The 144,179-nt window shown below is 38.1% G+C and overlaps 1 protein-coding gene across 1 annotated transcript; it reads right to left on the bottom strand.

The window, feature by feature from the left end:
* Nucleotides 1-73,349: 73,349 nt before the first annotated feature.
* Nucleotides 73,350-138,767, bottom strand: PTPRC (protein tyrosine phosphatase receptor type C; the record flags this gene model as incomplete). The annotated part of the gene is made up of 30 exons (XM_082002750.1): nt 73,350-73,694; nt 74,499-74,634; nt 75,308-75,486; nt 75,905-76,027; nt 76,342-76,476; nt 77,435-77,568; nt 77,925-78,015; nt 78,444-78,593; nt 79,304-79,439; nt 79,913-80,070; nt 81,967-82,092; nt 83,038-83,135; nt 83,577-83,613; nt 83,843-83,919; nt 84,016-84,106; nt 84,649-84,764; nt 85,919-85,950; nt 87,161-87,269; nt 87,773-87,833; nt 90,270-90,469; nt 92,893-93,048; nt 94,500-94,625; nt 95,444-95,590; nt 96,452-96,556; nt 97,332-97,367; nt 99,551-99,637; nt 100,443-100,580; nt 101,403-101,504; nt 102,340-102,432; nt 138,701-138,767. 30 exons carry the CDS (start codon nt 138,765-138,767, stop codon nt 73,422-73,424), a joined length of 3,519 nt encoding a protein of 1,172 aa, XP_081858876.1. The 3' UTR covers nt 73,350-73,421.
* Between the last annotated feature and the right edge of the window lie 5,412 nt (nt 138,768-144,179).

Raw genomic sequence — 144,179 nt, 5'->3', positions numbered from 1 at the left:
GCCCCCCCCCAAAAGATCTGTTAATTAAAAAAGCCTACTCAAGTGGTCAGACTGGAACTTGAGGATTATAGGTAAGAGGAATGAAATGAAGTCTTAGAAACTATAATTTCTCTTTCTGTGGTAGCAGCACAAGCAGCTGTTATAGACTGGGCAAATTAAAGATGTGGCTGACTAAGACAGCAGTCTGGAGACAAGACATTGCAAAAACATAACAAGTCATCTGCACCCCACTTTTAAAAAGCCAAAAGTGCTGACCATTTCTTTTTCTCTTTCTTCCTGTTATTCTTATCTGTCACAAATATCCTCCAGCTGGTACCCTTCCAGCCCTTGCTCACCAGTTCTAATTTCCCACCCCCATCGTGGGGAGTTAATAGTAATTCCCAGGACTGTGGACAAGTGCTCCACCGTGGGAGTTGTCAGCAAACAAGAAAGGATACTTTTAAAAGAAGAGCAGGTGAAATAACAGAGTTACAGTTCTACTCTTTTTTTTTTGCATATGAGAGCTGTTCAAACATGTAAAAACAATCTTCCCATACTGAACAATATTTACCATTCCTTGAGAGCAGTTTCATCTGTCCAATAAAGACATCTAGATACAGAAAGTTCTCCAATTAAAAACGAGACAGATTGCGACCACCTTTTTCAGATACATTGGTTAAGTGTTTTGAAATTGACTATTTTCAAAAGAAAAAACATTTTCCTTCTTCAGTTTCTGTTTACCCTGAATCTTTTAAAAATAAGTTAAAAATCATTGTGCCATGAAGTAGTAGGCTGTATATTGTTTTCCATATCAGAAAACAATGATCTATGGATTATTGCAAAATATAAGTTACTTAAACACACCCAAACCAACCCTTCATCTTTCCTCAACAGCAGGTATCTACTTCTAAGGAAGTCTAAGAAATATTAGTTGCCTTGCTTAGACAGCTTTTAGGTCAAACTGTGTTGCCAAGCTAGAATGTGTCTCAATTTCTTTTGGCATAAACCTGTGGTCTATTTTTGATCTCAGTTTACACCTCATGAATGAAGATCGAGATCCATTTCCCTTATGTTTATTTGTACTCAAAACAAACCCATCATTTCAGATTTGTGGTAGATGCATTTTTTAAGTGCTGCCATTTCAGTACTACTTCTAATGAGGTTGTTAACAATGTTATTGCATCCGATTTGGGGCACACTCAGGCTCTTTACAAAGAATTCTTCATTAAATAAATTTCAAAAATGTTCGAGATTCACACCATAAATGTTTAACAAACAAAATTGATACAGGCAAATTAAGCACCCCATCTTTTATCAGAAATTAATTTCAGGTTGTATAGGCCCTTTGTCTGATGCCTTTACCTCAAACAAATCAAATGCCATTTTGCATTTTCACACAAGTCTAAGAATATTAGAGAACAGCAAAAGAATTTTAAAGGTTAAAACCTATATTCAGTACAGTCTCCCCCTCACCCCTCTGTTGGAGTGGGTATTTGAGGAGGTTCTTTGCATCTCCTCCCATGCAGTTTCTCTGCTTCATAATCAGAAGCCAGCTGCTGGTTCTTTCAAGTCTAGCAGTTAGTTGACATTTACCATTTGTTTATGGTTTCCATTTTATCTTAGCAAGGAAAAGAGCTAGAAAATTACTTTTAAAGAGTGAAGATTAAATCTTTATGTTTCTAATTCCCCCAAAACTGGAGGGGCCTGTAGCCAAGGGGTTTTGGTGGGGCTTAAGGAAAGGACAAGAGATAGTGTTGTACATTAGCACAGAGAATAGGTCCTGGCTTTACTGTTACTATTCTTTCTCTTGAAAAACACCTCATCACAACTCTTGACCAGCAGTGCTGGTTTTGCTGTTTATTTCCTTTTCAATCTCAGTCTCTAAAAAATTCTGCATAGAGCATTGATTACATTTCTGACCTGATAAACTTGGCAGCATTGTTTACCAACAATCTTTAAAATAAAAAAGCATCCAACATATGTGCCTATGATACAGTGATTTGATAGTAGAGGTGGGAGAAACAAGAATGATGTCTAGGACATCACAGAAAACACTAATTTTCCAAAGCCAAAGCAAGGAGAACATTAAAGCCAACTGAAACCGGTACAAAGTCAGATAGCAAGTCCTGCCAACAACTGTGTAGGGCACCCATGTGAAAGATTGCTAATATAGTTTAACTCCCCCCTCCAGACACACAGTACGATACAGCCCTAACATCCAACTTTGTTCCCAGAGAAGCACACTGATACAGGTCTGTTCAAGGTTTGTCTTTCTGGACTTTTATCTTGAAGAGAAACTCAATTATGAATTTTAAATACATGAAATTCTTATACAAAAGTACAGAGACAAAAGAAAGTGTCATGGCCACTATTTCAACAGTGGAATACACTTTCTAAAATTATTTTCAGATTAATAGGTATTTTGAACTCATAATAAAGAAAATTTAATTAGGGATAGGTCTCCTTTAGGACAAATTCATACATGAAGGAATCGGGAAAACAGATGTGATCTGAGAAGCAAAATTCCACCCCAAATCCAGAAGTCAGAAAAGACATATCCATAGTTGTTAACAGCCCACTAAAACCCTCAGTAAAACTAAGCTCAGAAGACAGTCAGCTGGTAATACTGTGTTTATTTAATGGACTTTTACAGAGCAGAAATCCACAGTACATAGCCTTTTATCTGATGATATTTACTAACAAAGAGCTTTAAAAGAAGTAACATTAACAGGATTGCTCTAAATATGAAAAGAAACTTGGAACGTGCAATTACTGGATGGCTCCAAACTTTATCTGATGTGTTTAGGAGCCACAGAAGAAAACCATCCAAGACAGCTCAGTACAGAGAGTTCCAGAAAATACCATACTGGTTTTTTTTCTAGGTCTAAGTCAGGACATCTGAAGACATCCATGACTGAATATGATTTCTTTTTCCTAAATCAAGGCGTCCATGACTGAACATCATAGAAGCAGTTATAAAAATCACACTGGCTCACAACATCTGCAGGAGCTCAGTAACGCAGCTGTGCACTGCACACGTGTTAGGCAGCACTAACAACTGCAAAAACAGGCCAAAGCAAAACCAAAAAGGACCTGAGATGAAGAATAACTGGAATAAAGTGTGGAAAAAACCTTTTCTCCGGGTCAGCAAGATGAAAGCGTTAAGAGAAAAGCAGTTTGCAGCAATCCACACACAACAGATCTTGAGCATTACTTCCTTTTATTGTATATTGCACTTATGGGGCACTAGATTTTTCTAAACAGAATCCAAAGCATACTTTCAAGTCCAGCCAACAAACATCTGAATGTCACAACAGCCTTTTGAGAGAAAGTTACAGTACTGTGAGTTTTTAAAGACACACTGAAATATTTCAAAGAGATAAAATATACCCCAATGCTACCTCTTCTTGTTCCCTTGAATCAAAAATGAAGAGCAGCTTATTTGGAAAGCAGAATCTAATTAAAAATTGTTTTTTCTAAAAAATGAAGGAGAAAAACACCAATCTTTAACCAAAGTGGAAACCCATCTGGAGACAAACAGCACTGTCCATTATTTTTTGCAGAGTAATGATTCAGAAGCACTCCCAAAACCACATTTAAGTGATGAACATTAAGACATTAAGTACTAAAAATGAGGTGCATCCTATAAGAGCATGATCCAAAAAATCACCTTTCTCCACTGGTAGAAGCTTTAAAGAAAATCAGACATACCTGGGTTCAAGTACATAAAAAGAAAATCTGTAGTATCTTAGCACACATGCTGAACTTTCTAAAAGACACTTTACTGATTTGTTAGAATTTGCAATTCCAAAGAGATGCTGTAATAGTTGACAAAAAAAAAGCTAAGATTTTGTGTGTTTTTGTATGAATGGAAGAGAAGAATTCAGATACATCAGATTAATTTTTATTCTTCCATAAAGAGTAATTTTGGCTTTATGAACAGGATTTCCCCCCCCACTTGCTTTTTTTTTTGTTTGATTTTGTATTTTTTAAAGCAACCCTCACATTGTCAACATTATTTCTAGTTTTCACTATGCATAAAACCAAATATTAATTACCTATATAAGCGTGCAAACAGCAAGATGCTTCTTTGTAAGACTCAGTGGAATAAATACAAGAATTTTCTATTGCTCTTCAACCATAGCTATAGCACCTTTCTCTCTATATATGTACAGATGTTTCACTTCATTGCTATGGGCAAACTCTATATAATTACAATTTTCTTTACAGGACAACATAAACAATGGATTTATGCATTACTGTTAAGATCAGTTAGAAAAGAGTATCTTTTTCTCAGAGAGATAAAAAGAGGTTTTGAAATTTTTATTCTGTGTTAGACTAAAGAGAGGTATGTCTAAATTACCTTAATTTTGTTTTGGGGAAAGAAGGTCATAGCATAGGAAAGGAGAAGAAGAAAAAACTAGACAGCATGATCAATTTCCAGCTAGATAATAGCTTGATCATTAAGACTGTCACACAGAGTATCAGAAACCCACGGTTCCAGGCCCTTCAACAACAACAGAGCTCTGGCATTCCAGAGGCACACCAAAAACACCAGGCTATCAACCATTCTGGGGCAGCAAGGGGTCTTTTTTTCTTCTCCTCATGCAGAGGGCCTTCCCAGAACAATGTCCATTGAAAAATATATTTCTTCAAAACATCTTGTGTTTTCCCCACAAGGGGAAAAAAAAAAAAAGATTAATTTTTCAACCAGATGTAGTTACAGTTTTGCATACATCTGCAATTGTAGGGAAGAACTCCTAACAGAATGAGGAAAAAAACCATTCTATAAAGTTCAAGTAATACCTTTAATCATATTACAAACTTAATGCATTACATTAATTTGTTAAATTAATACAGTAGGAGTTTTAGACCAGAGAAGAGAGAGGAGCTTGTGATCCAACAAAAGCATGTTATAAAAACACTACTGTTCAAAACAGGCCAAGCACTTTCTTCTGCCTGAACCCTAACAAACAGGTTTTTCCTTTAGGCAGTTATTAGGTGTTTTGGCTTCATTTTTGTTATTTTGTTTTATGTTAACATATCAGTTCTACTTCCTTGTTAAATACATTCTAATCTGTTCCAATTCCTGTGAATAGCAATTTTCTTACGACACTTTTTTGTGTTAGTGATAGCTATGATAGGATTGCTCTCTCTCAAATTTGCATTTTACAGAAGACCACAAGCCTCAGAAGATTGCTGTGTGGAAGAAACACACTGGGCCAGCCTATCACGTCAATACTACAAAGCACAGCCCTGTTCGGTAGTGGAAGCTAACTCACTTATTTCTTTGTTGTTGAACGATTTTTACTCCCCCCCCCCCCCCCCCCCCAACCGTTGCCCCTTTAAGCACAATTTACATTTTAAGATTCTGGAGAGATACCTGCTGCTGTCAAGGGGCCACATAAGATGTGTCTGTTGCACCACACTATGGTCGGCCTGGTTACAGGAACTCCCACACCTTCCCTTTCTCACATAGCCAAACAAACTCCATTATAGTCGATGCAATATGCAGAAAACAGAAGAGAGGGCTAATTGAGTTTAAAAGCTGTACAGTTGCAACCTCATTTAGGAAATGCCTCCAGGCTTGAGCATTTGGCAATAAACCTAGACTACAAAGCAAAGTGAACGTTCAATTCTACATACCCAGAGGGAGAGAAGATCCTTTTCTTCATACTCCTAAGCCCATGTTAGGCCCTCCAGTCTTTCTCCAACAAAGGAGGATTCTAGGAATCCAGGAATCATCTCCTCCATTTTTCTTATCCTGAAGGTGGAGCTGTATACTGTTGACAGTTACTATGATCTTGATTACAAATTTCTATTGCAATAATACATCAACATCACCTGAAATCAAGGCCCTGTTTTGCTACTTCTTTAAAAAAAAAACAAAAAGCTGCTTTCAGGCTAAGCAGATTAGGAAAATAGAAGTGGCCAAACAGAGTTCAGGAACAGAAAAGAAATTAATGTTTGACTTCCCTGTTCTGCCACAAGTGGCAGTTATAGCTAGTACATGAGATGTTTTCTGCCCTGTTCAACAGCTCACTAGGGCATTTAAAAATCATTTAAGTGACCTGTAGCAACAATTTAAAATAAGGTAATCCACAACCAAAATATCCACAACATTTAATGGAATAATTAGGTGTGGAAGGAATCCAGGATCAGCCCCAAACCAAGTCATAAACATGGTTCAAGAACTTTGAACACATGCACATTCAACCATGGTAGAACATATTTTGAAATAATATCAAAAAGATGGGAACAACCACAACTAAAGTTGTTCTCACATTCATTGTTTTTACTGAATCCAAGCGTTATTAATCTTTTAGTGTCCTATAAAAACAGCCCCATGAAACAGTAGGAGAAACACCAGCACTGAACATCTAGAAACGCTTCCATAGATAGGTTTTTCTTCTTCCCTCCTACATACACACTATAATCATGACTAGAGCAAGCAAGTAGCATGAAGGTCTAGAGAATATATCCTATAAGGAGCAGCTGAGGGAACTTGGATTGTTTAGTCTGGAGAAAAGGAGGCTGGGGGAAACCTCATTGCTCTCTAGAACTACATGAAAGCAGGCGTCAGTCTCTTTTTCCCAATTAAAAAGTGATAGGACTAGAGGAAATGGCCTCAAGTTGCACCAGGGGAGATGAATATTAGGAGAAATTTCTTCACTGAAAGGGTTGTCAAGCATTGGAACAGGCTGCCTAGGGAGTGGTTGAGTCACAGTCCCTGGAGACATTTAAAAGACACGTAGATGTGGTGCTCAGGGACATGGTTTAGTAGTGGACTAGGCAGTGCTAGGTTTATGCTTGGACTCTATGATCTTAAAGGTCTTTTCCAACCTTAATGATTCTATGAATGGCAGGTTCAAATCATTGGCCATGTTACCTCATATGTTGCTTTAGATATTAGCTAATTCCCCTCCTTACCTGGGATTCAAGATGCCATCATATCCTGAAATCTAAGCCCTTCTTGCACTCACTTGAGCAATATGAATGCATCTAAAGACTGCAATCCATAATATAGTTTCCTTCATACTGTATATACACATCACTACAGCCACAGTGAAAGTATTTCAACAGGTACAACATTATCAACACCAAATCATATCCCTGCTGTCCAGCAATTACAGCACCACTCCATACAGCAAAACAGGAACATCTGGAATCCTGCTCTCATGAGGGCAGCTGGAAATGCACCGCTACATCAGGAAGTGAACTGTGCTCTCCTCAGGGTTTTAACTGTTACAGAATATACTCGGGGCCTTTAGCAGAAAATTAACAACTATTTTGGTTTCTGAAATAATTATTTGTGTACAAGGCATTTATTAGGAAAAAGTTATCTAAGTGCACTATATGCTCATATGACATGGAGAAATTGTGCACATTCGCTCTATATTTAAAATGCAGTTGAGCATGAAGAACAGTTCCCTTCCATTTCAGAAATTACTTAAGTAAAAAAGTTGTGTTATACCTAAGACCAATTTTACCAAACCTGCCACTAAGAGTTTTTTTACTAACCCATGCTCTGATCTTATTTAAAAAAAAAAAAAAAGGTTTGGAACACACTAGCCATTACCTCTCTCAAGTTGTGCTTTGGTTTCATGTTATTTCTTACAGAAAGTTTGTGGCAACCAGTGCAAGAAAAATTACTCATTTCTCTTTGGCCGAAGTCTATTATATGATAGGGAAGTAACTACTTGCAACCTTGATCCATATCAGGTAAATGAAGTCAGATGAAGTTAACCTCTTGCCATTACTGCTGTCATGCCCTCTCTAGCTTTTTCCAACTCCCGTGCACACCTTTACACATTTTTCTCTTCTGTGCAGGTAAATCACAGGACTGTGGCTCACTAATTATCACATGACTGCTCACTTGGCTTCACAGATTCCCACAGGACTGTAGGCACTCAGATACTATCTGTCTATTCTGCAGGAAGTACAGGTGCACCTTCAAATGCTCCTAACTAAATTGTTAGTTAATCCTTAAGAGTTTTAGTTTCTTTGTATTTATGTTTCCACTTCTTTCAGCACCTGATTAATTTTTCTGCCGATTATGCCATTACAATAGTTTTCAGAGTACAGAAAAGGAGGAGATGTAACGTTACTTTAAAGATCATAAATCCTTATTCCATTCAGTATCAGTAATACTACAGTTAAGAGATCAGTACCAGTCCATCTCCATGAAATATATATTTTCTGATCTTGAGGGCCCAAGTAATGCTAATAAAGAAATTAGAATACTGCTTCTGGGCTATTCAAGATGACTTTCAAATCTGTTAATAACTTAATACAGGCAAACATATGACCATTTCTGAAATATTCTAGTCAATATTTTTAATTTCAAAGTTTCTTCTGTCCTTAGAAATCACCTGATACTTATGCCAAATCCCTCTAAGTTTTATGAGGAACATTAAGACCAAGTAAGTGGAGGAAGGTGATGCAAATACACTGCAAATTTTTCTAGCGTTTCCCCTAAATTTCCTACTAGAACATGTTGCAACTTAAAGACCTGAAGATTATGGCTATAATATTAAAACATGGGGTTTTTCTTTCAAAGTCTGTGACCCCTCACAGGTATTAGCAATTTGGTTTGTAAGCAGCTGTTACAATACCCCTAAGCTCTTCCTGACTCTTACTATTCTTACAAACACTTCCACTAACTTGAAGGAGATTCCAGCATAGGCGATTAAGCTCTAGTTTCCTATGAGTTTCAAGAACAAGGGAAAAGAATTCCTAGCCTGTCAGGCCAAGCTTTTGTTACAAGGGTGCTAAGAAATCATTAGTTTTCAAAAGTCACAAACAAAACACTGAGAATTTTGGAAGTAGATAGTACCCTTCAACACTATTTTCAGCAATTGAAATATGTAAATTCTACATTTACAGTAGAGGCGTTTCCTATCATTTTTATCTTGCACAGAAATACATAATAGGAATTAAAGCAGCAAAAGTTTACCCAAAGTTCACTCTTAAAGGTTGCACATCTGTGTAAATAGTACATGATAAACCATGAGCTATGTGTGCAGAGACACACACGTCTCCAAATCCAGTTTATTTGCAGCACAAAGTCAGGGGTCTAGTTATTTAAACTACCGGTTTTTTTTTCAAATGGGCACACAAGAGGTTGTTTTAATCACTATGACTAGCCATAGTGAGAGAGTGCAGTCACACCAAGCCAAAGCTTGTGTAATGTGTAATGATTTCTTTGAGATAGCAAGGAAAAAAAAAAATGTACAGTAGGAACTGAAAATAAAAGAAATCTCATTTGTTTGCATGATTTGTGTCATACTATCAAGCAGAAAGACAAACCATAATAAAAATGAAGTATTAGTGCACTGCTCTGCCAATGTAAGAAGAAACTAGAAACAAATATAGGAAGAGGAAATAAAAGGTAAGCCAGGTTTTTCTCAATACTTGTACCCCAAGACTCAGAATTTTGATATTTTACTCATGACCCTTCCAAATAATGATTAGAAAGAAAAGAATGATCTCTACAAGACAGAAGCTAGAAGTGGTGCAGCTCCCCAGCATACTCCAAGGTTACGTCTATTGCATTTGCTGTTAGAAGTTGAGAAAACTTAACCTTCTGAAATTTATAACTTAGTCATACTTTCTAGTTAAAATTCTTGGACTGCCTGACACAGAAACTTTACTCAGAGCCACTACACACTTCTTTGAAGAATCCCCTCTGCTCCGTGACAAAACTAAAAAGTACTGATTATAGCAGTCATACATAGTGGTTTAAGTGAAATCTTTCTTTACTAATATTCAGAAAAGAATAAACACAGCCAATTGCTTTCACTTGGCCGACGTACCTTTTTGCATTTTATTGACTGTTCTGATCAAGATTCCTTCCAAAACCAAAGCAGTCATAATATTTCTTTTTGCACATTCTAATACAAGATTTTGGAAGAACCTGAGTTGTTATATGAATGCACAGGATGAGTGGAAAGCCATTTTGATAATTACGGATTTGAAGGACTCCACTTCAAAGAGGTAGCTACACATGACAGATACCAGATAATTGTCAATAAATAACTTCTGCTAAGATCTGAAGTTTCTAAATTAATGCAGCAGCTTTATTTTTCTTCACCTCTTTTTACTTTCAGTATAAGTAGATCCACATTATATATTTTCTAGCAGAGAAGTATGCATAGAATTTTAGGCATGATTTAAGTGAGAGAAAAGGCATACATATATGCACACATTTACCACACTTAGAATGTGAGACTTGTACTACAGAGACAGCTTTTCTGAAACTCCTTACCTATCCCCTTTAGCAACTATTACGATTTAGTTTTGATTTATTCACAGAAGTAGGATTTAAACTTCGTTAGCACTGCATGACTATTTTGAAGAGTCTGTCCACTTAGCCAGAACTGGAAACCTCTAGTATATACATGGTATAGTACCAGACTTATATACAATGACTCCGTTTAAAGGAAAAAAGCCTAAGTGCAATTTACAAAAGCTTCATTCTTTTGTTTGCATTCTATCAGGATAAAGAAATAACTATTACAACAGTCTCCTGCTAGTAACAGCAGAGTGCTTTAAACAAGTTTCACTTACACAGCATTTCTTCTCCCTCTTTTGAAATAAGTACTTAAAAAAAGCTTAACAATTAACATATTGTACACATTTTGCAAGGTTCTCAAAGATCAGGAACTGTTTCTGCCAAATTGCATTGAGTCTGTCCAGACAATTACAGCATACATTGCACTGAGGTGCATTAAATATTTGGCTTCTGCAAGGGTATGGAAACACATGCTTACCCACAGCTAAGTTCAACAAGCAAAACAAAGTCAGTTATAATTTAAAATGGGGGTTAAAGAAAAAAGGACAGCAAGGGAAAGGACAACAACAAGTCTAAAAGGCAGAGAACATTACAACAGCCGAATGGAAACAAATGAGATATTATAACAGGGATGCAGTCACAGGACTATGTGTAACTCTGTTACAGCTAAACACCAATAGCTTCTGGTGAAATTAGTTCTGTGTGCTACTTTGCTAAAGTATAAAGGAGCATATTCAAAAGCCAACGAGCACAAAGAAAACATAGTCATGACTATTCACAATAGCAAATTTTGTACTGAATGTGTGAACAGGACATGAGTTAGGGAAAATACAAGCAGCCTCCCTTTGCCTCAGATCTTTGTAGTGACACAAGCCAAGCAATCTAAACAGAAAATGTCTGTCTGTGCTCGGAGGGGAAGAAATAAAACCCACAAAAACAAGAACTGCTTTCCTCATGGAAGAATGGTAACTTTGGATGACATTGGCACCACAAGTTCAAAAGGCTATTTTATCTGCATTGTAAGTATAGACTCGGAGATTTTACAGTATTCCTGTCTCCATGCTATTGCTTTTTGTGCCATTAATGGCATTTAAATTATAGACCTGCTGCAGCCATGTAGCCAAAACACCACATCACCCGATGACACACTGTATTATAATGTCAGTGTGTCTGTGTTTTAACTGTTCTTTCATATACTGTACTTCTCATCGATCACCCTCTTTCTCTGCCAAAAAATAGATACAAGAGGCAAGTCTATCTTTAGACTCCACTGAAATTTCTTACTCAGACTACTGCAATACTTCGTTCATCACATAGCCAAGGATCCTGTTTACACCAACAAAATTTTTAGAGGTACAACTAGTATAGAGACAGATAAAAACATTCATAGAGAATTTAAAATGGAAGTATAAGATACGGTCAGGGAGTCAGAAATAATGTATTTTAAACTAACTTCTAAACTAGATCAGGTGGGATTTTTTTGTTTCTTTTGTTTTTTAAATATTAGTTGTTCTTTGTTTGCACTTTCAGTAGAATATTCAAGATGTACTGTAACACTGTTTTCCAGAAGCAGGTATTTATTGACCTGTACATATGTACAGTAATTCACAATAACAAATATTGATTAAATAACAATTTGCACTTCGGCAGCATCTTAAGAGAATACATTCAAGTTTCTAAACCATTGTATGACAAAATCCAAGGTATTTCTTCTAAGTTATTCTAACAAAGAAATTAAATTAGTCGTATGAAGTCATTAACAGAGCTAGGTACTAAGTCCAGATTTTTGGCCTGCATTTAAAACTTCTTTTCATCTCAAAAGCCCAAAGAAAGCTGTTTCAAGTTCACAAAACTGCTTTTTGGTGGGGTGGAGTCTGCTCCTATAAAACTGCTCTGCTGTTTGCAACCCTCAAACAGCCAGCTCCACTTAAAATGAAAGGATGTATTTATTTAAGGAAGAATTTTCAAGATTGCATGGTTTTCTATTTTCTGCAACGTAAAGTACATGCAGTTCATCAGTCCAAACACTCACACCCTCAAGTTAGTGTTTCAAAGTATTTACACCAGGAAAAATTCACATTACTAAATTACACTCAGATAATTTTATTCTGTATTGGCTTATTTCTTATTTTTAATGCCATATGCAAAATAACAGTCATGTCTGTTTATTAAAGGCATAGTCTCAACTTATTTAGAAGAGCTAAATATCAGGAATCCATGGTTTTTTTGGAGCATGTTGTGAACTTGCCAAGATTATCTAGGGCAACTGTATATATTCAACAGTTCAACTGATTTTTTTGAAATTGTTTCCACGGGGTGGGTGGGGGGAAGGAGGAGAAAAGTCTGACTACAGTTTTCTTTTGAAATGTTCAAATTATTTTATTTTTCCTAAATGAAAAGAGTATTTTAAGAGTGACCAAGCTTATTTCTTTTATTTTTCCTCTCCAATGTAATGTCTTTGATTTCCCATCCTGCACTCCATTTTAAATGTCATCCAAAGCTACAATGATTTGGCATTAGGTAGCAGAGTATGAAGGCAAAACTAAACTCCCCCCAACTCTTCTCACAGTCAAACTACAACAAAAAAATACACCACTGTAGGCACTGGAGAAAGTTATGCACATATATGAAGATCCCAAATGTAATTTTTTCACTAAAGTGTCAATAGTTAAAAAGATGTATTTATTATTCCTGACCTTTAGAACAGAAAGCTCAGAGCATCCTTACAGCTGACAAAAAAACCCTATAGAAGTAGATCTACTTTAAAGTCTTGAACTGAAACATCTTTATCAATGGAAATGCCTCTGAAACAGTTCCATCAAACATCATCAATATATATTCAGAATGACTGAAATCAGAGAGACTCCTGAAATAAGCGAGGAGGGACCTCACTAAGGGAGGAGGGACCTTCTGAGGGACCTCAAGAGGGATCTCGGTACTTCACTTAGTCCAATGTCCTGCTTGAACCAAAGCAAAACCTGGCATTACCCTGTGCTGGGTACTTCGACCCATTTTTAAATATCACCAGAATGAAGATGCCAGCCTCTGCTGACACGTTAGTAGTAATCTGAGGCAAAACTTTAAACATTTAATAACAACTCTACACATGGACTTGCATCATCAGCCAATGACTAAAGTAGAATAACATCTACATTTTAGCTATAGCATTTAACTGCTCTTCATGACTTGTGGTCTTCTTTGTAAAAAGGAATAGCTGTGGTATATCAGATATTACATCATGGTAACTCTTGTTAAATGCTCTCAAATTTAATCTAGACCACTATGTAATGGTGTATTAAATGACTTGGTAATGAACACAGAATCTAGCCACGGATGATTCTTTGTAGATACTTTTAGTTTTTTACATCATTTTAATCGGACCACATTCATCAATGCTTTACTAATATTTAGTTTCTTTAAAAATTAGTGTCATTCACTAGAAGTGCCTCAAAGACTCTTCAGAAGTTGGTGCAGTCAGCCTGGGCTGGATTCGTCCCATATACTGATGGTTTGTTCTGACAATTTGATCTGAAAATCCTGCTTACACAGAATTAATTAGCCTGCCCTAAATTCAACTCAAAGTCAGCATAAAAATTCCCATTTAACTTCATTGAGAGCAAAGTAAACCAATATTAGGCCCTTCTGAAAACCTACTCTGAAGACATACTGTTTATAAGTTAATATGACAAACCCCCAAAAGTATCTATTAAAAAGATAGTGGGTTTGATTACTTAAGAACCGGAGATCTTATGCATAGACTTTGCCTCTTTAGTTGGTTGAATAAAGATTTTGATTGCTGGCTTTTAAATAATGGTAAACATACTAGGTATTCTCTTCACACACCTGCTATGAAAAGATGTGGTATTACATGACAAAGATTTAATTCATGCTTGACCACTAGCTGGCTGTAATTTGCATTTCAGGTATAATGACTGAAAGAGCTTACTGGGGAAATGCTAGAACACCTTCCCTCTATCCCTGCTCTGAACTGGGAGATCAGGTCTGTTTTTAAGCTTATTGATATGTCCCTGTTGACCTCATCAATAGAAGTTCATTGATTATTATGACAGAATGGGGAAAGAACTGCATTTAAACACAAACAAAAACTAAAAGAGAATGATCTGTACCCTCCTCTGCATCCCTTCTCACAAATCACATTAGGCTATATATGTCCATGATTGTCAGAGATATTAAAGATTAAATACACTCTATTTTATACCTTGTTATATACTTATTTTCATATCTTCTTCCTTTTTATATCCATGAAAAATATCACTTATTATTCAATTTAGGATGTATCAAAATGAAATAGGTATGCTGCTTTTCCAATACACACATTCTTCAAATTTTCTACAAATATTCTTCAATATTTGTATAGAAAGACACAAGATTAAATGCTTAAGTCAGTACATTTTCAAGCAGATATTATTTCTGGAGGTGCTGATGGAAACAAGCCTTTACAAAAAACAATGTAAAAATATTTTGGTTTGCTTCTCAACTACACAGAAAATTTTTTGCTCTCAGAGGCCCAGTTAACAGGCAAAAGTATCTGACACCAAAATTCTTTTTCACTCCTTATTATCAAAAATGTCTATTATGCTTGTGTCTCAAAGATTCCCCTTTATTTAGGCCTGCTTACATGTAGTCACATTTACAGTGACCAAATGTTGAGTTTCCTGATAAAATATCTCTATGTGTTCATTTGTTTTAAGCATCTCAGACATATCTGCCTGTTTTCTCCAAATTCTCTACCGCCTTCCATTTTTCAGCTTGCATGCAAGGGTAGCACAACTGTCTGCAACGCCTAATTTGTATATGCAAAAATCCATCCATACATATGTAATCATTCCTTGCATAGTCAAGTAGCAAGCACCTATATTCAGACACACGTGATGGGACGGAAGGGGACAATGAAATAGAAACTACCTGTCCACTCGGGCTTTTCACTGCTTGTCACTACTCAGATGCATAGGGCTGTAGACAAACTTATAGCAGGGCTACTGTACCTACGATTTTTAAATGCTGTTGTAGATTTAATGATATGAAAATCAAACAAATTGGAATAAAATTTAAGCTACCACAATAAAGAGAGTTTCCATAACACTTTAATAATTACATTTAGAATCATGCCATAGATACTCTAGAGTGAACATGAATTAACACAATATGAATTATTTTGCTGAGCTCATCCAGAGACCTCTCTTTAAGCTGCAAATTTTGACACACATTCTTAATCGTGTGCCTGGCAGTTAAGACGCTATCAATTATCATTGCTAAGTACCTATGTCGGATTTGAAAGAAATGGGGAGAGCCATACTTCAGGAGGAAAGAAACCAAAACAAAACGCAAAAAGACTTTCCAAATCCATAGAAGCATCTATGCCTGTGTTCTGGTCCTGAAAAAAGTGCCTCCATTGCCTGATCTAGGACAAGCTTTCTGATTCCCACCCTGCTCCCCACAAACATAAGAAAACCAGGAAACAATGTGAACACGGTATGATGAAGGCAGCAAACCTAAATAGAATCACATCTCAAGTGAATATCTGTGGCAAGTTTCACAAGAAATTACATAAACAGTGCACCAAGTTGTCATCAGTTTATAGTTACCAACTTGTCATAAGCCACAGACACATAACCCCTTGCAATGCAATCTACTTTGCTGCAGTTCACAACAGAAGTATAGCTCCTGAGGCTGTTCTTTCCCTTTTTCCCTTCTTGCAGTGCATTGTTTCAACATATTTCTGAGTTTTATCATTAGAGTCCAGCTGGAAGCATGCTTCTGTTGCCAACTACCATTCCCCCCAAACTCTTCCTTCCCCATGAAGGGAAGAATGTAGGACAGTGCTGCAGTGGTGGGAGAAGCAGGGAAGCTGAAGGGATGAAATACTATCAGAAACAGTAGCTCTACCAGACCTGTATTAGGCAGCATCCATCTTAGTCATAACAGCTCTTAAACTGCACCTCATCATAAGCTATTGCACACCACACCTCTCACAAGAATAGGCATGTTTTCTATGCTTCTGCACTCTCAGCCTCATTTTACATAAGCAACATTTGATTTTTCATTAATTTATTTGAGACAATGAAGGTGAACAAATGAAAGTGAGCAACACTCATACTATAGCACATTTTTACAATTAGTTTTTCCAAGTATCCCCAAAGGCATCTAGAGAGGAGTAACTAGATTCTTTTCAATTGCCTGGTCTTCCAAATAATAAAAAATATCAGCATAAAGTTTCAGTAATAAAGCAGCCTAACAACATACTCAATCAGATCAACATGGATAAGGAACCTCAAAACACAGAGTTAACTCCTTCCTGTAAATTAAAGGGGAAAATACCTTCTTAGAAAATCCCCCTTTAAGACAGTCTCTAGTTGTCACATCCAGAGTAGAAAACTACATCGCACTTTTTAAGGGTCAACTTAACAGATCAGCAGGCTTAACACTCCCATACATTGAAGGTGGATCATAACATCATTAAAATAAAGGTTATCAAAGGTTTGTTTTTTTTTTTTTTTTAAACACACAAAAAACTGCCTCGAAGCTTATAGGTTGCTCCCACTAGCAATTCTATATATTAATCGTCTTAAAACAAGAAATCTCTCTCAGAGCTGTTTCCCAATGTTTTAACTCCAGAAAAGAACTTGTAAGATATAATGAGCCTTCTGCTTTCATCTGGGCCATCCAACTACTTGCTGGCAGAGTAATAAATAGAAATCAGCCCTGCAGTTTGGTACATAGGAACATTATTTTCTTTTATCTTCTCAGGTTTACTTTCAGTGTGGCTTAGCTAAAAGAAAGATAATTTGCGTACAAAAACTCCTTCTCAGACCCTCAAATTCAAACACAAACATTTTCAGCTATCGAAGTCATATACATAAATACTGGTTTCATACGTTAGGCCTCTAGAATTAGCAATTAAAGCTAAACACTTTGATAACAGAAACAGACTTTGTGGCTCTGGTTTTACCTGCTAAACCTCTTCCGGGAGAACTATCCAGCTGGAGAAAACGCACCTGGCATACAGATTTCTTGGCTGCGCCATGTCACATGTTGCCCAGGAGCTGTTACTTCAGCAGAAGGAGCAATATCAAGTTAGGCCTAAGAAGAAAGCAGAACATCCAGCAAACATATTAGGTTGGTTAGAACAACCAAAGGACCGAAATTATACAAATAATAAATGTTGCAGTTATCTTCCAAGAGTCTATACCCAAAATAGCCATAGAAATTTATATCTAATTGTTTTAAATGCCTGAAAAAATTATTTGCATATCGTGTGATTGGAAAATTAATTCTATTCTTTCTTATACAATCAAATGGCTCTCAGTATTCTTAGGAAGGTCCCTGGATTCTATAAAAACTGGAAATGCCATGAAGATGCATTTATGATTGTAAAAAGGATTTGTTTGCACATTAGCTTCAGCATTATTTTTTCTGATTTTATTTTAATATTACATCATCTTAATTTTCAGGATGCCAACTCTTGAACAGACATCATCTGGGTGGTGAAAGCTTGGCGGGGGGGGGGGGGGCGGGCCAGCTCAACTGCTTTATATATACTCTGTTGGTTGGCGTTCTGTGCACATGCAAGGCAGTTTGATGTTGATATTTAGACTTGACTGGTAGCAAAACACTTTGCTTAAAATAGAAGAATTTCTAAATTCACTAAACTGAAGGTCTTGGCAACTGAAGAACTGAATGACAAATACCACAGTAACTGAGCATAAAGGCATTCCATGTAATATAAGATACCAAAATGAAACAAAATCAGACTTTGCTACCATTTAAGACCAGAGACCAGTTTAACTCCTTAAGCATGCAGGATAGCAAGCCATTTCTTATGTAACAGCAACTTCAGATGGCATTTTTAAAACCTACCATCTTCTCACTGAAGAACAGGAGATTAGACTTCTACAGACTCTGAGAGACAGGGAGTAGAGCCAGCAGCAATATTTAGCAGAGTGACTGATTTCTGGCACCACCTAACTTCTCTGCATCAAGAATCTGGCAGCCTGGTAGGTGCTTTTCAAAGATGCTGATTGAATAGCTGATATTAGTGTTACACAAAGACCCAAAATAGCACAAGAAATAACGAGAAAGAATAGGTCCTAAGCACCAAAACTACTTATTTTTTTTTATAATAGTGAAGGAAAAAATACTGGGTAGAATGCCAAAGACTTTGTTCATCATTCAGCTTCTCACTAGGCATCTTGACATACCTCTAATATATATCAAACATTTTAGGCACAAAGAAGCCATAAACAAGAAAGAATGTTAGTTCTTCATTTTTATGAGACACAACAATCTGCAAAGTACCAATTTTTTTTTTTACCAATAAAACTATCCCTATTTCCACTCAGAATTGTAAAACTCCAAGTCTTTGTAATTATAACGATAGCGAATTTGTACTCCTTCACTACACTCACAAGGAGTTTTGAACTATAGAAACACCAATTCATCACTACTAGCTCTGTATGAAAATCTGCTGATCATTTGAGAAAAGCAGCCATGTTTTGTTGCTGAACGTCAGTATAGAATCAATTGAAGGGATATACAAGCTTTGAATGCTTGTGCACTGTAAAATTTTGGAGAAATTTACTCATTAGCGTAAAGACATATTTATAGATTTACACCATGGGAAAACAGAAAGGAAGACAAATAAGGTTGGTTGATGTCCTCAGTAGAGGAGGAAAGGGTGAGGAAAGGCAGGAAGGGAATCTTACTGGACTACACCAGGCAAGTAAACATACTTTCTCAAATTTTGAACTTTTTTTTTCCCCCCAATTTGCACAGTGAAACTTTCTTTCCACTTGTTTGAAATAGGCTGGAATGTGCTTTAGGAGCTAATCCCTTCATATTTTGTTTACTTGTCATAGGCCCAATCAAAGCAAGGATTCTCAAATTCAAGACCAACCCAACCCACTTTCTCATTTACTTGGTCTTTTCAACTACATTCATGCATAGCTACTGAAAAACAGAAAATTAGCTACATTCACACACAACTGATATATACAAGTTTCCTAATGGAAAGGATGGAACACAGTTACATGCTTTTTCCTATAATCCCCTTAGAGTGATATTTCTCTGCCTCCCCCTCAGTGTCTTGGCTCAACATACTCTGTCTGTAATACATAGACACATTTTCTCAGTAAAGAGGTCTAGGGTTATTCTGCTGTTGATTCAGTCAAGATCAGCCTTTGTGTTTTGTGATGTCATCCAACAACTGAAGTGCAAATGTAAAGGAGACATAGCTGCCTATTTATTTTAATTGTATTTCAAAGGATTTCCTTTAGAGTCTTAAATTCTCTTCTCCCTAGATATTTAGTTTTTTTAGACTACACATTTTCCACTTCTTTTGATTATACAAGACTATGAAGGACACGTATTTTCCACAGCATAGGGACAGCTGATGTCTGAATTTCAATTTGGAATGTCAAGATTTAGATTTGAATAAGAACTTAAATGAACCCAATCTGAACTGTAGGCAGAAGTCCAAACTGAAGTCTGAAACTACTCTCAAAGTCAGTACCTGTTGTTTGAAGACATATTAAGCCCATTGAACAGTTACAGATCAAAATGGACGAGCAAGTAAAACAAAATTAGGTAATGGAAACAAACCAGAGAACGTGTTCATAAAGGGGAAAGGAAAATTGAGACATCTGTCAACAGCTTGTATCTTGGATGTCTGTTAATGGTTTTATATTCAGTTTGTGTTATTCAATTGTAATTATGACAAAGCGTACATAGTTCGGATCAGCCACGGGTATTAGAACTAAAGAATCTTAGGCTATTGCATAGTGTTTATCTGAAAGATACATTGCATTGAATTTAACACATTTCTATGCTATTCTTGCACTCAGGTTGCCCTTTTCAGTGCTGCACAAAAAAAAAGCACTGGAATTTTTAGCAGAAATTCCACTGATTGTCAAGGGAAGGGATCTTTCAAAATCCCTCTATGCTTTTGAAATTCCCTGCATGCAGTTTCAGCGTAACATTGTTTTTAAAAGCCTGGAAGGTCATTTGCTAGAAAGTAGTAAAGAACTTTCACTAAGCCCTTCTCCCTTCCTTTTTCCTAATGAGCTCTTATGTACAGCTATCCCGAAGCAGAGTGGCTTGCACATGTGTAAAGACACACATACACACACACAAGCTCTTGGCCACCTATGTTTGGGCATGCTGCCACTTAAAATCGGCACAATCTGAAATTGTCTGCCCTACAGCTCCTCAAGAAAAACGCTATCTTGGGTTTGATTGAAGATGTTAAGGCATTGGTCATGTCCTCTTTCTTGAGGGTAGCTCTGCTGTTCTCTTCCACATGAATTTACATTTCCTGGCATGCACATATGCAAACCTACGCCCCAAAGAGTCAGACAAGACTTTCCTCTCCATTATATTCTCAGTTGCCAAAGTTGTGATCTTAGCAAAGAAAAATAAAAAGAAAAACCCGACATCCAGCAAGTATTGGGTTTGTGTTAATACTTTCAGAATACACTTGCACTATGCAGGTAATCCACTATAATCATAAACAGCCGAATGAGATTCTGATCCTAACCTTCAGGTACTCAAAATAGGTGCTTGAGACTAAGCATTGGAAATAAGGCAAAGAACAGAGGAGAGGGGAAAAATGTTTAAAGTATTATAGAATTGTTTAAAGTATTATAGAAATGGAGTAATGCTACCCTTATTTTTGATATTCAGGAGGAGTTTGTCATGACTACAGTAGCCCACTCCCATTTTGCACTGAATAATTTCCAACATTTCTGTATCACCACATCTCAAATACACATACTGAAGACTTCGCTTTCTAATCTTACAAGCGTGGGTAGAGAGAAAGAAGGGGAGAAAAAGAAATATTGATAAGCTTCCCCTCCCTTTTGCCCTCACAATATTGAATGATACTTATCTCTTTCTCCAAATACTTGAGGAATTCACTGCCTGTGCAATAGAGGGAGGAGAAGACTGAAAGGAGATGACCAATTGGCATATGCATCATAAGGTTTTTTTTTATTATTTTGTAATTTATAGTTTTAAAATATATTTTATATGTATATTTCTCACAGCAGGGGTGAAATTGCAGTTCCAGAGTAAAAACTGACCAGGATTTGTCACTCTTATTGTGTCACATTAAATGGATTTTATATACTATAGAAGAATCTAGATCTCAGAAACCATTTGTCTTCAATTTCCTTCCAGTTTTTGCCCTAGGAGAGGTGGGACAAATTGTAAGCATTTTAGCTGTTCTTTATTCTCCTTCCTCACTTCCCTGTATCTTACATTATATTAACAGTGCTGTGAACAGCATATGACAGTAATACTGAGCTGTTATGCAAGACACTCAGACTAGGCCCTCATATGCCAATTAAGCATGGTCCACATTTCACAACAAGAAAAATATGTTCCAGAGACATGAACAGACTGGTTATATCCTTTCTTTGGTCATATAATATTCTTCCTTCAATTCTATTCACTATTTTATTCTGTCCTCAATCTCATACTCTGTCTCGCACAGCCTCAAGGGACAGTATTTGGAACCTTAAACCAGTTTCAATCAATGGAATGAGGTCACCCATCACATCCATGGCACCGGCAAGATTAGAACATATTTATCTCAAGTCCAAATGCAGTACCCTATTCAAACAGCTATGCTGCCTGCTAGTTACCAGGTTGAATTGAAAACAAAAGTTATATTAAAAGACAGCAGGATCATTATTTCTCCCTTCTGCCCCCTCCTCAAGTGCCTGAGGTCATTTTCCACAACAAAAATGAAAGCCCTTCTTGGAAGTGTTTTTGTGCTAAACAGCAGTGGTTAATTTCTTGCAACTAATTATTTATTCAAGTGAAAGTATAATGATCCTCCAACATGATTGAAAGTGCTTCAACTGAGTTTCCTGCTAACAGCAGACTCTAGAAAAGACGCAATAAATCAGCAGGGTTATGGAAATCTTTAAACAAAGCAAGTCTACGACAGGAACCCATTAACAATATAGCCATGTAATATTTATGTACCTAGATGACTTGTGCTTTTAACCTAGCACTTTCAGCTATAGTTTTTTAGCACCTGGGTCATATTCAGTAAGAATGAAATTCACCCTATCTGCTAAAAGCCAGCATAAGCATTATGTGTTCAGAGTGTAGAGTTACCATAGGACTTAAGTGATAGAGCCTTCCCACCAAACGGAATTTTGTCCAGATTTTTCTAAATTAAAAAAAAACAGAACATGTTTAAGCAGCAGAGAAATTTGAATCTCTGAGCCTCAGACTCCCTGCTTACCCTTAGCAAGAAAATTGGTAGGTACCTAAACAAGAAAGGTTTCATAAATCCAAAGAGGTATTGATGCAGAAACAGAACTTCTCAGAATATCCAATGTCATCTATGCTTGTTTAGATTGTGATTTGTTGATTAAGAGTGTTTACTGAGACAATAACAGTGGATCTCTAGAGATTTTTAAGAGAGGGTGCTGCCTGCATAAAATGCCATCCACCTACTCCAAAAACTATGAATTCATTACAGGTTGGTTCAAAAGTATTAAGTACTGCAGAAAAGCAAGACCCAATTGTGTAGAAATACATTTTGATTATGTTTGAGCCTTCTGGATGTTACAGACATACAAATCCGATCCCCTTAAATCTCCAAAAGGAAGAGACATTTCCCTTTCTTCCGTCACATTAAACTATGCCTACATATGTGTTTACATGTCTTTTTAAAATATATGCATGTGTGAAGCAAAGGGAATGGTTTAATAATCTCCACTTCCTTTGGCTATACATGCTTCCCCTCATCCCATGCACTCATTTACTTCATTGCCAATCTCCCAATCAGTCTTCCCATGGTTTTAAGAGACAGAATCTGGATTCACAAAACAGTTTCAGTCAAGGTCCCGAACACTGCTTTATTTCCTGGCCTACCCTTCTTTACTGTAACACATGGCTGCAAAAAGAGAAATCTTGCTACTGAGGGGCTGGAAAAGGGAAACTTCAAGAAAGGGTGTAGGAACAGCAGTTTCCTGGGACTCAGGGAGGGAATCAAGAGTTATAAGAAATTAGCAGAAGGGGAATGAAGGAGAGAAAAGGAGACCAAACACCACTCCCCCTTCCCAATAAAGTCATCTTTGCTCTCACCATAGGTTTTTGGGCCAATGACCACTTTCAACTCACACTTTCTGTTGGAAAAATAAATTAGGAGCCGAGCTTAATTTTGTCAATAGAAAGTTTAAAGTGGTAACTGGAGCACAAAGCGCTTTTTCAAAGGGCAGCTGAGCTCAACAGGGACAAGGAAGAGGAAGCGGAGAGCCACAAAAATACAGGCAGATTAAAAAAATATTAAGAGTGCACCATTTTTCAACACTAAAGATAAGGCTTTTCTAACTATTTAACTGCAGTCTTGTATCTCTATCATGGGCTGTTTTTCTTTAGAATAATATATATTACTTAAAAACACCTTTAACAGGGCAGAGAATAAGTAGTTTGTGCGTGGTGTTCTTTATAAAAAAACAGGAAACAGTAAATGCATTTGCTCCCTGACTACATAGGATTATGCTTTGCCTTCGTGTTGCAAGTCGTTGGATCCAGTACAAGTAACCGTACTGCGATGGGTTTTGCTATGCTAAGTATTTAAACTGTGTGCCCAGTCCTTCAAAGTCTGAGCTTATTCTGTGTTCAGAGCTTTGTAGGGTTGAGTGAATAGCATATTTGCTTTGAATGGTTGTCCCTAGATAACAGTAACAAAAATCCAAAACTTATTTACATCATTTAACATGCTTAAAAGCTTAGCTACCGATACAAAAAACCCCCAAAACAAGCAAGCAGAAAAATGCAATTCTTTAGAATGTTCTCTGCTGTTGAAAATAAGAAGTTACACCATCAAAAGGCAAAAAGAATGTTTTGCCAACTCTGAATGAAAAACCTGGAGCAATGACTCGCATAAAATTTTCAAGGAATTTCCTCTTCTCCCTGAAGACATCCATGAGCTTTTCTACTACCCTAGACAGCATGTTGTAATGATTGCAAGATAGGCATGTCTTGTGGGTCCTAAGTAGTAGCCTTTATTTATCAGGGCATACAGAATGTGTGATGGAGAGTCAAAACAAATTGGGCAATTCCATCAATCCTATGAAAACTTTGTTCCTGTCTGAGCAGTACCTTCAGCTCTAATAGACAGATGTTACATCAGCTGTTTAACAAGTGCCCCTCAACTTGGTGAAATCTTGTTCTTAAGATAGCAATACAACATTTACACACAGACACACATGGAGTGTTCAACATAATCTCAAATTGCATTTGTGGTCTAACCTCTGTAAAGTATGGTGATATTTTTAGGAACAAAGATGAAACATAATCTCTCATCTGTTTCAAGTTACACACAAAAAATACTGAATGTTAGCAACAAGTAGATTTGCATGCAGAAATTTCAAAGGAAAAAAAACCAAACAAAAATGCCAAAATACAATTACAAAGGAAGTAACGCAAACAAGCAATGATTTACCATCCTTACATTTTCAGAATCACAGTTCTAACTGAATGCTGTCTGCCTTTAGTTAATATCCAGTACTGTGTAATAAACACAGTATTTGAAAAAACATGCTTTTTTTTCATATCTACATGCTACCTAAAAAGCTACTGATGCTTAATCTGGAAGCAGACACAGAACCCAAAAAGGTACCTCTTTTCCAGTGAGGATGTGATTTCCCCTCTAAGAGCCTGGGGCAGTGTGCCTCAAACGCTAACAGCTTGAGTTGTGTGCAATAGCCCTATATTGTTTATATAGCACTTCACATGTTCAAAGCAGTATGAGATATCAGCCATCACTACACTTTTATGAGGCTGTAAGTATTAGCCACTAAACATTAGGGTTCAAATGACTTGCGCTTGATCAAAAGAAACTTTGTGCAGCAGGACCATAATTATTTGAATTCGGTAATTCTCACAGTCCATTCCTATGGCTACTCAAAGAAGAGGGGGATGGGATAGTAAAGCCAGTTGCTACTGCACCCTGCTCTGGCAGCGAGATACAGACACATGGAGAATCCCTAAGCTAACTTTGCACTCAAACAGCACCTTCTCCAGTAACTTCTAAAAAAATAATTAAAAATCAAAAGCACAATTTAAAATAGAATGTTTTAAAAACCCCAATCATGTTTTTCTGAATATATGTATTTCATACAGTCACTGTGAAGAACCTAAAAGACAGCAAAAAAACTGTGCTGAAATACTCCAGAAATCCTAAAATGGGGATCCCCATTCTTTCTGAAGCAGTTTGTTTTGTTTTTAAAACCAAGAGGATTAATAAGCAAGTAAAAGTAATCAGCCTTTTTTCTGCAGGTAAGGAACTGCAATCTATTGTCTAACACTTGACTACAGTAGGACCCAACTTTTAGAAATATAGAATATTTTTACTCTCCATTTTTATATATACTTTCATTCTATGAAAATTGAATTGCTATGCTGACATTTGTAAGTCTAGCCTCAAAATATCAACTCTCCATTCCTTTGTCTTTGTATTTATTTTACAGGAGATGTTGAAAAACAACAAATAAATCCAGAGTGTTGGTACATATGACAGCCAAATAAATGCTTGGCATAAACACTAAACAGGATACATACTGATGATTCTTCTCTTTATAGCTGAAAAGACTTCATGTAAAAATACTAACACTGAAGACAGACAGAATAAGAAAACTCTTATCCCCTGCCTTTCCATCCAGCACCCATCCTATTGTACAATACTGTCTTTCCCACACCTTACATTTTAACTTGTACACAGTCTTGGTTTCCACACATACTATACCTTTTCTGAGCAGAGCTTCAGATTTATTGGCCTTAGAATCTTGCCTGCAGGATCACATGGGAAATGGATCATACTATTAAGACAAAAATGTAGACCTCTACACACAATCCAGATTCACCAAATAAGAAAAGGATGCCCATTTCAGGCTATTGCAGGAAGAGGGAGGGTAAGAAATTCCCTTAAGGCAGTAATGAGTACAGAAAATTACTAAGGGAACCTCATGTTTTAGCCAAGTTGACCATGTTGTTCTTGATATTTACACCTTCCATCATACAATTTCCATTTAACGTTTTTTAGGTACAGGCCATAGAACCCTATGCCACACTGTCTGCAATTTCTCCCGTTTTACTTACGTTGTCTGAAAAGCTAAATTACTAAAATATTTGCCAAAATATTAAAAGTTTAAGTATAATGTCAGTAGGTGAGCATTACTTCATGGATATTAATGTAAAAAAGCAGTTACCATACTCCATCTACTGATCTAAAGAACAGATGTTCGCATATGATTTATGGACACAGAAATATGTGCATATCTTCCATAAATAGTAATGCGTTCCAGTAACAGAGTGGAGAATTGTCATCCTAAAGGCTAGGAAACTGCAGGCAGAATTAGAATTTATTCACCAATTTCTTGGCTTTAAATAAAAAGCAAAGCTTATAGGTCCAGTGCCACAATCTTGTATGTTGGAAAACTCTTACAATTTCAAACAGGACTAACATGAAGTAATAAATTGCAGAGTCAGGCTCAATAGCTCAGATATAAAAGTCTGTTCAGAACACATGAATGCAACTGTTTTGTTAAATAAGATTAACAATTTATATTGATTGAAGTATAATAAGGCTAAAGCAGTAAGCAAAAAGCCAATATTGCCTTGGGTATTTTTACTTTAAGTTTTGTTTTGGAAGTGACTTTAATATAAAAGTTTAACAAAATACTAACCAGGTAAAATTCTAATGGGCAAAGCATAGTTTTGAACTTAGCAATTAAATTCTTTCTGCAAATGCAATCAAATATTTGATTGAACTAATATCATTGCTGCTCCTCACATTTGTTCTGTTGCTAAATTAGCTAATTCTGTTGGCTAATCAGCATCCTGCCTCATAGCCTCCATTTTGGATGTGTACTATTATCTGATGGGTTTCAATTTCAAGAGCACAGAAAACTTAAATACTTCAAAGGCTACAAACACATGAACTAGCATACATGGAGAGGTCCTGGTTTCTGGGCCAGCAGAACTCTGATAAGACTCAATGAATTGCAGATTGCTCTGTGATGGCTGTGCATGTCAAACAAGTTTTTATTTAGTTTAAAAAGCAGTCTTGTTATTATTTCACATCGAAAAGTGTTTTCTGGTGTGCCAAGGTATTTTCACCCTTTTATTTCATGAACAAGAACCAGGATGATTCTGAAAAACTTTATATTTCTTCACACCATAACAGACAAAAAAAAGCAACCTTGTGAAATATGCAGAATTTAAGCAAGGCAATCACAATTTTCCCTCCTATCTCAGGCTCGCACGCACTAGCATTTCAAGATGTTATGCAGCTGCTGCTTTTCTCGGGAGATGGCTGTACTACAGTAAATGGTGAAATACTCCCTAAAACATCTTCCTTCTGGCAGAGCTTTACAAAGATTTTTCCGTATGTTGAAGGCAACATGAAAACATTGCGATTGTCTAGCTAGATTTCTTGAAAAACATTAGCCTTCAAATTACTTCATTAGTAATTATGAGCCGATGCCATACACCAATGCACTGCAGAAACAACTGCAGTTAGTGTTTGTAGAATACAGTGGGAGTCTTAAATTACAACGAAGGTTATTGGATTCTGTTCTTGCAGTTTAAGACCACTGAAGAAATGAACATTTTTCGTTTTGTCAGAAAAAGTACTTCCTCTTGATAGCTGCATGGAGTTTTTACTTTCAGCATATAACTCAAAGTCACCCAAGAATAAATTGAATCTCTAATAACTACATTCATCTGGATTATTTCCTTTTGGTGGAAGCACAGCAGTGTAAATACTTAGTGAGATTTAGTATTACTGCTAATTTATTGCAGGTAAGATGTCAACACAACTTGAAAATTTCTCATTTGAAAAAGGTTTAATATAAGAGATGAACAGACAACACAAAATAGAAAAGGTGATAAGAACTGATAACTGATCATTCTACTTCACTTTTTTTCCAGATGAGCATCCAGGTGCCAGCTGGTGTAAATGCAGATGCCACTGACGTCAATGGAGCTGTGTCAGTTTACGCTAGCTGAGAATCTGATCCCAAGTGTGTTAGTGCCATTTTTAGACACTGCCACTGGAATTCATTTTTGCAATGTAATTAAAAATACATCTACACATTGTATTTTTTCCTGCCCCCAAGTGTATAACTAGAAGCCTGTTGACAGATTGTGGGAGAGGGCAAGTGGGAGGTAGAAGTAGCCATCAACGGCATCCACAAGATAACTTTGCAATATGAATATTAACGCTATTGTTCTGTTGTCTTCCTCTTATACAAATGAATATTTGCCTTCAAAAAGTTTTAACTCCACCTTTCCAGTAACAATTCAATGCCAGCAAAAGAAAAAAGATGTTGTAAAAAATGCAGATTATCTACTATATAAATACATTAACATACTATTTTAATCAGTCTACAATCTGAATAGACTGCTTTAATGCATCGTTAAGGAAATTATCTAGGATCATAAGAAACCCCCCAAACCCAAGATCTGTGTAGTCACTTAAGTATTTGTTCTGACAAAATCTCACTGCAATAAGATTGTTAAAAGTACCAAAACAGCTGATTGAAGCCATTCCTGTCTTGTAATCTATCATTTATATTTCATCAAGCATTTATGTGGGGGATAGAGAAGGAAGAAAGCAGGTGGGGCAATAAGCAGGGCAGAGTAGTACTTCACAGCTCCAGCCACCATTTCCAAGTAGGGTGAGGGAGCTTTTATTATTTTACATAAGGCAGCTGTTAAAGATGTGTTCCCAGTGTTATCCAGTAAAATCAAGTTGAACATTAGTCTTTTGATTCAAGATACCAAAGTCAAAATGGAAGAGCTAACTAATTAGAACTGAAGATGCAGTTCACATAGCATTGAAGTGATTGTCTGTGCAGCACAGCACCCATATCTTCAATTTAGGTCAGGCCATCAAGAGGAGGAAAAGGACCAAAGATGAGATGCTCTACTTCACACAGTTGCCCTCTGGAAAGGCTGGCAAAGGCAGTCACTTAAATTAAGTACAGGTCATCAGACAAGCTATCTAATCTATTCCTAAAACAGGCAGCTCTAGCAGTCCAAATCCCTGTGGCCTTTACAGTGACACAACAAACTACTTCCTCATGTACCTCTGTCAATTCATGTTAGGTTCCAATTTTTTTAAAGCAATATTTCATGTACACCATGACCCTATATCTCAGAGCAGGGGAAGTGCTTTGGTTTATTTATGACCTACTAACCTTAAATAAAAAAAACATACATCCAATCTGAATGTTCACATAAGCCTGGAGATCTGAAATAAAACTTAAAATAAAGCTGGCATTTGTAACAGCCAGCTAAGGCTGATAAGGGATTAAAAAAAAAAAAAGAAAACCAGATGAAAGAAGATGAAAGCATTTTTACCCTGCATAACCTGCAAAAATCGGGAATCAGGGCTGGAGCTCAGGAATACTGTTCATGTTTTTGTACTTACAAGTTCCAGCCTGTTTCAACAGAGGCTAGGTAACCAATACTGAGGTTTTTCCATTATGTGGGGTGGGGAGGGAATAATAACCACCTGTGAAAGTAATTCCTTCTAAGATGCAATCCACCCAGCCACAAGCTCTGCATAGCTCCTCTCCTTCCCCTACGCCCCACGCTAACTGCCAGGTATCAGCCAGGCAAGACCCCATATTGAAATATGAAGTGACGGATGGAAGCAGGGAATAAGAGCATAGGAATAAGTACTGAAAGAAATGGCATACAGAAAGAAAGCTTGTAACAGGGTAGATGTTAAACATGAGCAACCTTAAACCATAAAGTCTATTCATTTTGCTAGAACAATGTTGAACAGATGCACAAAAGACTACCAAGTTGTACAGCCTTATTCTCTCATCACTCATGCTGGTGTAAGGAACTCCTTTCGTAACATCCATCCATGGAATTAAACTGTGGAAAAGCCAGTACAAATAAGTGGAACAAAAAAAAATATCAAAGTTCAAAGCTAAAGTATTGGCTGCAAATATCCCATGCTGCTGTATCAGCAAAAAGGGGGCTGACTGCCACATTTGGTTAGAATTCAGATATATTCATCATCACAGTGGCCTTCCTAAACAAAACACATCTCATCTGCCATGAAGGAGAAAATTAGTTGATTCCATCCTTGTCTAGTTCCCCAATAGTTCCCATATATTAATGACTCTGTCCTTTAGATATATTTGATAGGCAATACAGTTGAGTTAAATCATGTAAAATACCTCTACATGCAGAGCAAATTAGTTGAAAGAAACAGCTGAGACAAGGTCCTTGTCATAGTGTTTGTTCACAAAATGTATACAAGCAGCACACTTATGATCTGCAGTCTTTTGGTGCAGGTTCCCTTTTGTTAGATTTGTTTGCACTTACATAAACACACCAACACTTAAAGATTTTTAAAATAATCAGAAGTGGAGAGTATAAGACATCTTTTACCAAAGGACAAGGTAAACAAACAGCAATTCATAGAAGCCAATGAATTGGTCACAATTTCAGTGCTGCAAGCTAAGAGTGGACCCTAGCAAAAAAGAATTCAGACCAGCTGAGCTGTGAAACCTTCTTCTGCAGGAGAACTCCAGTCACAAACACAAATAAGGTAAAAATTCTAGATTACTACGTTTTGCCTTCTGGTCCACCCTCTAAAACCCTTCACCTAACACATAAAAATTGCAAATCCACATATATTTTTTTAAAATCATTATTTATTTTAAGAATTAGGACAGTTGAGTTGGAAAGCTCAGAAGATTGGAAAAAAAGTATTGTGCTATTGTGGGAATTTTTAAGAATAAGCACTTCACTCTGTGATGATCAAATTCTGGGTATGGATAGCATACTACCACCTAAAAAATATATGAAAAGAAATTTAGGGCATCAGGTTTTGACATACAGTCACCTTTTTTCCTCCTGAAAGCTATTATAACAGGGTCTGCATGTATGACAATTTGTACAGAAAAAAAGGCCTCTCTGTCTCCAAAGATGTTTATTGACAAATTAATCTTTCTTAAAAGAAAATGTAGTTTTTCAATCCTAAGCAAGCTTAAATCCAATTGAACCATGTCAGCAGAAGAAATTTTACTCAATTTGGTAATCTATAGTTGGTAACTGATTCATAAAACTTAGCCAGCTCTGTTCATATATGGGGTCTTGTGTTTTGGTTTGCTATGGAGTTCGGTTTTATGAAATGACAACATTAATCCACTTATGCCTGGATCCCCAACTTATACTGTTAAAGCCCGAATAAGAAAAATATCTTTTCTTTTCATAGAATGAAGTTTGGAAAACTGCCAGCTCCTTGCACAAAGACTGAAATAGGATGGGCAGAGAAGGGTGTTGGTGTCGGTAAGAGAAAAATGACTGAAGTTGCATCATCTGTATGATTAAAATCATTGTGTGAATTTTGATTTCCCCCCCTCCTTTCAGACATTTGAGGATGCTGTCAAGTCAATGGAGTTCTGTTGTAGTGGTTGCTTCAGTGAACATTCAACGCTGTCGGTGAGTTTGGAATTAAAGTGAAAACCATCGACCGTTGATTGTACCCTCCAGCTAACCATCCTCCTCCTTACTTCATGCTTTCAGGCCTTAACACCGAAGATAGCAACCTAACAACCACATGATGTTTCTCCCCCCACCCTGCCAAGCTTTACAAAAAAGGTCACAATCAACATTCATTGCTGTCGGTGGGTTTAACTATGTGGACAAGCTCACTGAACAATGAATGCAACTGTGGCCCCACATTTTACAGTTGCCATTGAGAGGAACATCAGCTCTGAAAGCAGTGGTGAGAAGCAAACACTTCTTACAAGCTATATTCTTCTCGTCAAAATAGTTGGGGATATTAATTTTTTGCTTGCTTGCTTAAGTGTGTTTAACTTAGCTGACTAGAAAAAAAATCACTGCCTTTTTCTGGAATATTGTTCTCCCAAGGTTCAGCATCACTGAAACCATAAAAGTTCTTATTCAGTATGTATGTGGAAATAAATAACAATACAGGGAACTTTGTATATATCCACTCCTAAGGAGACTGAGCATAAGAAAGAATATTTAAATACAATTTTAACTAGGGGTTGTGGAATAGTGCAAAAATTTCTTCTATACTTGTCACAACAAATACAAATAGAACCTAGAGTTCAAAAATGCAGGAAAAGTGTTATATATATTAAATGTTATATATATATCTCAAATAAAAAGTAATTGTACATGAAACTGATTTTAAGAACCTAAATACTATTAGACAGCAAATACTATTACATTTACCTTCTTTAGGGATCTGAAAGAGGACAGGGAAATTTGTATCCAGTAATAATAATGGAACAGTAGTCAAATTGTAAAATTACTGTAAACTTTGGGTACCTATGTCACACTCAGTATTGCTGTCAGTAATAAGAAAATAAAAGTGTAAATGAAGCTCACAACTTGGTCCTTATTTCCTTTACAACCTGGTCAGACACACAGGACCCATCTATATTTCTCACATCACACAGTCATCCAAGGTAAGTTCAGCCTTTACACTTAGTGCAACTCAGATATTCTGCAGTAGGAATTGCTTCCAACAGTTAGGTGATCACACAAGATTCATATTGTTCCTCCTCATAATGGCGGGGTCCATTGACAATACTTTAGTCTAATTATTTACAGTTTCCTCAGCACATCAGTTGTCTCATGTGCTTGCTTGTTTTATCCACGTTTCACCATGTAGCAACTGAACAGGATACAAGCGCTAAGGCTATCATGGGAGGACACATCTGTAGTTGCTTCTTGAACTTTATGTTACCATTCTACTTAAATGATAAAAACATATTTCAATCATGAAAGAGAGCAGTCCTCAATCATATGAGAGACTGATATTTATAGGGGAAAAAATTCAGTTCTTCAAACATAACCACACTAACAAGTTAAAGGCTGGAATTGTTTGGACGTAATTTAAGATTTTGTTTGGGAAGATTATATTCTTTTTATTGCATTATTTACTAGAGAAGAACTTACAGGGTCTGTCGCTCACTGAATACTATTGTGGTCAGAGTTAAGCATTAAAAGGAAGGGTTGCTATGGCTGTACAACTTCTCAGCAACACTGTTCAGAGATAAGCCTGTATCTAAGTCTACTCATTTCTACAAAAATGGGAACTTACATATTGCAGATAAAGATAATATTAAAAGCAGGAGTCAAAGGTATATATTCTATCTAGAAGGAGAAACTTTCAAATTAAGATGTAGCTAATATGTTCTTGCAACAGGATGCATCAAGGTTTCTTACTGGAAACTAAAAATCAGGTTTTGTTTCTGCAATACATTTCATAATACTATTTATAGTTGTATTATGCATTTTTAGAGAAAATACTAATCAGAATAGAAAATTCTGGAATTCAGCAACACTAGAAAGAACCAGCGCCCTGGGGCAATAGTGGTTTCTGTGTATATGTTTTCTATGCTAACTGATGTCTGAATGATTAGCATTGGGGGCACAGATCCCAGTGCAGGAAAAAGATAAAGTTATATCCTTTTCTAATGCTGTACTTTTCAAAATACATGTTTTTCCCTGATTTCTATTGTAATTTTGTTTCACACAGTCACTAAACATTAACAGCAACAATTCATACCCTACTAGAACAGGGTGCAGAAACCTCAGCCAGCATTGACCTAGGCACAGATAATCAGTCCTTCCCCATTACAAACATAAATATTTTCACCTGGACTGCAATTTTTTAGGTTTCTGAAAAACAGATTCTGCAGCAATGTTCTCTTTTAATGGTGCCTAGTATAAAATTTGTCAGTGATTTTAGTGACATACGTTTTCATACAGAGGTATAAAAACGTTGTCCTAGTGTACAGATACAAGATTTCATACAACTGCACTAATAATCAACTTCTACAGAGTAATACTTTACAGAATGTTCATTGGCAAAACAATACCATTATTCTACACCTCACAAGAGGTGCTGGCTCACACATAACATCTTTCCTTATGCCGTAAAGCCACAGAATAATCCCATTTGGTACCTGTATTTGTGAAACACTGTGGAAAGGTTTCATGGTCATGTTTTTTTTCTTAATGCAATACACATGTACTCAGTGCAGTGCCTACAGGCCATAGAGACATTCTAGAAAATTGCTTCTCAGTGTCAATGAAAATAATTCACTCACAGCAATATTTTTAGGTCAAGCATATCAAAGTTGCAGTAAATGCAATGGACCTTGACACAATAGGAGCACTAGTTTTACAGCAGCAGAGGAGGAGGAGAAGGAATATACTTTCTATACGTGAGATAGCAGTTGCTGTTCCCCAGTGCACACAATACTGTGCTTGAGGACAGAGGTGGTACTAAGGGCATGTTATAAGGTTTGGAGTTGTTGCAGTTTTGGCTTCTTACTTACCTCTAAATGTTCAGATTTTTTTCCTGACTTCTGGCATAAGATGGGTCAAAACATCTAACCCAACAGCTTCTTCATGAAGTCTATAACTTCTCTTTAGCAAGTATGGAAAGACACTTGATTTTAACTCTAAAAAATACAAGTCAAAGAATTCCCATGATAGAAATAGTCTGTGATATTCAGGAGCATGTTAGGATGAATATATTAGACTCACTTTTTGGCACAGCCTAACACTGCCACACTAACATATCTTGCTTTACAGATGGTGAAGTGACATACAGTAAGTTAAAGAGTTAAATATAGAAGTAGTCTGCAGTTGAAGTGGCAGCAGTATCTAAATGATCTTGGACTCCAATCATGTGTCTTTCTGAAAAAAAAATGAATGATCCTGTCATCTTGACTTTTCCCTAATGTGAACACCATGTTTTTCTTGCTGATCACCTCCTTTTTTTTTTATGATGTTTATCTTTGTTACTTGCCAGAGTTACAATGAAAACCAGGATTTTTTTAAGCACATGCATGGTGACACCCACTCCAGATTAATGTTTATGTCTTGCCCTTTCTTTTATTTAGGTTTGTATAATTTTGTCTTAACTTTTCTTTTTGTTCTTCCTGTGCATCCTCCCGATGTGCAAGTGCCAGAAACGCAACCACATTCCAAACAGCCCAGCCAAGGCTAGCTGAAGTAGTCTGGTGTCTCCTTATTTTACAAGCAATTGCTGATCCTTTTTACCCAAAAATAGCGTCTGTAATGGCGGCACACAGTTAACACATTTAAATTTATCTAACATTATTCCATAGATACAGAAGTGTGCACAAATTGTTTCCTAGTTTGAAATAGCTTATTTCATCCCCCTGAAATGAAGCACTTGCAATTTTTTGAACTTCAAGAATTTTTTTCAAAATATAGCTTTTCCTCCCTCCCAAATCACTAAGGTTTTGAAACTTAGAAACCATGGCAACATGTAGTAGTAGGAATTAACTTTGAATACAAGCAGAAGCCTATAATGATATTTGAACTTGCCGTTGTATTTCGTTTCCTCCACATTAACTTTTGCAGTACAGACTGCAAAAGGGGCAATAGAAAGAATATAGATCCAGCAAGTTTTTCATGAGCTTAAAAAACATTCCTTCTCATATATGAGGTGTGTCTTTAAGGTCCATAGACATGAAAGAACCATTAAAACATGTGCCATTTGTCACTATTGGGAGATATTGTAGATACTGTCATAATTTAAGCAAACAATTTCTGGAATGCAATTACAAAAGGTAACTACTGTCCAATAAGAAATGTATTAGAAGTAAAAGGATAGCATTATTTTACATTGTTGCATCCTCCTTCTTTGTTCATACAGTAAGCATAATGGTTAACTACCCCCTCCTGCTGTATGCTTCCAGAGTGCATTTACAAGCTCAGTATTTTATATGGCCATGTTAGGGCCTTCAGTTCATAACTACTAGTACTCACAAACTGAATACGCAAATATGTCTGACAACTAAACATAAGATACGGTTTATGTTTGAGTTTAGGAAGTATTGATCTGAGGAACAAACAGGGCAAATATTCAAATTTCACAGCTTCCAAATACAACTCTGAAAAATACTGATATAAGCGCCCAATTTCTACATCTGCTGGTTACAAGACTGTCTTCACATTGTCACTAGAACCAAAAATAGTTGTCTCCTCCTAGGTTTGGATCTGAACCAATACCAAAAATTTAGGGAAAGCCTCAGGTGCAGAAACTCTAATCTACACAAGCCATGAATTAAAACAGAAACTTTGTCAGTATTTTACAGTAAATCAGAAATAGGCCCCATAGCTCTACAGCTAACTTACATGCCCATGATACAGCTAGCCCTAAAAATTTTGATGATGTTTTAACAAAGCCACTTCAACCTATCTTAAGTTTGCAAATAGATTATCATGAGACCTGATGATTTAAGTTGTTGTGGGTTTTTTGGTGGGGTTTTTTTGGGTTTTAAAATTGTCATTAAAATTGTCATTTTAAATTGTCATTGGCCAAGCAATAGAGCTCAAAGGGTTGTGGGCAGCAGCGCAGAGTCCAGCTGGAGGCCTGTATCTAGTGGTGTTCCCCAGGGATTAGTTGTTGGGTCCAGTGTTGTTCAACATCTTCATCAATGACCTAGATGAAGGGTTGGAACGTACCCTCACCAAGTTTGCTGATGATACAAAACTGGGAGTGGCTGATACACCAGGAGGCTTTGCTGCCGTTCTACCAGATCTGGATGGACTGGAGAGTTGGGTGGAGGGGAACCTCATGAAATTTAACAAGAACAAGCACAGAGTTCTGCACCTGGGGACGAATAACCCGATGCACCAGTACAGGTTAGGGCTTGACCTCCTGGAAAGCCGCTCCACAGAGAAGGAGTCCTGGTAGACAATAAGTTATCCACGGGACAGCAATGTGCCCTAGTGGCCAAGAGGGCCAATGGTATCCTGGGGTGCATTAAGAAGAGTGTGACCAGCAGGTCGAGAGAGGTTATCCTCCCCCCTCTATTCTGCACTGGTGAGGCCTCATCTGGAGTATTGTGTCCAGTTCTGAGCTCCCCAGTTCAAGGGAGACGGGGAACTTTTGGAGGGAGTCCAACAGAGGGCTACAAGGATGATTAAGGGATTAGAACATCTCTTCTATGAGGAAAGGCTGAGAGAGCTGGGGCTGTTTAGTCTGGAGAAAAAAAGGCTGAGAGGGGACCCTATCAATGTCTGTAAGTATCTGAAGGGTGGCTGTCAGGAGGACAGAGCCAGTCTCTTTTCAGTAGTGCCCAGTGATAGGACAAGGGGCAATGGGCATGAACTGCAGCACAGGAAGTTCCACCTCAACATGAGGAAAAAATTCCTTACTGTGAGGGTGATGGAGCACGGGAACCGGCTGCCCAGAGAGGTTGTGGAGTCTCCTTCTCTGGCGACCCTCAAAACCCAACTGGACGCGTTCCTGCACCAGCCTGCCCTAGGTCATCCGGCCTTGGCAGGGGGGTTGGACGAGGTGATCTTCAGAGGTCCCTTCCAACCCCTACCATTCTGTGATTCTGTGATTATTTTCTCTGTTAGAAATGTCACACTAGGCAATGCGTAAAACATTCCTTATTATCATAAAATACACCTCATGTTAATTATTGTGTTTTCCTCAGTAATGAGCTATGATAAGCCTAGAGTTCATGACAATAGATTTACATTTAAATACCATCCAATTCACTGTCTCAGTATCCCTATGCCACTGTCTACCACACTGACAGACATGATGAAACTACTGCATCCACTGTCCTGCAGACTAGGGAAGACAAACTGCTAGAGGAATATCAAAACTAAAATAACTTTCAGACAGACATTCAGAATGTAACTGTATAAGACAACAGAAAGAGACAGTACTTTAAAGACAGCAGTCAGCTGTGGCCTACAGAATTTCTTAAAGTCTTTATAGCCTCTCCAGGAAGACCTCTGTACATCCCCAAAACAATTGTGGGAGATTGTTCCAGAAGTTCACATGGATTTTGGTCTGCTAACTAATGAATTCAGATTCTCTGCTGGCTTTAGTCAACATACTTTTATTGATTTCAGTGGAATTATGCCAATTTGTACAAGCTGAGGATTTGGCAAGCCAACACACAAGAGAAATGTAAAAGAAGTATGATCCCACACATCCTACATTAAATAAAAATGCAGTCAGAGGTAGATGTCACTCTTGGAGGGGAGAGAGAGAAACAAAAGAACATGTACTTAAAAACACATGTTCCCACCTACAGAGAGAGCATTTCTGCCCACAGACAAACTGTGGGTGGCCCTGGACACACAGCACTTTGACACCTAACTACTCCATTTGAGCAGATTACTGCTTTGCAGGTACAAATAAGGAGCTTTGGAACACAACAGGCAGAAGAGTATTTTGGGGCAGCAATATCACACCCACGCTATGATAATCTGGCCTTTGCCACCACACAACAGTCTCCTTCACTTCATGAAACTTAAGGTATGTGGGTGGGAAAGAGTTTGCAGCATATTTTTGCCTGACGATAGCTCCCACAGCACAAATGTACATACTCGAAGCAATGGCAGTTTCCTCCCTCTCCCTTCACATTGTGTACTTTACATCATTTCCCATCATTTTGACACAGAGCTAGTAAAACTAAGACATTCATTGGCTGCATTCGAGGAAAAAAAAATTAAGCCAAAGCAAAACATTATCACATCATTTAAAATACCTTCTGCCACAATACCCTGGAGCTTCTTCATTTGGGGTGTCTGTTGGCACCCCTTTCTGGCCTACAGCTATGTACTGACTTCAGAGTTGTATCAGCCTTTACAAGAGTTGATTTGTCTTCTGCAAAATTTTAGACATTGCAGGTATGTGTACAAATGCTTTTAACGGCTGACTGGAAGTGCCTTCTGGAACCAGATGACACGCATCCAGACTAAGATAACCAAACCACAGGTCTGTTCAAAGTGAATATCGCAAATGGACTTTTAAGAGTCAATCCTAAAAAACAAACAAACAAACAACCCACAAAAATCCAAAACGCAAACAACCTTCCCCTTCTTCCCCTCTCTCCATTGCTATACCACCCATCCCATCAATGTCTTTGTGGATGCAGACAGACACCTAAGATACTTCATACTTAAAGAAAAACAAAACAAAAACACACATTAGGTTTCCTTCCTCCTTAAAAAGACTGTTATCTGTGTGGGAACATGACTTCTGCTTTAAACCTTGTGCTGAGATTTTGGGGGCACTTGCTAATTAGTCAGGACTATTGCTCAGGAGTAATCCAAGTCTGAGACATGCATACTTGCACAAATGGTTTTTTTTGTTAAAACTTAGGCGCATACCTTTCCAGATGGCTTTGACCAGTCGTAATGTCTAATGCTAGTGGTTCCTCCCTACTTAGGTGAGATACCCGAGCTATATTTTCCTGAAAGAGAAGTCTTCCTGCCTTATTCATTTTCTATGAGAACACTATCAGATTAGCCCAGGATATGCATGATAAAATTATTTGCCAAGAGGATATATTAGCCTTTGCTGAAGTGAAACTGAAAGGTCATTCAATAAAGTGCCTACAAATAATAGACCATGTTTTAAGGACTGTTTGTAGTCGTTAAACAAACTACTCTTTTGCCATCTTTCTACCACAAATGAACTGGTATAGGTCACATCTACAAAGAAATTCTGACCTGGATCCCCAAATCAGTAAGATTACATCATCAGCTTGCTGTGCTTGAGCTCACAGGGCACTGGTGCCATTCTCCTCCTTGTAAGAGGAAGAGCCGCAGTTTTAACAGGCCCACCTAACTCGCTGAGCAATAGGGTCAGTATCTCTGCATTGCAGATAGACAAGACTGGTAGGTTCCCAAGCTGACTGCAGTTTATGCACCTTTATTATCATCAGAAACTGTAACAGTCAGTGTTGAAGTGAACACCGAGCCTGCATACTCAGGAGCACAGATACTGCAATATGTGCTTGGACTGTATGTTCACTTTAAGATTGTGGGCTGCTACATTTTATCAGCCTTTTTAAAATAAGGTTCCTCACTAACTGCTTTCCAAGCTTTCACATATGTATCATTTCCATAGCTACAAGTGTAAATTTGCAAGCAATGGGAACACACACACGTGTGCAGAATGATGGAATCTGTATGGAAGGTAAAGCTGTCACCAGATGGCATTTTTAAGTTTTGTGTGGCCAGATATTCAGAAGCAGCATCTGAATTTTGGATGCTTCACTTTTTTGGATACTCCCAAAACACAGAATTTGCTCCTAGAAATAACTCTTGTGATATTTTGTGGATATACCTCTAACAGCTCATTTTGCATTACTACATACCTAGACTAAGAGCCCTAAATTAGTACGCGGGTAGAGACAGTTCAAAAATTCAGTCCATAATGTCAGTAAATAAACTTTTTATGAATATAATTTTGAGTCAGTCCTAAGAGTAGCAAAAATAAGTAGGTTGCATGTTCCTTTCCTACAGGGAAACGTTGCCAAAAATATATAACTGTCACTTTTCATCTTTGGAATAATGTTAGCTACTGGAAAAATAAAAGATTCACAATGAGCAATTATGTCTTCAGCTTTCATGTCATTTTACATCATTCCACTATCAGCCATGCTCAAAAGCTTGGAGGCAACATTCTAGGTCAGTGACTTTTGCAGACAGTGTATTTGCTGTTTGGTAATTAAATTAGATACACTTTAAATAACCAGATTCTGAAACAGACAGCCACTTACAAACACATGACCAAATGTATCACTGGTGCTATTGACACTGGATGAGGAAAAATTATACATGTTAGCAATCATTAACTATCACTGCGGATTATAAATTTAAGGATTATGGTATTAAGAGTGAGTGGATCAGCAAATCACTGCAGAGAAAAGTCTTTCAAATGTAGCTAAAACCCAGACTGAAGGACTGACCTACTTTACATCACCAAGTTTTGTTAATACATGTATAGAATTTTATCTTCTGTTACAATTACCAAAATAACTTCTACCAAGAAAGCTCTTAACTACTAATAAAACCAAATAAAGAATGACATACTGCAGTGGGTACTCAGCTTTTACTTTTAATGAGGTTTTAGCCTGCATCTGATGTAAATAGCCACTAATGCTGCTTCAGATAAAACTTTAAACAGCAAATTAGACATTAATTTTCACTTTATAGAGAAATTTTTGCAGATAAATTAAGATAAGGTAGGTAGATAAATTAGGTAAGGCAAAATTGGAATTTAAAAAAATATTTCATATCAAACATGGCTCAGAGGCATCTATTGTGTAAAAAGTATATACGTTTACTCTTTTTCAAGCACTGCATTTGGAAATGAACATTTTAAAAGTCAGAAAAAGATCTGATGGGTGCTATACATTCTTTGTAAGAGCAGTTCTCTTAACTCTTCAAGGGACAAGTAGGCTTTTTTTAAAAAAGGGTAAGCAGTTTAGAGAGGTACTGTAAAAATAATCCTTTGGCATTCATTTTGTGTGTGTTTAAGGAGTGATGTTAATGGATCAAGGCATGCAAATGATAAGAGAGCACAGAAAGAACACAACTTCAAGCTGGAGTCTGGCAAATCATGCAAGTGGTTCCCCAGCAGAGTATATTAGGGTTCCAGTGTTTTGAACATACTTTCTTCAGTCCATCCAAGGTTAAGCTCAGATCTTCTGTTAGCTTAATTCCCCTACTACCTTGCCCACAACAAACTTTCACTTGAAAGTCCTTAATTTGTGACAACCATGCAAAAAGGTCCAATTTTAAAATCCCATTTTGTCTTTTCTTCTGGAGCTTGACCAATTGGTCTTGAAATAAGCCAGACACAAGCTACAAGGCACAATCAACAGTCACAGATTATTAAAATATCCTGTCTCCCTAGCTGCGCTAAGTGCAGACCACTGTAAGGATGTGGAAGCCAGACCCAGAAGCTAAAGATGACACAATACAATGGTGGCATTGCCATAGTTACTTCTAAAGTACTGAGCTGGAAAATTAGTCTTAATGTTTGCAAGTATTGCTTTGGCTGAAACACATGGAAAAACTGGCTTTGAGAACACAACCCATCACAGGTATATTTCTGACTATTATAAAACATGAGACTGAACAAGGGGGTTCTGTGTCCCTTCCTGTGCCATGGGTAGAGGTTTGCAGTGGTGTCACACTCAGCTGCCAGCAGGTGTTGCAATGGGCAGCTGCGTAAAGCGTCTATTCACTGAACTCTCTCACTCCAGTTATGTGCTCTTTATGGCAAGGAAAGCAGAGAAAACAAAGAGGCTCTTATGCTTTAACGTCAAAGCCTTCATACGTCCAAGCTTCAGCTCTGTACCTCAGGCAGTGCAACCCAGAAGAGATGCAGCATACTCTCAGGTGAAGATATTTTTCTGCTCCAATAACCTAGTCTCTGTAGTGCTTACAAAAGAGATCAGATTTAGAAAAAAACTTGGTATAGGCACAGTGATAGCAGAAGGTCATTTGACATTTGTCATTTGACTGACAAGTAAGTTTTATTGTTAAGCTTTCCAAGTTCACAGCAAGGTTTTTTTTCTGAAAGGTCACAGAGGAATCGTAAGTTTATCCATAAGTGCTGCAAGAATCAGTGCATGAGAAGTTAAGAGATATTGAACTTCCCAGTTTACAGTTCCTGTTGGAGTTATCATTCTCCAGTTGCACCAATTTCCTCTTCATTGGGGTAAAGCTCTTATGAGATCCCTAAAGCCTGCGTGCAATATTTATTCTGTTAGTCTAATTAAAGGTACTACTATGTACATAGTTACTGGATCTGTCCCCAATGGCACTTCATATCATAAATAACAGATGTGAAATGTACTCCTGCTGGGACAAGCGCTAGTATCAATTCTTCTTATGCTATCTCTTTAACAATTACATCACCTCACTATTCTTTAGGATTTTTCTTTGGAGAAAAAAAAATTAAGATAATATTAGTTTGGGATAATTAAATTTACTAAATCTTCATCATCCTATATGAAGAAATCATTTTGAGATATATTCACTTTACTGTAATGTAAAATGAAATAGTTATACAATGTATATGCAAGTCAGCAGTACCAAATTTCTGATGTTTAACTGCACGGGACTGGCCCAAGATAAAATTGCAAGTTTAAACATGCATTCAAAAGTTCAAAAGGCTTTCATGTTAGTCCATGAAAGATTGGTGAAAAAACAAAATACTTTGGCCTTCCACTCCAAACTTTTAGAGGTATTCAGACTATAGATTTTGATTAATCCACCTATGTTAGAATATGTAAACATTTTTTTTTCAGTACGAAGGAGAGAGGTAATTATACAGTTGAATTCTCTTTTCAGATTCATACAGATGCTACATTGGAATATCAAAGTATGTGTGTGCTTAAAACATTAATTCAGCTGCCTCAGACTAAGGCAGTTGCCTAATATCTCTAAGCTGCAGATCAACTGCAACATGTATGTACAGCTATACTCCTCACTCACAAGGGTTCAATAGCGTTAATGATGTATGGTCCAATACAATTCTAGGAGCAACAAAAAATCTAGTAACAGTTTTCCCCTTTATTCTGTACATATAGGGCATGTAGTGACAGGACAAGGGGTAATGGCTTTAAACTGAAAGAGGGTAGCTTAATATAGTTGTGTTTTCAGCTAAAACAATTCTATTTTAGCCTACATATTTAACAGCATATGACATTTTGAAACTATAAGGGAATTTGAGAAGTCACATCAAGTCTATCTCAAATCTCATGCTAGGGTTAAGCCTGTTATATCTTTCTGAGAAGAAGTTTTTATATCTTGAGACATTCCCCCCATTTTTTTTTGTTTTATGGCAATGCACTCTGACTCTTACAGTATAGATATCTGATAATTTTCAATTATCTTTTTAGGATCTCAGCATTTCTGGAAGTGGCATATCCAAGATTTTCTGAAGTAATTTGGATGATGCTTTACTACCACTGACTACAGTAGATACACTTCCAACCATTTCCTCAATTTGCCCAACATACTTGCAGCCTCCCTTCTCCCAATTTAATTCTTATTTGTAAAGCTAGTGAAGATGCTCAAGTTCAACACCAGATTCTTAGTGAAGTTGTTGAATAGTCCTGGACTTGCATACCACCATTTAATAGGTTTTCTTTTTGAGAGCAAAAAACTGACAACTACCTTGAACCTTACTAATACAAGGATAACAGTTATCGCTTCTCTGTTTTCTACAAGTCCTATTATCCCATTGTAAACAAAATTGACATTTTGTTCCTTACAAATCCATGGTGACTCTCATTCTTCTCACATTACAAGAGCTTTTAAAAGCTGGACCATTTATTCCAATATTAATTGAAGGAATTTAACTTCAGCCAGCAGACTGACAGTTCTGTGACTCCTGTTATCCTGTTCCCAATTCTTAAAGATGGGAAATACTACTTTTATTTCTAGCCATCTTCTGTCCTCCACAAAGCTTTTAGATCTTTCCTTGGAAGCACATCTTTCAGGGAAAAAAAGTGGGAGAGAAATTAGGAAGTTTTACAGATGATTGACACTGTAAACACAGGACACTTGGCAGCAAAACAGAAAAATTGAGCAGAAGTATACCAGAACTGAAGAAAAACTTGTAGACCAAGATACATGACCCAGTTTCTCACTACAGACCCATAGTAAAATGGAACAAGTGACATTTAGTATGGTGCGAGCCTGAAGGCAGGCATCATTGCTGGTCTTCAGTAACCTTGCTTTTGGACAGCACAGATGTGATTGAGTGACCACTGTAGACACTTATGACACAGTTGGATGACAGTGGGAATTAGGTCAGGTAGGAATGGTAGAAGAAGCAGGCATGAAGAGCAGGATGAAAGAAATGTGGTACTGAGGTAAAAGCACTTCATAGACAGATTCCAGTGAGGAACAGTTTGTAAAGGATGTGTGAAAAGAAATCTTAAGAAAAAGCCACGAGAGAGAGAATACAGAAGTGTCAGATAGTGTCTCACTATCTATCAAAATACAATTCAGCAAGAGGAGGTGAGACATTTTGTAGAAATGGGGAAAACAAGTCAACAAATGTATCAGAAAAAAAGCATGGAGGAACATGTAATAAATGGCATACAGCTGTTGTACTCCTCTTCTTGCTCACTTCCATATTTGATAACAGACATTTGCAATCACTAATCCCTTTGATAGTTTTGAAAAAACCTACATACTGACATCCAGCTGGGCTCACCTCTGCATGGATAGTTCTACAAGACTAGATATCCACCTTTTGCAGACCACCTCATTTTCTAAGTTAGCAATCTGGCTGAGCTGTCTTGCTGTGACTCTGAAAGTCAGATGCTGGAATGAAGTCCATTGCGAAGTCAGGTTTATGCTGGGTCACAGACTGACAATATCTAGCATGTCACTGGCCCTTTTTCCCTTACAGCTAAAGAGGTCTGTCCTACTCCCCCTGCTCCCTGAATAAGATATTACTTGGTAACATAGCACATCAAAGAATCTTTGCTAGGTCACTTTCAAAATAAGCTTGCCTATTTCTAGTATTGCAAATAGGAACTGAGAGTTAGAAGGATCAAAAATGTAATTAAAGTTTGCTTGTGTAACTACTGCGTTTCCTCCCCACCCCACCCCCTCTTTGTGTGTTTTTCAAATTGAAGGGTTTAGTTGTTTTGAAGGAGAATAGTGTCTCAGAAATGCATTGTGAATTCTGGCAAATAAATATTAATCCTTTTGTAGCCAGATGCAGAATAAAATCCTTAAACATTTCCTTGCTCTTTATTTAAATGTTTTGTTTCTGGGTGGATTTTTCGAAGATGAACATCCCATTCCTGCCAGCACACTGATAGCTATGTGTGTGAACAGCTGCTGATTCAACGTCTCACAGGGCAGTTGTCTGCACTGCCACATCAAACCAAATAATCCAAATTTTTGTTCCCTGATGTGGTTAATCAATATTTTCTCATTTCTTTTCACAAAAAAGAAAAAAGTATCTTTTTAGACTTTTATAGTAATTATTGATGTTCACAAGTTATATTTTTTTTATAGCAACTCTTGACTGCATGATGTTTTTATATGCACAAAAGGATTGGCTTCATCCAGAAAGCATACCCTTTGAAACCCCATTGGCTTTAGACAAAAAAATTGCAGCAGTACCAGGCTAAATTCTACCATCATCTTAAAATACTATTTTGAAGTTGCTCTGTCCTACGACTTTAGAGGTTAAGCAACTGGTGTTGCTTTCTGCTTTAAAACTTAGCAAGAACGTAGGAACACAAACAACAAAGGCATCCGCAATATTCTTGCAAGTGGCAAAAACTGTTTTCCAGGAGTTAGGTTTTTTTAAATCTCATTTTTCTTTTCTTTGAGCCAACTTTTTTCCCCCCCAGACTGTTAGAGTTCATAAAAAAAAAAAAAAAATCTTCTGGCTTCCAGCAAACTGATGTTCTACTTTCATCTAGAAAGGCATAAATGTATTGAGCCAAAACCATGGTATTCACTGCTATTTGAAACAATCTGTGTAGCTCTTTTACATCCCTATTGCAGAGTCCCCTACAAAATTCAGTACAGTAACCACAGCACTACCCTTTCCAACTGTCCACACACATCATCCTCTAGGTAAATGGACTAATATATAGCAGTCTGAGGAGTCTTTTATGACTGGGATCAAAATAGCTCCATCAACTAGCATGTGTTAATATTGCTTTTAACAAACCAAGTGAGACTCCAAAATTAGAATTACAGTGGGTATTTCTCTTTTCTCATTAAAAATTCTATCTGAAATAAAAAACAAGTGCTTCCAAATCTAGTATTACTTTACACAATGTAGGAGAGAGACAGTGATTTGGCATCTCAATAAATTTTTACAAAGAATATTGAGGCAAAACACCTCAATTCCCACCAATGAGACATTGGTGAAAATTAAAATAAGGTTTTATGAAAGGTTCATTTTTTATATCATTTGATATGGACAGACCTGATATTGAGTACAACTCAAGTTTAGATATTATTCTTGTCTCGGATCACAGTCTTGAGGAACATGTTACAGAAGTTAAACATGCAATAAACAAGCCAAAGCACTTAGCATAACAACCAGATGTCACACACACCCCCAATAAAATAATGAATTAACCATAAAATACATTTGCTCAGAAGAACAAGCCTTTTGTGACTTCCAGTCGAATTGCATGATCAACGTGAATCAAAACAAATGGGGAAAAATTAGGAGCTCAGAGTAATTTGTTTCAGTATTTTCAAGCAAAAACATTGAGCATTTTTCATCTAAAAAAACCTCTTTTAATATAGATTAAACAAATATAAAGTAATTCCTAAGTTAAAACATCAATTTCAGACCATATATATATTTGGGTTCACCCAAAAGAAATTGATGGGAAAACTAACCCCCACCTTTGCCCATCTGGTTTGGTTTGTCCTGAAACCATTTCCCCTCTCTTCCTTTCAAATGCATTAATTCAATCACTGAACTGAAAAAGTCCAACTTTATTTAACATCTGTGCTTTGATGCACATATATAGCTAGAATATTGCCAAGCCTTTTGCAGTATTTAATTATGTTGCAAGGAACATCTTTAAATTTTTTAGGATTTTATTAGATGTTGTCAGGGGTCATACACCAAACTGGTCAGCTGGGGACAGAATACATACTAATTTTCTCTGGACACCATTAAAGAGAAAATTTGGAGTGGGCAAACCATAACTGCAGGGAATCGGCTGCACAATAAATTCAGACAAAACTGAGTCACTTTCTTGCTCCCTTTACATCCCTTCCACTCCAGTAGGCTTTACTGCTGCTGTTATGAAGGGGTCCTTGTTGCCACCGTAACAATTCTAAGCCCCAAATTGTCTTTTTCACCCAAGGAGACATGTAGTACCTCCAAAAGCAACAAGAAGCAACGTCCACGTTAAAAGGCAGCACTATTCTCACTTAGACAAAGTAAATATTGTCAAAGCTTTTTCATTGGATCCAAAGGCTACAATTGAGGAAAGGGAAGCAGATGTCTCTTTGCTTTATAAACATTATGTACAAGCACAGAAGCATGAGCAAAAAGAAATGTTGTTGATGCAGAAAGAATTTCCTGTAATGTTTCAACTTTCCCTCATACCAAGGCATTACCAGAATCTATGCATTTTTAGTATACACACAACAATAGTATTTACTCACAATAGTGCCCAAGAAAAATGTGCAGAAAAAGGAATGACAACAAAAATGTGAAGATATAATGATAAATTATGGCACTCAATGACCTCCCCCCCATTACCACTCTTTCCCTTCCCCTTCCAAAAATTTCCAGGTATATTGAGAAACAAGTCCCTCCTTCCTGTATGAATCTTTATACAAAAATCTGAGGAGCTTGTTCAAACTACATAGTATCTGTTAACCATGCTATGGATTAGCAAGGTTGAGAGGAGGTTGCATGGCACAAGGTGCCATAGAGCAGCATTTTTATTCACTTGCAGCTTGTCCAAAATTAACCTAGTTTCTATGTTTGGTAGTTTTAAGAAGTTAAAAACAGTAGAGTCCTTATGAGAGTGAGCTAAGCTTTTATCATTCACAAGAAGCAGCATAGAAACATGCCTCACAAAGGTATTTGCAAGCAACCAGGGTTCTGCTATGTTAGATAAAGAATGAAATCAAATGTCATGATAATGTAAGGTGGCAAATTAAGAAATATTTTGCAGGGTATTTTCAACTACCATGGTGGTCCATGTGAGACAAAACTGGCTGCTAGTTTGTTCAGTTACTTTCTGGGCTTGGATTTTCAATGGTTTAGGAGTGAAAACTGGATACACAGCTATCTTGGTCAGCTTTGAAGAATCCAAGTAATAATAAAGCAAACAAGCAAAATCCAGATAAATGCCATCAGCTATTTTAACTCTGAGGATCCAGTATGTGCTTTTTTCCACCCAGGTAATTGCTCAGGTACCAGAAACCTGGCAAGATGACCTGCTTGCTTTCCACTAAAGGCAAAAATGCCCTATTCAGCCTCATTCCAGAGCTGTTACCCTTACTCTAAAAATGGAAACTGAAATGAGATCAGTAATACTTCTTTCATCACTGCTTCTGGAAAATGTTCTTTCCTGATGTGTAATACCCAATTCAATATTCCATGTGAATGCTTTTGATATGAAAATGCCAAATGACAATGCATATGAGCATAGAACAACTAAATCTGCACAGCAGAAGACAGAAGAAAGCACGAACTGGCATCAGAAACCTCGACTGGAATTTACAGCTTGGTTAATGTAACTTGCAGTTCACTGGACTTTTTGGGTGTGTGTATGGGAGTTTTGTGGTGTTTTTGTCAGGTGTTTTTTGAGGGGCATTGGGGTTTAAGATTAAAGAGTCAATGAACATGGGATACCAGGTACAGCTTCTTTGGCACACAATGCCTCAAAAGAAAATAAACCAAAAGCAGTCTTAATTCCTTAACACATTCTGAAAATAAGATGTGCAAAAGTTGACAGAAGTCAGGCATTAGAAAATTTCCTGGAACCTGGGTTACAACACAGAAATTTATCATGCATTCTTGTTGCATATTATCTCATTACAGTAGCTGTAAAGTCCTCCAAACTTACACAGGATAAGGTTTTTTAAATCTCAGAACACTGTTTTTATTCATTGCTGAGACTTACAGGTGGCCCCAGATATAAGTGAGCATACCTGTACTGGTTTCAGTAGAGATAACTACATCATCTGAGGGTTTGCCCTTAGTGACTGAGCAAGCCAGCACCCAGTTTGCAATTTAGACCACCTTCTTTAACTTGCAAGAAGAAAAAAAAAAAAGCACATTATTAAGGGACCACAGCAAGCAGTGACGTCATGAAAGTGGAGGTCAAAAGAACTTGCTACAAGATGTCGCTAACTGGCATCCTTTTGGTATCTGTCACAGCCCCTACACAAAAGAGGAAAGGGTTGTGCAGATCCATTGCTGGAAGATCTCCATTTCAGTCCATCAGTTATACCACTAGCACTTCAACACATTTCAGTTTGCTAACCTTCCAGTCAGCACAAACTGCAAAAGGTGATAAAGTTGGCAGCTTGCATTCTAGAGACAGTCTCGAAAGCTTTTTAACTAGAAGCCACACAACCTTATAACACAGATGATCACAGAATCATTAAGGTTGGAAAAGACCTTTAAGATCACCAAGTCCAACCATCAACTCAACACCAGCAAGCGCACTAAACCGTATCCTGAAGGGGGGGTTGTGTGTTTTGGGATTGCTTTTTGTTTGGTTGGTTTTTTGTTGTTGTTGTTTGTTTTTTTAAGATGTTTAGACATTGCACTTCAGGAAGTGATAGTCACAAACATTAAATACACAACAGACCTATTGAAAAAAAAAGAAAATATCAAATTCAGAATGTTAATTTTCAAAATAGTGTAATTATGCCATATACTATTCTTGAGCATATATTTTAATGTGTCATTGGAGGATAAGGATGTTCCTGAACAGTCTTTCCCTACAGAAGTCACTGAAAAGTGCACATGGTAAGCAAAGTTGAAGAGACAAAATACAGGAAGGTTTTTTAAAATGTCAACTACAGCAATCTTAATGCTATACAAGATTCAGAAAAAAAAAAAATCTAATTTTTAAGTTGAATTAATCATGTTAGGTTCAATAGAGTATGGAAATTAGTCTGAAGTCTCAGTCATGTGTAATGCTACATAAGGCTTCCTCTTAAAAAATAAATTACAACTCTGATAAGTCTAAGAACTTCCCAAGCACAGAAAATGATCCTGTTAAAACAGATATAATACTGATCACACAGCTTTCAAGTATTATTTAAATACATGTTGTGTTCAACTGGTTGAGTGGGAGGCCAGCTCTTTATTGAATTGTCCACCGGGATTCAAATGGACATTATTTAAAGTAAATCAAATAATAAATTGGTTTATTCAAAATCAAAGTGCTGCTCATTATTATCAACATCAGATATTAGATTATGCAACATTCTGATAAACCTTTATACAAGTGTTCACAAGTTCCTCATCACTCAGGCATGCAGAGTTAGGTGCTAATTAAGAAAGTCCTTACACAACAAGAGCTGTTACAGCTTCAAAAAAAGTCTTTAAAAAGAAAGAATTCTCACTTGCTATCTTTAAGCAGCTGTTAAAGACAGGGTCCCATTTCTAAACCCGTATTCTCAACAGCTCTCAAACAGCAATTGGTACTTCAATATCATATACTAGAAAGCATCACCCCTTAAAGCAATCTTTCACACACTGCGTCTATGCTTATCTATAAATATAATGAGCAATCAGTTCCCACAGTGGTGCCTTGCTGTCTGTCTAGAACTACTCTTCCATTGTAAAATTTTCAGACCATGCTTTTGCCCATTAATAAGAAAAGCAGTCAAGCTTGCCTCGTTTCACTAGTTTAATCTCAGAAAATCTAAGCTGCACACAAACCCATATATCTTTATGAGCACATAAAGATATTTGGCACAGAAACAAACTTTAATAAAGATCTGAATTTCAAGCTACAAATCAGAAATAGACTTTTTGATGGCCTTTCTTTGTATGTATAGTACAAAGTACACCATTAATAAACAAACACATGCCCTAAATTCCCCAGAGTCAGGTTTACAGCAAAGCTGTCTTTATGAATATAATGTTAGATCTCCCTCAAAAAACATATTTGCTTAATAAAGCAAGCTGTGTGGCAGACTACATCTGCACCCATATTACTAGAATATACATATATAAATTAGAGACTATCGTAACTGCATATTCACAAGGATGCCTTGTGGTACAACACTTAATTTGGTATCAGTTTAGCCATCTCCCCTATGGGGACATGGCTGTGGATCTATTGTTTCTCCCGAGCTTGTCCATCCATGTTCTAAATCTGACATCTGCTTTAAATTGTTTCAAATCTATATCCACTAGGGGTTAAGAAATCTCTTAGGAAGAGGATTTTCAAGTTTTAACCATTGGAGCTCTTACAATGGCACCAGGAACATGGGTGGCATATTAAATAATTACAATGCCATAATGTCACAATATGAACACAATCCTGTTTGAGTCAGAAGCTGGGACCAGCTACAGGAAAATGTTAATGAGCAAAGACAAAAGTCTCTGGATTCAAGCAGGGCAGACATTCAGTACAGCTTTCCACTTCTTGCAGATGCATTTAGGAGAGGCACCACCTGTTTCCCCAGATGTTTACACACTCCTTTGGAAGATAACTAATCAACCCCGATTGTGCTGTGAGAATTTCACAATTAATGGATACTCCATATGGAAAGCAACCCCCAAACTTACTGTATTTCATCTATCCACAGTAGTCCCATGCATTTGTAAAAGTTACAATTACATCCATACTTAAAAGAAATTATCCTAATGAAGCATGGAAGAAGCTAAACTGAAGTAAAACTGTTGAAACTTTTCCAGGGAAACTATGCTTTGCATAAGCTATTGTACAGCTTGGCCTTCTTTTTTTCCAAAGGGGTTTCTCAACACTAAAGCAGTGCTCTGTTGGCTTTACAGGGACTATAGTTACATATTATATACTACTCTAGTCACGCAGCCTGAATTCAGTGACATCATTCAGGTTACATAGCTGCCCATTTTCTTTGTTCCTGCTATTAGAGGCAAACTAAGTGTGTGATATAGTGAAGTGGAAAGTGTGGCACATTAGTAATATAAGCAGAAATACTTAAAGAAAATACAGAAAAGAAAAATCAGCTACACAATTCTTAGATGCATGTGCTTAGGTTTACTACAAACACTTCCATTAAAGCATCATATAGACCCAAGTTTGAGAATATTTTGTAGCTTAGGAATCTATACAAGTATTTCCACCCTATATAATAAGCAAGCAACTTAAAAAAAAACCAAGAACTAGTTGGTAATGTGTACTTGCAGTTCATGCACATTTCCTAGCTTGTATTTCAGATCATCTGAATTGATCTAAATCTATTGCTTTCCTTTGTAGCAAACAGCATGAAATATTTCATTTAATTGGTAGTTGTTCAGGATTTTTTTTATGATTTCATACGTAGGTTCAACTTCCTGGCTATATCTTTTGACTGTCCTCTACTACAAGGGGCTGAAACACTGAGAAAACTGAACATGTACCATTTCATCTACACAGCTTTTTGTATGTTTCTGGTTGAAGGTAAGCTTACCATAGTTATGGAAGAAACATAGCCCCTTCTGTCCCAAAAGCATGTTTTCACAAATATAGGAATACTCAAGTTACATATTTGATTTTTTTTATTTTTATCCCTCTCCTCCTTTTTTCAGGACCCTTTTCTGTCCCTCTTCAGGTGCTGAGTCCTGTCCTTTCGCTTTAATTTCTTAAGTAGGAAACAAATTTATTTGGTTTTTCATTTGAGTCAGACTTTTAAAGCCATCACTGCCAAATTGGGCTCAACACCAGCTACTAGAAGTAGGTTCCCATGAACAGAAGTTTTCTGCAAGCTTTATATAGAAGTGCCACAGATTTAACACACAGGCTATTTATCTTGCATATTACATGAAATAATGTAATGTATGGAATAGAACATATAAACAACATATGGAATAGACATTGTTTGTAATGTCTATTCCATATACTGTTTATATTTTTTCCCATAGCATACACGCATTTGATGACCTACAGCATAAATTATTGCAGTATTCTCAAAGTAGACTACCTATCTCTTAACTAATATATTGCTTTTGCTTATCTAATTTATATAACAATCATTTTATGACCAAAATCTTTTGTCAATAAAAAGTGATCTTCCTAGAAAAATAACGAGGGGATAAACACCACCTTATTTAAGTTTTTGATTATTTGTAAGACTACATTTTAAAACTTCACTTTATGTTGACCTTAGTTTTGGTGTATAAAAATACCAGAGAGAGAAATTAACTCCACAAAATGGAGTAAACTTGCTTCCCCCTCTCCTCCATCCCTAATCCAGGCAACTGCCAATAACCAGTTTGAGGTGCAGCTTTGATAGAATGCGCATGCAAGCCGTGCATTTACTTTACATTTCTTTGTCCATGCTGCAGAGATAAATGATAAAAATTCTGCAATCCAAGAAGAACTTCTGGTCCTACGGGTAATGAAGGAAAAAGAAAGGGAAATCTTCCTAGTACCAAGACAGATAAATGGTATATACAATTAGACTGTCAACATTACACATCTTCCAGAAGGAAAACCACTGAAGATGTCTCCTCCCTAAAAAGCATTACACACCTTCAGCTACTTTTCAGAGGCCAAGTTGGTACAGGAAGAGTATCTTACCTAGGCTCATAATCTGTGACAACACCAGAAAAATAAATCCTTGTGAGACAACCAGTGATACCAAGAGCACATACAAGAGATAAAAGCACCATTCAAACTTCCCTCAGGAATATTTGTTAGGAGTCACATTACCCTGCAATTAGAGCACAATTTCATCAAAACCTTTCCCTAGTTTCCCTGTACACACTATTTAAGGGCCCAAACCTCCTCTCTGCATCACAGCCCACATGCAGAACTGCAGTGTCCTCAAACTACCAAGGCAGCTGTGTGAAGCAAAAAGCCTAGAGCAGAGACTACTTTTAGACAAGGAAGTTTTCACAAGCATACACAACTACAAACAAGGGCCACCTTACCACAAACATGAAGAAAGAGCCTTTAAAAATCTCAGACCCCAAGTCACCTTCAAACAAGAAGAAAACCTTCCCCTCTTCTTGTTCCACCACCCTCACATCTACTCCAACAGCAGGTCAACACTGTAAGGAATATTAACAGAAACAACCTACCTGAGCACATCAGTTCTTTCTTGAGGTACTACCTAAACAATTTCCCCAGAGAGTTTGCCGGGGGCTGGAGGCTGGCCCTATATATCTTCTGCTGAGGGGACGGTGCTGGGCCTGTGCTTCGGCTGGGCCCAGGTGCAGCCCCTCAGCCTGGGCCCAGGTGCAGCCCCTCAGCCCAGGTGCAGCCCCTCAGCCTGGGTGAGCAGTGCCCACAGAGCTGCTGTGCCCGCAGGGCTGCACCCTGCTGCAAATCTTCACTGAAGCTACTTCTCCAGCTTCTTTGCAGGTGGGCTAAGGGCTGGAGGGAGTTACCCTGTGGGTTACAGCACCAGGCAGGCGTGCTTGGCGGGTGCTGGTGAGGGCTCTCTGAGGCGTCGCTCTCGGCGGCGGGGAGTGCCTCAGCGCTGCTCTGAAATGTCTCCCCAGCCTGGAGCGATCAGGGCAGCAGGCAGTTAGGGCATGCTGTGCAAGGCCTTCCCTGCCTAGAGCAGCTGCAGGGAGATGGCTCCTGTCAGTGCCTGGGCAGCGCGTGGTTGGGAGGGGCAGATATGGAAAGCAGAATTAGGCCATTTGCCAGAAATGCCTACACGTGAACTGTCTGCAGGGACGAGCTGAGCCCCCAGGCTCCTAAAAACATACAGTCAGCTGGGAGGGAAAATGCCCAGGACAGGCCTTGGAAGAAGCTGCTTGCTCTGCCAGCCTTTGGGATGGATCCGTGCGCGGTCCCGAACGAGGGCCGTGTCACCAAAGGGCTGCGAGCAGGCCTCTGCCTCTGCAGGCTCGCTGACTCTTCAGAGACTAAAACAGACGCTGGGGATGTTTCTGCCCTCGATTGACCACAAGGGGCTTGATTTTTATAAAGGTAATTACAAAGCCTAATGTCTTCCATACTGCAAATTGCTTAAATGTCATATCACTACCTGTGCTCCTCCTGCAGCTTCTGCTGGTTTCACCACCCTGCGGCTAGCTGTTATGTGGGGGTCAGCTAATGCTCGCTCATCTTTTTCACAAGTGGACTTCACTTCTGGTATTAAACAGCAAAAAAATAAATTGCACAGTAATCTATGGGTATAGTGAGTTGTTAAAAGTTTTCAGAGCACTTTTTGAGCATGCAGACAAAGAATTTCTAAAGCCATGCCTAGGGAGGTTTTCTTTTGTGTGTTGTGATCAATCTTTTGAGTTGCACCAATTTGTAATTAAGTATGTAAAGAATCTGCTTTGCCTGGCAGTTCTGTCCTATTGTGACTTTAAAAAGTATCAATTCAAAAATTTTTAAGCACTGCAAAGAATTCAGAATGTTTCTGCTTCTAATACTCAGCATCTGTCTAGAAAACATATCAATCATATGATCACAAACAGCTGTTGCATTAGACTTTTAATCAGCCATTATTTTCAAAAGAGACAAAGAATGTTGGAAGGGATGATGGAAAGTTATTGCAGAGAATGGCCTACTTGAGAACTCCAAAATCCAGTCCTTTTTAAAGACAGAACTTTATTAAGCACTGTAAAAACTCTTCATGTATAACATATTATATTACACACAGTATAGCTATCTGATATAAATAGAAATAAAATACTCAGACACAATGCATATACAAGCAAAAGTGTAAAAACTGCTCTGGGCAGGTATTTTGTTATTAAATATAAAAGGTATGTTTCACTAGCTTGCATGGATTGCAAAGAACAAAGTCATTGCCCAGCAGTCCATTTTCTCTTCAAGTTCCATAAATTCCAATAATGAGGCATTATGAAGACTTATTGGAGATACAACATAACTCTTCGCTTAGAAAATGTTGATGTCCAAAAGTGGCCAATTTCTTTCAGTAATGTTAGTGTAAACCTGCATTAGCTCTGTTGGATTCAGGAGACATTACAGGGTAGCTCCTGACCCAATTTTAACAGAACAAACCAACCTGAAATAGTAATATAACTATTCCATGTTATCCATCTTCCGTAAAAACACAAGACTGAAGGAAAAAAAAAGGCTATTTCTATAATCGCTTTGTTTTTAAAAAAATCCCAAACCCCTGACATTCAACTATTATGAACAGCTTCATAAAGTGCTATAAGGGATATATCATACAATCCTTTTAAAATACTTTTGAGTCTTAGGGCATCCTGAACACATCCACACTGGGAACATCAGGCATGGTGTTTGCTCCACAGTCAGCCTGCATAAGCTTTTCTAGTCTTTGACTTGATCCTGACTTATCTCCTGACTCCTGCCTGACTTAAGTTTTGCCTGCTGACCCCTTTTTTCCCAGGAGCAGGGGCTGGGTGTCCTACCAGCACTCTCCTGGACTACCTGTGCCTGCAGCAGAGGTGGATGTTGCAAGGGCTGGTGAGCTGCTTGTGAGCTGTTGTCTCTTTGAGAGGGATAAATCCTGGAGCTAAGGTCCTAGGGCAAACAGCCAACAGACATACCCATCAGCAAGAGATAGAAACTTCCTGGCATTAGCCAAAAGCTTTTAGTTTTGTGTAGGGCCACGTATTTTTGCTTTCGTTACTCATAGGCTGGAAAGGGCTCTCCTTTGTTTTGGGCTGGGCAATCACAGCATAAATCTGTATCCTAGGCCAGAAAATAAGTTTATTCTGTCACACCATGATTTGTGCATACATCTAAAAGAATAGCCATGGGATCATGAGGTTTCTGCGAGCCTGACACAGACACCAGAAACAGTCGCTCATTACAAGCATTATCTAGAAATTATATTAGAGGAAAGATTAGGACCCAGAAGTCCTCTGCTGTCTATCTAGCTGAGGCAACATTAGTAAATCCTGTTTATTTAAGTGGTCCGAGACATGTATGTGGTGGGTTGACCCTGGCTGGATGCCAGGTGCCCACCAAAGCCGCTCTGTCACTCCCCTCCTCAGCTGGGCAGGGGAGAGAAAGTGTAACGAAAGGCTCATGGGTTGAAATAAGGGCGGGGAGATCACTCAGCAGTCACCGTCACGGGCAAAACAGACTGAACTTGGGGAAATTAATTTATTGCCAATCAAATCAGAGCAGGATAATGAGAAATATAAAACCTAAATCCTAAAAACACCTTCCTCCCACCCCTCCCTTTTTCGCAGGCTCAATTGACTCCCGATTTCTCTCCCTCCTCCCCCTGAGCGGCGCAGGGGGACGGGGAATGGGGGTTGTGGTCAGTCCATCACACGCTGTCTCTGCCGCTCCTTCCTCCTCAGGGGAGGACTCCTCATGCTCTGCCCCTGCTCCGGCGTGGGGTCCCTCCCGGGTGTAGGTGCAGATCTGCTCCCCCATGGAGCTCCATGGCTGCAGGGGCACAGCCGGCCTCCCCGTGGGCTTCCCCAGGGGCTGCCGGGGAACCTCTGCCCCGGTGCCTGGAGCCCTCCTGCCCCGAGCTGGGGGCTGCAGAGCTGTTGCTCTCACCTGTTCTCACTCCTCTCTCCGGCTGCAGGTTGTTGTGCAGTTTTTTTCCCCTTCCTAACTCTGTTCCCCCACAGGCGCTGCCACCGTCACTGATGGGCTCGGCCTTGGCCAGCGGTGGGTCCATCTTGGAGCCGGCTGGCGTCCATCTTGGAGCCGGCTGGCGTGGGCTCTGTCAGACATGGGGGAAGCTTCTAGCAGCGTCTCACAGAAGCCACCCCTGCAGCCCCCACCGCTACCAAACCCTTGCCACACAAACCCAATGCAACATAGTAGATCGTAATTTCATTTCTGAAGCCACCAGAAAACACCACAGATACAAATTCTAAGTATTGCTTAAATACCTACTAAACCTTACTGCACATTGCAAACCATCATGTGAAAGACAGAAGGAAAACTCATGGGAATGAACATTACCTGGTCCTTCAGAGGTTTTCACGTAGGACCTAAATGACATGTGTTTCCAAAGTGTTCCCAGACACGATTTTAATTAACACACTAAATCAGATTCATAAATCAATAAAACTTGTAGAGTTACATAAGTGCGGAGTACAGAATGATTGTAAAAAAAACCCCAAACCCCCCCCCAAAAACCCCCTCACCAGCTTTCAAGTCTGATTACCATGGAGCTATGTTACCTCATCTGCCTGGCTGGCCAGAGTTTTGGTACAGGACCAGTGATTTACAGAGTGTTTTCTGGAAAAACACTCCAGATATTTCAGATGTGATCTGGGGACCTTCCATTTTTTAGGTCTGAGTGTCACCATTTTCACTGGCCTTGATGCCCTGCTTTGTGAATGTGTCAGCATTTTACAATTATCAGCAAAAATACTTCTCTAATGTGCAAAAAAAAGGTTTTTCAAAAATTACTAGCATGAATCTCACATCTTCAGATGCCATAGGTGCAGCTGGGAGTGGAGCTGCCTGTTGAAAAGAAAGTAGCCAAACAGAGCACCCTTTTAACCTTTTTGCCAATAATAAGTCAACAGATAAAATATACATCCTTGAACCTTGTCTTAATGTTTGGCATCAACCAAATTTTTTGGTTTTCTCTTCAACCCTTACTTAAAACTCAGAGAGAAATTCCATGTGAAAAAAATTGAGAAGAAGAAAAAAAAAATCAAACATTAAACAAATGTTTTACTAGCAAGATACCTAAAAGTTATTAAAAATACACAAAGATCTAGTTTCCTTTATGTTCTGTGCCTAAATGTTCTACTACCGCAGATCATTGGCCACTAACTGAAAGGAGCAGAATAGTAAAGTTGACAAAAATTCTTCAAAGTCATGCTTAGTTCGTGCTTCTGTTCTGCAAAGCAGCCCCAGTGAAATAAAAAAGTAATTTTCTCAGGCATTGATCAATCACATTCAGGAAATAAAATCCTATCATCTCTTTGGCTCCATTACAGTAAGAAACTGATCCATAAATGAAAAACAATGTAGCACTCAGAAAAGAAAAATAATAGGAGAGTGTGAGGGTTTTCCCAGTGCAATTAACATTATTCTAACATATATCAAAAGAAAAGCAAATACAGGAAGATAGGAATTGCTATACCAAACCAGATCCAAGATCTACTGTCTAAGAAAAAAAAATTGACATGGAAAGCAAAAAATTCTGTACTAGAAAAGTATGAGATGATCTTTCCAGTCTCTCCATTCCTGGTTCTTTTTGTTAAATCACATCACTTGACTTGAATCCCATCATATCTGGAAGTCATTTTTTTTTCCCTGCTAATGGGCATTAATTTGCACGTGTATCCCAACCGACCTTCACTTCTTCTTACAGTCCCCTGTTCCTCTTGACACATATTCAGCAAGAAATTAGAAATGCTTTTTTAGCTGTTAGTACTCACTAATAGTCATCTTGGAAATTTGTTACACCTGGGTTGCCAACACTGTGAGACAGATGTCTCTGACAGCCTCTTAATTTAGGTGTGTTCTCAAGAAAAGCATGTTCCAACAGCTCTTTCACTCTCCACAGTTCCTGCCTGCCCACATTAATGATATGAATCAGCACTCCTGTTAACATGTCTCCCCATTAGTGTTGCTTCTCGTAAAAATGTTTGGGGTTTTCTTTTTTTTTTTTTTAAACACAGAATGTGTACAGCATATTTTTGCACAGAAAAGTGTGGAGATTATCTGCTACTTTCTGAGCTACCTACATCTTACCTTATATTTCTCCAGAGATTTCTGGTTGAGGTCTTCAGCCTTGGATTTTTATTCTATTAACTGAATTGACAGAGACATGTAAATTTAATGGATAGCTCTGAAAGTCCTAATTCCTATTCTGTATTCACTCTGCCAAAGTACTGCAGCATCTAGCCAGAGTACTTTATAATACAGCAGCAGCTGCATAGCATATACAGCTGTACAGAAGTCTCACCTATGCAACACAGACTTTGTTGTAGGACCAAGGTATAACCATACAATGAGAAGGATATGGGCAGGGATTAGCCTGCCAGAGAAAATCCCCTTAACTGATCCCATCAGTTCTAGGTATGTGTATATAAAACACTTTCACATTTTTGTCCTGCTTCCTCTTTGATTCCCATAAAAACAAGTCACAGAACAGTAGGTTTTTTTCTAATCTGCTTGTTTGTTCCCTATTACTGAAGATGACTTCACAGTCTTTCAATGTTTTTTTATCTCACAGTAACACTATTTCAAAGTATGATATTCCTTGCTTTCCAAATAGCCTTTGTGTTTTGTTTTCCAGAGTGACTTGCCCAGAATCACATAGGAAGGCTACTGCAGAGGAAGTTGTTGAGCTTCCATCAGTATTCCCTGCTGAGTGTACACCTCTCCAGGTTAGTCGTCTTTACTTGAATCTGGAGTTACAGTGCCTGGTAATAATGGGCCTGATCCAAGAGAACCCCATTAGATGAAAGGCTCACAGCACCTGGAAAGGTCTTAACATTAGATTATGTTCCCAAATTCCTTTCTTTCTGGAAGCTAAAGCATGTGAGTTTATGTGCTTAACTATTACTTAGCTATTTAGACTTCAGAAATAAAATACAGACATACTGTTTGCCAAATGTTCATTTAAAGGATTCTACTAAAATAAAATCTAATTATAGATTAGTGAGTGTATGGATCAATCTTAGAAGAGTTCTCTACTTTGATACTTCAATACATATCCATGTGTCCCTACTTCTATTTCCACTCAATATTTGTACATATATATATGAGATGGGAAAGGGAACTGCTTTACTACAACTTAACCTTTTTTGCTGAATTCATAGAGAATGGCTTTTCAAGCAATCATACTCAGACTCTGGCTTCTCTTGAAGCTATACCAAAATAGGAGCAAAACTATTTGTTTTAGATACAGCCTTGTGCACGTATCTTTGAGAAAACTGGTCTAATAAACAGTGTGATCTGGCACCCATTTAAGACAGTACAATTTTCTCAGCACTGACAGCACTTCCATATTGCTCCAAATAAACTTGCTCAGGTACCAGGCACTATAGCTGCTCTGTCTTTGCTGTCTGCCCAGGCAAATCTGTCCTGCCTCTCAGCCAGGCTAATTAACTCTGATGAGACTGCTGGAATAACATTGCTACGCTGCATCTCATTCATGGCTCCAAGCTCACTGGTTCATCATTCGCTGAGGAGCTCCTGCGCTGCCCTCCACTGTATGACACCTTCACATACCCACATTTCAGTGAACATATATTGTACATAGGCTCTTAATAGCATTCAAGCTTTTGACAGTTTTGCCTTAGTTATACGAAAGAGAAAAAGAAACTGCAAACCAATGTGTGACTCATCACTTCCATTTTCCTCTCAGAGAGTTGATTTCAGGTACATCCAGGAGGCCATGAAAGGTTTGGCACCTAATACCATGTTCTCCTCATCCAAGGCAACAAAGATTAAATAAGACTCCGCTTTATTTATGCAGAAAAAGCAAAGTCTATTTCCTTTAGTAATATGTTCTTGTTAGTTTTCTAATTTGGGGGTAAATGTTGGTGAAATTTAGTGCTCATAAAAATGAGAGATTAATCCTGGACAGAGCAAGGCTTGGTGCAAGCGGACCCTGTGTAAACTCCCACACATGTCTCTGTCAATGCGCCTCAGTCAGGAGTGGCAGGGAAACATGGCTGCTGTCCCAGTACTGGACCTCTTCTGAGGGGAGAGTGCCAAATCTGCTGAAAAGCTCAATGGTTTGCTTGATTGCAAATAGGTTACAAGCCCACCAGAACAGCACATTTAATCACATTTCCCTGTTGCTTAGCTCTGACACTGTAACAGGTACCCGTGTGTCCTCCAGCTTTGTTCATGTAATTGGTCAAAAAACTCAAAATAAACCATGAGGTAGTAGAAGTTGTAGCTGTGATGATGGTTTTGGGGGATTTTTTTTATTACATGACAATTTTTAATCTGCTGGACTGAATCTTGATATAACAGAAGCTGCTTCTAAGACCAAATTTAGGTTGCCTCTTGCTTTGATCTTTTACATGCACAAAAAAACCCCAAGAAACAACTGATGCAGAGGTAGAGAGCATTGAAAAAGAAACAGGTGTAAGGCTTTGAAAAATGGTGTAACCGGGTCTGTAGGACTTTCCCACTTGCTGTTCAAATTGCGTGCCTGTTTGCCAAGGAATCAAGGCTAACCATATACAGTTCCCCCGCTATATACTGCTGGCAGGGATCTTATCATTGAACCAAATTAGTGGGAAAGCATATTGTTAGATTGCCCTTGGCTAAGAACCAATTTAGCAGTGGGCTCCAGATAAAACTTAAAAAAGATTATTATTTGTACCTTTTTTTCTTAAAGAAGCAGAATGTGAAAGTTAATACCGAGTCCACCATGAACGTACCCTGTGCTGTTCTCCACTTACAGAGCGGCAGAATCCAAGAATGTAATTGTTTCAAGGCACAGTAATGTGCCAAATGCACATTTTTGTGTAGATGACCTCTGTTTTCCCCTTAGTTTTGGGGAAAAGAAAGAGCTTATTACAGGAGGGAAACTTTCTGTATAGAGGCAATATTTGTGAGTTTCAGTATCTCTGGTACAGAAGGAAAAAAAAAAAATTGAATGTATTCTATTCATACTTGCTTCTTTTATTTAAGCCCCAACGTAATGCACAGCAAAATCATTGGAAATAATCGTACTAATTTCGGTTGATATAGGACAGGGTCCTGGCTCAGAAGAATGGTTTGATCATATTGACATCATTGGACACTTTAAAGCCACATTGCAAAAGCAGTTTGTCAATGGAACGGCTTTCCCCATGCTCATAATGTGCTTTGTAGAGCAAAAACCCACACTGGGAAAACTCAGGGAAGGCTATAACTCATGGAATTGCTTACGCATTATCCTTTTGGGTCAAAAAATTTGTTTTTCAAGAGAATGTGAAATGCATTGGGCTTAGAACGCTCTTGGCTTATATAACAGATGCCAAAGGGCAGCCTATTCGTTAGCCAAGACACAAAAGTAAAAAGGCTGCTCAAAGGCCTTGAGGCAGCACAGTTTCTTCAGCTGCACTTCATAACAGCTGCCCTCCAAAGTCTGGTTAACGTCATCAAAAATGCTCTTTAACAGAGGACTAAGACGACACACTTACTGTCACAGCATCCCCTTCTTGGACAGAAAAAGGCATCCTCCGTTTCCAGAGCTCTCCTTTCCCCTGCTGAACTCTGACACACTGGGCTCATCCTTTACCTCAAAGTACTCACAGCAGGAAAATTTGCTCTTTTCTTCTTTAACATGACCTTCTGCTCTCTTTAGTCCTTGATAAACAATGGATGCTCAGAGTTTTTGTAACACAGCCCTGCATAACTCAGTCCTCTATGAGGAAGCTAGCTGCCTTGATCATTTGAAGATCAGGGGGCTTCAGTTTTAGAGGAGAACAAGTAGGGAACAAGTATGAGGGAGCGAACATGTTCCTTCCTATTACATGGTTTTATTAATTTGCCATCGAAATGATTAGTGCACGCTGCAATTTCTCCCTTAAATGTTTGAATAAAATCATGCAATCAGCTAAAAAAATCTCCATCATTAAATCTGCTGTGCCCTTTTTCCAATTTAGAAGTTCAGCAGCACAGCTGGGCACCTGCATTTATTTTGTGCATACAGCCCACTTCCCTGACATGGAGGCATATCCCCTTCTAGCTTCTGGACTGGATTACTCATGCTACCTTCTAACAGCCCTTTATATGTGATCTCTGCCTGTGAACCACTTCAGAGGAGCCATCGGCACACAGCTGTAGCTGTTCAGAGCAGTTACCATCACACGGTCACTCGTTTGTGCTTGTGATGTCTCTCAGCCAAGAGTGTCAGGTTGCAGGGGAAAGTACTGGCTGGGATGTCTACTGTAGATCAAGCTCTTGCCAAGAAAACCTGAATAAACCTTATAAAAATATTCTCTCCTTCCTATTTATCTTAGATTTTTGAAGTTATAACTATTTAATTTATCAAACTTGATTTATTGAAGTATTTACCTTGGATGCTTTTGTACTTGATGGTTTTGAGCAAAGAAATTACTAATTCATAATGACAGTTGGATAAAAAAAAATCACAGCACCAGGAATTAAACTAAACAAACTCTTGATTTATTTATATTTTTAGCTACAAGCAAAAGCTTGAAGTTAAGTAATAGAGTGCTAGATGCAATTTAAAAAAATGCGATGCAGAAAGGAACAAAAGCAAAAGAAAATTACATAAATATAAGGAAAAACATACACACCTGCTCCATCCAAACACTTTGGGGGAGAAAAGGGAGAAGAGATTGAAATGGCTGTTGAATAACATTCGTTTGATGACTCATGAGCATTTCTTTATAAAAAGAGCACGTGAGTGTGGGGCCATCTCTGTTCAAGCTGCCTTGCTCCTTCCCCAACAGTGCCTCCTGCTAGAGGCATCCTGTCATGCAGCTAGCACCACTGCTGGCTTCATGCCTGTTCGGTTGTCACTTAATGAAGCTCCTCACTACGAAGAGGAGCCTACAGAAAGGCTACGGAGTGTATGCACCAAAGACATTTAAAGTACACAAAGCCTAGTCAATGGGCCTCGATATTCTTGAAACCAATCTACATTCATTTTGTTCATTTGTATGTATGGCAAGCAGTTCAATTTGCAGAGCATTGCTGTTGCCTTAACAGTGAAACAGACTTTTCCCATGTGAATAGGACTGAGACCGCCATTTCACACACGTCGTCAGTTCGTAATCGTGCCTGTCACGTATGTATTAGACTAGAACAGTGGCCTAGGCTTCAAGGTCTAAAACTCAACACAGCTAAGACCAAAAAATTACCATGGCCAAAACTTAACCACATGCTTGTACTGTAGCCTATCCTGAGCTGTGATTTTGTTTAGATACATAGATCTGTTGGGACAAGAAACCTCTTCCTCCTTGTTTGGGCATAGGTGAGAAAAAGGAGTAACTGGTATCTGAACTCTCTCATTTGTTAAAAACAAAAAGAGAGAGGCAGGTCTCAGAAAACAGCAGCAATTATACAGCACATTATATAGCTTTGTCCTTCAACAAGAAACCAGAAAATGAGATGTGGTGCCTGTTAATACATTTCTGTGCAGCAGTGCACAGCTCATGACTTCAAGGAGTTCAAAGTTAGCAAGCTTGAAACTGTGACTCTGAGAAAACAGTGTCCAAAAACTGTTCCTGCAAGATGGAAATGTTGAGAATGATATCTGGTGTGTGGCTATTTCTTTCCTATCATGTCTAAGATGAACTTTCAAAATAAAACCTCAGCAGACCAGATGATGGGAGGATTCACTGAGGATGCAGAAGATGCAGATGTAGCTCACAGATTACAAATGAAAATATACATGAGCATCCTGTCTGTAAGTCAATGAACTCAGCTAACTTGCTTTTCTTTCACCTCTATATATTTAACTCTTAACTCTAAATTCTCCACAGATCATCATAAACTAATACTTTTTATCAATAAAGTTTCAAGTTTTAGTCCAAATATTCTGTTGGCACTCAGTCTGTGGCATTGATTTTACAAGGGTCAATGCTTTTCCTATTATCTAAACATGTAAGACCTAAAATATCAGCAGTCTTCAGAAAAAATAAAGCAGGGCCCATGGAATCGTGCACCATAAGACAACAGCTCTGCTGCAGACATGCCATGATGACATCTTCTACCTTACCAACTTGGTATGAGGTCTTCAAGAGTCAATGTGTCACAGGCTCCAACAAATGCCACACTATGACAAGTAATCAAGCTCCGCAATGTCTAGCCAGGAGGCATGGGCACTTTACACAGCCAGCAACTCCAAAGGGGAGTCCAAGACCATGAGAAAAGAAGATGCAACAGAACCTTCTGTCTTGACACAGACCAGGAAACGAGAGGCGTTAAGGTAAGGAGCCCTGCCTAGACTTGCTGTGCAGGTCTACCTGCACCTGGCCATGCCTGTGGCTGAGCCTGACTCACCGCCATGACTCCTTGGCCTCAGACCTGCTCCACTGCTTTGCACTTGCCTGGCGAGCAGTGGACTGCCGTCTGATGCTGGTTACTGTCGCCAGACCTGCTCTGCTCACCTTTTCTGGGCACCGTGGGCCCGTGCCCACGCGGGTGCCGTCCCTCCCCTGCCTGCCTTGCTTCCCCCGGGGGCTGGGCTCTGCATTCCTAGCAGGGCAGCTGGGCTTGCTGCTTCCTGGCACCCAGGGTGGGGCGGGAAGGGGCAGGGCAGGGGATGCGGACTGGGAAAGGGAGGCAGCAAACGGGCAGCTTTTCAAGTCAATGAAATGCTGAATATTCCAAATAAGGAGAAAACCTAGAAAGTTGATAGAAATATTCAGACAAGAAGTGACTGTTCAGTAACTGAAGGAAGAGCTACAAAAGGAAAAGGCAGAGGCTTCGGCTAATTGGACTGTGGAGATGAGAGTAGGGCTGTTTGCTGGGGGGGAGCTGCGAGCCCTGCCCGGCCACAGGGGGAGGCTTTCCACGGTGACTGGGGCGGGGCAAGGCGGTATTTGGTAGTGGAAATACCTCACTGTCTTTGGAAGGAGACATAACTCTTTATGGAAGAATTTATTAATGCCATTTAAGGAATTGAATTCCTGTACCATGAGAATTTTATTTATGCTAAATCAATACATGAAGTCAGAATTTCATTTTATTGGTGAATAGAAATTATGTTAAGAAAGCATCATCGAAAAAGGAAACACTTAATGATACTGAAGTGTTCTAGTCTTGAAGTGGTTTCAATAACATAATGATATATTAAAAATAAAATATTTAAATATTTCAGAAAAGAGCAGGAGTAAAAGGAAGTACAGTGTTAAACGTAGAACAAGATATTGTTGTTCTAAAAATGACATATTAACATTAGTAAAATAGGATGAAAATGATTCATTATTTCTTTCTTAAAAGAAAAAAAAATCAATATTGACACTTCTTGCCAAATGTCTGCGTTTGCAAAAAGTCCATCTTCCAGCTTTCTGTTGTCATTTATTTACCATTTTTCTCTGCCGTTGAAGAACATGCACACTGACTTCTATTGCAACATCAGGAGAGCTGACAATTTTTTAGTAGCCACTGATGCCAGCACCGATTTAGTCTGTTAAAGCACAAGCGCTCTGTGTGCATGCAGTCTCCTGTACCTCATCTGTAGTTAATTTTTTAGAAATTAATTTTTGAAAACCACTTTTATAAAGCCCGTCAGCCACACAACGCAATATTGTCTCAGTGCTGCATTGCCCCACAAAAAAGTTAGCACAGGCCCACCATGTCATCTCTGTTTCTCCTATATTTCTTTTTTTAAGCCGAGCAGCTGCCAAGTCAACAACTCATTGATTTCTGGTTGGGAATGTGATCTCACACTTAAGGCTATGAATGACACACACACCCAAACTATCGAGGCTAAGTCTGTAGAGTTTGGCTAAAACACACATACACACACGCTCTGAACTAGTGCGTGGTCTTGGACAGACGCAATCTCTGCAGCGCTGTATAAACAAGTGTCATCTTCATTACCTCCAATGGCTCCACCCTGCCGAAATGGAGCGAACACAAGGCATTGAGGTAGCGCTCTGGGCAGAGCAAAAGGCATTTGAAGAGTTTCAGCACAGCCTGGCGGGGAAGCTCTGCAGACATACCAGGTCCACCCCAAGGACTCCGGAGCATTGATGTGTGCGAGCTCTGGCTCTCAGCTAGCTGCCAGGCAAGGTCAGGCTATCATGAGGTTTCATCTCCAAAACCAAAAAATTGATACTGAGTGCTAAAATTGGGCCAAAGTAAACTTCCTTTTTATTTTTTCCTCTGTATGTCAGTCACAGTTATGACCACATTAGTACTGCTGGCCATGGTGGCGTGCAGCTGTAGGATTCAAGAGACAACCCAGCTGTAAATAGTTACATGACTACGCCTCTGAAAAAGGTTTATTATTTTAATTTCAAAAATGCAGTAACCTTATATATTGCTGATGCTGACAATCCTGAGTCTGAGGACATAACTATTTAATAAAACCCTGTTTTTCACTAAGGTTGAAACAATGAGAAAAATAGTTTACAATAACTTGTAGTAGGTATCCTTCCTACATAATTATTTTTTTGTCCTTAGAAAGGAGATCTTTTAGTATAAACTTGCTTACTTCTTTTGTAATCATGACCTTCCTTTCATTTGCATTGAAAAGAAAAATTACTTATGAAGCTTTTGTATAAAACTTAATTTCTACGTAGCTGTACCGTTAAAATTATTGGATTCTGTTCTTCTTCAGAAGACTTACATTTTTTCTGAAGTAGAGCTGATGCTTGTAGAAATGCGCTGTACTCTGTAACTGAAACTTTCCTTTTCTTCTATTTTGGTTTTCCCTAGTAAAAAATACAGCATGCTGGTTCTTGGCAAACAGTTGCTTTATGTATGGAAAATAGCTGTGGTACAGCTGTGTAGAGCCCTCGGGGAATTTCCGATATTCTTTTAGAGACAATCTGGAGAATGTACACAGTCAAAAAAATGGGCCTTTACAAAAGCAAGATGCCTGTCGAAGAGATAAGCATTGCTACTGTGGAGTTTTTCTGAGGAATGTTGAACAAAGGGTATCATTTCCAGCTTAATGAGACACCTGTCTTGAGCCACTCTTCTGTCTTGATGTCTTTGCCATCTCCCAGAAACGTCTCGTCATGTTAGTATTTTGCTTCCCTTTGTAGCTGCTAGCTTCAACACTGCGATGCATCCCAGACTCCCTATCCGGCTCTGCTTATGCCTCTCACACAAGTTTTAACTTAGGTTTCCAGTTTTGCAGCAAAGCTCAAAGCCCACTGCTTTCTTCACCCCCCCGGCAAACCTCCCTGCCGCAGGTGGTGTCCGTGGTGAGGGGTGCTGCAGAGGCAGGTGAGGACCCTCCCAGACTGGTCCAGCCCCTTGGGCTCCTGCATGTGCCCACCAGGCACTTCCCAGTGGCTCAGTTCAGAGCACGGGGAAGAAAGTGCTCCCTTCCCCAGCGGGGAGCGAGCTCACTGCCGCGGGTGCTGCGGGCTCTGACAGCATCAGCCAGCTCAGAAATGGAGAGGATGAGTTCATGGACACCGGCTGCATGTCTGGGTGGGAAAAGGAGCAGGCACAAATGTACCCTGCAAGAGCCCAAACACAATGGGCGAAGCTGGGGTGCTGGAAAGCGATGCGACTTTTGTCATCTCCTTGAACGGCAGCACTTAAAGGTCTTATAAGAAAGGTGGGGACAGACTTCTTAGCGGGGCCTGTTGCGACAGGACAAAGGGTAATGGTTTTAAATTAGAAGAGACTAAATTTAGGTTAGATCTAAGGAAGCAATTTTTCACACTGAGAGTGGTGAAACCCTGGCACAGGTTGCCCAGAGAGGTGGTAGATGCCCCATCCCTGGAAACATGGTCAGGTTGGACAGGGCTTTGAGCAACCTGGTCTGGTTGAAGATGTCCCTGCTCATTGCAGGGGGGTTGGACTAGATGGCCTTAAAAGGTCCCTTTTGGCTCAAACTGTTCTGTGATTCTTTGATCCCTGACCGCCACGGTTCAGTGCGCTGGCTGTTTTTTGTGTTGTATAATATTTATCTCAAGAATCATGACATGGCTGATATTTATAATATATTAAAAACTTTTTCAGAGACTGTACAACTACCTTGTTCATTACAGAGCACAAGAAACATATAAAAATCTAAAGAAAAGCAAACACACAGCTCATTCCCCACTGCAGTTCCCCTGACCAAGCAGAATCTTGTGGAGGCTTGGGGATCCTTCCTCTCCTCCATCTTCCCACACCAGACTCCGCTAGCAGAGCACTGTCGCTTTTCCATACCTACTTTTCTATCAGCTTCTACTCAGCAAATTGTGGGAGAAATCCAGTCCCTTTGGTCACACAAGCCCTTGATTACCCCCGTTTGCTGCTCAAAGTCCTCTTCCCAGCTGATCTGTTGCTTAGTTATTTCTATCCTGGACTTCAGATTATAAAACACTTTGGAACAACGGCTAACTCTTAGCTTGAGGCAGTGGTTAGCAGTCTTTGTGCAACTTAGCTCAACTTGAGAAAATAACTGTTTTGCATCTTACTTTGCATGTTTGTTTCTCAGCTGTTAGGCTATGCCAAATCTCCAGCCTGCTACAATGTTGTTCTTGCCCTAACAAAGCCAGAGCAGTTTCTTAGCAGAGGTTATTGGCTTGGGTTTCATGCCTCACCTGTAATATGCTTCACTGTGTCTCTGGAAGACATAAAATTAAGCCTGCAAGTCCATAAGCCACATGACTATGGAGTATCCAGCATAATGGCCTTCTTCTACATGCTCTGTGTCACCACCTCGTGGATTTTTGAAATTCAAATGACAATAGAGAAGGCAAAAAAACATACCTGGTGTGTACATAGAGAGTTCCTAGAAGGAATCAGAACTTCTAAGCTGTGTTAGACAGGCTCCCTCAATTGTCACAGTGGGATTTAATGAGATTTAATTGTATGAAGTGTTATTTAATTTGAAAATATTTAAAAGCCAAGAGCTCAGTTTATCCCCTTGTGACTATGGGGAACTTTACTCCAAAGGTGGTCTACATGAGGCACATGAGGGCGGTTTTAATGTAAGGCTCTGTTTCTCTGATTAGGCTAATAATGAAGACATGCATAAGGCAAAATTAACATAGTTCAGAACTTTTCTTTCAAAATACATGCACAAATCAAGTGTTAACTTGGCATTTTTTTAAAAAATACACAGTCAAAAGAATATTGAAATCATTCTAGAAAACAATTTCAGCAAAACAAAATCCTCTAGAATTTTTACAGTCCAGGTGCTGCAGGATCTTAAAAAGCTGCAGAACCATTTTTTAAGGAATTGAAGTGAATGAGTGCCCTCAGATTTACACAAAATGAAAATTTGGGCCTAATTTTTGATTGGGAAACATTTTCAGTTATTCCTAAAAGTGTGACTAGTCTCCATCTCCGCACTCTTACAATAGATAACTGCACTGACCTCTTTATTTTCCTACCTGAAGTAGGCAGAGAGGCTTTACAGTGGCCAAATCTTAGAAGAAGAGAAAGAAAAAAATTATTCTCTGTCATCCAATGAGCACCAGTGAGTCGTTCTGTATCCAAGGCTCTTCATTCTTTTGATCTGCAAAGGTATGTTAAATTTGCAATTTTGACACGTTCCGCTAAAAATAGCTTTGGGCCTACATTTTTTTTAGATTATCTTCACATTTAGTGTCAAGAGCTTTTCCTCCACAGGTGACCCCCTCAGCTTCGCTAGTTTATCACCTAACAGAACTTCAGGTGAAAAGGCAGTTCAGCTGACAGTCGCAGGAATCCCACCACCTCTGTCACTGTTTGCTGCCACTTACTCCAGCAAGACTGCCAGGAAGCACTTGTCTGAGCTGATAATTGTGAATTAAATATTTGAGCTAGAGTAACAACAAAATTAAATTAATGTTTTAACCAAGTGTGACTGTACATGTTTGTTTACATGGCTCTCAAAGTATTTTCAATTATGCTTTGTAAAGAGAGATTAGGAATATGCAGTGATAAACTAGAAGCACCGAATCCATTGAGGGGCTGTTCCTTTAATGACATCAAGCAAAAGAAAAATGCAGTTTCCTTCCTCTGTAATGAGAGAATCATGACTCTTACCTGGGTTCACACACAGTTTTATAAGAATTAAATGGTTTGTTTTCCTACTGAAATATTTGAATTTTATTTATGTATGGGATAGCACAAGATTTTGTGCATTTAGAAGAAAATGATCAGTTTGCAGAGTCCAATAGAAGAAAATAATTTCCACCTTGTCAACTACTAATTATCTTTTTTATTTGTTCTAAAACCAGTAGCTAAAATCCAGCAAGAAGTAGTAAAAATATCACAACTGTAACATACAAAACCTCAGATGAAAATAAAAATAAAAAACCTGTACCAATTAAAATCTACAAGGTTTGGAGGAAAAGCATCTGAGATGTGTTCATGGAAGCAGTCCCTTTAAATAACGGTAAGCATAAGAAATAGATGTGCAAGCATGCGGTATTTTAAGCTCTAAGAGTAAACAGAATGTGGTTTCTATCAGAATCGTTGCAATCATTCAAATGCCAATCTCCAAACTCTTCTTTGAGTCAGAACACTGAAATCTCAGATTAATATATGTGGAGCAACAAGGACACCTTGAGGCAAGTTAGAAAAATGCAAAAATTTCTATATGGGAAGACTTACAGAATCTCTGTAAGTCTGAATTCCTCGGAATCACCACATGATGTAAATGACCAGCTCTTAAAACTGTTTGGCAAAGTCCCACGAGTTCCACAGAGTATTATTAAAGCACTGCTTGGTCAGCACTCCTGAAATGCTAGAATATGTGCTTACCAATTAGGTTAATTTACTTTGTAATCTTTTTTGCAGCACACTAATCTTGTGATTTGTTTTTCTCCTTGTCACAGAAGTAAAAAAATTTCCTTCCCGCTGCTCAGCATAGTATTACACTGTACATATTTTTTTAAAAAAAAAGTATAAAAATAGTGAAAAGTTTTCTGAAGAAGTATTAAATGCAAATCTACACAAAAATTAATCTTTCACAGTTCTTTGCCACTCTCTACAAGTTTCAAGTATTTCTTTAAATTTATACCTTTGAAAAACTGATAAAACAGTAAATGTTTTAAAAAAAAAGTGGGAAGAGGAAGAAATCTTATACTTCTTATTTTGTTTAGGATTTTTTGCACGATAGCACTTTTTTTTTAGTATAACCTCTAAGTTTGAACTGGAGTTGTGGGGCCATTTGTAGAGCTTTCTGTTCCCTTAGAGCTATCTGCAGCCTTAGAATCATCACATACTTCAGAAGGCTCATTTTCCTCTGGCGTTGGTGGGGTAAGATCAATAGTGATCAAATCAGTTTCCTGATCTGTTTTTTCTACTTCACTGCAAAATTCCACTTTATCTTCCTGTTGGCTGTTCTTCTTTATTTGTCCATTCTGTGGAGGGTAGGTACTGGCAATGGTGTCATACAGAAATTGGTAATGTTCCTTAAATATAAAGAGAAGACGTTAATATGAATGGCATGCTCAGAGCCCAAGGACAAACCCATCCTTTCTCTTAAAAGTTTTCTTAAATTTTAGAAATGTAACATGTAGTTATAGAGTATATATTATATAGTTCTATAGTATATGCAAGACTGCATATGAAGCAGCTTCCACAGCTTTTGTCTTACAGAGTGCTGCTTCTGTGGTTTATTCTGATTTCATGTGTATGTAGTGTCTCTGTAACTGCCCACATCAGGCGTTTCAAGTTGAGTCACTCAGTACGCTCTTGGTTTACAAAGTCCCCAAGTTGTAAACAACACGTATTGTAAGGAGCCTAGGAACCTAATAACCTGCCCCATATCGATGACACCTAGGTCTGGTTTGTTAGCAAATGCACAGTGTGTGCCACAGGGACACAATTCCTCTGGAGTGATTTAAATAAAACAAGTTGATGGCTGCTAGCCTGTGAAATGCAGTCAGCCGCCTAACTCTGTAGAAGTTAACGGACACTGTGCACATACATCCCTGAAGCAACTGCAGAAACATCAGTTTATGCAATTTGTAATTTTATAGTATGCACCCTTCCACAAAGGTGTTACAGAATTGCAGCTCTGGCCATCTTTCAGACTTCTTCATTCTTAACAGTAACGGCCAATTCCCAGGTAGTGGGATTCACAATCAGGCTGTGAATGTCCTGATTAGAATTAGTGTTCCCTATGCAGAAATGATGCGTAAGGTTACGAGGATATGAGTGACCATGGTAAGTAATCTCACCATTTTTTCTGGTAATTCATAAGATTTACTTACAAAGGTGGAGACCACTCCCAGCCTGGTGCGACGAAGAGCTTTTACTACTTGGAAAACGTCTATTACTTCTTCTATTTCTGCACTTTCTAAGAGGGTCATTAAAGCACAAAATACACCAGTCTGCTGTGATCCATCACTAGAAGATGATGTAAAGTGTACATGTAAATTTAAAATGTAAAATCAGCAAGTCCTCTGACTAAATATTAGATTTATTTCAAAGTCTACATAATGAATGAATTTTCTAAAACATACCTCACTGGACTGAAATTGTTACAATTAAGAATATCTGTAGGACACACACAAGACATAGTTTATCTAGAAGCTACCTGGATCTCATATGGCCACTTAAAGGGTAAGAGAGACATTATAGGCTTCAGTCTCAACAGTTGTTAGCAGGATTATCCTCTGTTTTAGATGGTATGCAAGGCTATTCTTGGAAATGATCCTAAAAAAGTGCGCATGGGTACTACAGCAAGAGATGAACCTAAAAGCTCTGATGGATCCTCATTAGTAGTATGCTACAAGAGCACTCTGTCCTAGCATTTGTTCTCAAAATATATGTACCAGGTAAGAGCAGCTAGCTCTGACCACCTACTCCACGCCCATGCTTGCCAAAGAGAAGTGTGCTCACTTTTCAGCACTGCAATCAAAAAGGTCAAGCTTGAGCAACTCAAGGAAACTTCTAGGGAGAGCTGAGCCTCCAGACACATGGAAAGGCTTGTGGGAGAAGGTAGGCATCCCAAAATGTGGTTGCTACATATATCCAGAACTTACAACTAGGTTAAGGTATGTGCTGAATTCGGACCCACCGGCAGTGGATGACAAGCGGGACACTGCGGGTACTCCTGTTGTCCTCAGTGACTAGTCTGGCTGGGACTTTTTGTTTAAGGTTGAGAATCATGCTGACTAAATCTTTGGGGTTTTCTGGAATATCCAAGCCACTCCACTTGTGATACTGATACTGATACACCTTCTGTGTTTCTTTCGTCTGAAAAACAGCAGTGGAGATATAGTCAATGTTCAGGTTAAAGTAAAGATACATGTAGTACACCTATTGCAGCTGATTTACAAAAAAAAAATTATATTCCTGAGGAACTGCATGGTGATGTGAGTTCTACCTCATGAATATGAGGTAGGTAGACATCCAAGCTTTGCTCAAAGTACAAAAGGCAGCTGACCTCCTGAGACACCACTACCACCATCTCAGCAATTTACTAAATGGGAAATTTGAGTTAATTTATAGCATTTATCATGATTGGCTGCAAGTCTGGAAGTGAAAAATATTTCCATTTCTTAAAGCAGGAGGTAAGTGCACTGGGAACTGTCCCTGCTCTTTCTTTAGTCTAAGTTTATAACAGGGAAACAAATTTAAAACTTCCTTTCGGAATTTGCAAAGAAACTTATACCTTCAGATGTGTAACATCAAATGCACGTATGGTATAGCTAGAACAACAGTTGACATCTGTCATTTGAACCTCTATGCCATCGTATGTTTGTTTTCCTTCTCCCCAGTACTGTGCACAGAGTTCCTAAAAGGGATAAAAGTACAAGTCAGTGCTTATCATTCAAACCTGCTTTTATTTTATCTTTCACATGCACTTACAGAAAGTATTTACTTTATAGTAGGAGTGTCATTGTATTTTAAAATATGGCATCACACACTATTCCCCTCAAAAATTCATTAGAAAGTAAATTAAGAAGGTAAATAATAGAACAAATGATAACAGAAATCCAAATTCCTCATCCTTTGAAACACGCTTAACTGGAGGAAGGGAATGAGAGAGTGCAGTGCAGTGTTTTCTTTGCATATAGAGGACGCATCATGTGAAGATGATGCACTCACCTGATCTCCTTCTTTCAGCTCCGTCAGCATAACAATGACTTTGACTTTTCTTTGGAAGACCATTTGCCAGAAGTCAGAGATAGTTTCATGCAGTGGTGCCTGTGTTGCAATCATGGCTTTTGGACCCCAGTAACCCTATAAAAGAATATGTTAGTATTTTTTTGTTAAATTCATTTGAAATGTGATTGTCCAGCAACAGAACTGATTGTCATTTAAAGGAATATGCAGTGAAATAAACTAATGAACCGTTTTGTTTATAGGGAAAATATGCCTATTGCAGTAGGCAATGGTCTTACAGGAATTTGACAAGCCAAATGACGTTAAAGTCCTCCCAATAACAGTAGCACTTCCAGACTGACAACAGGATATACTCATGCTGCAGTGGGTGAGACCTCACCCTGCTGTTTTCTGCGTAGAGTATTTTTAAAGGCTAAAACTTTTAAATCTACACAGCTGTTTAATTTGACCACTAAGAAAATGAGTTTATACCACACAAAGTTGATACACCAGTCAGTTCACACTGAGCTACCCACAAGTAAAAATACATTTATTCTAAATAGATATCCTGACTGTGCAGCATTTTAAAGTGTTCTCCTTCTTTTGGAGGTTTATATGATACCAAAAAACTGATGGCCCCAGTTTTCATTAGTAGGGTTTTGTATACGTGAATAACTATACTCATATTTCACTAACAGGGGAAATATTAATATGGATCAACTTGTACATAGGCAGATGCCTACTAATAGAAATACATGTTCTCATGAGGCCAGTCTGAAAGCTAGTGGTTTTAAACATAACACATACATGTGCATGCAAAAAAGAAGTGATTCCATGTTTAGTCTTACTATTTGAGATTGCAACAGTCTAAGACCACATAAGGGAAAAAGATTCATTTTATTACTGCAGCAAAATGTAGAGGATTTTGATGAATAAAACTATAAATGGTTTTGCCAATCGACTGTCAGAATTTTCTCCTTTATTCAGGTAAATCTTATTCTATTTATGAAGCCAATAAGAAAGTAAGAGCTCAAGCTAGAATCTAGTTTTAGCTGAAAGCTTGTAAAATATTTATAGTGGATCCTCAAATACATACAGTTATGAATGAAGCATTGATATATTTGCTTGATTCCTCAAAGTCACTGTCCTCATCTGAGGAATCATCTGAATCGCGTTCACCCTCCTTACTGCATTCATCTTCATACCTGATCGGCACTCGGTTAAAGTCATCTGCATGAGACAAAGTGTCACCGTCATGCCACACTGCTGCTCAGCTATAGCATTAGAGGGGGCTGTCCCTGCATGTGCAGGGGGCAGAAATAGAAAAAGGCGAGCCCTTTCACAACAGACTGCAGAACAAAGGCCACTTTATTTGAAATAAACACTCCCAATAATTCACATTTTTAAAAATTCGTCTCTTCTTTTTTAAAACACTATGAGAACTTTCTAACTTTACAGTGTTGAGAAAAATAATCAATCCCATACATCTCAGTAAGATAATTTACTGTCCTAATTTTTTCAAAATTTAGTAGGTTTTCTTACAGAAGATAACAGAAAATAAGAGAAGGTTCATGGATAATACTTACAAGGAATTATGTTGGCATTCCTATTTTTGCTTTTATTTTCCTCACGATTCCCAGTGTTCTGTGTCCGCCACCCTTTATAGGAAGGTAATCTCTAAAGAAAGAGGATGTTTGGTATTATGCTTGATTGAAATGGTTCCTGGGATGATTGTCCCCTCTGGACACCAACACCCAATCTTCATCTGCCAGTGCCTCGCTTCTTACTTTAATTCTTTAAATTTTGGTCACATCTGGACTATAGTTTAAAAATGCCTGCTATACCATGTACAACGGCACAGGAAATCATGCACATAGCCACAAGTAATCATTCTATGCTCCCCATCTTTGTTAAAAACATTAACATCAAAAGCAGGAATAAAATCTCATTAATTTACAGCTTTTTTCATGAAGGTAAAAAACCTGGTTTTGTGCCAGAGAAATAAAATAGAAGTGATGTATGGTATCTCTCTCTCATGACTATAGTGTAAGGCACTTTCTAAAGTAAGTGGGAGGTAAGGGCACCAGAATGCAACGCTTATTTACCTGAAACTCTGCCTCCAGCAGAGAAGGATCACTTGGCGGATCTTTTCTTTTCAGATTGTTAAGATAGGAATGCAGTTCTGAGAGACTGACCTCTGTTTCTCCATACTGATTGTATTCCACTAGTGCTTGATGGATAAGGATGTACTGTGACTGGTGTGTCCCAGTTGAAGGGTTTAAAAATGAAGTTATTAAAGAACAAAAAAAAACCCAAAACACAAACATCACTTTTAAAAACCATTATAAGAAACTATTCCTCCCATGATATTATTAGTGTTATTAGTGTTAATAATATTAAGAATTAACATCAAATAGACATTAAATACAAGTATTAAAAATCAGAGTGACTTCCAAATTAGACATTTTGGAGCGTATTTAGTGTGTTGGATGAAAATTGTTCTGCAAATAAATGTAATGTCATTCAAGAAATATGCAATTGAGATTTGAAAGATCTGCAAAATGTTTAAATTAAAAACATGCATTGCATCTGTCCGTAACTTTTGTTGTACTCTCAACTCAACTGAAAATCCCACCCAGACAGACAGTTTTTAGAATTTGAAAATTAAGTTTGACTATGCAAGCTCAATTTTGCATTTGTGAATTGTACACCAAAAGCTGGATTATCAAATCTAAAATGTTCTTCTTGGCTCCTTTTTTTAAAGCCTAAAATTTAGTTGAAGTTTCTAAAACTGAAAAACTGTTGGAAGTTTTTCTCTCTCTCTCTATTTTTCAGAGCTATATTTTCTATGCACAACTTCAACTGAACTGTAGCAGTACCCAAGACTGAGCAGCACACTTCTGAGAAATACTGACGAAGCCCTTGCAAAGGAGAATTCTAAGTGACAGGAGTTTTAGCAAGATACCTCTACTTGAACCATGAGGCACCGCTGCCGACGCAGCTTCACCACATAGCCATAAACATCCACTCTGCCTTCTGCGTCCAGCCCTTCCAGCATGGCATCAATTCCTATATATGTCCCAGTGCGTCCAACACCGGCACTGCAAAGCACAAAGGGATTTGGTTATTAAGAGGGAATGTCATCTCCCGGTCCCACTCTGAGAGAGGAGCAGTCAGAGCATGAAAGTGAAAATGTGTAGCAATGGGATATGAAGCAACTGAAAACAGTTCTTGCTGTAAATTAATTGCCAACACAAACAATGATGACTTTGTATTTTAAATATCTTTCAATGAAAGTAAGGCCAGTGTTGCCGAATGTGGTGCTTATAGCCAAAGTAGCCTGATATTTATCTGTCTGCTTTCCAAAAATTCTAAAGTCTATGTATCCTCAGATTTTATTGACCTGAATATCCTTCAGAAAACCATCCTTTTTATGCATCTTTGGGTGCCTCACTCTCAAGTAATCAAGTCACAAAATTTGGGATCAGCCCAATACCTTTGCTAGCTCCCTTTTCTGAATAACTTCACGTTCTTTTAACATTAACAGAATTTTTTAAAAATAATATATATTTACCTGCAATGAACCACTATTGGGCCACTAAAAAAGTTGCTGAGAGCATTAACTCTTCGTCGGAGTTTGAGAAGGAGATGCGGATCCTCAGGAACTCCATGGTCTGGCCAGCTTGTGAACTGAATATGAGTGACATCTCTTCCAGCTGTCCTTTCTCTTCCCTAGACAAAGTGAAGTGTGTGTGGGTTTTTTAAGAGAGAGAGAGAGAGAGAGAGATACAAAGGCAAAATCAAGTGCAGATATACAAAGCAGAAGAAAAATAAGGGCGACAGTCATCAAATGTTGAAACAGACATTTCAGTGTGCTGTAACGTTGTAATCCCAATGGTCTCTCAGGTTACAACACTTTACATATTCAATTTCAATTTTAAAAAATCCATGAATCAGGAATACACAGTGACTCCAACAGAGGACAAGCAGGAGGTTCAAAGTGTTGCTAAAAATACTTTTTTCTCAGGTTAGCCTATGATCCAGAGTACAGTATATCTCCCTACTCTATTCATAAACAACTTGGTCAGTGTACAACCCTGCTTCCTTCAAGGGGTACAGGTTGGCAATTCTCTTATGTCTCCTAGGAGTAGCCTGCCAAGGGTACAACAGATTAAAAAAAGAAATTTAAACTGTAACCCAGACTTCTACCATTTAGAAGTAGACACAAGAAAACCTGTAATTTTCAATGAGACTGACTTTCTTAAGTTACCTGATTAAAGCTTAAAACATGTCAAGTCCTGAGTCCTACTTTCATATGTTGCTGCTAGATTAAAAGAGAGGACATACATTTTGATAACCATGATTATAAAGCAAAATGAGAAAGACATCTTCCTGGCATTCTTTTACTGGCCAAGATTTACTATGGCTATATGGGCATTTCCCCAGTAATTCCCCCCCAAATTCTTACTCAAAGTTGAATTATCCAGCTGTGGCACAGTTATTCATGCAGTTGTTTGCCATTGTTTCAGTAATTATACATCACTATTCCACCAGAACTGCAGAAGTTTCCACTTTCTTGCCAGGGGCCACTCTTAAATTCCACAACAAATATCAGTTTTATCTATATTAATATGATGTCAGCAGAACAGAGAGCAGACAGCTCTAAAAATATCAGTCCTCAACATGCAGCAATATCTCATTTCTAATGTCAGATTGTTCTAGTCACAGAACGATGTCTTTGTTAATAGTTAATTCTTAACATCCCGATATTCTCACTATCTTCAAACTAACTTATAACTTTCTTTTAATCAGACCAGTTCCTGAGCAAATTTTAATGCAACATGAGACAGCAGAATAGGAATTTCCAGCTGTAATCATGGATCAAGATGAGTAGAGTCTGTTGCTTGGCTATTTTGCTGAAGATCTGTCAGCAGGTTTACTCTTTGAGTCTTAACGCTTTTAGCTATGACTTATGCTCCATTTACCCTCACTGAAATATTTTCTCAAAAGGCCTGAGAGGAACATTTAGCCTTAGCTGGCAAATTGTGTTCTCAATTACACAGACAGCAACTAATGTGATTTCAGATGTATAAAAGAGAGCAATTAACCAGCCTTAGTGATTCTACACTAGCCAAATGGTAATTTTAAAACACTTATGTTTATAAATCCACCTGAGATTACCAGAATTTGTAAATGTCTCACTGTACAGTTATCACAAGGATAGACAATGGTGCTCTATGAGTCACACTGATTTTACTTGCAGAAGGGTATGCTGAGGTACACATAAGCCAGTAAAATTTCTGTGTTAAAAAACAAGCTAAAATATCTAAGGAAACCACAGAATAGTATGTTTTCCATATTTAACAGCACATTAAATGTAGATTCCAGAGTACTAAGGAAAATACATTTTTAAGTTGGGAAATACATGTCTAACTCATATTTCTTGTAAGGAATGACACCTCCATCTAAGAATTAGATTTTCTCTTAAACTATATGTTGCTTAGGGAAAAACAGTAGAGCGTCTTTCATTGATAGCTGACTCCTCTTAAAAGGATCTTTCAACAAAACCTACTGACTCCAAATAGACACTCCAATTCCAGTCAGCCTTACACTTTTGAATCAACTTACATTTGTGATGTGTAGTTTCTGAATGACGTAGTCTGGACATGTTTTACTTTCATTGATCTTCACAATGATGTCCCCATACGTTGCAGAGCCATTCTCCATTGATGGCCAATACTGGGCACATTTGTTCTATGAAGATATGAGGTTAGGTGAGCCGCACAACAGCGAAGTGGCAGAGCGCTGAGAGCTAGAAGTAAGTCTGATTTAAAATAGACAGCAACTCATTATAGTTTTTCGAACTTCTCACATGTCTTTTTCTCTCCTGGAAAGGCTGTCACTGCTTAGGATGTCTGTGATAAATAATTCCAAAAATCCAACAATTCAGGTCTCTGACCTGAAGTTTATGCCCCTGGAACTTAACTTGGAACATAAAGTGGGGAAAAAATCCTGTACACTAGTTGAAAAAGTGAATGGCTACTGTTGCCGTTGCCTGAAGGCTGTAGAAAAGTTTGCAGCTACTTCTATGGCTTCTTTTTCAGTCTTCAGTGAGGGACATTGCTCCTGCCTGCCTATAACATCAACTTGGGGATGCTGTAAATCTGCATGCTGTCAACTTTTTCATCTTTAAAAGCAGCTCAAACAGCGATTCCCCTTCTTCCTGCTGTACCTGGAATAAGGAACAAAAGCAAGCCAGAAGCACCCAACCTTCCAGTTAAAGGAAGGGCAAAGACAAAAAAATACTCTGTCTAGGATTTACTGAGGGCATTGCCAGGATATCAGAAGATCATAGGAGAAAATATACAAACCATACCTTTTATGACAGGTCTGTGAGGAGTTAGAGTTCTACCTTGAGCCCTTTTCTGGATTTATGAGCTGTAATATGGAAGCTCACCCTCTGCTACTTACAGCTGTGACTAAAGTGACATTTTCTGGTAAGACAGGTAATTCCATAAAGCAACAGTGTTTTGGCATGTTTTCCGTCATATGTTCTGCCACAGCAAGAGAACAGCAGAGAACGAAAACAAAGTATCAAGAAGAAAATGTAATTCTCCACAGCACAGCAACCCATTCTGTTTTCAGACAAAAGAAGGATGGATGGATGGATGGATGGATGGAAGGATGGATATTTCTCACCCTCTTTCCTTCCTCACAGCGAGTCACCATGACAATAATTGTTGCCTTCTGTTCCCAGATCATTCTCCAGAAATCATCTGTGGTTTCATCCTTGGGACCTAGCAGGAGATATTTTAATGGAGTTTTTCAAAGAGTGCAGTTACATGAAAAAACACTTGCCTTCTTGACATGCTTAGCCATGCAGTCTGAAAAGCTAACCAGAGATCACACAAAAAAATACACAAACACTTGATTTCATTATGACTGCTGCCATTAGGCTACAACATTTTAAAAGTCTCATGTATATATCCTTAGTGCATAGCTGTGAAATCTGGAATCTTTTGGTGTAAAATTCTACAACATGAGAAATCTGCCTTTGAAGTACAATTTATTCATCCTCACGGAATTCCCTAAGCAAAAGCTCATTGGCAACTTTTTCACATTAAATTTCAAAATGTCAGATTTTCAATTTTTCATTAAATTTACTAATACTTTTTTACTACTCTCTAACAAAAAATGGGTGAATAAAGAAAGCATATTCTTTTAAGGTTAAAAATTACCTTGTGCAGCAATGTATTTTCTTGGTTCTTTGAAGCCCTATAAAAAGTACAATGTTATCAACTTTTAGAAAGGAAGCATGAACAATTTAAAAGATTTGCAACTTTAAAAATAAATTCAATATGCAGCAGTCCAATAATACCAAATACATTATAACAATGGAAAGAACACAAATGGAAATCCTCAAAGGTGTTTGGTGCATGAAATATACAGACCACAGAATTTCTTCAAGAGTGCCTAAGACTTTGTTTAAGTAGAAGTCACTTACATCAATATAACTTGCATTAATATAGTCTGATCCTGGGTCTCCTGGGATCTCAGAGAGCTCAACACGGTTATGATCATCTGTTTAAAACATTTAAAACAAAATAATTATATTATCTCAAGGCATTAAGAAAACAAATATTTATAAAACATGCAAAAATTGAAACAAATACTCACATGGAAGGATATCAATGTAACGGTTTTTGTTCTGATTATGGCTTTTTTTGGCCTCCTTTATTGAAAATTTATTGAAAACTCTAGGAATACTCTGTAAAATACAATGTTTCTTTTATTAGATAAGCGTGTATTTAAAATACCTTCTACTAGCCAAATGTATATGGAGGAAATTTTGTACTACTGAATCTGGAAGATAACATTCTGTTTCATACGATACTACTTCATATATTTCTTACATCGAAAATAAACAAATTTCTTTTATCTTAAAATAAAGAATATATATCTCCACAGTTATATATTATTTATATCCCCATGGCTATTCAGTAAGAGAAAGTATTAAAAATATGCATTAAAAGGTACTTTAGAATGAGAAGTATTTAGACTGTGTATTTTATACTTGTGATGAAAAACACCTTAAGGGGAAAAAAAAGTACCATCATTTTATAATGAGGAGAGCTTGGTAGCAAAATTAACTGAAGCCTGTTTGACCTTAGATGAGAATTAACTCAATTTTCTAGATTTTTATTTTTTATTTATAACCAGTGCATATACTCTGCATATACATGCTCTTGAACAGAATTCTTCCAACCACCTGCCTACAAATCTGTGATATATTTTAAGCCAATGACAAACCTGAAATTCATCCAAGAAAAGTCTTCCTTCATCAGCAATCTTCCTCTTGTACATGTCCAGCAATTGCTCCGAAGGTATTGGCTCTATGTTCAGAAGTTGCCTGTCATCATCTTTAACTGTGTAAATGCATTGAGCATTTGTTGTTAATGATTTTGAAAATGTAAATTACATTTCAGTAAACGTGATTCTTGAATTGTCAGATAAATTAACAAAAGGACAAACCTCTTTATTTTAACTAAGCATGTTTATTTAAAAAAAAAAAACGGTGTTGTCTGAGCCTGCTGTGAGCAAACAGGCCCTGGGAATAACAGAACTTGTTCAGCATGCCACCTGACTGGAGACACCTCAGGAGGAGGCTACGTGCAGGGATGTTGCATTAACAGAGTTTTTGTACAAAGTGGCGATTGTCACATTCATATCACAGCAACAGCACCAACACCCACAATAGGCCTTGCCCTCTACTTCAATTCTGATCATTTATCGTCAGTGGTAAAATGGATTACTGTGCAAACAACCTACAAATGTAACAACATGTACTGCCTAATTTTACAGATTTTCTCTAACATATTTTCTGAGTTGCAATAATTAAAATAATTATTATTATTTTAATGATAAAGTAATGATTCAAAAAGTTTTAACATCTCTAACTAGACATTTATTTATTTTTCATTTACATTGAAAATATATATTTTTTAAACAACCATGTGTCTAAGCAAATGGATTTGAATATCAACACAGTATTACTTTCCATTTAATGTAGTTAAATTCAGTGGGCTTGAATGTCATAAATTATTTTTTTATTGAAGCTTTCTGGTATTGACCAATTCTGTCTTTCTTCATAGGCTTTGAAATCTTGTGCAAGAAGTTGCACATAGTCTTTGGTTTCAGTCTTTGGGATTTGAAAGCCTTCAGAATTTTGCAGTAAAGAACTTATATTTAACTTCTTGCTTTCAAAAAGGTGCACAGGAAAGAGAAATTCTGGTTGAAGCTGTATTTGATTCTAGGCTTACTCTCAGGGTTAAACATACCACAACCATTGTCTGAGATAACAAAATTGGATTTGTAATTAAATAATAAATAAGAGTTTTTCAAACAGCAATAAACTTTCATTTCGTTTAAATACTTCTGCTATGTATTTACTGACTTTTTTTTTCTCCAAATGAGGTCTTATCTAGTCGATATCTGTAATCTATGTATACAAACTAGAATATAAATGATGCAAACGTGGCAGCATTTTATTTCCATTTGCTAGATATATAAAGATACTCACCTGCCACGAGGTTCACACCTTCAGAAGAATTGCTGTAAGAAGCAAGAGCATCTGTAAAAGCTTTGACTAGTAAGACATATATATGATAATTAGTTAAATAAAAGCAGTTTTCTATGTGAACACCAAGACTGTTCATAACCAGCACACCACATTACAAGCTCTTTGTGAAACAAGAGTGCTACACTGGGACTTACAGGTGGTTGGGATCCTTGTCTTCCTACTCTGAGCACTATTGAGGGGGAAAAACAAAGGAACCACATCAAACAGCTTTACCGCTTGCATAATTTTGTCCATATCACCTGTGGTGTCTTTAATTTCTTCACTGGAGTTACTACTCACACCATCTTTGTTTCTCTTGCTACATAAGTGACAAAAACTAACACATACAAAAAATATAATGAAATTAAGTTTAAATGCTAAGTAGCCAAGAACAAGCCAGACTTTCTGGAGTTGTACAAGCAAAAGTTAGTTTTGCTTCCCTAAGTGTAACAGTTCACATCTGAGCAAGAGCAGCTCCCTGTCCCCCTAAGGGAAAGAGCAGGGAGTGGAAAGGAGTGGGAAGACACGAGTCCCCAAGTTCTGCTGTTGCCAGAGGGCTGAGAGGTTTCTGAAGAAATTGCCCCAAGTCCTTTGTCTCTACCAGCAGCAAATGCCCCCTCAGACGGTGCACCACCTCCCTTCACAGCAGTAGTAGCAGTCAGCCTGGCTTTCCAGGGCTCTGGCATGGTGAGCAGGGAATGCAATGACCCATTGCTCTATCACCATCTGCTGTCCTATAGAACTACCAAGTCACCTAGAGATGACTCATAAACAAAGCCCCCCTGAGATATTGTTTTGGGTGAATAAGCATTTGAGAGCATTCCAAGAAAGTGTGTATTCTTTTCATTACTTTTAACTTAAATTATGAAGGAAAGGTTTTCCAGGTATTTGTGAATATTTTTTCACAAAACTAGTGACAGACCGTTTTGTTCTAGCAGATTAGTTCTGTGCCCTGGGAAAGGTTATAGCAGATTTTTAATCTATTTCATTATATTTGCATTGCCAGACAAACCACCAAAAATTGAGGGGTTTTTGAAAGGATTAAAAGGTAAAAGGATGTCTTTTCCCAGTATTAATGAAATATCAAACTTGTAACATTTTTGCACTACACATTGCGAAATGCTGTGGAAAAAGAGAAAGTCGTCCCCTGCCCCTCCACCCCCCTGCATTTATATAAGAGAGGGAGAGAAACGTGACACTTACCTAAGCTTTTTTTTGTGGAGATCGTAAATTTTGTACAGAACCAGTAGTAAAGCAATTGATGTCACAATGATCAAGAACACCAAGAATATAATCAGGGCTTTAGAATTATCTAGCAACAGAAAAAGAATACATTTATTGTTTCTTGAGTACACAATGGCATTTTAAAATTACATTTTTTTCCTTTTTTTTAAAATCTGTATACTTCCTAACTTACTAATTTTTTTGTGAAAAGAACTAAACAATTATTTTTAAGCATTTAGTTTAAGTTTGTTATTCCAAAGTGTCAAAAACTTTTAAGCTCACAGAAAAGGAGGAAATTTTACTTCTATATTAAGAAAAATTTCATTTAAACTCTCCATGTGCACCTGTCAAAATGCTACAACTCACTCGCTGGTTCAGCGTGGTTGTCTCCTGTCCTGTGTGACCTGTACGGTCAATGACATTAATGCTGAATGAAGATGTTATTTTTTCAAATGCAGATCAACTATTAACTATAAAAACAGGCAATGTGCATTTTTAATTTGGATCAATTGTAACAGAATTAATGATTTACCCTATTACTCTATACTATGCTAAAGTCTGAAAGTAAAAATGCTGTATATATTTACTTACATCTGGTTCTTATACTCTTCTTTACTGGCTGCCCTCTATGTTCTCCATTAAACACTAAGATCTGCATGCAGTGGGTGAGGATAATAAAGAAGTTAAGATACAACAAGTAAATTTCTGCATAAAATTTTTTGAAAAAGCAAAGCACAATGGATATTCGAAATACATCCATCTCTTTTCAATGAATCAACCTCATTGAGAGCAGGACCTGCTGTCAATTTTTGTATAGCCATTTATAATGAGCTCAGGTTTCCACCTAATTTACATCACACTCTCGATCCAAAAATATGTACATGACTGGAAAAAAAATTAGTGAAATAGGAGACACATTTTACAAAATCAAAATCAGATGTATCTCAAGGAAAAAAATCAAATTTATCTCTTATCAAATCAAAATTAAATCTCTCAAATCTGAAAAATAACCATGCAATATGTAATAAAACATTATTTATTTGCTTCAACTGTAAATATACAAATAGGCAACGGAATTTACTATTTTTAATACAAGTTCCTGTATGGTAAGTTATTCAAGAAAAGTTAAATTATAGAAGCCAAAATAAACTTTTAAATAAGCTGCTTTCTTGCAACATTAACTTTTGAGTCCTTTAACTAGTGTTAACGTACTAACTTTGTTTAGATGCATTTATATTTCATAATATATATTTGTCCAATCTTTTAAATTTCCTTAATAGAAAAGAAAATAAAAATGTCAGATCTAATAGGCAGCTTGAAGTTTGTACATCAAATATTTCACACTCTTCTTGTGAAGAAAAATCAACCTTATGATTAAACTTGAAGATTTAATACTAAACAGCACTGAATACTAACAGGACTGAATAACAGTGATTTTAATAGTAATATTACAACTGTTGCAAATCATCCAAAAGGGGAGGTAAAGGGCTTTCAGCACCATTGCTGACTGCAGGCTGAGTTCTTACTGAGCCTACCGGATCCCTTAAGAGAAATCTCTCCTGAAGACTCAGAGGACTGTGCCCCAGCTCCCACTGGGAGCCTCTGCTCTAAAAGGCCAGTGGGTTTACGGGGTTCGTGGTTTTTGAGTTCTGCAGCGGGGAAGAAAGCCATGGTAGGTGGCAACATCCAGAGGAGTAACAGAGGTGGCAGAGAAAACAGGCAGGAAGTTTTTCAAATAGCGAAAACCAGAAACCTATGCAGCATTCAGGGTCAAAACATCCCTAAACCAAAAAGTATGCTGGGTAGGCTCCTGTTTATTTCCTGAACAATTCATTGTGCAGATACAAGGGAATCGTGACATCCACCAACTCTCACAGGTGATCTAGTTTTTTTCTTGAACCTTCCATAACTTCGCCCAGAATTCTTTCATTACTAATTACGGCCATCAGACTTTCTCTGTCTTTCTGGTAAGAATTGGGCAAACTAAGTTTGAAGCAGAAGCCAGGGTTTAGAGTCAAGCAAAAGCCAATTTCTTCTGTAAGGCAAACTGCTCACTGCAAGTGGTGTACAAAAAGCTTACAAGAGTGCAGGGGTCTCATACTATGAGGGCAATGCAAGCATCTTTTGCTCCTACAGGACCTCATCTTTATTTTCCAAATACAAAGCTTTCTGAGCAGAATCTGTTGGAAAAATACTGACAAAGCCTTGGAACAAAACCTAGACTACTCAAGTTCTCTGATACTGCATTTCCTCAGGAAGACACAGAGAAAAGAGGAAAAGATTGTGGAAACCGAGTGAAACTGGTTCCTAAAAGTAATAAAACTCCTCCATTCCTACTGGTCACTTTCTTACCTAAATGTTACTGAGATGAGCTATCAGGATATAAAATATGTTACTACTGGCCACATTAAGGGGATCACACAAGACCATTGGCTTTGCGAGCAACAAATGCCAAAAGGGTGAAATGCCTGAGAGAAGAGAATATAGTAGGAGGCCTTCAGGAAAGTGAAGCTTGTGAACAGAGGCTGGTACATTTTGTATGGAAACAAGGCCTGGCTTGTAAAGCCATGATGTAAGCACATGTGAAAGGACCTGAACTGCTTTACACTAACTAGTACCTGAAGCATCAAAAACCTTCACATTGAAAAATTCTGAACAATTTATTTCTGAGCAATTACCTCAAGACTTAAATCCCATATTCATCCTCTGATCGAAATGACAGTCACACATTCATTAAATGAAATGTGCTTTAAACACTAAAATACCAGTTATACTTAAGAAGCTATTTTAAAACTTATGGAAACCCCAAATTTCTCTCTGTCCCAAGCCCAAACTATCTATTCATCTTATATTTTTCATGCTGTCAGAACCCATGTGGAATGGCACACAAGGGATTGATTGATAGGTTCAGTACATACGCATTTTATTTCTGAAGTAACAGCTACTTCTTTACATCTGTGGTCTACAGATCCATAGATTAACTCCTCTCCCACCATATTTACCTTTTTTTCCTAAAATAAAGTATAATATGCTTAAACAGTGAAAATACAGCAATATTTCATACATTTAATTTAATAAGCCTACTTACCGTAAATGTATAGTTTGTCAAGTATGAGAGATTTTCTTTTTTAAAATCACAGTAATTTTCTCTGGTGTCATTTGTTCCATCATTTTCCCAAGTCAATTCAAATACTGTTTTTGCTCCATATACTTGTTGACATTTGCACTTAATTTGGACAGCATTATCAGCTGTCAATGTTGCATTAACATCAATCACTGGCTGTGGTTCTGTTCACAAAAGAAGTGTTACTGCTTCTATTCTCATCATTTCAAACCAAACATTTCAACAGCTGTATATGTTCATGTCTGTTTGTTACTTTCTCTCTTAATACTTCCGTACATTTTCTTCCTTAAAAATTTCAGTGCCGATTTAACAAGATAAATAAAATAAATCCTGAGTTAACCATAGGCTTATCCGAACTGGAAAAGATGTGAAGTGGAACTGAAAAGGCTGGGAAGATCAGAACTACTGCCAGTCAGGCTGCAAAGACAATATGATGGCAACTCACTCTCTTGCATCTGACATCACTTTCTCATTTGAGGAACATGGACAACAGACAAGACAGGGGAACAAATAGTTTTCTGTGTGACTGTGTGTTTCGAAACTTCTGTAAATGAAATTTCCTACCAGGAGTTACCAATATATTTTAATATTTGGAATAGTATCCTTTGGCTTAGATTGTTACATTGTCTTAAAGCTGGCCTAAAACCACAAAAACTTGTCCTTTTTAATGATAAGGAATCTGTTAAATCTAATCTGTTTTCTCACTCTAATTTAGTATGCTGTAGCAAATGGGCTTCAGACTGGGGACACAGCCTGAGGGACCTTTCATTGAGAGCTTATAAAACCTTTCAGAAAGTAAATAACCTTCTGCATAAAGCAGCTCCATTAGCCACATTTCAGTAGAACACCACCATGGAAATTTTCTTCAAAATCTCTTCAATTTTCAAGCCAGCATATTAAAAAAAAACCCAAACAATAAAAGGTAGTTGCTTTTTTCTTCGTATGAAGAGCTAAGATGTGTGAGGCTTTATGAGCCGATCAAATACCCCATGTGGGGAGTGGCAGGATATTTTACTTGGCAGAGAGTGCGGTTATGGCTTATCTGCTCATCTGCTCATCCACAGGGCAGATTTGTTAGATTCCTATTCAGCATGCTACTGAAAGAGCTGCAACAAGGAGAAAGTGAACATTTCTGGAGGCAATGTGTTTGTTGAAGACGAAAAAATATATTATAAAATGTAGGGGTTTTCTACTTCCAAGGACATGTTCTCTACTGATATATTTTCTTGTTCAAGAAGCCATAAAACTCTTCCATTGTCTGCTTGATCATGTTATCAACTGTTGTAACAGTTGGAGAAGGTTTAATAAATATCATTAATTCATGAAGGCAAGCAACTTGTTATTTTCTCGACAAATAAGGGAACTGAGGTTGTTTTCCATATCCATAAACTTATATTGTGGACTGTAATCTTCACCTGAGTTATTAAAATATGAGTGGAGCCCCTGAAAGTGGGGCCTCCAAAACATATACTCAGACTAGATTATCATAGAGAGAAAAATCGTGATCAAGCTCCAATTAGGGCTGTGTAAAAATTAAAGACATTTTTCAATTTCTTTTACACTTAAGTCTCAGATCAAATGGTTTACATTATCAATCAATTAATTTATCGGCTTTTTTTTTTCCCATGGGTCTTCAGGTGATATTTTTTATCCCTGTATTCTTCCGACTACAAGCTAAAATTTGTTTGCTCAATGACCCAGAGTAATAGGGAGATTTCAGTCTTTTCAGGATTGTTCGTAAAACTGGATATAAAAGCTCTGTATCTTCCACAGAGGGATAGGATTCAAATTCAAAACAATAGTCTGCCAAAACCCTCTGTATTTCCCAAAGCTCTACAGAAACACATTTAATAAAAATAGCAGTCAGATTTAATGTTCTTCTGTATGTATTTTTACATACTTTTCAGGAGTGCTAAAAGCAACAAAAGATTTAATTATCCCTGTCATTAGGGGAAAAAAAATATCGCCACTTTAAACTATCATCACATCACTAGCACAAAAATGATATTTTGTTTTTCACTAAAAAAAATCTTTTGCTTATTCAGTGAAATTAAAGGAAATATTAATTTAGTATCTTACCAGGTATAAACCAACATCATTTCCCTATAGCTGTATCTCTATATTAGCTGAGTCTGGAGTTGGTGGCACTAGAGCTAAAAAAATACTGGAAGAAATTAAACACATTTTTGGGTGGTTTTTTGGTTTGTGGGTTGGGTTTTTTCCCCCTCAAAGAAGGAATTAAAACAGTATGAGGCTTTACATTTAAAGATTAAACAGGGAAAAAAACCAACAAAGTAAAAAGGACCACATCTCTGTTACGTCTTGCCTGTATCAGGAAAATATCTACATCGTCTGTTGGTTTTTAATTTTTTATTAGCTTTTCTTGTAGTTCTATCAATTGAACACGTATGGCAAACAAAGAATCAGGACCATGGAGATAAGTTTTTGAAAGTATAGCCCAGACAGACCTTTCTGACATCACAAGGGTTGGCACATATTTGTCTTTAACCTAACATGGAGTCTTAGAAGCCAACAATATACGTGTACATCCAAACTCACCAAAACCCAGTACAGACAAGAGACTTACGTGCTGATTTTGTTGTAAAGTTACATCTTCTAGTTTCTCCCATTAATTTACTATTATTATATTTGCTGTTCGTATATGGAGTCACAGATACAAAACCGCTGGTATAAGGTTCTAGTTCATTGCAAATAGAGTCAGTCGTCTTGACAAATGTTGGTGCTTTAAGAAAAAATGAAAAATGAAATTATTTAATGAAATTTATGTTAGGACCACAGGAACACTTACACTTCATCAGAGCTACCTGAAACCACTGTCGTTATGCACTTCTATTTTAATTATCTCGTACTTGGTTGGTTTGTCTTGTTTACTGATGCTAAGTGAAGGCTCAGGAAGAGGAAGAAATATATTCACCAATCAAAAAGATAGAAAGTTGAGGTTTTGTTCTGTTTTGGGTTTTACTTTCCCAGTATGTCATTTAAATGGGTGTAGTTAAAAAATTGACATAGAACACATTGATAAAGAGAGACTGATACTTTCTTCTGTGGTTAGGTTGGGAAGGGATTAGTAGACTGATGTCAAAAGTCACTGCACATTGGGCAAGTTTGTTCTGGTATGACGGGAGAGATGTCATGTGCGTTCGGTAGTGGCAAACAGGACAGAAAGGAATTGCACAAGAAGCAACATGAGCAAAGCTATTACCCACACTGCAGCTGGGGCTTTGGTGGCTTGGGGAACTGGGGAGCAATGGCCCTTCCATGTTTCTTTCTGGCTACTTCATATGTGACCTCCCTGCACCCCAGCATACTAACTCGGTCTCCTACACTGGCCAAGCCAAATCAACTACATTGGTGCGTGGGACTGTCACCCATTTGGGTAGTGGTCAAATTTGGGGCATGGAGAACGGGAGAGATTTTTTGTATCTATCTGGGGAGCACATGAGCATGGCAGCCTTTGGTTCCTGTGGCAGTCCAGGTTTACAAAACATGCAGTATTTGAACAGAAAGAATGAATTAACCCAGGACTAGCTAAAACCTGACACATATTTCCTGGAATCATGTATCAGGCTCCTCATGTTCAAAACATCATTTTCCAGCCCTTGTTTTGAAGTAAAGCTCACACGTGGAAAACATGGTCCCTGTATAATGGATACAGACTTACTCATCTAAATGTAAGGTGGCCTAAAACAGCATATCTGAAAGGAGTGACCATTTAGCAGAAGACAACCACCTGCCTTTACCTATCTAAACATGTATATGCTAACTGTTGTACCTAGTACCCCTGACTTTTACATACATTGCTGTTATTCAGAAAGCAGGTCTCTCTCTTCTCTCAGAATATATTAACCAGCTATAGCAGCATTTTCTGAGACAGAGCACCCTACCACAAACTGATCAGGCAACTGATGGTCTTGTCATAACTTATTCTTAATACAAGAAGCATGAGAACTGAAGGGTGACAGAGTTGTCCCCTGAAATGGTAAACTGAATAACCCCATGGTTCAGCTGGAACATCCTCAAAGGAAAGAAACTTACATGTTTGTACCAAAACAAAAAAGAATTATGCACAGTTTGAAGATATTCCAATATGGTTTGACAGTCCATCATTCTTGGTGCTCTGTAAATATTAAAACATGCAATGAATTATTCAATACTGAAGGGGCATATATTTACCTTTGTCATTACATGTCACGGTATAGCCATGTATAGGACCCTTTGAAATGTCACTAGGTTTCTTCCATCTAACTGATATGTTTCTGGCATCACAAACTACTGTAAGGTTTTCTGGTGCTTCTGGAGCTGTTGTAAAAGAAAAATAACAGGGAGGGAAGGAAATGTTTGAATGAAAATGCAAAATATTTATCTTTTTACCTACTTTGATTAAATTAAAATTCATTAGATACTGAAACAAGACACGAACAACAGGTAATGTTTTTTCTGGTCTATTTAATTTAAATAAATTATACATAGATATAAACTGTGTATATGTAAAAGCATCATATTAGAGTAATTTCATAAATTTAATTAATTCAGGAAAAGGTGAATACAGCAATATCACAAATTAATAAAATTGTCCAACATTTATAGATATTACACAGTGTTCTGATTTCCATATAATTTTAACAAACTTTAAATGCTTGGCCTTTTTATTTGCAGGTTACTTGATTTAGGTTGATTTTCTTTTTAATTCAGAAAAAAAAGCTAAGCTATTTCCAAGAACAATGTTTTGGAAAACAACATCATTTTATCTGGAGATATTCTTTGCAATTATTCTCACCTCTTTCTTCAAATCAAGAATTTAACACTAGTTTTTGACTAGGCCTGGACTTTTTTCTTTTCATTAAAAAAAAAATTGCAATCTCTGTGAGAAGGAGACAAAGGCATCAGACTGAAAGACTGAAACTGGGGCTGGAGAGTGAAAGAAAGACCATGACTGCAGCCAAAGAACAACCACAAGGGCAGGAGACCAGGCAGGAGCAACTGGAGGAGAAACTGAAAGTAGCTGGGCATAGTGCTCAAAATGTATCTTCAACCCTGAGAAACACAGATAGTGTGATTCATAGTGGGGTTCTCCAGAAATATGTGGAACATAAAGCAAAAATAAGTATTACACTTACCACCGTAATCTGTTGTTATGGTGAAGCTTTCGTTGACAACCTTCTTTTCAAAAAAGTGTACGATACCAGTGCACTTGTACTCATGGTTGGCTGATAAAGCGTTCAGCACTTTGCAAGTTTGATTTAATTCCGTAAAGACTGGTAAATCTGTAGACACAAAAAGAGTTTTATCAATATTTTTCACAACTCCAAAAGTACGTGGTACCATTTTAACTCGTATTTTCCCTAACATATTTATTCAGTATAATTTGTAACAAACTATCATAATATTCCAAACAGTAAAGTGTACAACCTAAACCAATTACTAGGTTTTAGGTTCTTTTATACTAACTTAGTTTGCATAGATCTTTACTTTTCATCAGTAAAGCTCATATGATTTGACTTCTAAGAAAGCAGTTTTCTGGACTGCCACAGAAATCAAAATTTTCATGGGAGTCTGGCAGAACCCTGGAGCGGCTTCTTAGCTCTTCAGCTCCATGAAATCTCCAGCCCCAGACATTCATCATGCATTCTTCTGGGACACATGAGGACATCCAGCATCCATATCTTTCCTTCCACGCTCGCTGCCTTTGAGCCAGCATCTCCTCAGGCTGACTGGCTTCAAGAGCAGAGAGCCTGAACTCTAATGATCCAGGAGCCTGCAGAGCCAGCTGCCCAGGTAGTCTGCAAGGGATCAGCTCACAGCAGACCCACAGACTGCAGGATTTCAAAACTTTCAGCTCCCCTTCAGACCATCAAGCAGGACCTCAAAATCTTCAGAAGTCTGCAATCTGTGAAGCTGGTAAACTCAGGAAATGAACTCTAGGTTTGAATTTTCCCCAGATCTGCAGTGTGTGGGGATGGTAGTCCCCAACCTGGTGATCCCAAAAATTTTGAACAGCCCTTCCCTCAAACTAGCACAATTAATGTAAATCTGCTAGTGTCTCATCAAAAGACACATCAACTTTGCTTTTAAAAATAAATAAATTCAAAAAAATCAACTTTTAAAATATCTTAGAAGTGTCTCACCTTTGCAGCTAACAGTCACATTAGCACAGGAAAATGACTTTTCCCAACATAACTTTGCAGATGAGTTGGTTTCATTCTGAACTTTGAAAGGATTCTTGCTGCTGTCTGAAAAGGATTAATATTATATGTTATTGTGACATTGGCTATATTGATTCTTAGCAATAGCACTTGATAAGATTGAACAAATAGCAATTTGTTCTTTTATATTTGTTGTCTTGTTCTGCAATATGAAGATACAATTGGCACAGTATAATACACAAAGAATTTAACAAGAAATGGAAAGTAAAAATTGAAAAAACCTACATGAGACAAAGCAATGCTGGTATACAAATAATAACTGAAATTTTTAACCCAACAATCTCTTTAGTGAAAAAACCATACATGTAATTAGTAGCTTTCAAGTGCTGGCTGGCCTTGCTATTGTTAACAATGCTGCATATGGCCAAGGTAGTTCAAGTTCCATTTTTTCCTTTTCAATGAGAAAATTAATTTTTTTTACATCCTACTTTAAGAAAATACTGAGAGGTTTTAAGATGCAACCTCAAAATGCAAAATACCTTGCAAACCAAGCACAAAGTATGAGAACCTTCTGTCTGATTCTCTGAAAAGAGACAAGAATAGGCTAAGAAAACCAGAAGAACTGAATTACTGCATGTCAAAAAAAAAACCCCACAAAGTACTAAAACCCTTCTATACTTACCAGGTGGAATAGTAAGATAATGTTCTGAACAATTTTTAACTTTAACTGTGTATTTCATGCATCTCTGAAGTTTTATTTTATAGTTGCTGGAACCCTCAATTGACCTGTTAGTCTCCAAAATAATATATTGTCTGTTTTTTCTCAGATTTTCCAATATAACTTCAGCCATGTTATTCTTACCTTTTACACTGTTTATGGTGTAGTTAATATTATCATCTGAAAAAAAAAGATAAAGTAGCAAACAATGAATTTACGACAATTTTTAAGAATCATTAAGTGTTTAATGGCATCCCAGCACCATATGTGTTTTAAGAACCAGAAAATACAGCAAAATCAGCTGCTCCTTATTCTTTATTTTTATTTTTTAATTTACCTTTTACTTTAAAAAGTTGTTTAGTCAAAACACAAAATTTCCTTAGGAAAATGTTATTTTAAATAATTCTCTATTTAAAAAAACTAAAGCATTAAAAAGATGAACATTCCTGAACCAGATTTGCTTTAATGTAAAATGTCACTTTAAAGTGAAATATTTTGTTTTGACACATTGAATTGTTTGAAATTTCAAAATTTTTATTCAAAGCATTTCACAACCATCTAGTAAATAATGGCTATAATCTATTCCTGAAAATTAGAAAGGGGAGGCCTCTAATTCTGAAGAGAGATTAATCAATGTCCAAACTTCAGTTTTACTTCAGCTATGAATTGCACTTTGCAGCATTTGATTATCAGCACGATGGGGGAAAATTAGAGAGGGCCTACTGGAATGAAGGCAGATATTTTCTGCAGTCCTGATATCAACAGCCTAGTGCAGGGCAATTTAACAGAACTATAAATGTAGATGAGAAGACCAGAAATGTTAATAACTTTAATGCTACTCTTCCAGAATTGGAAAACAGTTTATAAAATAATCTGAGATGCTAACTGAGCAGTTTTACTGACACGTTTTTTATATTTCAGTTTCCTGATTTGGTCACATTTCAGGACTGAGAAAAATAAGGGGTTTGGTTCTTACCACAAGGTTCTTCAGTTGTCAATATGGGAGCTTCTATAAGAAAAGAAAATAAAATTAAGGTGTAGCTCAGCAGGTTTGGGTTTTCTTCCACAGAGCATTGGAGGAGGGTGACTGGTACTGCCCAAAACTCTCCATTCAATATATTCAATAGAAAGTAATTGTATTAAGCACTCCACTCACATTTGAAAAGGGGATAAAACATCAGCTACAAATAACGCCATTTTTTAACTTGTTATTTTACGCGTTAGGTGTCTTTCATCATTTTCCAATGACATCATTCACTACAAATCAAACTGGTTATCAATAACATTTCTGCATACAAAGTTACACTAGAGTAATCCAAAATCACACATTCTCATAGCAGTATATAAGCTACAGCAGTTTCCCAGGATACATCTGCTGTGGAACAGCTAACTGAACAGTATCCAATGTCACTAAAGAAACAAAATTTACCTACTTTTTGCACTCTTGCTTTTGGAAAAAGATTTATGCAACAGTACAGATCGCTTTACAACTATTTTTACACTGAAATAACCAAAAGAAATCACAAGCTGGTATTTAGAAAACCTGTATGGAAGGTTGAACAAAGAACTTAATCCTGAAAACAATTACTTAAAATATACTAAGGTATAAATATTATCAAAAGAGACAGATACCTAATTTTTTTCATAGAAGATAGGCCCTAGATTTGCATCCCTCTAGGCTGGGAGTCACCTGGTTGAGTAGTGCCTCTAATGAGAGGGTAAACTGAGAGGGTCCATGGGAGAGTTACCAAGATGGTTAGGGGCAGATGACCCACAAGTAAAAGCTAAGTGCTGTCTTGTCAAAGAGCTGACAGCAGCCTACAGCTACTCAAAGGGCAGTTACAAAGATGGCAAGAGTCCAACTCCTGGAATCCTGCTCAAGCGCACACATGTATTTTACTGACCCAAGTAATTCCTTATAGCCCAATTGCAATAATAATATGTGTAAGTGCTTGCAATATTAGACCCCAAGAAAATGTTAATGCTGAGTGAAACAAAAGGGAAGCCACCGGAAAACAGTGAAGCACACAGAACTGTGGATATATTCATACTTTTTTGTTGCTTGGGCAAATTTCTGTGAACATCAAGAGAAGTACAGACACAGCAATTGGCAGATTTACCCTCCTACTATGCCATTGAATTTCTATTTTTCACTTGCTTGACAAGCAGCAGATCTGGTATCTTTAATATTACTCATAAACTATTAATAATGTTCTTTAAAACACCCTTAAGTTTAATGCAGTTGCATGCCTGATTTGTATACTTAAATTTGATAAAAGAAATTCAAAACTAATTCCCTCATTCTAACACATTTTCTGTGCTTGCAGTATCATAATTGCAATAACTGTGTGCAAGTTTGTCACCTATTGTGTGAGTGGGGATGATCCCAGTATTTGCTGGCATGCTGACTGGTGAGATGGTGCTGTGTAAGGATGTTGATTTGTAATCATCTGTAAGGAAATAAACAACATATCAGCATTAAAAAGTAAAGTTCATTATTTCATATGGCTATGTTATCAAAAATATCTTAAATTACAGCCCTTCTCTGGTTTTTTTTTCTTCTGAGAGTTTTGTAATTTAGGAAAGAGTGCTGAAAGAAAAATTATGTTAATATACCAAATAAAACAGAAAATGTGTATTTAAATAGACAGCAACCATCTAGGAATATGCCACTTACTAGTGAATTTTGCAATATACAAGGACAAATTTTTTTGTCATTATTTAAGCATAATCCAGGATGGAGTCAACATAAAAATGGCATTAATATTTGTGAACTGGGAAAAACTAAAACATTTTGCTGTGTTCCTACAGTAAAACACAATTACGAATAGTGCTTGTGCTCTTTCAGAAACAAGCACTCCAGTAGCGTTCGTTAGCCAGATCACATACCTTGCTTACTATATCAGTTACTATATCTCAGTATTTATCTCCCTGCTTATAAACCACTGACAGGTTTCTACATTCTCTTTTAGGTCCATTCCTATTGCTATAGCTTTGGCAATAGCCTTGTTGACAGGAGCTGACATTTTGATACTACTGTGATGACTACAAGACTTGACCATCATATACCAGATCCTGGAAATAATTCTGGTATTGCCACTATGCCAAATTGCAGATACCTGTTCTATTTGATGAACCATAAGCTGGAAAAGGCTACCCTGAAGCTCAATTACTTAGTTTTCCCCTACAGTAATTACTTAGTTTTCCCCTAGAGTTCAGAGAGCAGTAAGTGGCATCCAAAGGAAGACAGCAAACCTGATGAAGCATTCTTGAAGGCAATGGGAGTGCGTGTGGCGAGGGCAACAGTGCTGCTGTGTGGTGGGTTGCTGAGTCCCATGGCAGGGACAGAGCCTGCGTGCGTGGAGAGGTATGTGCTGGCTGCAGGAGAGACACCTGTGGTGAGAGGTACAGCAGTTTCATTAGTGCTTCAGAGACTGCCCGGTCAAGGAGGGACACAAAGCTGCACACCACGAAGGACTGCTGTGCTGGAGCGTTCTCGTACTGAGGCACTGTGAATGTATTAGTAAGCAAAGGCACACCAAATGCTCAAACTGTTAGGTGGTCCACCAGGTGTCCGCTGAACATCCAGTAAATATAATCCTTTTTGGTGCTGACTGCACCTCTTTCATGCTAAATATTGTATTTTAAAATATACTCAAATTCATGACTCAAAAAGCAGACTTGTCTGATATTCTTGCCTCTTAAGACAACATATTTAATTTCACTGGGCTGAATGAAAAGGCATTATACACTCTGCGAGATAACTGTGTGCAGGAAAAGGAAAGAAAAATGATCAGAAAAAAAAAATTGATGCAGTTCTGTCATGTAAATTAAAAGTTTCTTACCGGATGTAGTCGCTGCTGACTCAACTCCTTAAAAACAGAAAGAGAGAGAGAAAGTGCAAATTAAACTTTCAAGGAATTAAACACAATCATATGCCAAAAATACGAAAAGAAACATTTCCTCCTCCTAACTATCGGCTGAGCTTTCCCCAGGGAGTTACACATTCTTAAGCAATATTTAGTGGCATATAGCAACAACCAGACCCCCAAAATATGATACGTGGATTGATATTGTCCACATTAAAAAACACTTTTCCTTGAGCCCGGAGTCTGTGCTGTGCAACCTGAGGGGTGGAGACAGCATCAGGAAGGCTGCGGTGGATGACAGTTCAGCTGAAACAAAAGAGCAGCAACGCCGCGGTCCCAAATTCACCATTACCTTCAGTGGTGCCTGGAGGTGAGAGTGATGTGGAGTATGCAGGCGGAGGTGACATAAGGATGGGAGAGCTGGCAGTTGTCAGATTTTCATCTCCTGCTGCATAGTTGGGAAAAAAAATCATCAGGTGAGCAATGCATGGAAGTGTGGAAGCTCATTGCAAGCAGAAAGGCTGGCAACTGCTCTCTGAATTACATTTCTCACTCCAGCACTGGCAAAAAGAACATGTTTACGTTGCTCTCTAGTTCCTGCACAGGCTGCGCAACACATCTGCTTGGATTTATTGCAAGAGCATGGCTTGCAATTAGGCCTGCAAGACCGCTAATTCTAAATTCCCACCAATTTGTCTAGGATGCTTTTGTGGTGAAGAGATTTGGTCACCCTTTAGCAAGGTGTGGGGGATGCACTGATTTCAGGTGTTTGCAAACACCAGCTGAAGGGGGTGAATTAATGTGCAACTTGCAAAAAGCCCAGACTGACCACGGTGTTTTTGTTTTTGTGCTGTTGACCCAGGAAGGATCCTCTTCCCACAATCATCAGATACTGCTGTGGTGCCCGGGGAGCCCCGCATGGATTGCGGGAAAGTGCCACTGTGACAGCTCAGCATGAAACTCTCATCTGAGAGCTCAAGGGGAAGGGATGTCCATAAGGGAAACGTGAACTCGTAACAGCAGCATGTTACAGCTTGAATTCTAATTGCTTTCTTGGGGTGAAAAGCGTATTTCAAATCCCCACCTTTGATTTAATTAAAATAAAAAAACCTAAATATGTCCTTATCACGTTAACAAATTTTGCTATTATGTAATTGATGTCAGACAACATAAACCAGCAGATTGTTTTAACAGTGATGGAGTTAACCAATGAATGACAGAAGCAGATGCCAGTTCAGCTAAACAAAGGAGTAGCAATGCCACAGTCCTGAATTCACCGTTACCTTCAGCAGTGTCTGGAGGTGAGAGTGATGTGGAGTGTGCAGGTGGAGGTGACACAGAGGAGGGAGAGCTGGCAGTTACCAGATTTTCATCTCCTGCTGCACAGTGAGGGAAAGATATCACCAGGTGAGCAATGCATGAAGGTGAGAAGTTCATCTATAGTAGAAAAAAACAATGGTTTGTATGGCTTTCTCTGAACCATGTTTCTCAGGATAGATTTGACTGGGGGATACTTAAATGTTTTCATGATTAACGCTGTATTTTGCAATAGCAAAAGCTAAACCCATCAAAATATTTTGCATCATCACACAGCAGCATGTACAAGCAATATCAACAAATAGAGGGTGACTTTTCGCTGAATGAAGAATGACTTTATTGCTAAGAAAAGATATCAACACTAATCCTGTTGTCAAGAAAAATCTTACCTCTCTATAATCCTCACTATACAGGAGCTGGAAGGCCAAGCCTTGCAATTCATGAAAGCTGCTTACTTTCCCTAATACTAATTTCTAAATGACAGTGCCATTCCTGGACCATCCTGCTGATATTTACGAATCTCTCCAAATAACTCTTATCTCCAGGTTATAAATTACCTTCTGACTTGGGCTGGGAGCTACGATCTTTTCATACCTATAAAAACAAGTCTCATTTTTACACTTTGCTTTGAAATCCTGACCCAAAACATTTTGTATTTCTGTAATATAAAATTTCTGTTGCAAGAAAGGGAGACAAAAATAAATTGTAATAGCTGGAACCATGAGTTTGTTCTTATCACTATATTTTTTACAGATTTTGACGATTAGAAGCTTCCACTTTGCTGTAAGAATCCTGAAAGCCATCACGAAAGCATATCTATTCCTTCAAGATGTCTCTCTCTAACTGCTATGCTTTCTGCAAGGAACAAACTTCTACTTGTTCACACATTCCTTGCTGTTGGCTCTTCCTTCCTCCCCCTTTTTCTACTAGTTCTTTCCCGCCACGTTTCTTTCCTGGATTTTTTTTTTTGGCATGTGTGTTTTTCAGATAGTAATTCATGTTTATATTTCTCTGTTATTTCAGGTTCCCGACATGGTACTTCACAACTGTTGTAGCTCTACTCTTTTGAAAATAAACTCTTTCAACCTTCAAAAGAAAAATCCAGGTTTATGTGAAAAACTGCAATACTTATGAAGGATACATGTTCTGTTGCCCTGTTCATGTGCCAAGGTCAAAACTACATCTCTCATCTCTGACACAGAAGCTCAACACTGGCAGATCTCCCAGGACTCCAAAGATTTTCCCCTTATCAGCCCAACAAGCAGCAGCACACGTGTTGGCTGCTCAATAGCCACCATGTGTTCTGCACCCCATATGGACAGTTCAGAAGACTGACAACAGCCATTAAAAAATACGGCCAGTGATGACGAAGTCACCTGTGGAGAGTAAGCAATTTCTTTATGCTCCGAACTGTCATGACATGTGTATAAGCCATGATATAAAAACAAATGTAAACAAAAGCTAAAATCTTGTAAGTACTTTTCTAGTGAGCAGTTGAATTTATTCTGGACTGTACATTATTCAAGACCTCTTTCTACAAATTAAAATTTGGAAGAAGCCAGTAGTCTGATATGTTAAAGAAAAGGTATCAACAGAAGTCAAATGAAGCTCAACTAAAAATAGTAATGCAGAGCTAGCTACTTCGTTCCTCATTTACAGAAGTGGAGAGGTGTGTTGTCTAAAATCTGGTCCATGAGATGAGGATATGGGCCTGCCTATAGTTTGTCTGAAATCATATGAAACTCTGAAAATAAAATTGCTCTTAATTGTAAGAATATAATCTGTAAAAAATATAGCAGACTGAAAACAGACTGAATAACATGGGTTTAGAAGCTGCTGTATTAACAGCTCTAGTATGTTAACCCATTTATCTATATATATCTCCATTGAAACACAAGACCACATATACTTTCCAGAGCTATAGAATGTTAGCAGATGAAGCTTCCTAACCTGAGAGATGTTACAGATAGGAAACAAAAATATAGATGATCTTTTGAACTACAAACGTATCTTCACCATCTGAAATCTCTGGTAAGAACTGAAACATTTATTAACAGCAATTTTGTAATCTAACTGTATACAGTTATTATAATAATTTGTTTTCTCACTGTATACCTTTTCCATGTTGAATAAGTAATAGAGTGGACCTCGCCAGCGAATTCTGCTAAGTCGCACTTTTTACAAATTTATATTAAAAACATTCACTTTCTGATATCTTTACAGATGATTCTTTAAGCGGCCTAAATTATTCATTCGTGACACTGCCAAGGAACGTTGTAAAAGTTAACATGTATATTCATTCATATTTGCCATGAGTAATTAATTTTCAATGTATCTTCATGTCTTTTAAATTCAGTGTTTCAAAGCGGGCAGTTGGTCACTCTAAAATCCATAATATGATTTTTCTTTCTTCCACTGGCTTATCAGCTGAAGAACAAATTATTCGCCCTCCTTCCCAAATCTTACACATTAAATATACCTCAAGCCCAAAATTAACTTTCCGTGAGTATCTACACAGATCAACTTTCACTTAAATGGCTGTTTCCAATAAAAGAATAAAAGGAGTTGCAGAAAAAGTCCTAAATGAAAATCTGCTCAGAGATTAGTGAAACATTTAGAAATACTTTTCAAGCTATTTACTGATCTCTAATCCAAAGATGAGGGAGACAAAAATACATACTTCAATACTCCCTTTTCCAAGTGAATTAAGGCAATATGAGCATAAAAGGGCTCATAAGGTTGTCATAGTGTTGTATTTCCGGTTGCCTCATTCGCTTGCTTAAGATTCTTGTGAAAATCCTTTTCCCCATCCTCTCCTTTGTAAAGTTAGGAATAATACCAGCTTAAATATAGAGTGAGGTTTATTCCTCACTCATGGTGACAGATACTAAATGTTACATACAATTATAGAACTCGAGGTTGAAAGTGACCTCAAGAGATTGTCTAGTCCAACTGTCTTGCTCAGGCCAGTGTCAACTGCAGCAAATCACTTCTTAAAACGGTTTGGGAAAGGAAAGTCCTAGATTGCCCTTTTTTCCCTCCAAATAAGCACCGGCATTTTAACAGAATTTCATGGCAGTTTTATGTCCTTCTAAGAATTTTAAATGTCTCCTGCTCTTCTATGATTCTATTCTATGATTTATTATAGCAATGGAATAGGATGCAGTTGAAAAGAATTCAATAGGTGGCACCAGAACACTAAAAAACTCCTCTCAAACAGCAAAGCAGATCCATTTCCCCACATAACCTTATTGAGAGGTAAACTGAAGGAAGATAAAGAAGGATCCCAACACATCAGACTGTGTTACTCCAATATTAATAGGCATATTGCTACAATTAATTTATTTTTCCCAAAACGTCCCACAGCTAACAAATATGTCTGAGCTAATCCCGGGTTAAAAAAGTTAACATCAAAGACAAAACTGTCTGCTCATGTTTATATTCTAAAACATATCTCTGAAATCGTGATGGTTGAAATCTAAGAATACTTTTAAAATTTAATAAGGATGTCCAACCCCCAAAAAACATGCTGTGCAGTATGAAAGCTTGATGATAACCAAACTAAGCAAGCTGGTCTGGGTTTAAACAGGAGCTATCCCAAAACTTTTCTCAAAGCTTAAACTGCATCCATACATAAGACATTTTTAAGATAATATGCATAGGATAGGCTAAGATAACCCAAGTGGAAGAACTGAAGTATACAAAAAATTCCTACTATTAAAGGAACTTTTCTAGGCTTCCCTTTCCCTTCTCTTGATTTGGCCACCAGCTGGTTCCTGCTGACTTACCCGAAAGATTTGCAACCCATCAGTAATGTTTGACTTGGATCTGACCTTAGCTGGGTGCCCTGCAAAAAGATACAACCAGCACATTCCATGGGGAGAAGGCAGTTTGGCTAATCGTTTTCATTCCCCTTCCTCTCTGGCCACCAGTTGGCAGAGTGTAGCTGTTGCTTGAAAGAAAGGTTTTAGATGCGATGGCAGGCTGTCAACGAAATACACCTAAAACAGATGAGCTGACCACCCTTTCTCCTGAAAGCTCAAAGACATGCAGGCCCTGGGAGTGAACCATGGGAGTACCATATTTTCACAGAATCACAGAATCATTAAGGTTGGAAAAGACCTTTAAGATTATCAAATCCAACACCACCACTAAACGATGTCCTGAAGTGCCACGTCCACATGTTTTTTGAATACTTCCAGTGATGGTGACTCTACCACCTCCCTGGGCAGCCTGTTCCAATGTTTGACCACTCTCTCAGTAAAGAAAATTCTTCCTAATATCCAATCTAAACCTCCCCCGGTGTAACTTGAGGCCATTTCTTCTCATCCTATCACTAGTTACTTGGGAGAAGAGACCAACACCTACCTTGCCACAACCCCCTTTCAGGTAGTTGTAGAGAGCGATGAGGTCTCCCCTCAGCCTCCTCTTCTCCAGACTAAACAACCCCAGTTCCCTCAGCCGCTCCTCATAAGACTTGTGCTCCAGACCCCTCACCAGCTTCGTTGCCCTTCTCTGGACACGCTCCAGCACCTCAATGTCCTTCCTGAAGTGAGGGGCCCAAAACTGAACACAGGATTCAAGGTGCAGCCTCACCAGTGCTGAGTACAGGGGCATGATCACTTCCCTAGTCCTGCTGGTCACACTATTTCTGATACAGGCCAGGATGCTGTTGGCCTTCTTGGCCACCTGGGCACACTGCTGGCCCATGTTCAGGCAGCTGTCAACCAGCACCCCCAGGTCCCTTCCCACTGGGCAGCTCTCCAGCCACTCCTCCCCAAGCCTGTAGCATTGCATGGGGTTGTTGTGACCCAAGTGCAGGACCCTGCTCTTGGCCTTATTAAACTTCATACAGACGACTTCAGCCCATTGATCCAGCCTGTCCAAATCCCTCTGCAGAGCCCTCCTACCCTCCAGCAGATCAACACTCCCACCCAACTTGGTGTTGTCCGCAAACTTACTGAGGGCGCACTCGATCCCCTCATCCAGGTCATCAGTAAAGATATTAAAGAAGACCGGACCCAAAACTGAGCCCTGGGGAAAAGGCTCCAAAAATTCTTTAATTTTGAAGAAACCTTTCAACATTCAACAAGAAGAGTAAACAGAAAAACTGTGAAAGAAACCAGGCCACAAAAAAAAAAGCTAAACACTTCAAACCTCAAGGACAGCAGGCTTTATAGGTCACATTTGGAGGCATAGGAGCTGTTATATCACTGCTGCAGTAGTAACTCTGCACTTGCTGCAGTGAATTATGGTCACACCCATATAAGAAGTTACTGCTTACTGCTGTCCTCTCAGGAAAGACAGAATAAAGTGAAAATGCTTTGCACTTGGCAGGACCAAGCAACTCAACAGAAGACAACTCAGTCCTAGAATATGTTAAAAGACATTGTGTTCCAAGTAAGTACAGCGCCTCATCTTCTCCAGCAGAAGGAAGCGCCAGCACACATTTCCTGTGCATGTGTAAAGGAAACTCCAGCTGCTAAGATGGAGATACTGTTGAATCTACATTAAGAGCCTAAAAACATTATGATGTTTACGTGGGCAAAAACACATTAGCTGATGACAGGGAACATGCCTTTTAACTCCATTCTCCCGCTTAATTTGCACAGTGGGTAAAATGGACCCAGTTTTGTATTTCCTGCCAGGCTGGGCAGGGAACTGTGCTTGCATGCCAGGAGGTCAGGCTGTCCCCTCTGAGCACAGGAGTGCTGCAGTACTGCATTCCTTGATGCATACAGCATAGAGAAATGTGGAAAGGAGGATCCCTTTCTGCTAATAGTGAATTTGGTGTTTTGTCTAGCATGGTACCATAACAGCTGGCTCTTCACATCCAGCTGCACTCCACTTCTCTTTGCCAGACCTGGGGAGGGGGCAGAGGAAGTAATCCTTCCTCTCAGCCTCGGGTCTGCAAAACCATTGGCAGCTGGGTTTTTCTGCCAGGAAAAATGCTTAGTGATTCTGTAGAGCTGCTGCCCTTTTCTCAGGATCTCTGCATCCTTCAGCATATTGGACACACCCCAGCAAGCCCCACTGAGCAGCACTTCACACAAAGCAGCTAGTGTAGGTCCAGATTCCGTCTTCCCTTTTTTTACAGCTGAACGGCACTGCTTCAGCAGGGTCAGGGCTCTTCACATCTGCACGGAATGCAACAGGATGTGGTCTACTTGTTCAGATGGAGTAAAGCTCTTTGAGGGGGTCTTCTAGCAAACAGCACAGACATTAGTCAGCTCCACTGCAAGCCAATACTATATTGCAAAAAAAGAACAGTTCCTGGTGGGAGGTGAAGGGTGAGTAAGGCAAGGAGCCTTACAAAATGCTGCCAGCCGCCCTTCTTTGATTTATTTTTAAACTTCAAGTGGGATAGGATGTAATTCACAGCTGTAGTTCCAGCTAAAGGAACCTTAAAGTAAATGAGCATCAGGGCCAGAGATGTTACTGCTTCTTTTTGCTGCAAACACAAAATAAAAGGATCCATTGCTACTTTATAAATAAATCTGGGCAGACCTATGAATAGGCTAGAAAACACTTAAACATCTGAGTAATTCTATACCACAGAGGACCTCTCAAATTTTATAGGTAGGGTCATGTGTGCTGAAGTGCTTTCATAATCACAGACTGCAGAATTACACTTTATTCTTTATCACTAACTCTGGGAAAGGAAAAAAAACATAAACCTGTTCCCAGTTTCTGGACAAACTGCTGCTCTTTGAAAATTGATTAAAATAATGCCATATAAAGTTCACATTAAAAATATGTGAAAATGTGCATGTTCCGAGTCAAAAAACAAGTTCCTCATTTCAGTTTAATATGTAGAAACTTCTCAGGTTAATGGGACATTTCAGAGGGTCCTAAAAAAAAAAAAAAAGCCTCGTTTTTTGGTCATTGAAGATGCAGCCACAAAATCACTTCAAAGTGACCCATAATCTAATTGTTAAAAATCTTCATAGCCCTACAGCAATCATAGGAATGCTATACAATTACTGTAGCTGAGAATTAAAACTAGATAAATATTAGAATTTCTATTCCCACAGGCAATATTTATTTTCACCAGAAATTAGGGATAAAAAGTTGAAGATGTAACTCTAAAATGTTTTGATTGAGAAATGGCAATTGTTTCCTTTTGGCATCAGGATGTAACATATATTCTGACTCCCAAAAATTATAATTAAAATAATTTCCAACTGAATTTCTCAAAATACTTCTTTCATACAAGTTCATTAATAATTGCCCCCCATAGCGGCTCCTTAACACACTGCAATCATTGCCAAAGAGCCAATGATCCTGTCACTCTTTCCAATCCCCTTTAACCTTTGGATAAAGTATATATCTGGGGAGCCAAAGGCTTTTTTGTTCCCGAGACACCTACCAGTTCTCAAACCTCAATTGCATTGTGGAAGGTGTACTCTTACTGCAAACCACATCTCAGGAATAAGTGCAGGCCTATACTACAGCTAAATGTGGTAGGATGTGGTATTATTTTTTTAATGAAAACTGGTCTTTGAAATTAATGCTTGTTCTTGGTTCCCAACATCTATGACCGTCTCCTTGTTGTCCAGCTTGCAGGACAGGAGTTGTCTCTCTCCTTCTCAATTTCAGAGTCAACTATAAGCTTTAAGCAACATTTAAAGCACTAGAGAAGGTGAAAAATTCCATTTAACCAGCAATCAAGTACAAGGGCAGCAGCCAGAAGAAAGAGATGGAATTAAGAAGAATTTATAGCTGGCAGATGCATGGAGGAACACAATGTTGCAGGCTCAGGAAGGAGGAGGAAGTACTAACATCAAAGTTTGTCAACATTCATCAGCTAGAACAAATTAATACCAAGCATAACTTCTGCTAACATACAGTACCTGTCTTAAGGAAAGGATAAGAAGAAAAGCACAAGAAAAATACTGAAATAATATTTTTTTCTCTCAACTAACCTGAAATCAAATGAAATATTTCGGACCATTTAAAAAAAGTTTTCTGATTCTGATTGCACGAAATAAATGTAAGAGTTTAATTTTTCCAGAGAAAAAGAAAAACTTCCCTCAAGCAATATTAATTTCATGGAAACATTTGTCACCAATGATACCTAGAATATTAAAAACCATAAACCCGAAGTAGAACAAAAAGTAAAAGCAGCAATTCAAATACTTCTTGCCATATACACAGCTCTTGCAAACATAAAATAAATATCCATTGATATTGTGCATTTAGCAGGCAGAAGGAAAGCATTTCTATCAGTGGCACTACAATTTAAATGACATCCTCAGTCTTCATAGGAGGACTTTAACTACAGTAACCCACTTGTATGACTACAGCTAACGACGCCTTTGCTGCTCTGTGGTTTCTCTCATGCTGTTTACTTCTGTTTTTCTTCTACAGAACCCTACTCAAAAGGAAGAGGGTGCAGCATACTGTGGTTTAGAGCTTAAGTGCTTCCAAATGGTGAAACTGAGTTACCATAGCACCCACATGCTCAAGCAATCAGACCTATCTTAGTGCTAAACCACAACTTCTCTAGTGCAGTCATGAAATTTCCCTATTAAACTCTTTTTCACCAAATTTGCATTTGTAATTATTTTTGGTTGCACAGGTTCATTAATATGATACAGTGGGGGCTGGCAATCTTTGGGATACAGTCCAGGCTGCTTTGCAGGGAATACTTGTCACCCTGTGAATTGTCTGGAAGAGGGAAGAATATCAAACCCTGATGTAACAGTTACTTCAACCGTGAAACACTGGCTACTATCCACAGTCATTAAGAAACACCTATACATAAGAAATGGAAGAGTGGCTGTGATATTTTCTTGGCAATTTTGCGCTATATGCAAAAGAAAAACTGTGTTAATATTTGCTTTGCCTTTTGTGTATTTACAGTATTTGTGCATGTATAAAGTCAAGAGCCAGACTCACATTGATACTGTGCTAAGCTTGTGTGTTCTCAAGGGCCAGTGCCTAAGTTTACTATGACTTTTCTAGCCCTGCTGTACCTTCCTTGATCTTCCATTCCCACATCTACCATGAGCAGATTGCTCTATATTTCTCTGCTTAATGATACCAACAGGCTGGTTCTGGATTTGCTGAATGCATATTGTTTATGGCAAGCTGAAGGAAGAAAGAACATGCAACTATTACATTGTCCTCTCAAATCTTACTCCCATATTTTTGCAATTACTGCCTCTATTAGTCCTGGGGAGCTCTTGAGCACAGCTGAAGGCAGCTCAGTTCTCAAGAGTTTTGACCAGAAAAGGAGACTGCAGCCAAGAACTGACTGACTATTGGTGAGACTGTGAGGTAGGGGCAAATTTCTTCAGCTCAGACTATCTCATTGGACCATGGTTTATTTAAATATCTGACTTCTCTATCTACCTCTGAGTTTCTTCAAGATAAAAGCATTATCTTGAAATGTGAAGAGCTCTTCCTGACTGTGCATTACTTCTTACATAATTTTGTCAGCAATAGAAAATGGGTCTTTTGCTCTGCAAAACAGAAAGAACTTGGAAATATTTCTCTAAACTATCTTTAATCAGCTCAAATCATAAACAGTTTAGTACTGTATGAATAGCAGCATTTTAGCCACTGATAATATAAAGCCTGTTGAAATAAAAAATATCTTCTGTTTGGTAAAGATCTATCAGCATGAAGTCCTTGGATCAACAGCTCTGTACCTACTGGCAGCATTATGTCAGTGGGGACTCTAATCAGTGATTTGCAAAAAGATGCAGCCAGAGATTTCTAAAAAGAAGTGAACATATCTTTCAAGAAATGATATCTGTCTGTGAACTTTTCCTTTTTTTAATAATATTTTCCTCTGATCTTTTGCTATGTTAAAGACCCAAATAAAAATAGCTAACTGGCCTGGGGGAGCTGAGGGAGGAGTGCAGATGACAGAGATAAATAGTTGATATTCAGATGCTCTGAACATCCATGACTCCAACTGACATCACCTGGATTTGCAAATACTTAGTTTTCCTACAAAACAGGATCAAAGCACAATCAAAAATGGAAAGAAAACACATAGGCTCTGAAAAGAGACCATAGAATTTCCTTTATTCTTTTTCTTTTGTTTGGGGTGGTTTTTTGTAACCTTAGATGCATGTTGTATTCTGAGACAGTAAAGATTTTTAGATGTAAGTCTGACTTTCAAGGTGAGGTTCCTTCTTCTTAATTTGTTTATTTATAAGGCAGAAATATCAGTATTTCTCAATCCCAGCCATAACTGCTTGGTGCTATGTTCTATGGAAGCTGTATAAGACAACTTATGCCTGGAAAGGTTTCAGTCAGACAAGATGGAGAAAAAGAAAGGAACATTTCCAGTGTTGCAAATGGAATATTAAGACTAAAAAACAAACCAACCAACACAAAACTTGAGACAGGCATTCACAAATTCTTAGAAAAAGTCTATGCTACAAACAGAATCCCCAGACAACCATCTAGTTCTGTGTAAATTCACGAATCCATCCTTTTACTATCACAAATGGCTAGTCCCTAACAAACCACTTCTTCATTTTTTATGCATTTCAGATTTCTTTTTTAATGAAAAAGGACATAAAAAGGTGCCACCATGGCTTCACCTTGCCCAAGGGCTGTGGGCAGGGTAAGCAGGGCTGAGCGGTGGCAAACAGCCCCATGCCAGTGAGACCAGAGTGTGACGAACCATAGAGCAACAACCCACCAGAGAGCAACACTCAATACTGCAAAGGTGTAGCGGGGTGTTCCTGGGGGTGGCTCTGACACTCTGACAACACCTGGGTATCACGACCCTCAGCAGTAGGGGCTGAGGACAGAAACAGCCCAGAGCCCCACAAGTCTTTCCAAAGCTGCAGTCACAGAATATCTCTGGTTTAGTGACACAGGTAAATGCACAGGCAGTAGCTGCACTGCTCCCACAGGACAGTTTTTCCCCTCACCAAGGTGAAGCTCCCAGTAATTCAGTATTACTGCAAAAATCACGCATTTCACGCATTGATGAGAATGGTTCAGATGAGCACATTGGAGCCAGAGTGAGGATCTGACTATCTGCTCACAAGAATGACATGACTGTTTAATTGAATTCTCTGCTGACTGTGCAGTTCAGCACAACTAGCTGCCTTATTCCACAGCACAGTAATGCAGGTGCCATTGCCCCGTACCTCCAATGCACAGCGTTGGGTTTTACTGTGCTCAGTTACTCTGCCTGCACAGACCCAGCCTCTGAAAGATCCTTAAATACAGCAAAGGGGCACAAATTAGAACAAAGATGTGGTTATAGCAAACCCTCCACAAAAATTTCATTTTCCAGTGATCTGTTATTTGTATTTCTACAACTTCTTGCTCCGAGCATAACAGAACTCTCAGCAGTCCCTGCACTCCATGAGCCAAAATCCCAGCCTCACAACTCCAAGCAGCAACGCTCTAAACTATCCTGCTAGTCTCAGTCATCTCCCATGACCCAGATTTCTTCCAGCATTAAGAGAAGATCCTAACCAGCACTGGCTGATAGACATCTAGCTTCTGTTTCTTAAAAGGATAGAGAGTACAGAGGGAAAAAAAATCAGCCAGCTCAGTGGAGAACCGTTCCCATAGGGCTGCTAGCTGCAGCCAGCAAACTCTTTTTGTTTCAAGGGAGAGTGATTTTACTTGGTTACTATCCTGATTTTTTTTTTTTTCCTCCAGACATTCAGGCCATAAATGATCAGAACTCAGTATCATTCATAAAATATGCTACTTAATAATATTTTTGTTGTTCATAAAATATTGTGACAAAGAGTATTCACTGATCAACAGCTAAATTCACTGTATACTTGTTAGGGTACAACTTAAAACACAATAAAATACACACAGAAAATGTTGATAGGAAGCATCATATAAGGGCCAGATTCTATCACAACTACTCATGCAAAAATCATTTGAAAAGTAAAACAGTCAATGAAGCATATCATTATCTTTTAGAAAAACTGCCTGTTAAAAAATATTTTTATATATTTCCTCTATAAGCTAATACAGAATCACTCATTTTTTATTGAAAAGCAAAAATTACCTGTATTTACATTAATCAATATTTCCTATATTTGACATATAACCTGAAATCCATCTTGTACTCAGCCAGCGTAAGGAAAGTTGTGACTGTGATCAAGTCCTACCCAGGGATTTGACATTTTACTACTGTGAGTGGTCAGGCGTACCCTCCATCTCTGCGCCTCTGTAACATCCTTTGCAAAGTGGAAATAATGTCGCTATTCTACTAAACTGGCATACTGCAATTAGAAGTTCATTAAAAATTATGAAGTTTGCAGACAAGAGATCTGAAAGTGGTATAAAAAAAAAATAGGCTCGCATCCGTCTGATTGCACAAACAGGAACAATCGTAGGACTGCAAAGAGAGAAACTCCTAGAACTTGAGCTCCCCAGAATGCCGTGCACACACATACAGCAGCCTCTCCCTATCTCAAAGTCTGGATTGCAAAACCTGGGCTCTGCCCGTTCAGGGAAGCTGAGCCAGCGCTATCAAGAAGGGACCTGTACTTCATGTCATGCCAGAAGCAACGATGAACTGATTTCAGAAGAGAGCTGAGCATGCACAACTCCCCAAATTCAATAAAAACCTGGAGTGAAAGTGGTTTCTCAATCCCCTTTCCTTCTGCATTTTTCTCTGGAGAATCAGATAATCAATTTTTGTGCCCAGCTCTGGGCAGTCATCTGCATTTTAAATGTGGCCTCTTTTTCTCTGTCTCTATTTGCTATTTTTATTATAACAAACACGAGATGTGACCCCTGACTTTAACTAACAACCTACTTGATAATCATAAGGAAAAAATGGGAAAACAGTTCATCTTATTTTGCTTTAAATCCTGTGCTGACCATTCTTTTCTGAAAGATGGTGTACACTGAACATTCCAGGAGATTAAAATGAAGGCTCAGAATGGAAAAACTCCACTCTGCTCACAGGGATTACGGTGCCCCATATTCCAGAAAAGAACCTGCGAAATCTAAAGCTCGTGTTCCTCGGGATTTGAACAGGACTAATTTTAGCATTGCTTTAAATAATTCAAGGAAAAAGGAACATAAACAGTCTATGCTTCCATCTTTCATAGGTGGCAAGGAATTTTCATTAACATTTCATAAATATTTTCCTTTTTTTCCATTTTTTAGTTTAATTTTTTATTTTTAAAATGTTAAGTGAGCAGACTGTGAAAGAAAAGTAAAATCAAAAATACTCGATAAAGATGCTAGACAAGAATTTATATCGGAAAATAATTTTATGGACCTGTCAAAGTATAGGGACCCAGGGAAAGCCCTCAGGCCAAAGCTAAGAGAACATCCAATTTCATGCTCCAAATAATTTTACACTCTTTATACAGGCACAGCAATGCACAAGTCAGGAAATTCGTCAGACCTGTAAACATTTCTGATGTCTAATAATAAGATGTATGTAGTGACATTACACATCTTATGACAATAGCAAGAACAACTCCCACTTGGAAATAGGAGGTCAGAAACGTGATTTGATCTGGAAAACAAGTATTGGTTTGTATACGCACATACACATAGATAGAGCAGTTTGGAAGTAGCATGTGTAACGTCTTGTGTGAGGACAGATGGAAAAGCTGAAGCAGAAAGACACAGTATGTACAAATGTGGGTAAGATTTTATTCTTTCAAGGTCTATATATAAACAGCATTTGGTTGAAATGCTGATTAATTTATGACCATGTGACCTGTTAAAAGTAACTGCTCTTTCATTTTCAGCTAAGGGAATATATCAGGAATTTTTTGGCTGTGTAGATTAAGACACTTGGAGATATTATCTAGTACCTGTACAGCATTTCATACATATGCCACACAAATTTGATAATATGAACAAACCAAAAAAGACAAAAAGTTCTGGTAGGTGTTCAAGAAAGCGCTTCTGCACAGAAATTCATCATTGACTTCAGCAGGAACTAAGACCACAGTCTGAATTAAGACAATGTTCTGAATCTGGACTGCTACAGAGTTCTGCATGCAAGTGTGTAACAGATCCCTAATATCACTCCAGCAACAAATACAAATAGGAAGTGGGGACTGACATTGCTTAATTCAGCATTCAGCTCTGCTGGCTCAGGAAGGCACGTGAGCTTTTTCTCTGTCTGCCACTTGATGCATGTAGACCATCTCCAGTGTAGAATCACCTGGCTTTCCATGGGTTGCTCTGCACTGATGTGTATGCTGTTAGGAGTACTTGGATAAATTGAACTATGATCGAAACCCTGTACAATCTACAGCACCCACAGCCAAGCTCTGTGTCAATTTGTCTGTTTTTATAACACTTCATACTGTAAATTGAAAATTTCAAGGCAGTTTCATTCACATTAAAATTATGAAAGATATTTATAATGGTGCCCAACATTAGCAAGGCAATAAAAACCACCATACCTGAAGACTCAAACAGGTTGCAGCATTTCAGTTAAGATTTTCAAGACTATCCTCACATCCAGAAAGTTTGAAAAAAAAATATAAAAAAGTAAAATTCTAGCTTCTGGATTCCCACTTTGGTGCACAAGATTGTTTTGTAGGAAATTCCATGGTCAAGAATGCATGACACTGCCCATTGTAACATCTGCTGCAAAATCAATTGATTGTGCATTGTTACCACAATGCCATGTCTTTCCTTTTGGAAAGAAATTATGTTCTTTATGTATGCTTACATAATCAGAATCCAAAGAAATTAAGGACAGACCAACAGCATCTGCAGCAATGACAGCGTAAAGCAATCTGAAATAGTGTAGTGAAAGATAAGGCAGGAAACCACTAGCCTTCTTTAGGTTCACAGGGCCAAAGAAAACCTTTACAAAGATTAGTAAACTCCTAAAAAACTAAAGAACACAGTTATCAGGGAACGGAACTCCCCACCCAGGACACAATGTGTTTCTGTTAGGCGATGAGTACCCAATCCTCTAGAACCACAGCAGATGGTATAAAAGACAATTGAATTAAAGGCTGCCAATTCATTTTGGCAGATGTCTGGGGGCTGCCCAAAGGAATATGGTTATCTGATGAATGGAAATGGAACTTTTATAAAATCATTCTCCAAAGAAGGCAAGAAATGTCACTAAGGTCCCTAACATCTCCAACATGAGTTGACATCCCCCTGCTCAGCCCCACATCATGGGTGACTGGGAAACTGACTGTAACGGAGGAGCTGGCTCTGCAGAGGTGACTGGTTGATGGCTGAGTGGGATCCCACTGCACTTGGTGTCATGGGGAACTTCTCAAATTAGACAAATTACAATCTATTTGACCATGGCTTTCTCCCTGTGAACAAGGGTCTACATTACATAAGGAATGTGGGCCTCCTGCCAGAGCATCTGCTCTCCAGCCAGGAGTGCAGGTGCTTTTACTTGTGCAAAGGTGCACAGTGCTAAAATGGCTTAATCACCAAGCATGTTTTGTCTTTCAGTTTTAAGTTACTGGCAGTTGCTAATGAAAGTCATCTTTTACCTCATCAATGTTAATGAGCTTTTTCACTATGCTACCAAATGTGGTTGTAAAAATCCTACTTCTGCAGCTAGTTGTGTTACTGCTTGTTCAGGGACCTCTCTGTCTTGCTTTGCTGTACCCTGTAGTCACATCCTTTCTGGCTATGAGTCATTACAGTTAATCAGCCACATGGACAAACTCCCATTTCAGTATAAATCAACTTCAGTTTAGATTTGAGTGGCTTAACCATGGGAGGGTTCCTATTGTCTTGTTAAAGTTTCTGCCTTTGGACCTTAGAGGACAAAACTGAGAGGTCAATGTTGATGTTTACCCATTAGTCTGAAATTTCACTTACTCTTTGTATGCTGGTTTGGCAGAGATCTAGAGATATCACATAAAGTAAATAAAACCCACTGCAATCCACCACCTCTTCCTGAGGCAGAAGAATTATTTGAACACTTAAATTATTTGAACTTATTTGAATTATTTGAACACTTAAAAGTAACAAAACTGTTGTTAAATGTGTTTGATGTCTAGTAGTAACTTTGTCCAACAAAATGTCTTCGTGTGTTCCTTCACATGCTCTGCATTAATGCTGGCACAACAGCTTATGATGCAGTACTGATACATTAATGAGCTAAGAGCAGGGTTTGGGGCTAGCTGCAGGTCCTGCAGGGCTCCACCACTTTCTGCACATGCACCAGAAAATGCTACTCTCTGCTGGGAAGCCTAAAATTTCAAAAGCTATATGTGATTGGCTACTTCTTGCCCTTTTTTTGGCCTCCCCTCCCCTCCTCCCCCCGATAGTTAGAAGTCCCTGATTCTCTGCTGCTTCTGAAGCAGTTTCAGCAGCCTACCTCTAAACTGCAAAGGTCCTGTGTTCAAGGGGCTGTTCCCTTTCTATCCGGCTCTGTTCATTATCTTGCCATCCTGCCTCTGCTTATGTCATGCTCCAGGAAATTGGTCCATGCCTCTGATGATGCTTCCACAACACAAATATCCCCATCTAAAAGATGTGTCCAGTCTCCATAGCCTAAACACTAACCCATTCTTACACCAGAATTTCACTATAAACTTGCAGTTGTTTCAGATTTGCCATCTAGGTTGCCTATTCTGGGATGCCTTGACAGTTTGCTATCTCTCTGCCAACTTGATGAGAAATTCTGAGATTCAGAGGCGACAAGATCAAAGAGATTGGTTCAGCCTCCTACAGAGATAGTAATTTAGACCTGCTTGCCCAGCAAGCCTGTGACATGTGATCGTAACACTATGTTTATATTCCTAGTCTTGACCAGATTTCACTGGGGAATACTGTTTAACTTCAGGTAACTAGCAAGCTTAATGAAATTTATGTTTCTTTTCAGATTATAACCTACTCATTTCAGAGGAATTTCCAAAAGAAACCCAGTCAGCCCCATTTAATATTTTATTGCTAAAGATAAGTAAAAATTTAAGTTCCTACCATTATCCCTGCCAAACACAAGAATAAAAAGAAAATGTCCATTTCCACCTAATCTATAACTTCATCTGAAATGTATACATATTCCAGAAATAGAACACAGTTGAATTTTTTTCATAATTTAAGGCAGCATATTTAACATTTTTTGAACAAGGATAAGAACAGACACAGGAACTAACAGCAAATAGTGATTACAGATTTATAAGAAGAGTGCGTTATCTACAAATTATCGGAATGTACTCTTGTTCACCTGCAAAACTAATATGGCGGATGAGTAGCCAGAGCTTATTTTTGCTCCTCCTGTGACACCAGCAGGAAGTTGCATCAGCAGAAGATCTAACTCACAAGGCACGCTTTCAACTGTAAAGAGTTCATGGGAATTCAAGCATAACTTTTTGTGCATTTTGGTGTTTTAACAGTGTTTGGAACTAAAGGGCTTCTTTCAATTTCCTGGTAAATGGCTGCCTGCAAGAACTATATGGTGTCACAGGATGTGGCTGCCTTAATTTTATCTCCATTTTGCAGTGCACTGGTCTGTACTTAGCAAACCAGCTCTCAGCTTGCACTGTAGGCAAGCGCCTTCCCGTTCCCATGGCAAGACTGCCTTCAACCCGCAAATGAGTAAACTTCCTCAATGAGGTAAGGTGAATAGTAGCAATGTACAAAAATATTAACACTTTAGCCTACATAATTTGAAAACATAGAATTTTGCAAAACTAAACTACCAGAAAGTGTAGTTGCCCTAATGACTCATCTTTCATTCTTAGCATGCTTCTGTAGCTACAAAGCACTATACAAGCAGCCTCTGCAATGACACAAGCCTCATGGTATATCACGGTAGGAGACAGTTACTATCTGAGAAGTAAGACTGCAGTTTACCTTCCATGAGCATTACACTGTACACAGAAAATCCAGTGACTGTCCTGGGTTAGGATGATCTGAGTTGCCCAGTAAAAACATCCAAAGTACTTTTTCCTTCTATAGTTCTGCTATTGCTATTTCAAGTATTCTTTAATTACTGAAGGCTTATTGATATGAAGTCCGAAGAGCCACCTTTAAAACATGATTACTGTACTACACTGACTACCTCCATCATAGCAACTGATGCTTGCAGAGTTGTTTTTCATTTTTATTGTAAGTTCATATTCATAAGACCTTCAAGAAACTTTGGGTGAATCCCACATCACTCAGCTCTGAAACATATTTCCTAAAGACGACATTCACAAGCTTTATGCACAGTTCTTTCCTAAAAGAAAATCGAGCATTAAAAAAGGGCAACTGGTCCCATTTCCTCTGTTCCCCACTGCTCACAGAAGCAAACACCCTGTGCTGTTACACTGCTGTGCCTCCTTTCCCACACCACTAACAGATTGTAGCCAACCCTGGTTTCTAACATTGCCTCATACTTCCAAGCAGTGAACAGGAATCTCTCCAGGGTCAGCTGCATGAAAACTTTATAAGAAGGCAGCTTTAGTCTTCTGCTTGATTGCTCTTATTACTTTCTAACAGTCTAGCAGACCCACCGATTTATTCACAGCTTTTCTCATACATTGGAATAATTTGTTAATTTATTCTGGTTTATGTTATTTTCTGAATTAATTTCTTCTTAATTTTGGTAATAATTACCTTGAATTTTACCTACACCAGTTAATACTATCTTAAGTTAGCATGACTTAAAATGGATTTCCAGCTTCAGAACACCACCTCTAGAAACTAAACAAACACTCATAACCCAGCTTTTATTATTTTCTCAGGCTTTAGCTCTCCCTCTCCATTTAGGCTCAGGCACACACTTGCACAGTGCGTTAACATAATTTCCTTACAGGTTCTAGGATTTTGGTTTATTTTTTTATATTTTCTTTCAGTTAATCTAAAACGGTTTCTCCTAGAGCTAACTTCCAAACAACACTCATCACAGAGAACACTAGTACTCATATTCTGCAAAAATAGCACTGGGGATTTCAGAGATGATGTAACTTACTCTGTTTAAATTATGCCTAGAAGATAGCATATTTATTTGCAAGACATTACATTTATGTAACATCCTCACATCTCTCACTTTCTAATATCAAGTGTGCATAGATTTTTATAATCTATGTGTGCAAATTAGTGTGCAAATAGCTGGTTATAGGACAGGAGCTCTTCATGGTTAATCTCTACCAAGGTCTTAAACTGTGCAAGAAGCCCTTTGTTTAGGTATACTGGGAGCTTGATAAAACTGAGTGAATTAACTTTGTTTCTTTGTATGCCCATTTTCCAGTCTAACTTACTGGTGTTTGCTGTGAGACTCTACAAAATGTGTGCCTTGTCCTCACAAAGAAGAATACAAGCTCGATTAATGTGCACGTCCAAAACACTGAGAATAAAATGGAGAAGGATTTTCCAGACCAGCTTTAAAACTGACACACGTAAAAACAAATTACCGCATCTGCATATTGTTACCTGTGCTTTTCTTAAAGTAGAATATATTATCTGTAAAAAAGTGTCGCTTACAACATGACATTAAACTAGGTCCATATTTAGATAAAAAGTGGTGAGTCGCTGCAATGAGAGCAATGCAAACGCTGGAATAATTATACATTGTCTAACAGGTTTGGACACAGTATGATAAAGAGGTATCCAAGTGGCCTCGGATTTCATCCTTAATGCCTCAGTTGAAATGGGTGACTATCTCTATACCAACAAACCTGAAAACGCCTCCAAGATTATGGGTCCAAATCAAGCATACCAGACACCAAAGGGGAAGCATCTCCATCTGCTGTACTCCGGTTGCTACATGAAGGAAGCCTAAATCTGCAGGAGGGAAGGGAGCAGCAACATATGCCAGGATGTCTCCCTGGACTGTCAGAGGACCAAGGTTGCAAGGGGCAGCTTAGAGCATATTACCACTTGCAGAAGAGAACCAGTCAAAGATGTTTACACCTGAGCACTTCACATCAGATTTCTTATCTACCTTACAATCTTTTAAGGATTTTTTTATTTCATAGTTTGCACTATTAAGCTTTTGAAAAAGAATCCTATCAATACAAAGTTTCTTTAAATTTAAAAAACCCAACAAATCATTCTTTCTGTCAGCTTAACAGAATTACAAAAATTAGAGAACAGCAAAAGATCAGTTGATTTTAATAGAGTTGCCCTGATAGACAGATCATAAGTGCCATTGAAAATAAGGGTCCTACCCTGGATTAAAGCTATATTTATATAAAGAAATACAGAAAGTTCATTCATTAATTATTAGTCTGCTGACAGTAGAAAGCTAATGCAATGGACCTGGATGAATCCTTGAAATACCTCTAGCCTTGTAAGCCAAGAAAGTGGCAGGAATTGGGTTTTGTAGAAGATGAACAACCCTTGCATCTCCAGAGAATCCTTTGAATCCCCCCAGATCTGGAGAATCTGTACTGTATGATGTTTCAAACTTTCTTTTTTTTTCTGTAGCACACAGACAACTCCTGTCCGAGTTGATAAACTCTAAGGAATCTTTTTTCCTCTAGTTTCCTCATAGCAAGGCTTCACCTATGAAGAAGGCATGAGCTGGGCTGCTGCTTGCCAATTTGATCATTAAGTTAATAAATGCACAAAAAGCAGTATTAAAAACACACATCAGTAAGATTGTAAACACTGGACACTTAAATAATATTAAATCTAATTATTTTTAGCAAAGAATCATCAAAGACATGAAATTCAGAAAGCGTATCGGATATCATAAAAACAGCAGGCACATGAAAAGCGAGTGTACCATAAAGATAATGAGCATAGAGACCAAGCTAGGATCTATTTTCAGTCAAACTGGTTTCTTCTCCAGCAACTTCATTGTGAAGTGGAATCACAGATGGAATCTGTGAACAAGAAACCAACATCCAAGACTTCAAATACTCAGCATCACACACTGTCAGTCCCAGAGTTCTTCATTATGAGTGAAATCTCCTGTCTCAGTGTGAGAAGTCATCATAGGGATTTGGGTTTCAGTTTGGTTTTGAGCTAAAAGCTTTGAAGCACTTTTTGTTCTGAAATGGGCATTACAATGAATTTTGTGACAGATTATTTCCCTAATGATCGCATTTCCTGTAGTAAGACTTCTCATCTGCCTCTATGAGTGCACCAACACTGCAAGCACACGCACTTTTGCAACACCTTCCACCTCCAGTGAAAAAGCTATTATAGGCACACAGATTGAAACAGTACTAGAAAAGATGTGTCACACTGACCCAAAACATAAATTAGGAGTCTGCATCACCAGCATGGCTGAACTGTTTTGATTTTGGGTTTGGATTTCTTTTAGAAGAGTATATGGTAACATTTATAGAAATCTGCCACACTAAGACCCATCATTATAGTCCTAATCATGTTAATTCTCATTTGCATTTGCCTCCTCTAGTACCACAATGATAAACAAGATTAAATGCACTGCTAAATGTACCGACTCCTGCTGTAAAATTACTAGTGCATTATTGTTATTTCCATGCTTTTGATTTACTCTTGCTCATGCTCCAGAACATCTGAAAGATGCCACCCTTTGATCTTGCCCAACTGTCCAAGCAACCCTTTCATTTGTTTTGCAGTTTCATACCCCTCCCTGGAAGCAGGCAGAAATCTTCTTTTGAAGCTGACAGCAATCTTCTCCCAGGAAGAAGGATTAACACCCTCATGTCTTCCTCCACTATTCTTTGTGGAATATCAGATTAAGTTCTTGTGTCCACCCTTTGGTAGGGTGACAAATACTTTATGCAGAAAGTTAACCCAGGATTTCTGCAACTAAGCTAAGGTGATATAGAGGCCTCCTACCACTTGGCTGATTGACTAACAGGATTCATTAAATGATGGTTTATTTCACACAATAATCAATGCTACACTCTCCTCTTGTTTTGCATTGTTCAATATGACTTTTTGCTTGAGTCTGCTACAAAATATGTGACTTCCTTTATGAAATAACAGTCACAAACAAACAACTAAAAAGTTTGAATTCAAAAATGCTTCTTCTTGTGTCTTCATTTCCCCTCCTTTTTTTGCTTCTTACTCAGCAAAATTTCCAGAGTATTTCTTTTTGACCAACAACTTTCCAGGTGACCTTTCAGAAGTCAAGTCTCTGGATCTGTTTCCATTTAACCTGGGAACAATGACTTTTCTTTGCTAAAGTGTTTTGAGCTCTAAGTAACAACAAGATATTTATGAAGGTGCATTGAAGTCCATTTATGGAGCAGAAATATTTTATATCAGCTCTACAAGATGACAATTTGCTATGATGAACAGGTGTCCCAAGGCTCTTTTCTTTTGCATTTCCTTTAATAACTAATGTTTAGCAGCACTTACTAAAATAAATACATAGTCCGATTTCCACAAATACATATTTTTCCCTCTAATGACACAAATATTTTGCAATGTAATATTGTAATGAAAAGTGTTCCGTGGTCATTTTAAGGAAATTACATTTCTTTGTCTCACTTAGAAGATAAAAAGACAGTCACTGACATTATGTTTCACTCAAACCCACTTATATGTGTATGAAATAATCAAGGTTCAGGTGCATTCCCAAATGCAGAAATCTACTCTAAACCTTTCAGCATTTAGGAAGAGTTATTTTATTTCTATTTACATACATGAACCCACATGTTATAAAGAACTGTCATCCCATTAATGGTTTGGAAATCCTGAATGGTGGCTAAGGGATCAAGCCTTGTGTGTCTAGCGTGACAGTGACGTATTTTACCTTCACTATAAAGAATCCCACTGAAGTTCACTTAAATTTAAACTTGTGAATTTGCTTTCTTCAAGGCACAGATTTAAATAAGTAAAATCTTAGTAATATTTATTTTAAATACAAGCTATTTTTTCTCAGGCAAAACTTTCACATAGTTTGAAAGCTTCTCTAGGTAAGAATTCTCTGAAGGGACACTATAATAATTTCAGTAGTGCAGCTCTAACCATTATTAAGATATGAATGAGATGCCTTCCTGACTGGAAAATGAATGTATTTTTATTAATTAAACATTACTTCTTTCCCTCTGCATTCCTTCTGCACAATATGCTTACTCTCTAGAGAAGAGACATTCTGAGCAACTTCACTGAGCAAGAATTCCTCCTCCTCCCCTTTAAGAATTGCCTTTCATCTTTTTTATAAGTGGAAGAATGAAAATATTCTGTCTACACTTCCTGGAAACTCAGCCTAGGCCTGTGTGGCTTTTATCAAAATATCGATCAAAGGTCAGGTAATTTTCCATACTCATCTAGAGACAAAGATGCTACCTATCTTGATGAATCAGTTCAAGAATGTTAGTGCTTCTCCCTCAAAATGAATCAGATATAATCACTAAGAAAATGAAGGACATTATTTCCATAACTATAAGTGTGCTCAGAATTAAAATCTTATCAGATTCCACAGCTTATTCCACTGTGGGCCCCCAATCCAGCTCTTCGCTGGCTTTGGAGCTGGAGACAGGAGACAAGGGACCAAGTAGCAAATCAGTCGATAGTGGCCAACTAGTCAGCAGAGCTAAGCTCTGTACTAGTTCTGGTGGCTATCACAAAGACTGAAATCAGTTTGTGCTTCAGGAATCCTAACATGACCCACAGAGGCCAAAATATTTTCTTTAATTACTTAATTCTTATCTTGGCATTACATCAGTAACACAAAATCTGCTTGATATCTTAACTTAGAGAGACTTGAAATAGTCAACAAATCAGATTTCTTTTTTCTCCTCAAATATCTCTTGCGCCTGAACAAAGATATCCAAGGATTCTACTTAAATTTCCTACCAACATCCACTCTGTAAGTGTTCGTGCTGGTTAAAGATATAAAAATAAAGTCTCCAGCTCAAAACAGATACAACATGATGGTTTTTCAGTACGATCTTCCCCCTACTTTCATCTCAATTCCATGCTCCATTAAATGGGAATTACAATGCCCTTTGTCCAAACCAACACTTAACATCTTCTGAAGATTGTAATTCTGCATTTCCTGATGTCACACAGTCTGGTTGAGATTGTTATAAACGTTATCAATATTCATGTGAACTACTTTAAATGTGGCATCTACTTTAAAATGTTTCACTCCTTTTTGCAAGAAGCAGGAATTCCTCATAAAACAACATTTAATGCCCTTTGTCAAATAAATATCAACAAACGCAGTATTCATTTTGATACCAATAATTAAAAACAATACAAAAATAACAACACTTACATGATACAAGTCACTTCCATAGACTTCATAAATACAACAGAAACAATTGTAATCCTCAGAAATAAGTAGGAAAGACAGCTACCAACAGGTTGCCCTTGGTCAAGAGGTGCAGGAATGTGGCAGGTTTGGCACTACGCTACTGCAAAGAACTGAACGTTTAACTAGACCTCACCAGGTGTTTTAACAAAAACAAAAACACATCAACACACAACAAACCACAATTTCAGTAACAGTTCTTCAATTCAGTTCCAAAGATTGGAAGAATAGCTATGAAAAATCTTTTTTTGCCTCCCGCTTTTTTGCCAGAAGAACTTCAGCACAGAATTACAACCTGGAAAGTCACAGATACGTGTGACTTTCACAATGTACAATGACTATTTTATAATAAAATCGTATGTGCATAAGCTGTTCCAAAAGACATTGTCTAGGGAGCAAAGTTAATTATTCAAGAGTTGGCAAATGTCCATTTGTATTGCCAGTGCAAAGCCCTAGCTCTTTTTCTTTCCTAACACTTACGAACATTCACCAAGATCTTTCATTCTGTGATTGCAGACTGCTCTTCTGGTCCAGCACAGAAACACTTCAGAGCATGCAGTGAAGGTACCTTTTGCCTGCAGACCTGATTCTGTGCATGCGCCATGGAGTTAGTGAAGCAGAGGACCACGAAAAATAAAAGAGATCTCATAGCTAAGTTGTAAAATGCTGGTTTAGGTAACAGGATTATATTCCAGCTCATGTCACAGAATTCTTGTATGATGCTATAAAATCTACTTATACTAATTTTCCATACAGCAGTCATTAACAATAGGTCTGCATTTAACAGGTTCTTGTTTTAATTATAGTAATGAGAATTGCAGAAGTAGTGGCCTTTCAAAACCAGAAATTAATGAAGGAGTGCTTTAAAGAGTATGGTGCTTGTCTCAGATTAAACTTTCTGAATCAATAGATTGATTTTCTCTTTGGGTCATTTTGTCATCACAAATATGAAGATCCGTATGTGTGTAGCACAGCTACAGAAGATGAGCACCATCATCAAAAAGCTTAAGAAGAAACTAATATTTCTAGCTGCAGAAAGTTTTGAATAGTAATTCCATAAATACAGACTGAACTATACATTGAGCAACACAGATACAATAATACACTGAATATATTTTCATTCTCTACACAGAAAAGAGAATCCTGTAGCGGAAAAATGGTATGTGACAGTAAAAACTGCCATAAGATATAGAGACAAGGCTGCTTCCTGAAAACCGAGTACTTAGCTTTGCAACCTTCATGTCACCCTGTACATGTGATTTCTTAGTTTCTAAGAAACTCCACCCTCAAAAAAAAATCAGAAACTCTACAAAAGGGCACAATTCCGCTCTCCCCAGGCTTTATCAGCGGGACTGGGATGTACATATCTCCTTGTTCAGATCCACCACTTGGGGTTAAGGGAGTACTGATAGCATTAGGACATTTTCATCTTCTGTGTAGGACAGTGCTAGAAAATTTTCATCAATGAGTTTTGCAGATATTTGCTGACAGTCCCGGAGTGGTGAAACTCAGGGACTTTGGCTGCTATCTCAGGCCTTGAAATATCATGTAAAGGCTTTCTATCAGTTTTTCATGTCTTTCTCCCTCTCCTTTCAGCTGCTCTGTTCCTCACTGCCATCTCAGTCCCAGCATCCAATCTCTTCTCTTAAACCAGTTTCATCATGCTTTAGGGTAGCAATAGCTGTTCCATCACATCTTGACTCCCTGTCCCACAACATTGATATCCCCTCACTTGGCTTCATATCTGATCAGAATTTCTTTCTGAATGCCAATTCTTATAACTGCAGAAAATTTCACTAAAGAGATTCTGATTGCATCCATTAACACTGCAAAGATCTGACATCAGCTATAAATTAGAAGATTTATCACTCTATCAATCACTGTAATGCTTTTCAAAGACTGCCATAAAGATTTTAAGTTACTTTCTAAAAATTATGTAGGGTTATGTACCTGTTTCCTGCTACATATGGTTGCTCACTGCCACAAGGACAAGATGACATAACAGATGGAGTTCAGATTTTACAGAAAGATAATATTATTAAATAGTTATTACACAATACATCAGCTTTATCCAAAAGTCTACTCAAAGCTGTATCTTATGATCAACTAATGTAATAGTCAACACAGCCACTCCAAACTCTTAGCATTTCAGAACGAAAATATTTTCACTCAAACTTGCAGCCATCTAGAACCCAAAAGTCTTTATGACCCTGAACTCCAACTCAGCAAATGAATCACAAGCAGTTCCACAAAAAAAAACCCCACCTCTTTGTAGAGTTAAACAAATATTTCAAAAAAATATTCTATACTGTAATATGGATCCAAGTCACACTTGAATTAATTGCAAGCAATTCGCAGAGCTTGTGTCTACAGAGTTCACCATCTGATAATCAGGAAACATGATGTCACCCTCTTCAACCCTGAAGATAAGTTCTGTATTTCTTTCCAAGAGAAAAGGGTTATAGTATGAATTTTTTTTTCCAGTCTAAATAAATCTGTTAGGTCAATTACAGGTCAAAATTAAAATATTATTGTTATTACTATCTACAAACACTTCGATATGAGAAAGCTGAACATGACTTAAAAATTTGCTGAACTGGACAGAATATGGTCCCTCTCTTTCATATACAGATGCTGTTTACATCAGCTCATCTCCTGCAGATAGGTTATCTGCTACAAGAATTCAGAATCAGAGTGAGATTATATGCTCTCCCATACATGAGAGTGAATGTGTGTGTGTGTTTGTAACACATCATCTACACATTCTGTTGTTTGTTTACCCTATTTCACTCACTAGTGAGAGAATGCGGTATGTTAATGGAAGGATTAAACAGCTGGAGAAAATAATCATTGCCAATAAATACAGTGCCTTTGTATGTGACCTGATTTTTTATTGTTTCTATATAGCCAGAGAGGAGCTTTGAAGCACCCTAAGTTTTTTACCTGCAGCAGTTTTGTCATTCAGAGTTATCTTCCAGGAATATGTGCATCAGTTGCCACATAAAGAAGTCATAAGAGCACAATGTAAGACCTTCAGTACACGGACCTATGTAGGAGAGTTTATTTTGGACCCAGGGAATAACGTAATCAGTCGTATGCTGCTTTGAATAAGACGTTGTATGCCCTTTCCTCAGAAAAGGAAATAAATAGCACAGGGGATTGTGCAAGCTCATTGGTTGAACACGTGTTTTTTCCTTATCTGTCTTTCCTCTTGCCTCCATACCCTTCCTTAAGAAGTATCCATGCTGTCCATAATCAGATCATAAATGCTTTGCGGACAAGATCGTATTTCATCCTACATTGTACAGCCATACCTGGCCCAACAAGGATGCTTGATTGTGACTATGGCCATTAGCCCTACTGTACACACAGGTCAAACGGTCATACACACACAGGAGCAGCTCCTTCCTGACTTTCCAAGTGTTCAGTACTCACAACTTCAGAAAAACTTTCAGAAAATACTAACTTGCTGCTGCACACTCCAGTTTTTCACATCACCTCAGTGACCAACACAGAGAGGTCTTCTGAAAATCTGATCATCTTGGTTTATGAAAAAACAGTTCTCAAGTGTTTTGGAGCTTACAGTCAAAACTGAGGGTGTCTCCTCCAAACAGATTTCTCAGGGCAGCTAACAGGAAAGCTGAACTTTGAGTTTGAAGACACCCAGTAGGTTTTTTTAAAAAAAAAAAATGGACTTTTTTTTCCTGTTCTAATATCCAGCCAAAGAAAATTCAACAAAATACAGTAAAAAAACACAAAGATAAAATAAATCCTGCAAGACACTTGAAAGCCTTTTCAGACTTTCCACTGACGTCACCACTGAGGTGAGACTTAGGTGAGCAGCAATTCTGTTGCAAAGAGAAAGAAAGAACATCAACTGCAGAGAAAGCAGCCGAAAATGGCATATCTGACATGCTCAGTGTTATTACAACGTCTTCACTGCTCAGTGAAGAGTGTTTTCTAGAAGCTGTGGTTTGCAAGCAATACTTCCCTTGCCATTTAAGGCACGCTCCTGCAATGACGACACACTTGGTGACATGTCTGGAGCAGAATCACTTCCACATTGTAAATAGCTCTCTTCCCAACATTAACACAAAAGCTTAAACTAGCTACTGCACCAAACACTTGTCTGTTTATTCAGGGTGGTGCAAAACTGCATCTTAGCAGGCCCTTAAGCCTAGCATTAATCACAGCAGGAAGGATATATCAAAGGTAAATAACTCTTTATAGATGTCACGTTCATTTCCTTGAACTGCCTCCCTCATATTCAGCACTATTCCACTGTAAACCTTCTGAACTGTAAGTATAAATTGACACTGGGTTAAGCTGTTGTTTTTCCTAACATTTTCCAAGAGCGAGAGCGAGGGTATTGGGCAGCTCTCAGAAACATTTATTTCTAAATCATTTGATTAGCAGACTCGGACAGCAAAATCAGAAATGCTACTAAATTGTACTAATGCATAGTCTTACTGCTGTTTCCCGTCTTTCCCTCAAACCTTAACCACATTTCATATTTCAGACTAACACACTAGACTGCAGGTGTGTGGAGGATGTAGAAAAGTCTTTCAGTTCTGTTGAGGCAGGACAGCTGAGCACAGAAGCATTAATGAAACTGCAAACAAGGCCAAGTATTTTCATGTACTTATTGGGCAGTCTCGAGTATTATAAATGTTATATTTCCACTCACACACATGGATACATGGCACAGGCATGCACATTCACACATATTATTTGGGGTTGAGGGAATTTACATTGCTTACAAGAGACCTAAGGCAACAAGCTCTCACTGCCATCAGTGACCAAGTAAAAAAAATTACACATAATTTTAAAAATATATATTTCATTATCATTCAAATTCTTCCAAGAAAGAGTGATATGAATAAAGAAAGCCTCCAGATACCTTATCCAAAATTCATTAAAACAAAAAGATTTCTCTAAGGTGTACATACATGTGACTCTGCATTCATTTTAGACATCTGAAGTCTATCTCAAAAAGATTAACTGCTGCAGTAGAAACATTGGTCATCTTTCCTTTGATTATGCGAGCATACAATTTTAAATGCTGCATTTTTCTAGCACGGTTGGTTTATGTTTATAAATGCTACCACTGAGACTCCTAAAACACCTAATTTATTAGACAGGATCACTATTGTATTTACCCCTAAGTGTGGAAGATGCTTTGTAACATGAAGCCTTTTGCAGCTATAGTCCATTTAGTATACCTTCTCATCTCATCCGCAGACACGGAAAGTAAAAAGCTGGCAGTCATGTTCTTGTGTCTCAGAAGGAGTCATTGACCAACTTCAGTTATTTCATCCAACATTGGTAAAAATAGAGACTACAGTTGATGTGATCATTTTTAGAGAATTTCAGATTTGCTGAAGTTAAGCACAGTATGGGTTGTTCTTACTAAGCACAAAAGTATCGGCTCCCCATTGACAACACCTGTGCTTTAGGACTGAGAACAAGATAGAAATTTATGCACAAGGCATTTATTTCACACCTTGTCTTTGCTCAGATACACTATTCAAAATACTCTAATGCACAACCAGTTTCTTCAGATTAATTTGTACTAGTTTACAGATTGCAAGAGACAAGCATCTCTCGGAATATTTAAGGAATTATGACTCTACATTTTGCAACAAGGTAAGTGTTACTACCTTCAACTTAACAGACGATGAAACTGAGATCTGGAGAAATGAAAACAATTTAACATCTCACACCACGAGTTTCTGAGACAGCCTAGACTGCAGCTGACTTCTGTCTCTTAGATCTTATTCTAGAAGCTTGACTATGTTCTGCTATTTATCTTACCCTTTTTTCCACTTACACATGTCTTAACTCGCAAGCATCCATAAACAGTTCAGGGACTAATACTGTCTTAAATATTCCATTCACAGCTTCTCCAATGTATATGATTACCTGAAAAGGCTTTACTAGCCATATATTTTTTGTACTATATCTCAGCTGAGGGTCTGTATTGTACCACATTTCCCTGAGTGTAAAATCTTTCAGCTCATCTAGGACATATATGCTTCATTTAATGAACTGCTATGTCTTTATAAGTTGTACAGAAAGCTTCATTGTATGGTTTCTTTTTTGTGTTAGACAGCTAGTTTGATTATTTCTCTTTTTGTCAGGAAGAGAATGTATTTCAAAAGGCAATTAAAAATATTGCTCCATGGAGTCCATATTTTTGCACAACAAAAGATACCTCTAGAGTTCTGTGCAGGGTGGTGGGATTATGAATGAAGAACAGACATATTGTAAGAGAAGTCTTTGAAACTAGAGAATAGAAACCTAAGCAAGCAGGCTAGCTGAGGAGGCACTGACACGGAGGGAATAACCGGAAGAGCAGTACTGCAAAGTAGTGCTATAAAAGAAGTGGATCCCGTTAGCTATACAACACCATGGATAATATAAGCTGGCACTGAAGTGCTCACAGCTAGTTTCTAAAATCCTGGCACTGAAGGCCCCAAACTGCTTTACTTGAAAGGGAAAGAAGCCTGGAAATAGATAAAATGCTGTAAGTTACTGAAACATCAGTGAACAAGAGCTGTTTGCAAGTGTATGGATAGCCTGGAAATATATCAGGACACACAGCACAACAGTCTGAGAGATCATAAAGTTGCAGGTGTTTTACGCAACTGTACCTGTTATTTTAATCTTGATATTTACAGGAGTCAGAGTTTTCCCTCTTTAAAACTTTCCACCATTTTTTGCACAGAAGTGTTTCAGGGCACTGAACAGAATAAACTATTTCCCCCAAAATTTTTTGATGTTCTGTACTTCATAAGTTTGCCTGAAAGAAACAACTGCTTTATTTCTAGTCATACACAATTAAAGATGAATAAATGCGAACAACGGACATCTCCACACAATGCGGAAAGCAGCAGAGCTTGGGGACAATTGCTGTCTCCCAGGCAGGGCTGGCAGTCATAGAATCATAGAATGACTTAGGTTGGAAGGGACCTTTAAAGGTCATCTCGTTCAACCCCCCTGCAATGAGTAGGGACACCTTCAACTAGACCAGGTTGCTCAGAGCCCTGTCCAACCTGACCTGGGATGTTTCCAGGGATGGGGCATCGACCACCTCTCTGGGCAACCTGTGCCAAGGTTTCACCACCCTCAGTGTGAAAAATTTCTCCCTTATATCTAGTCTAAATCTGCCATCTTTCAGTTTAAAATCGTTACCCCTTGTCCTATCACTACAGGCCCTGCTAAAAAATCTTTCCCCATCTTTCTTCTAAGCCCCCTTTAAGTACTGGCAGGCTGCAATAAGGTGTCCCCAGAGCCTTCTCTTCTCCAGGCTGAACAACCCCAACTCTCTCAGCCTATCCTCACAGCAGAGCTGTTCCATCCCTCTTGTCATTTTTGTGGCCCTCTGGACCTGCTCCAACAGATCCATGTCTTTCCTGTGCTGAGGGCCCCAGAGCTGGATGCAGTACTCCAGCTGGTGCCTCACCAGAGCAGAGTAGAGGGTCAGAATCACGGCACTCAGCAGGCAGCTCAAAGGGCACGTCTGTCCCGAGCAGGGCACAGACATCCATTCCAGCCCTATCTAACTGTTACATTCCTGTAATGCACATATTCTTCCTACAGTTTGAAAGGAGTTCGCTCACAGCCACAGAGCTGAACTCATGCTAGCAAGACTGCCCAGCAGTGCCTCTCGTTCCTCTGCTGTCTCGGGTGCCGTCTCTGAAGCCACCCCCACGCTGCACTCCCCTGTGGTCCTCACCCCCAGGGCTGGCAGCACAGGAAGAACAGCCACCCAAATGAAAGGGGATGGCAGTGGCAAGACTCAGGGCAAGCCTATGCTGCAAAACACGGGGTAAAGCAGAGACACTCGAGTGAACTCTAAACGAGGTAGTTGAATGAGTCTGAAGAGAAGTCAAGCCATGACAGGAGCGAGTTCATGGTGGGTTAATTTGCCCTGCCTTCCTGGTGGGCCAGATGTATGCTTATGAATATTAACTCTTAAAACTAGATCAAGAATGTAAACAAAGGACAGAACATTTTCATGGCCTGCTGTTTTCCTTTCCTTGCTCCCAGCATGGTACAGTATATACCACAATGCAGCTGTACAGGAAAAGAAAACAGGTTAATTTTCATGCACTGTATACAATGCATTCACAATTTCAGTGTGGAGACTGCCTACTTATTTAATGCACACACATGCTCCCAGCGAGGCAGGCAGTTCTGCAGATAGGTCACGGGAGTCAGAAAAACAGAACTTGATTCCTGATACTAGGAACGTTTTGAAAAGTCACTTTATCCTGTTTCCTCCCCCCATTTCTTCTGCCTTATCTCATTACATATGCAATGTTTCTAACCCATTCACTGTTTATTTGTCCTTCAGAACCTAAATATATAAATGTAAGTTCATTAAATTAAAACTAAAACTAAAGGAAGTGGTTCCAACACACCATGCCACAGAGAGCTCGATTGTCTTTAGAACTGGTCTCTGCATGGCAGTTTCGTGGCTTTAGGTCTATTCTGGTAAAATATTCTCAGTATGTCAATATACTGATGTGAGTGAATACAGAATGACTAGCAAATGTCTTTTCCATGCTATGTAAGAAAGGCCCATTAGTCCAGAACCAATGTCTCTTGCCCTATCTGTAGTTATAACCAATATACCACATCAACAACCCAGCCATTTACTCATTATGTTTGTGCAGGTCTAGGTGAATGGGTAAAGAAAACTACGTGTTTGATCCAAATGCTAATTCTAGTCCAGAAACCACATAGCTATGCTAGTGTGCTGCTGTGCTCCAATTAACATGTGTCCTGGTGGTGGCATAGCTACAATGCCATATGAAACGGAGCAGTTTCTGGTTTAGAACCGGCTTGTGTCTGGCCAGCCCAGGAACTGAGCAGGACTGTCTGCACCCCTGTGCATACACAAACTCTCTGTCTCAGTTGATTTTGAATAAAGTATTTGAACTGTGCAAGATGTGAAAAGCAGGCAATTTGTTTCAAATGATTAAGAGGTCCCTGCCTGCAGGACTCTGGGGTATGTATTTAAGAAAGCCTTAAGTGCACCACTGGGGAAAAAAAAAATAAGAAAAAGAAAAAGAATGTGATACAATCCTAAACAAAACCTTGCAGTGGAGCATTCATAAGAGGAAAACATCAGAGGCAGTGCTCTAAAGTCTTCACTTTCTTTTACCTTAATACCTATCCTCCTACCGGAGCAATTCCCCTTATGGTTTATCCTACGCATAAAATGACCCACTATTACTAAGTTCCGGTCCTTAAAAATTAGGTCTGCAAGACTCTTTCCAAAGAGATAGACTAATCTTTGAAAAAGCTTTTCACAGAAAGTCAAAGCCATAAGGATGGGCTATACTGACACTGATGTCCGTGCAAAGAAAACATAACACTACCAGGCGGAAACCTCCACAGCTTGTTGGGCATGAAGACTGCATGGCCCCAGATTTTGTGTGCCTGACAAAGCTTGGTACTTTTAACTTGGAAAGTAAAAAAGTCACACCGAAAACTATCAAGCAATTACTTAGCTTCCTGAAATAAAGGAAGTCGCTCAGAAGTGGCTGAAGGCTTCTGAAAGCTGTCAAATTGCTAATACTTTTGTGGAGGGTGGGGAAGAAACCTGAATTAATGATCTAATGGAAAAAAAAGTGCTGGTCCTGCAAGCATTTCTTTTTCTTTTTTCTAAATGGAAGCAAAGGGGTTTTCTGTTGTTTTTTGGGTGGGTTTTTTTTTTGGAGGGTGGTGGTGGTTTGTTTTTAATTGGGTTCATTTTGGAGTTTTTTGTTTTCTTTTGGGCTTTTTTTGGTGAGGTTTCTTTTATTCTGCACAAACAGACATTGATCCATTATATCAGGTATGTTAGCATAACTTTTTGATTGGGAAGTCAGCCTAGATATTAAAAGGTGTTATGTTATCAATCTTATACTAAAGATTTTAAGAAGCACACATCTGGCAACTAAAGATTTTAGTTAAGCTAGCTATTCCATGTAGGTAGAGAAGAAAGACTAACAAATAGTGCACAAAACACCAATGAATTTAACGGGATGTTGCAGCAGTGCGAACGTTTACAAGGACAGATCAAACTCCAGGTTTGCTGTTTATCGGTACCGTATATTGGTATGTATGGGTACACCCACAAATACCATTACTCGTCTATTTCTCACCAGGGTAACCAGCTGGATACGTGCCTTTTATTTGGGGGATTTACACAGTGAAAAGGCTTTTGTGCAAGGCTCTAGATATTCCTAACTTTTGTTTTGTTTTGTTTTAATGTAGTTTGATGCTCTAAAAAGTAGCTTGGTGATTACAGGAAATTAGAGATGTTTTATAGGATGTCTGCACCTGTGGTGGAAGTCAGACAACCTTAAAATTTCTCCTGCTAGGTCTTCAGAATCACTATGTACAATAGGCTCTCAGAGAATAATAATAATATTAATAACAAAACAAGTCCCAAAGCCCACCCAACACTTACTAACAAGTGCCTGAAAATTGTTCTTGCCGTACAAGCAAAGCCTACACCACCTTTTCCAAACGTTGCTCCGCCATTAACAAACTCCTGGCTAGAAGACTACCCAGTTGCCCATAGCTATGAGGTAGAGTAATCTACACAGCAAAGATGAAATATAATGGTTCTGTCACCCTGACAGGAGAATCAATCTCTGTGCCAAACTACATGGTGAAAACAAGGTCTGTAAGTTTGAGTTGATATTAAGGGTACTACAGAGGAGTTAAAACTTATAATTTGTTTGAGGCTCTTCTGTTTGGCAGAAGTATGTAGAGAGGAACTGGTTTGAGCTAGACTACTATGTATAGACAGGGAAAATAACTATTACTTGAAACAAAATACTGCTACCCCTCTTTCTGTCTTCCAGCCCTCTGTTAACTAACACGTCGACTGACTGTGGAGGTGGCGGAGAGAGCAGACAGTAACCTGCCCTTTCTGGAGAAAAGGGAGCAGTTGGAAGCCTCAGAAAGACATATAAAATAGAAAGTAGGACAGCAGATTAAAAAAAAAAAAACAAGGACAGGAAAAGCAAGAGATTTTGTTCTTTTCCTCTACAGTACAGCATTCACTTGTTTTCTTATAATATCCAAGAGCTACTAACCATATTTATTCAGTGCTGCCTGTCTTCAGAGACTTTGAAGGACAAGAGAACTAATGCACAGGCTTCAAATGCTCTTCTTAGCCGGTTACCAACTAAAGGCAGATCATTTTCTTGCTCACATCAGTATAAACCTGGAGTTACTATAGTGACATGACGGCAGAAGCATGCATAAACTCAATGTTTGTGAAAAGAGATTTCAGCCCCGCATATAATTTGCTGCCATTTCAGACTATATGTTTCAAGACACTTTTTAGGGTGAGCATTACTTTAGAGAAAAGCTTTTATGTCTGCCATCAACTATCCCAAATTACATTAACTAGATAAACTGATGGAAGGTACATATACATAGAAGGTTGCATGTTCTTTTCAAGAAAATATTTTCTTAAACATGGATCCATTTTTGTCTTTATATAAAGTTTTACCTCAAAAATAATTGCTTTTCTTGCTACTCACATTATCTGTCACATCTAGTATGTTTTGCAAGATAAACCTCTTGGGCTCTATCTTTCTCTTATAAAATTTAAAAAGTCAAGTGACAAATTCACCTGCAGTGGGGTAATTAAACAATCAAAAATTCTGAAGGCTCTTTAAGAAGCAGTTTTTATAAAATAAACATATAATTTATATTTTATAAAATTAATATAAAATAAGTAATTTCCCAGCTGCAGACATTAACTTGCAATGTTTTGATTTTTTTACTAACCCCATTGTAGCAAAAATCACAGTTTTAGGAACTGTGAGTAGTTTCTGAGTGGAGTGGATTTATCCACTTTAAATCTTGAAGGATTTAAACATAGAAAAGTACTGCATCGTGAGACGAAACCAAACATAAAGACTGTCTTGAACAGGTTCACATAAGAGAGCTAAATGTATTCTTTTTCAAACACAACTACAATTTTTTTTAAATGGTTCGTATAACTCTCACGTATGACCATGCAGAAGACATTTTAGCCTTCTACATTACACGTCAATCTTCCTGATCTAGTTTCTGACTCTGTTGCATACAATTGTATTCTAGTTTCTGAATAAAGATGTTATTTCTCCACTTTGCAAAACTTTTCATTTGTTTTTACTTCTACAGAGGATATTAAGGGATCAAAATGAGAGAAAGAAATATCAATTGCTACCTACCTTTGATAAAAGCATCCTGTCTCAGAAATGCAACACCAAATGCTAAGAATTTAAGCCACAAAAACATGGTTATTTCTGGAAATCAGGCGTATCCTTACGAAACAGCATGTGTCTCTCTCTGAAAAGCAAAATAAGTGTTATCTCTCTGCAAAAGAATTTCTCAGCAAAACTTGAACCAAAAAGGAGAATAACTAGGCACCTACATTGCACTGCCTGCTTATCTGTGAAGGAGTTGCTTCCTCTGTTACCCCAAACTAACCACTCGCAAACTCACTATGCAGTTTAGTGATGTCAGAGACAATTACTTCTTCAAAAAAAATTCTTTCAGTTTCCAGGAAGTCAAGAGGGTTTTTCTTAAGTTGCTGCAGTAATGCTCAGCTTCCTTATTTCAAATGAAATGGATTATTTTCAGCCGATTCTTTCTACTGAGGAGCTAAACAAGATTTAACTTTTCAAAGGACTGGTTTTAACAGTCATTCTTTCTTTTCATACTCACTTTTCTATTGCATACATTCTTTGAGTCCCTTCAATGTTACGGATGCATCTTGAGAATTCTGTCGAGAGAAAGAGAAACCCAAACCATCAGTCAACAAAACTCTTATACTAGCAACAAGGTCTTCATAAAAAGATGCATCCTCAAATGAAGTGACTGATGATTAAATGAAAACCCTTTAAATATGGGATATATTTCTGAATATTTCTGTAGGATGCAACTCTAGGTATGACAGTAATACACAAAAAATGGATAGAGGCAGTCTAATTCTGTTTTCTGTAATGTTCAGTGCCTAATGAGATAGCTCAATGCAATTCTTAATAATGACAGAGGGCTGTGGTACCTTTCCTGGAGTTGATGCAAGGTACACTAAAGACATTTTTCCTCACTGCATGCACTGAGAGTACTCAACAGCTTGATAGCAAATGACTGTTATACAGTAGATTAAAAAGGGAATAAATGTTGGGATTGCTTCTCTTATTGGAGGTTGCAAAGGTTTTAAAAGAACCAGCAGAATCCTGTCACAAGACAAATAAAGAAGGGAAGAAAATGTATTTGTGCTTATTCCTCATATTGTAAGTCTGTCAGAGACTTCCTGGGCATCACACAGGAAAAAGTTGCACAAATTCACATAATAATTCACAGAGGACATAAGTGAATCAAACTCCTCATAAGATAAAACCCAGGTTCTATACATCCAACTTTGAGTCAAGTCTTATAACACAGGCCAAAATCTTAGCTTCCATTAAGCAGTATGTCTCTATACAAATTGGCTGTAATAATAATTCTGTTGTAAATGTGTGTATTCAGAACAAAACTGATATAGTGATACCACTCTGACACTCCAGAGACTCCAGCTTTGATATACGATAACTTCATCATCCTGCAGTTGTCACAACTTGAATTTGGATTATAGGCATACGTTGTCTGCAGCACTGACGTCTTAGTCCCTGTTATCCTAGACAAAACCAGGATAACAGAAGGGCTGACGTGTGCCATCAAATGAATACAGTGCATGATATCCTGTGGAGAACACCATGTAAAGGCTCTCAACAAGAACCAGGGTCCATTTCTACGTGATCTTCCCCAGCAGTTTTATACAACCTCCACTCAACTTTTCAAGATGTGTCCCCAAGACAAATTCCTGCACAGTGGACGCTTTCTGGCTGTGTGATATTTACATAGCCTCCATAGCACTTAAATATTGCAACATATCATATGTATTATTTAGTGAGAACATCAGACACTCTAGCCATCATACCATTCGGGTATAATATTATTACACTCATTTAACAGTTGAGAAGCCATAACCATCAACTGTTAAAATTACTTACCAAAGTTACAAATGAAACTCTCAGAGGATTCAGAGACTCAAACCATGTATGGTAAGTCTCAGTGAAGTGATAAGAAAAATGTCTCTTTCCAAGAGCAGATCCTTCAATCAGCAAATTATTTCAGTGGCCATTTTCTGGCAATGAACTGTTGCCCTGTAACCGAGAGAGAACAAACACCTTCACAGAAATTACATAGTATGTTTGATTTCAGATTAGTCTCATATGTTTTAATATTACATTTGCTTACAGTGCATTTGAAATGCGAATGTCAGTAGTCTGTCTTTTTTACATTTGTCTATATGGACAACTGAGGAAAAAATAAAGGATATTGTGGTACTAAAAAACTGTCTTTTCAAAGATCCTAATTAAGAAGCCAATATTTTTACTGAGAGATGTCATGTGCATTTTAGTCACTAAGTCCTCAAAACAGCTGTGGACCTGGCCTAAGAAGGAGGAAGTAAGTATGTGACAAGAAGCAAACTCTCTCAAGATTTCTCCCCTCATAATAAGCCTTTGAAAGCAGGTAATTATCACCTACAAACACAAAGCTAGAAGTTACACAAAAGAAAGTTCAGATTTAAGCAAAAAACATAGAATCAGCCAAAGGGAATCAGTATACTCTGCTAGCATTTTCATTAGTCAGAAAAACCTAAATGTCGCAGGATATAAAGCTGTGTGTATGGGAGGACTTCAGAACTGACAGAGCAATCTCAGCTCTCCTGATTAACAAAGGAGGGCAGTTCAGTTCCTCTCAGCCACAGGGAAGGTCAGGAAACGGTTGTTGTAGACTTGCTGAGTGGAAAGCATGGTCCATGAAAGCAGTTGCTCCAGAAAAAGACAGAGAAGATGGTTTGAAGAGGAAATTCCTACAGTGTAGGGCTGATTAGTGGCCAGGATATAAGCTCTTCTTTTTCGCTCTTCTGTTAAGGAGAGACTGCTTGGTTTTGCTAGCTAAGATCACTGGATTGTGAGCAAGCCAAAGAACAGACTACAAAGTATGGAAATTTCAGTTCTAGTGTGGTTCATGCCTGTGCTGAAAGAGATACTATAAAGATGCCACAGTGAGATTTTACACTCATCGTCTTATATTGAGCTCCATATCACATAGGTTCAGACTGCACCTTTCTATAAATTAATATATTATGGCTACACCAATTTACACCCCATATATTATTTCCTATTCATGGATCAGCTGGAATTAATCACACGTGTGTTTAAGGCTATTAGAACATGTGAAGTCTTTTCCCAAACATAAACTACAGTCTTCTCCACAAAGATAAATCCAAAACCCCACTTTTGGGGGATTGGTACAGGTTTAATTTACTCTACTTGCAGATTAAGCAATGGGCTATTAAAAGAAATCCTTTCTCAGGACACAGCCTTAATTTTTAATCAGCCAAATGATTACATCAATATGTAACTATAACGGTATACTTCCCCTGCGCTGGAAAGAATCAGAGCCAGAACCATCAATTTGTACTATTAAGGATCTCTAAAATGACATTAAAAAACGTGTAGACGCTTAAGCTACCCATCTCTTTGCAAGTCTCTCTCTTTTGTAAGTTATGAAAAGAGCCAAAATCCCCAAAACAAAGAAACAAACAAAAAAACTCAACCCTGCAAGAAACAAATCCTTCCTTGGCTGATTTACTTATCTTGCAATACAGTAGATTTGTTAAATTACCATAAATCTCTCCATATTCTGTGCAGTTAAACACCAGCCCAAAGGGCAATTATACCACATCTGCAATAAAATTCTAAAAATATGAAGTGCCAGTAACAATCACTTTTCTTTCAATTTACATCTAAAGCTTTTGGAAAAAATCACAGATATATGCCTCCTGCTTCCTACCAAAAATTTAAAGAATAGAGCCCTTGAAATATAGAGAAAAGAAAAGGAATTCAAAGAAGAAAGAATTAAAGCAATATGTCCTGTCTCCAGATGAGTTGCAAATATTGTTGTGAAGCAATTCACATAATTTTACATGAAAATACATTGAAATCATAATCGTAAAATAATTAGATTCATTCAGTACTCAAGTGTTTTATGACATGTTTGTTCTATGACACTAATTATGGCATTTGAAAATATTTCTATGCTGAAGCTACCATATATTTACAGATAAATTAATTATCCCAGATTTAGTCTAAACCTTTTTTTTAATAAAAAGATTGGAAAAGCAAACAACAAATGAATGAAACTCACAAGAAATAACAGAAACATAAAATTAGTTGCATTTCAGAATTAGCTAATAGTTTACAGGAATATATGCAGGCTATATTCAGCTTCAACACCTAAAATACACTACAACCGAGTTTGACAATTGCCAAAAAAAGTTTGGCTCTACTGTGAGAGTGAAATTAAGTCTCAAAGAAACTTACTATTAGATTCTATATATTCAGATACTCTATCCTTGCAATAGATTTCTGAAACAGATGATGTAAGGAGGGGGAAAAGCCAAATCATTCTATGGAAAGATGCAATGAAAATTCCCACTGCTTTTGATTTGCATTGGTTTACACATGACCCAGATGTTGGACAAGAGAATAATTGTTGAACAAGGAGATGACGATATAGACATCACCAACCTTCATTCCCAATTCTCTTTCTCTCCTATCTCTGTAGTCCTTGGCTAGGTCTAATAAATGCTCGCAGCATTCGGTACGAGCCCTTGAACCAAGAGTCCCCCTCTGGCAGGGAAGTATTTCCCTTCTAATCACATATCCACTGCTCTTGGCAGAGTGACTTGAAATAGGTAGGTGGAAAGACAAGTCTCAGCACAGATGGACCTTTCAGTGCCAGCCCTAAACTGTTGCCCTAAATGGGGGAAGAAGGAGGGCAACTGTTCCTGCTCCCAGGGCTCAGTCTTAGCCCTACGTCTAGTCAATTGTCCTGGTTAAGCCGGGAGGGACATCTGGTTCTCTCACTGCTAATGAGACTGCAGCATGGGAGCAAGGAGTTGTGATCCTCAAAACACTACACACACACATACTCCTGCACAATGTCTTATAACACATCAGGCAAAAATGCTGTAGTTACTAATAGCGCAAAAGCTCTGCCCAGATACCGAACAATCTTAGAGCTTGCTGAGAGAGACCAAGATCCCTTACAGCCTCCACAGTTGCTGCCGACTTCCTTTCTACCGTGAGGCATTTACGAAGCTGTTTTGTAAGTTGTGCTGCACAAAGGCATCACATTACAGAGTGCACTGGGCATGGTGTGATCATCAAACACTACTGCACAAAGCTTTTCACATTTTTTGCTTCTGAAGGCACCATTACTTAGTGGTGATACTACTTGGCCAGGTTTATCACACTGTGTAGGCAAAAGCAAGACAGAAGAAGAGAAATTCATCTGAGCATGCTTGATTCTGTGATTAAGCAGATTTCCTTTCCCAGAGAATTTCACAGACTTTCAAACAAAACCAAATGGACAGCCTGCATTGTACCTGCTCATGTAGGATCACACAGGGAATGAAGTCAGCCATGAAGGCAGTTGTACTCAAGTGGGAACCTGCAAAAAGGGGCCACAGCATTTTCAAATACATCTAAGAACAGGGAAGGATGAGCAATGACTGGAGATTAAAAAGGTACCTATGCAGGCCAGAAAAACATAAGCACTTCTCCATAGCTCCCTGCTCTACAATAGCTT

The sequence above is a fragment of the Phaethon aethereus genome, assembly GCF_964289735.1.
Source record: "Phaethon aethereus genome assembly, chromosome: 8".
NCBI classification, from domain to species: Eukaryota; Metazoa; Chordata; class Aves; order Phaethontiformes; family Phaethontidae; genus Phaethon; species Phaethon aethereus.
Note: the sequence above shows the minus strand (reverse complement) of the source record. Positions and strands in the feature narration are given on the sequence as shown.